The 144,179-nt window shown below is 46.4% G+C and overlaps 1 protein-coding gene across 5 annotated transcripts; it reads right to left on the reverse strand.

Moving 5' to 3' along the window:
* Positions 1 to 19,111: 19,111 nt before the first annotated feature.
* Positions 19,112 to 111,300, reverse strand: CPSF6 (cleavage and polyadenylation specific factor 6). Of its 5 annotated transcripts, none has more exons than XM_075344872.1 (10): positions 111,138 to 111,300; positions 102,995 to 103,201; positions 83,932 to 84,035; positions 71,561 to 71,706; positions 69,875 to 70,048; positions 45,234 to 45,720; positions 45,049 to 45,164; positions 39,533 to 39,686; positions 38,921 to 39,111; positions 19,112 to 23,109 (listed from the first exon to the last, which is right to left on the reverse strand). In XM_075344872.1, exons 1-9 carry the CDS (start codon positions 111,195 to 111,197, stop codon positions 38,925 to 38,927), a joined length of 1,635 nt encoding a protein of 544 aa, XP_075200987.1. In that variant the 5' UTR covers positions 111,198 to 111,300; the 3' UTR covers positions 19,112 to 23,109; positions 38,921 to 38,924. The 5 variants fall into 5 exon arrangements, with proteins under 5 accessions (XP_075200987.1, XP_075200986.1, XP_075200985.1 ...); XM_075344871.1 differs by having other exon boundaries at positions 38,921 to 39,114; XM_075344870.1 differs by having other exon boundaries at positions 69,875 to 70,051.
* Positions 111,301 to 144,179: the final 32,879 nt, after the last annotated feature.

A 144,179-nucleotide genomic window follows, 5' to 3' on the forward strand; every position in this document is an offset into this window, starting at 1 on the left:
GCGGAATTGGAAAGCGCCGCCGACCTGGCAAATAGTCTTAAAGAATCAACCGAGGCATCAGCCATAAAGGCAGCAGCACCCTGTATTAAGGGCAAGGACGAGATAATATCTTTCCTAGGAGTGTCATTGCGCAACTGGTCTTCCAACTGCTGAAGCCACACCATTAAAGACCGGGCAACACAGGCGCTGGTCACGGCCGGGCGCAAGCCACCTGCCGTAGACTCCCATGTACCTCTCAGAAAACCATCAGCCTTCCTATCCAGCTGATCCTTAAGGGACCCCAAGTCCTCAAACGGCAAGGTAGTGGAACGAGACGCCTTGGCAATAGCGACATCAATTTTTGGGGTTCTATCCCAAGAGGTAGACGCCTCCTCATCCACGGGGTACTTCCTTTTAAGGGAAGAGCTAAGATTCAACCTTTTGTCCACTTTTTTCCACTGGTCAGTAATGAGACTTTGAACCTTCTGGGGAATGGGAAACCCCTTACGCTTCCCGGAATCCAAGCCCCCAAACATGACATCCTGGGTAGATTCGGGCCCCCTGGGGTCCACTATACCCATGGTCGAACGTACTGCCTTCACCAAGGGTCCGACGTCTGCTGTAGGGAAACAAGGGCGACCACCTTCATCGGAAGAGGAGCCAGAATCGGAGGGGGAGGATCCCGACGACCGAGAGCCCTGAGCCGAACCCGCTGAGGTATCGGGAGTAGACAGCTTATGATGACGGGACTTCTTGCGCCTCTTGCCCCCCTTAAGGGATTTAAGGGACTCCTGTACTTCCGCTCTGATAATGGAACGTAATTCAGATGAGAACCCCGGCCCCTCTTTGAGTAGGGTCTGTTGGATACAGCCTGCACACAGGGCCTTGGTGTAATCCGAAGACAGGGAGGATTGGCATATGGCACATTCCTTGTGACGCTGCTTGGAGGCACATTTTTTCGGTACCTAACAAGAGAGGGGACACGGAAACGGGGACTTAGAAACATGGAAGACCACGAAGTCCACTCACCCCCACGACTCCAGGCAATACCGGATCAGGAGGCGGATTCTTATCTCCCTTGGACCTCTGGGGACCCACCGACCGAACACTGCCCGGACTGGATACAGCTTTCCGGGAACGATCCGCAGAGCCGCGTTCCGAGCCCCGCTGTGGCGACTCCTTGCGCTGCTCCTTGCTGCGGGGTGAATCTCCTGCCATAATGGTAACAATGGAGGAGAAAAAACTCACCAGTCCCAAGCGCCAGTCACATTTGTCTCGTTACATGGGCGCCGCCATCTTGGATCCTAGTGCGCATGCGCACACCAGTCACTTCCTGGTCGCATTGCGCACGTCACCCTGGAATCGCGTCACTTCCGGTCGGAGCTTCCAGCTTCACTCCAGCGTGCTGCACAGCAGGGACAAGCCTTCCAGCGGCCGCCGTGAGTGCGCACATCCCTGGAGCGACGCCGGGCCGAGCTCCCGCTCCAGGCCCGCGCCTCACCGCCGCAGAGGTCTGAGACCGAGGGGGGGTGCATCCAGGCCCGAGCACCGGCTTCAGGTAAGTACCAGGCTTCCACACCAGGTCGGACCTGGGACAGCAATGGGTTGTCCATACCAGGACAGGAAACCAAACTGATGTGGAGGAGAGGTACCGCCTTTTTATCAGTGGGTTTCCTGTCCTGATGTGGGCGGAACCTATCTCTCATGTGGTGCTGTCATGGGCGGCAGGGAAAATCAGTCTTAAGATATTTCTTGGCCCATTCTTGACATTTTATCTTATGTTTCTTGTTCAAAGGTGGTCGTTTTTCAGCCTTCATTACCTTGGCTATGTCCCTGAGTATTGCACACCTTGTGCTTTTCGATACTCCAGTAACGTTGCAGCTCTGAAATATGGCCAAACTGGTGGCAAATGGCATCTTGGCAGCTTCACACTTGATTTTCCTCAATTCATGGGCGGTTATTTTGCGCCTTTTTTGCCCAACATGCCTCTTGCAACACTGTTGGCTATTCGCCATGAAACGCTTGATTGTTTGGTGATCAGATTTCTAAAATTTGGCAATTTCAGGACTGCTGCATCCCTTTGCAAGTCATCTTACAATTTTGGACTTTTCAGAGCCTGTCAAATCTCAACTCTGACCCATTTTGCCAAAGGAAAGGAAGTTGCCTAATAATTAAGCACACCTTATATAAGGTGTTGATGTCATTACACCACATCCCTCATTATTACAGAGATGCACATCACCTGATATACTAAATTGGTAGTTGGCTCTCAAGCCTATACAGCTTGGAGTAGGACATGTATAAAAATTATCATGTGATCAAAATACTCATTTGCCTAATAATTCTAGTGTATGTGCTTGCTTAGAACTACACTATAGAGTTATATGTTTTGGCACTTACTGTTATTTTAGAGTTGTTTACCTTTTTGTCATGGATTCTGTAATTACTAACCCATACACATGTTTCTATGCACGTACGTCACGCAGTTCTGACCTCCTGTGCACTGTTTGATAAAGTATAGCACAGGAAGGTATGGGTAAGATGTCGTGACCATGTATGTTTCTCCCAGTGTTCCTCCCACACTCTAAAGGCATACTGATAGACTAGTGATGGACAAGCATGCTCACCACAGCTCATTACTCAATCGAGGATGAGTTTGAAAATGCTCATTTCTCTTGAAAAAGCATTGTTGTGAAACACACATCACTGGTGTGAGGGGGACACCATCATGGGTAATCGATTATTTGATCGCCTACCAGGTTTCACCAACAATAAGACAAGGTCTTATATTTTTTTTCCGAAAAATGCACAAGGGCTTATTTTCAAGGGATGTCATATTTTCCCATGAACAACAACCCACATTTATTCTTAAGCAAAAAAAATAAAAAATCAACATTTATTCAAATATACTCATGTCATCACATCCTGGAACATTTTTTGTGTTAATCATATTACTTGTTCACATGCACACTTTCTTATCTGATCTGATATTCTCATGGTGCAGAGCCATCCCTATAGCGGTGGGTACATAACATATTTACAATGGTTTAAATTACCTGCTTAAAATTATTATACTCCATGTTATGCTAAGTTTACTCCGAAAACAAAGCAGACATCCCCTCAAAAAATTGCACTTACTAGACCCCAAATAATTTAGGGTTGGCAAGTGAATGGGCTCTTACATACGAATCTGCATCTCAGTCAAGTCCCCCTGCGTTCTACAGTGGTTGGCATCCCCTGGTGACTGGAATTAGTATAACTCCCGCAGAGTGATACTGATACACAATTTGTTTGTGAGAGCTGCAGGGCAACGCAGCTGGAACACTGAGGGACCTGACATCAATGCAGATCTGTGTGTAAGAGGCCCTCTACCATCAACACTTGCCAAATGTAATTGTTTGATGTCCGGTGAGTGGTTTTTGTTTTTTTTCCTTTGGGGGGATGGGGGTGTGTGCTTTCTTTGATGAAGATTCCTGCTATATTTTTTGAACTTTTTCAGCCGCTTGGATACTTCCTTATGGAACTGTAACTAGGGCTTATTTTTGGAGAAGTGCTTATATTTTAAGCATACTCAAAAAAAGCCCCTAAAAGTTCTACTTGAGCTTATTTTCGAGGAAACTGGATACTATACATTAATGTTTAATTGGACAGCATACCTCTATACAACTGTGTGGACTTTCTTAATGCTACAATTGGTGCTGTATTTTACCTTTGTTGTGCCTGCGACCCTGTTCACACTTGTGAACATTCCTTTTTTTAGATTCTTACTCTCATGCGTTATGATGGCTTCCATGCCTTAAGGGTCCTTTCTCTTATTTAGACCTATATTGTCCATTGATACAATTAAGGGTCTGTGCACACGAGTGCTTTTTTTCCTTGCTTTTTAACCTGCACTGTGTCAATGACAAAATGCGTATGTTTTGCTTCTCCAGCAAAGTCTATGAGAAATCAGAATTTCCATGCGCACGTTGCTTTTTTTGGCATTTTGTTTGACAAATATTGGTCAAAATCGTTGTCTAGAAAAAAGCAGCATGTGACTTCTTTATTGCATTTTCGTTGCATTTTCCACGCATTGACTTGTCAATCTCAAAACGCAGTTTAACCCTACAACGCATATCAGGGGCCTTTTAGGCCCCGATGCTTACTTTTTTTTACTATTATCTGCAAAACTACTTTAGGCCCCCTTCACACGCACGTGTCTCTGGTACGTGCTAGGTCCGTGCCCGCATGTACCGGAGACACGAGCACACGTAAACCCATTAAAATCAATGGGTTTATGTGCAAGCACGTGTGCAGCCATTGGCCTATGCCTCCGTGTGGAGCACACGGATGCATGTCCGTGTTTCTCCGGCAGCACGGGCCCGCACACGTACCACACGGATGTAGTGTGGATGCGGGTCCACGTGACACGCGCCGGAGAAACACACGTGTCATTAAAAAAATACATACCCCCCACAAGTCCTGCAGTCTCTGCCGCGGCTGTCCCCTGCATCCGCACCCCAGTGAATTTGAACAACGCATCTTCTTCACTGGGGGCCGGAAGCTGCGTCAGCGGAGCGTGGCCTGTGCCGGACACTGTCATTCAGCACCACAGACAGCTCTGGAAGAATCAGATAAGGCGGGGCTTTCCGTTCTGTGTGTTATTACGTATAACACATGGAGAACACATGTAGTGCCATAAACACGGCACGCGGAGGGGAAAACGCACCTTTGACACAACCGTGAAACACGTGCATGATTTTCACAGACGTGTGAAGGGGGCCTTAGTTAGAATTTTGAAACTCTAGGTATTCCTCAAGTATGTCGTTGTTGGAAATATCCAGTTGTTCATATAATTTTTTTGATAGGCATTTTGGTGTAACAATCCTTTTTAGGGGAAAACAACATCTGTACAGAACGGGTTTAGGCCCCTGCTATTTTGATCATGTACTCAGCAGTGTTTGTGTCTCGTTACTTTATTTGTAGTCAAGATTGCTGGTGGAGGGCGGATCATGCCATGTGAGGATGTCATATGATTTTGGGAGGGAGTGAGAAGGCCATGACATCATCTCAGGTTCTTCTGAACAGTCATGAACTGTGTAGAGTACTGAGGGCAGTATACACTGTGAGCTTATTGCTGAAGGACCTGTGATATGTTTGGAGAAAGTCTGACTCGTTTTCAGTCTCTTTGTTTCTATAAGCTTGCTAAAAGGTAGAGCTTGTGAGCCACAAAAATCCAGGGAATTGTACACCACCTAAAAGAAAGTATAAAAGGTAAGAGCTGCTGAGGGTAAGAGGAGGAAGGGGGTACTTTACCCTTACAGTGTGTCACACACAAGCGAATATTGCGAATATTGGACAACCCTGATTGTGTTGCTTTTTCTTTTAGTTTGCCAACATCTAGTCAGCAATGGCACAGTCTTCCTCCAAGTGTCTGACTGACCAAGATATTGAAGCAATTGTTTCAAAGTGATGAAGACCACCAGCTAATCAAACATCCTTATCCAGTGATTCTTCAGATGATGAAGTGGATCCTGAAGAAATAAGTAGAATATCCAAAACAAATGATTTTTGGGACAGTAATCCTTCATTAGTCGGACATACTCCAATACACATTGTGAGTCATGTTCAAGGAGCCGTGGCAAGTCCCAGGTACTTTTTCCCCTGAAAACGTATTCAGTACTTTTTTTTTCTGAAAATATTGCAGAAGAGGTCCTTTTATGTTGAAACCTAGAAGACGTATTGCTTCTGCAAAAAGTAAGTCCTGGAAAAATATCTCAAAAGAGGAATTTTATGCATAACTATTTTTAACTTTTACTGCTGGCAGGGAGTCAAAAAATCATATGATGTTCCCATCAGAGAATTATGTCTGAACCCACATTCTAATCCACACTATAAAGTGACAATGGCAGTGGACAGACATGAGGAAATTAGAAGAAACATTTGATTCACAATTATATACCTTTGTGTGTTTTTCATATATTTATTGGAAATTTTGAAGAAGAAAAAATGTTTTTGGTGTTTTCTGCAAAAAAATATAATTAAAATGTTGTGCATTATTCGTATCTTATTTTGCAATTTTGAAAAAAACTTGTAAGTTATTTATGTGGCCTATAAGGCCCCCATTACGTAAGTGTAGATTTGTAACGTCACGCATGCAAGAGTAAACATGCAGCAAAAACACTTTCTCAAACGCAGCGTTTACATTTGTCAAAACGCTGCAGTTTAGTTGTCAAGCCAGAACGCAGACGTGCGGACATAGTGTAATGATTTATTTTTCCTTTTAGGGTATATGCACACGCTGCAGATTTGGCACAGAACCTTTCTGCAGGAAATCTGCACATACTGGAAGAAAAATTCAAAAATGCACGTTTGCTTTTTTTTCCCCTCTCCCTTTTTTTTAAGTCAATGGCTGGAAGGACAAAAAACACCCTGGAGGGTGTTGGGGGGGGGGGGGGACACTGTGCGCACAGCTCTTCAGAAATGTCATACTTTGCTAGCTTCAGTATAGGCATTGACATCTTGGTGCAGATTTTTAAATAAACAAATCACAATCTACAGAAAAAAAAACCCCATGTACACATACTCTATATGCCTTAATGTGATTTCAATTGTGTTGTGATTTTAAACCAGTTCATACTATGTGTTTGCTTACTCTCCTTCGTGATGTTCAAATATTGTGGAGGACCTCACCGCTACTCCCAGATCTAGTACTAGGGGGAATTAACCTGACTGGTAATTTTAGGCCACAACATATGTGTTGTCCATACAATGGCTTCAGCCACCATTAAGAGAAGGTCTGAAGTTAAAGCGTTTATCAATGAAACAACCAATTTACAGTATGTACTAGCTTAGTACAAGTGTTCTCTCCCTCCTCCACTCAATGAACGGTTTTACGGAATACGTCAACGTGTTAGTGCTGCTATGCTCAAGGATTTGTCACTTTTTTTTTTTTTTTTATAAACACAGCTATGTAAAGTCTTGCTCTTTTGTAAGACAAGCTGTAATTATTGATACCATTGAGGTTAATATAACTTTCTTAAATCACCTATTCATTTTTGTTTCAGCATTGTAGTGGTGCTTTAAATCTAAGTCCACAGCGTGTCGGTGTTTTCACCTTTTCTCAGCATCACTCCAGTGCCAGAGCACCATTTGGTGACTGTAAGGCTATGTGCGCACGTTGCGTAAATACATGCAGTTACGCTGCGCTTTGTAGCGCAGCGTAACTGCATGCGTCCTGCGTCCCCTGCACAGTCTATGGAGATTGTGCAGGGGCCATGCGCACGTGGCGTTTTAGAGCGCAGCGCTTCGGCTACTGCCGAAGCGCTGCGTTCTAAGAAGTGACATGTCACTTCTTCCGTGCGCTTTGCCGGCAGCTCCTGCTCTGTCTATGGGAGGAGCTGCAGGCAGAGCGCATGGAATCGGCTTTTTTTTTTTTTTCACTACAGACATTTCTGCAGCGATTTAAAGCGCACGTGTGCTCTTCAGATCACTGCAGAAATTTCTGCAGTGACTGTACGCAACGTGCGCACATAACCCCTGACTTCCAGCTTGTCAGGTTAGGCTATGTCACAAGCTCTCAATGCAATTCTATGAGAGCCAGAACTAGGCTAGTTGTAACCTCCGGCTGCCTTCATGAAACACCGGAGGAGCCTGCAGGTTACAAACTGTAGAAGACCGACGGAAGAGATGCCGATAACAGATGGAGACGCTGAAAGGAGAGTATAAGCCAGATTTAAAGGGTTATTCCCATATCCAAGATCTTATGATGCCTGCTGCTGCTACTACTCCTAGAAAATATTGTGATAGGATCTTGGAAATGACGATATCCCTTTTAAGGCTGGACTCACACGAGCGTATGGCATCCGATGCGAGAGCATCGGATGCGATATGCTAATGCCCCCTGGCTCAGGCTCTGCTGCGAGCCTGAGCCGAGTGTCATGCGACTGTAACCCGATCTTGCGATCGGGTCACAGCTGTGAAGCCGAGTGCGGGCGCTGCGGAGGAGAGGGAGGGGTTAATCCCCCCATCTCCTCCACTGTCAGCCTGTGTGTATATCGCACTGCACTGGGATAACATCCGAGTGCAGTCCGATGTATCTCTTGCATCCATTCACTTGAATGGGTGCGAGAGATACGGCGGTAGCAGCAAAACGCAGCATGCTGCAGCTTTTCTCGCATCCAGAATCTGGATGCGAGAAAAGCTGACCAACAGCCCAACCTCATTGCCTAACATTGGTCAGAGTGCAATGCGAGAATTTCTCGCATTGCACTCGTCCGATTTTCACGCTCGTGTGAGCGTACCCTAAGCACCACTCCCCAGCTGTGAAAAGAAAAAAAAACAAACACTGGAGTGGTGATTTAAACCAAAGGTAATTAACCAAAACAGTAATTTTTTTTTTTGGTCATACCACATGTGCACGATTACTAGTGATGAAAGAGCACTGCTACAATGCTCGGGTGCTCTTTACGCGTAACAGACAATCGCATGCTCAGATGGATGCGACTCGAGCACCCAAGTATAATGGAAGTCAATGGGGAACTCTAGCAATTTCCAGAGAAATGCTAGAGTTCCCCATTGACTTCTACTATACTGGGGTACTCAAGTCACATCCTTCCAAGCAGCCAATTGCTCATTACAAGTATCAAGCACTTGAGTATGGTAATGCTTGAGCATCACTATTTATTACAAATAATACAAGTCACACAAATGGTATGAGCACAGTTCTTATTTTGGGTTATTCCCAGGATAGACCTTTGCTTCACAGTAATGCAAAGGATGAAGGGCAAAATGTATTATGTACACAATAAACTGCTGCACTTAATTTTGCAAAAGTCTTTATTTAAAAAAAAAAAAAAAAGTGTAAAAAGACAAAACATGTGAACATGACTTGGGACAGTTTCTTGCACAAAGTATCTGCGTTCCTCAACTACATACATACCACACACCTAATGCGCATTTTGAACAAATGGCTTACGTTATATACACAGGCACACACCAATGAAAGCAACTGTTAAAGAAACTGAACAGATTCGGTTAAATAAGTGTATATTGCACTTTAGTATATAGTTTTGTGGCCCAAAACATTAGGAATGCAATCCCAGCTTTCTGAAATATACACAAAAATATGTATTGTATTAATGCAGTGTGAAAATGTATAAAACTTCACTGGAAGGGCAAAGCCATTTTTTTTGCTGACCCTCACAAAAATATCAAAATTTCAGTTACCTCAATTTGTAGCAAACATTTAGGCAGACAGTATGATCATGGAAAAGGGTGATGTATGTGCTAGCAAAAATTACAGTCCTTTAGTAATCAAGACAGTAGGTATAGTAACTTACATTCACCATTAGTATGTATTAACATCAAATGAAAGACATGCAACAAGTAGCTTGCAGTGTTGAGCTATAAGCTTGGAGCAGAGGCCAAACGTACACAATTCTTCTATTCAAATGTATTAAAAGAGAACTTGTCACATTGTGCATGCAGTTGAGCTGAGCTGTATGGGAATATATCAGTATAACTTATTTTACCTATTGAAATCCCAGTTTGTATTTATACGATTCAAGTGGGCAATGCTACTCAGTGATTGACCGTTCTTTATTCATGCAGCCATATAGGGAAGACTGAGAATCACTAAATAGGACCACCCACTGGACTTAAGCTGGTGTCACACTAAACGACAGCGACAACGACGTCGCTGTTACGTCACCATTTTCGGTGACGTAACAGCGACCTTGTAAGTCGCTGTTATGATCGCTGCTTAGCTGTCAAACACAGCAGAAGCAGCGATCATAACGTCGCTGTGCTACATGTTCAGAGAGCAGGGAGCCGCGCTTAGCGCTGGCTCCTTGCTCTCCTGCAGCACACATCGGGTTAATTAACCCGATGTGTGCTGCAGCTACATGTCACAGTGCAGAGAGCAGGGAGCCGCGCGCACTGCTTAGCGCTGGCTCCTTGCTCTCCTTGCTACAGTATGCATCGGGTTAATTACCCGATGCATACTGCAGCCACATGTCACAGTGCAGGAGCCGGCGCTGGCAGCAAGAGCGGAGGCTGGCAACCAGCGTAAACATCGGGTAACCAGGGAAAGGTCTTCCCTTGGTTACCCGATGTTTACGCTGGTTACAGCTTACCGCAGCTGCCAGTGCCGGCTCCTGATCGCTTCATTTCGTCGCTCTCTCGCTGTCACACACAGCGATGTGTGTGTCACAGCGGGAGAGTGACGACCAAAAAATGAAGCTGGACATTCAGCAACGACCGGCGACCTCACAGCAGGGGCCAGGTCGTTGCTGGATGTCACACACAGCGACAGCGACGTCGCTGCAACGTCACAGAAAATGGTGACGTAGCAGAGACGTCGTTGTCGTCGTCGTTATGTGTGACACCAGCTTAATACAGACAAATACCATGGATTCCAATGAATAAAAGGAAACTTTGGTAAGAAAAGTTTCAGTAAATCTTATCAGCTCTTCCTGATCTATGCCATCCTATCTGCAGATCAGATATTTTCAACACGACAGGTACCATTAAGATAGCGCTGTCTCCAGATTTCACACAATATTAAAATGTGCAATTTGAGATCAGAAATATACAACCATTCTACCACACATTTTCAAAGTTAGTACACCAGCCTAACCAGAGTTAAGAAATCTATTATGTATGCTGTTTACAGTGTGAAATATGATTACAGATGAAGCATTAGGATTTGTCGGAGTGTAAGCGGTGCATAGGGGAGGTAGAGAAAGCTAACCTTTTTGCAGGGTGGTACATCAAGGAACCAGTTTCCAGACAAACTAAAGTTACAGATATGGGACAATTTTATGGTACGTTTTGTGAATATACCATGTCTGAGATAATACCCCTAAATAATTTCCTCTTTTGATGTAAGGAATGTATCTACAAGACAAAAAGACTACCCTCAGCATTCTGCTTGCTAGGATCCCACAACTCAGAAGCTGCAGAAAGTCTGTACCCGTCGGGGTGAATTAGAGACATGTGTCAAAAGTCTCATCACTGGATTATTTTTAGATATGTCACCAACATTGGACTACCCATCTTTCTGATAGACCCTTCTTAAAGTAAAATCATTAGCATCCTTAGTATAATACAATGCAGTTTTTTTTTAAGTAATGTTTGTTTTCCATATTGCAATCTTTTAAAGAACAAAAATTTAGTAATCTTGCAATTTCCACACTAGGGCTTTTTTAGACCCCTACTTTTTCTTTTCAGGGAAAGTTCCCAGTAACGGTCCATATCAGAATCCGGATTACAATGACGGGTAACACCTTTATAAACAGCTGATACATTTGCTTTCAGATCTTAAGCTATTTTATTATTTTAAGTCAAACTTACATGGAGAAAAAAATACATAAATGTTATTTAAACAATTGGTCATTATCTGATAGCTAATTTCAGTTTTTGAGTTTCATCCCCTCCTTCAAGAGCCATAACTTTTTTAATTTCATATCCACATAAACGCGGGCTTATGTTTTTTTGCAGGATGAGTTGTACGTTTGAAAGACACCATTCATTTTACCAGTGTACTAAAAAACAGGGAACAAAATTTCAAGTGCAGTGAAATTGTGGGGGATAAAACCCCAATTTTAAGATAATCAGTACATTAGACAAAACAAGTGGTGGAGCTATAATTGCTTGAATTCAATGAGAAATAATTGTTTAAATGACTATCTGCACATGTAAATGAACCCTATGTATTTGTGATAAAGGAAACGTTCACCTACCCCAAACAAACCCGAAACACGTTTTGCAACTAATTTATCTGGAGCATGTCAGCAGATTTACTAATATTGTCTAGTGTACTTATTGATTTTTTTTGGGAGCTTTTAACCTGAATTTCAATAATACCCATTATATTTAGGATTAATGCTTGCCCTGCAATGTTTAATAGACCCACACAGCCTGTTGTAGTATATAAACATCTGAATTCACTTTAATCTGGTAGCAGATTGTATGTTTAAAGGGAACCAATCAGCAGGATTTTCGTATATAAGCTAAAGCCAGTGCTATACTGGCACTATCAGGCTAATTCTAAGCATAGAATTAGAATAATGAAGCGTGAGAGTAGAAAGAGACCGCACTCAATCCACTGTGTGTCTCCAGCCCTCCACTCTGCACGTGTTTGAATAAAGAAATCCTTCACAGCGGATTGAGTGCGGTCTCTTTCTACTCTCACGCTTCATCAATGGACTTTGTCTTATGACCAGCACCCCGTTTTTGGATTGTCGGACCCTCCAGGCTCTCCACCCGAGCACAGGCACAGGCGGTACCGCAAGCGATATTGCAGGTAATCTGCGGTGGTGCAGGACTTTGCTTCTCTCCTGCTTTATAGAATTAGAATAAGTATTATACCATCAATTTAACTTTTCACTAGGAAGGACCTGTATGAGGTCATACCCATGTGACCTGTGATCCAGCTTTGTTAGCTGAGGCCCCGCCCCTTCTGGTCACATGGGTATGACCTCACAGGTCCTGCAACAGGAAGTGGTTTGTATAATACTTGCGCTAATTCTAACAGAGGGAGGGTATAACTATGAATATATGATCTGCTCCAGTGCAACTGTCACTCAAGAAGCAGCTAATTTTATAAACTTTACTTTTTTGGATTTCAAAACCTATACATCAGAGCTGCCCACTACAGGTATGTATAGAATCAGCCTGATAGTGCCAGTATAGCACTGGCTTTACCTTATATAGGAAAATCCTGGTGATTGGTTCCCTTTAACATAACCTATCAAGTTTTTATTTTGCAGGAAAATATGGCTATAATTTAATTCACTATGCATGAATAACCAATATAGATTATGTGTGGAAACAGAAGTATGAAAAATAAACAGGTGTCTCCTGTAGAAATAAAGGAAGATTAAAAATTGAAGAAAATTGCAAAGATGATTATATCTTCCATTACTTTAGCACTACTTAACTAAATGGAAAAACATTTACATTTGCTGATCCAGAGACCAAAAGAGATTATGTAATCGAAAGCTGCTTGTGTATAAATGCAAGTTATACTAAATGTCATCCTCTTTATCCGTATCTTACTTCTGCGTGTTCTGTAGCCATACTAAAAAAATTAGGGTTTTTTAATGTTTTGACTATTTTGCAAGAGACACATTGCAAAGGGGCAATAACATTGCAGGTATTGCATTCTTTTAATGTTAAAAGTATGAAAGCGTTACAACTAGTGATGAACATCAAACTACGCTTAACGAATACTGAGCACCCAAGCATGGTAGTGCTCGCTCATCAACAGATACAACCTGACATTGGAGTGAAGCTTCAACTCATTAACACTGTCCTAGCTCTTTCATAGACTGGGCTACAGGCACTAGATCATAATGAGACTGCACAGGATCATCCCTGGGTATGAATGCATATAATAATAATAAAAAATAATAATAATACCTAAACGCCTTCACAACATCCACCATACTTGTATGGTGCAAGTTCGAAGCGGGTGTATGGTGTGGGCTCCTGGAGTGAGCTTGCTCCGTACTCGCCATGTAATGGCCGCGTGTTATACCCAGGAACCGGCTTTCAATAATTGATTATAAACTGATTGATAGCAGCATTTAACAGGTTAACAAACTGAGCAGTTAACACGACGGCTTTGGGGTGTGCTATTCTGTGCGCTGATTGGTGTGATCGTGGGTTGCTTGACATCCAGGGGTCTGTTGACGACCTTCATGCTTGTCATTACAGAGCTCCCTTGAAACTCTGCTGTGACCAGACTTCAAAGGAGACTTAATTTTTTTTTTTACTACATACAGCAATGCTCTAGTTTTGCTTTATATAGCACAAACAAACTATTGCAGGTTATAGTCCCCCTTACGGGACTAACAGTCTAAATTTTAAATTTCTAAAACAAAATTCAAATCACCCCCTTGTAATAAAAAAAAAAAAAAAAAATACATACATAAGTAGTATTGCCACATTTAAAAAAAAAAGTCCTATCAATATATAAAATCAACCAGATCGGTCAAGAACGTAAACAAAAAAAAATTAAAGAATGCCAAAATTAGGTTTTATTTTTATTGTTGCAATACAGCAAGAAATGCTGTAACAAGAGTTCAAAACCTCATACCTATTCCAAAATGGTACGAATAAAAAATGTAGTCTCGCCCCGAAAAAGTAAGCCACACACCACTCCATCGACTGAAAAAGTTACAGGGCTTGGAAAATGGAGACAACCCAAAATGTTTTTGCATAGTACTGTATACATACAGACACACACGAGATTTGGTAGTTACTATTCTGGAAATAGCACATATATAGCATGTTTTCACACAGATTTTAATGCACAAAAAAAAAAAAAATCATGAAAATTTGCCAAAGGAAAATGGTTTTGAAATTTTGATATCTGTAGCATGTCAATTCTTATCTGCAACATGTAGATTCTGCTCGGGAAAATCCACAGCAAATCTGTTACATGGATAAGTAACTAAGCCCGATATGACAGTTGAAGGATGAAGCAAAAGGGCTAAGAAATGTACATTCAGGAACTTGTAACTCAACTAGAAATCAGGTCTGAAAATGCTAAATATAATTGCAATAATTTATCCTGTATAAAAACTTGATAAATTGCTTGCATATATATTTGCTCCAATGACCATATTTACTGTTGATAAATATTTTGCCCCTTAGAAAATGTGGTATATACAGGAGCATCTCAATAACTTAGATCAAAAAGTTCATTTATTTCAGTAATTCAATCCAAAAAGGGAAATGCATATTAGAGTCATTAGAAAAAAAAAAAAGATCTATATCAAGTGTTTATTTCTGTTAATGTTGATGATTATGGCTTACAGCCAATGAAAACCCAGAAGTCATATCAGAAAATCTGAATTATTACCACAAAACACCTGCAAAGGCTTCCTAAACATTTAAAATGGTCCCTTAGTCTGGTTACGTAGGCTACGCCTTCAAGGGGAAGACTGCTGACTTGACAGATGTCCACAAGGCAGTCATTGACACACTCCACAAGGAGGGTAAGCCAAGAAAGGTCATTGTTAAAGAAGTTGGCTATTCACAGAGTGCTGTATCCAATGGTAGGTTCAGAAGAAGGAAAAAGTGTGGTAGAAAAAGGTGCACAAGCAACCATAACTACAGCCTTGATAGGATTATTAAGAAAAGGCCATTCAAAAATTTGGTAGAGATTCATAAGGAGTGGACTGCTGCTGGAGTCAATGCTTCAAGACCCACCCCACACACAGGAAACCAGGACATGGGTCACAATGGTCGCATTCTGTGTGTCAAACCACCCATTACCAATAGCCAATGCCAAATGAGTCTTGCCTGGGCAAAGGAAAGACAACTGGACTGTTGCTCAGTGGGCCAACATGTTGCTTTCAGATTAAATTAAATTTAGCATTTCATTCGGAAATCAAGGTCCCAAGGTCTGAATGAAGAGTGGAGAGGCCCCAATTCAAGCTGGTTGAGGTCTAATGTGAAGCTTCCACAATGATTGTGATGGTTTGGGGAGCCATGTCGTCTGCTGATGTAGGTCCACTGTTTTATCAAGACCAAAGTTGGCGCAGCCATATACAAGGAAATTTTAGAGCACTTCATGCTTTCCTCTGCTGACAAGCATTTTGGAGATGGGAATTTTAATTTTACAGCAGGTCTTTGCACCTGTCCACACTGCCAAAAGTACCAATACCTGGTTTAATAACCACCGTATCACTGTGTTGGTTTGGCCAGCAAACTTACCTGACCTAAACCACAGAGAGAATTTATATGGCATTGTCAAGAGGAGGATGAGAGACACCAGGCCCAACAATGCAGACATGCTGAAGGCTGCTATCAAAGCAACCTGGGCTTCCATAACACCTCAGCAATTGCACAGGCTGATCACCTCCATGCCACGCTGCATTAATGCAGTAATTCATGCAAAAGGATCCCCAACCAAGTTTTGAGTGTATTTACTGTACAGACTTTTCAGTAGGTCAACATTTGAGTTTAAAATCAATTTTTCAGTTGGTCTTATATAATATTCTAATTTTTTTACATAATGACTTGAGTTTTCATTAACTGTAAGCCATAATCAACATTAAACAGAAATAAACAATTGAAATAGATCACTGTCTGTAATGACTATATATTATGAGTTTCCCTTTTTGTATTGAATTACTGGAATAATATATTAGAATATCATTAAAATTAATTTCAGATGCATCTGTATAGCTAACCTATGGCAGAAGAGAGGCCCTACAGCTTTAATATTAAGCCAATGTCCACTAGTATGAATCTGGATAGAAGAACAGGCATTCCTTACAAATTAATTGAAAATGAAGCTAAGGAGGAATTAATATACCTACAGCTTTCAAATTAATCTGCAAGAGGTAAAGTATGTAATATTGCTTTAGTAACTAACTGGAGTGTCTTCAGAAACCATGTATAATTACACTGAAATTTTGTAATTAAATACCATATAACAGCTTTACGTCACAAGCATGAGTATTTTGTGAGTTTAAATAGAAACACGGACACCACTTCTCCTGGCTTTGGCTTACAAATATGAAGGGAAAGAAGTGACTTAAATACTCAATGTGTGAATGTGGCTTTAATACAAGAAAGATGTTTACAGATATGTGGAATCAAATTATTTGGCTATTTGTTGACCACTTGGCTGACAGGAATGAGTTATGTTAAAGCAATTATCTGGTGCTGGTAACTTCATCAGATGTGAGCAGTATCAATGACGTTACAATCCTCATACACCTCCCAAGTCGTGCACGACTTGTTCATCAGAATAAGAAATGAGCCCAATTCATGGCAGTAGTGTATGCAACTTGATAAGTGTATGGGGTCAAAAATGTATTGGCAGTGCTCACCTCCAATGCAGAACTTAACAGTGCTGGATAACCTCTTCAAGTCAATGGAGATCTTGTTAACACAGCCATACTATCACTTCACAGAAGCTAATAGTTGCAAACAAAGGCACAGTTATAGTACATTTATGAGTTATTTTTGTGATGTAATCAACATCAGTCTTTGAAGTATTCTCTTACAGACAAGTACATGAAGTCTTTATTTTTAGTGTACAATTTTCCAATAGCTGACTTAAGAATTCTAAAGGCTGCATTGTAGACTCCTATAAGATTCAGTATGTAAGTAAAAACACAATCCAACATCCAGCTGAATAGTATATTCTACTGCGGCTGGAAAAGTGTGCAGTCTCTAATCAAGTACTAGAAACATAATTTAAATACATCTTTCCCCCTGCTTGTTGGCCCTCGATTTCCATCTTCCCCTTTTAGATTGATGGCTCTTGCTTGATAGAGCCAGAAAAAGGCAGAGCTACATGGAAAACAAGGTGTGATAGTGCAATTAAATGATTAGCCTCACCAGGAAGCACTAAGCGCCTACTTTATTTTACGAGTCATTCTATGCAGTCACTTTAAAGGGAATCAGTCACTAACATTCTGCTATGTAATTGAGAGGAAACATGATGTAGACACATCATTCCAGAGATGTATCACTTTCTGGTCTACTTTATAAAATCCTTTTTTTCTCTCTGTAGCACTCTGAAGGCTGAATTCTGTGTAACCCAGCACACTATTGCCTGGCAGCTTTCTGTATACACTGTGCATTTGCAGAAAACTGCAGATCAGGGGTTAGGGCAGAGTTAGCTTACATCTCCACAATGAGATTTTGATGTTGCAGTATATCTGCACCCATTATTTCAATTAGGTTATTTGCATTTTTTTCATTGCGTTGTGTGCATTTTTATTGTGTTTTTGACGCTCCAGTTTGTCTGTTTGATATGTCACACTTTAAATAAAGCTTCTTTGGTTTTGATACTTCCTGGTATTAGGCTGTGACAAAACTTTACTGATATACTTCGGTGCGAATTACATCCATGTTTGATGAGTTTCTGCAGCAGAGAACCTGACATGATGCAGATTTGAAACACAACAGTTTTCGCTGAGTAACAAAGCAGCACAATGGGCATGAGAGTTCTAGAAATCTCCTCCACTTTGCTGGCATTCTCAAAGAAGATCGTCATGACAGACACAGGTTATCAGCTGACCCCTGGCAGTAGACAACCCATCGGCGTCCCACAATCATGGAAGCGCCATTGGAAGTGGAAAATGACAATCTCTGACTGCAGGATGTAACACATGCTGGCGGGGAGCGACAGCGGGATTTAACAGGTTTAAAGGGAACCTGTCATCAGAAATTTCGCCCAAAAGCTAAAAGCTTCCCCCTCTGCAGCTCCTGGGCTGCATTCTAGGAAGGTCCCTGTTATTATTGTGCCCCATGTGAGACCAAAATAAAGCCTTTATAAAGTTCTACCTTTTTGTATGCAGCTTCTGTAAATCCGTCACGGGGGCGGGCTCTCTGCCGTCCGTTATTCTGCCCCCTGGTCCTGTATGCCGCCCCCATCGCTCCTTTCCATATCTGATGCACCGCCCACTGCTCCAGCCATCCCCGCGCATGCCCAGTGCCAGTCTCACAGGACTGAGCAGTTTGACCGCTGGTGACGTGTGCGCAGGCAAGTGATTATGGACGGGACTGTGACTGTTATCAGCAAGTACCCGCCCATAATCTCGTGAGCGCGCAAATCTCTCCAGCATTCACACTGAGCTCAGTGTAGATGCTAGACTGTATGGGCTGCTTCCAGGAATGACGTCCCTTTGTCACGTGATAGTATTTCGAACACGCCCCTATCACATGACAAAGGGACGTCATCCCTGGAAGCAGCCCATACAGTCTAGCATCTACACTGAGCTCAGTGTGAATGCTGGAGAGGTTTGCGCGCTCACGAGATTATGGCCGGGTACTTGCTGATAACAGTCACAGTCCCGTCCATAATCACTTGCCTGCGCACACGTCACCAGCGGTCACACTGCTCAGTCCTGTGAGACTGGCACTGGGCATGCGCGGGGATGGCTGGAGCAGTGGGCGGTGCATCAGATATGGAAAGGAGCGATGGGGGCGGCATACAGGACCAGGAGGCAGAATAACGGACGGCAGAGAGCCCGCCCCCGTGACGGATTTACAGAAGCTGCATACAAAAAGGTAGAACTTTATAAAGGCTTTATTTTGGTCTCACATGGGGCACAATAATAACAGGGACCTTCCTAGAATGCAGCCCAGGAGCTGCAGAGGGGGAAGCTTTTAGCTTTTGGGCGAAATTTCTGATGACAGGTTCCCTTTAAAGCTGTTAGAGGCACAAGACTGATCAGATCAGTCGTCATGTGCAGGGAAAGATGCAGGCTCCGGTAACAGAAGTCAAAAGGTCTTGAAAGAGTTTTATATCTCAATAGTACACAAAAATAAACTTTGTAATATATTTTAAAATCAGAAAAAAAGGGCTTCTTTCTCCTCCTGGACTGTTTTGATTTGCAACATTCTCAATTCATGCAGAAATCTGTATCCAGTGAGGATAGGTTTTCCCATTACTGACATAGGAGATGACAGTTGCTAAGGATAAAATTATATGTAGATGGGAGGGAGCAGGAGGAGAGGAGTAGAAGATGATCTTATATGCGACCCCATGGCAGGCTGGAGCCACTTCTTGCCGGCCCTTTAAACTCCCAATGTGCGCTGAAAAAAAGCATATACACAGTGTTCACTATTGAACGTTGAGTGCACATACACTGAGTGCAAGCGTTCTGAGGACATACTTTGTGGGCAGGGAAGTGCACAATGAGCTCCTGTCCCAAAGAAGTTAAGAGAATCAGCAGCCTTACCGTCCTGAGTACTGTACATGCCCCGCCCTACCCCCAATGATGTCTGTGCTTCACAGCCATGTATAAGCCCCCAGCATCTCATTTGATGTATATGCCCCAGCCTCTCCTGTGATGTATATACTGCAGCCCCCATATCTCCTGTGATATATATACGCAGCACTGCCAGCATCTCCTATCTGATGTAAACACAGCAGTCCCAGCATCTCCTATATGAAGTATGATTTACCAAACTTATAGTGTTAACTGCGCTCCAGACTGACACAAACCTGGAAAAGCAGTTGTGAGATGCAACATGATCAATATCAGCCACACCAAAGGGAAGCAGCTCCAGCCACCATAGTAGGGGAGAGTTAATTGACCAAATATAACAGGATCATTTTCAAGTTGATAATTTTGTGCGCCCTCCGATTGTTGGTAGAAATTTCCAAATGGCCCTTGCCAGAAAAACAGGCTCCCCACCCCTAAGCTACAGGAACAACTCCTCTTTCATCCTTAATCCCTTTTACATCTTATCAGTACCAACTGTCATTATCTCAGGAATGGGAAAATCTGGCTTCACAGAATACAGATTTTACCCATACAACATACATTATAAAAGTTTCTTATCTTCATGTGAACTATTGATTTATGAAAATAAAAAAGAAAACAATTGACCACTAACACAATCTGCATATTGATAAAGGTATGTCCTAAAGAATAGAGCTGGATTTTTCTCAAAATGGACCTGGCCGCTCTCCTGGTTCCCGTTGTTTTAAAGAGGGAAAAAAAAAAAAAAAGTACTATGGATAAGCTCGGGGGCATCTTCTCGAATAGTATACGTACAATCACTCTGGCTTTCCTCCTACATGTGGGTGTTACCAGCTGGTGGTGTGTTCCTACACAATGACGCCAAGCAGTGGTGCCAGCTTTGGCAAAGGGAATGCTAACACCCAGTTAAGTTATTCATTTCTATGAGATTTAACAGAGGAATGTCAATTTAAGAATGGATACTTCTGACATGTGTTTTCATGTAACCTGATAGAAGTGGAGAAAAACTTTTAAAAATGTAAAAATAGAAATCTCAACACCTTTTTATTTAGGTTGAGAACTTTTAGACCTGTGAGAACAAATGTTAATACAAGAAACCAACATTACTTACAGTTTAGATGTCCTTGGTTCGTAAAACCAATTCAAACAGTGCTTTCATGTCGAAGATAAGTAGTTTATTGTTTTCCAACAGTTAGCATTATAACATTGGATGACAAGAAATCAAGCATCTAAATCTTTAAATACCCAAGATTTAGCTATAACTAGGAAGCAAAGCAGTGTATATATAAAAAACAACCAGTTACACACTTCACAGTTAAAAGAAAAGGCTTCTATCTAAGTGACTGTACCACATGACCAATCCTATGAAAATAAATTTAACATACCCACATAGGTGTGATATTTACAGCAGCAACCTATATATTGGCAAAAATATAGTACAGCTAGGTTTAAAACACTTTCAAGTCTTTAACCACAAGCAAACTTGCTATTTGAACACATTCTATAAAAGGACAATAAGAATTGAGTATGTACAGACAAAAGACGTTGCCCAAATTTTGTTTTATATGCTAAGAAAATGTGCTAGAAATGACAGATGTAATACCAAGCAAGCACTTTATAGCCAGTCCATACAAAATGTGTTTACGTTGTTTTTTTTATATATATGTACAAAAGAAATAAATATACAAATATAAATACCTGAATAGGATCAGAGGTTGTAAGACAAAATTAATCGCTAACAGGGGTTATATTTTTCCGCATGACTTCCAGAAACAGAGGCACTCTAATTCATGGAGCCAAGTCTGGTATTATTGTTCATGGACTATGTCTAGTGTTCACAGTTAGTAGAGCGAGTCAGTTCCAACTACTATGCCAGACATAGGTGTTTCTAGAGGGGGATGGGAAGACCCTTTATTTCTAGGAGATTCTCCTCTATTTTTAGACAAACCTGATATTAATAGTACAGCCCAAGATGGAGAATATCAAAGCTAAAACACTACTGATTCTCAGCTGTCAGTCTACGGCTCATCCACGTGCAGGAAAAAGCTGCACTGTGTCTACCACAGGAGGTGATCAGTGGGCAGCAATATTTTAAGTTTTGAAGGTGAAATCTATATTCCAATCAATCCAAAACTGTAAATTGTGGAATCAATACAAGGGGAAAGATAAAATCATGATAAAAATACTTACCTGGTTCTGTTTTACTACATTGAGTAACCAACTCATTTGGTGACATGTTATAAAAACATTTATACACTATCATGTTGCATGACAATTGAACTGCTGATCAGAAAAACGCATAAGCAATGCAAACTCCTTGGCGTGTGAGAAAGTAAGACCCTTTAGTTTCAAATTGTGTGCATACAGCCTGTAGTCTTTTACTACAGAAGAAAATGTACTGCGGGAAGAACCTGTTACAGTATTCAAGCAGTGTATAGGTAACCATGTCACCAACGGTCTTGAAAACTTGGTATCCTAAAGCAGTCCAATAAAAGAAGTAGATAAGATCTACAGTAAATCTTTCACAGAAAGAAAACGTCGTATTGAGCAGAAAAATTAATCATTCCACCACAGGTTGATGCATTAGTGAGAACAGGCAAAAATCTATTCAATAACTGCTGGAATTACGCTTGAATTTAAAATTGACTTTTTTTGCTAAAACAGAAGCAAATTTGCAAAACCAGAGGTGACACTTTGTGATTCATACTCCAACACAAGTTTTCATACAGAGTCATATATGGAAGATGGAATGGTGGCCTATTAAAATACACATTTATGGCATGCACTGACTAAACTAATTGTGTTACACCATTTACTACCAAATATAGTAATATACAAAATGGCTAAAATTGTCAACAGTGATGTAGCCAACTAACAAATACATCTAAAGTCAGTTATTTTACATGAATAATGGGCACCCGATGATTGCAAATTGTGGTTAAAGAAATAAAAACAACATATCGCTAACACAAGCCTTTCCCTGAGGTGTAAACAGCAAAGAACTCGAACAGCTTTACACATCAGCCCCATTAAACAGTTTATTACAATACCACATCTTGTCATCAAGGTGGTGTAATGTACAAACATTAGAACATGAACAGGAACAAACAACTATAAAAACAAGAAAGAACTGGACATTAGAAGTTGGCATTGTAATGCATACCCAAAGATGCAAGAGCTAGTAATGTTTACGTCACACAGGTTTCAGTCAAATAAAACATTTAAGCAACTTAAAAATAGAAGTAGATCTACAGGTTACCATGTTTGCAGATTTGCTTTATTCACAGCTAGATCTGTTCATTTTAATCCATATGGTCTCAGAAACTGAGTCGTGAAGTAAACTGAAGGCCAAGTGTCTTCTATGACGAGTAGGCGTTGATCTTTCGAGGTGCTCCTCTTCTGTCAGCTGTAACGTGTTAAAATTTTGTGATGTAGATTTGATACAGTACATGGCAGACAATTCTCGTCAGAACACAATACCATTGACAGCTCAAGAAATAGTACAGCTTTAAAAGATGGTTACACATTTCCACGCATATAAGATTGCTTAGTATCAGAAGACAGCTTATTCGCAAAGTACATTTATAGCAGATACTAACAGTCTTATATACAGTCAAATGTGAATTAGTGCTTATACACAAGTATCAGCTATAGACCGTGAACAATGTCTAAACAGTATTTATAAATACACAATAGCAACAAGCCCTCAATTGTACAAAAGAATATTTCATGAGATCATGAACACTGTTTACAGAACTATTCTAACTTTCAGATTAATCTGCCATCTTGTCTATATGCTTACATAATTTTGTTTTTCAGCTAGAACATTTAAAAACCTAACAAACTAAGGCTATGTTCACATAGGTCACATTTCAGAGAAAATTTCTCCCCAAAATGTAACAATCGGGATCTTGTGCATCTAGATGGGGTTTCGGCAACCTCATTCATGTGCAGATTTTTCGTGCCTCGAGAATAAGGAGCATGGATTGCGCATGCTAAGGCTAATTTCATACATCCGGCATTTCACCAGATTTGGCACACTCCAGTACAGTGTTAATACTGTACAATGGCATCACTGCAAGCTCTGGTCACATGCTGTCATGTGACCAGAGCATGTGACCGGAGGTGCCGCGATGCCATTGTACTGTATTACACTGTATTGGAGTGTGCTGAATCTGGCAATACGGCGAAATGCCGGATGTGTGAAACTAGCCTAAAGAAAAACATTTGCCCCAACAGATGACAATGTGGATTGTTGACAGTAAAAATGCAAATTTGTGGAACAATGACAAAAGAAACCAGATTGTTTACTCAGATTTTTGCCGTAGACAATAAGGGTGACATTTATCAAACCTTTGTGAACATACTCTGAAAGTGTGTGTAGGTTACAAAAAATTAGCCATAAATAACAAAATACCTGTTTTTTTTTCTATTAAGTTGAACAGTTGAATCAGATATTACCCAAAACATATGCTTTGGCTATAGCACTTTTAACTCCATATCTTAGTAAAATCTTTTTCATTACAAGTCAAGGGCAGTACCATGATATTGTAGAAGTAAACAATATTCATTTGTAAAACCTGTTAAATGAGTGTTAAAAGTGTAACTGACAGTCTCCAAACAGTTTTAGGCTATGTGCGCACGTTGCGTACTAGCCCTGCAGAAATTTCTGCAGCGATCTGAAGAGCACATGTGCGTTTTAAATCGCTGCAGAAATGTCCGTAGTGAAAAAAAAAAAAGCCGATTCCATGCGCTCTGCCTGCAGCTCCTGCCATAGACAGAGCAGGGGCTGCCGGCAAAGCGCACGGAAGAAGTGACATGTCACTTCTTAGAACGCAGCGCTTCGGCAGTAGCCGAAGCGCTGCACTCTAAAACGCCACGTGCGCACGGCCCCTGCACAATCTCCATAGACTGTGCAGGGGACGCAGGACGCATGCAGTTACGCTGCGCTACAAAGCGCAGCGTAACTGCATGAATTTACGCAACATGCGCACATAGCCTAAAAGTGTATTACACTGGCCGATAATAGGCTGATATAAGTGTTCCTAGGAATGAATGTAGCTGATCTAAACAGGCTTGGTAAATATTCTTCTTGGCATCATATTGTGTGTAAACAGGACATGTGCTGTCTAGAACAATGATATTCTAGGCATACAGAATAATTGTATTAATCATTCAATCCATGACCTTTGATCAGCTTGCATTTAGTTATCAAAATCTGTGGTCGTTTAATGGTATACACTAGAAGGGCTCATTCAGATGTCCAGGCACAGTGGTTCTTGTCGACCGAAAAATGACCGAATCATATATTTCGGAGGCTAGCATGCTCAGGTTAGGAGAGTAGCGGTTACTCTGTGCACTGCGGTCCAAGTTCAGACCAATGTGCATGGACATCTGAATGAGCCCTAACTGACAGCAGACTTGGCTGTCTTAACTAACATTTCCAAAGCCTCCCCAACCTTTTTGTCATGCCTCCAGTTACCAGATGTAAATGCATGTCATGAGAGCAACACTGGAAGGACATTTTATAACACCGTGAAAATAGATCAGACAAATTGTGCCATACATATCATATATGAAGATATTTGTTCCAAAAATATACATGAGTTACAAGTCATTATAGGAATAATACACCCCTTCTGCATATTCTGAAATAAAAAAAAAAGTAATGTGTTTAGTAGGTTAAAGTTTAAAATCAAAGTCCTTCTATTATTGACAACGAAAGTAGTAAAAAAAAAAACAAAAAACTTATCCAGGAGGGGTGCATTATTTTTTTGCAATACACAACTTATCTTTTTTTTAGAACACAAATTGTTACATGAGAACTAAACTATAAATAGTGAAAAAAATTCTGTAAATACAGATTTACAAGTATGAAAAAATATCCAGTCAATATATGTACAGAGTACTAAAAATTCTATTTTAATTTATTTTTTCATCCACTTCCCCACACCAGTTATTAAAAAGACAGTGTTCTGTTTACATCAGTAGGTCTGCAGTTTTGCTTTACATTGACGCAGATCATAAACCAGATATTTTACATGTCACAAATGTGTTGTGAAATCCAAATGTGACTGATCACCAAACACATACAGAAGATTTGCTATTAGTGCTTTAAGATATGGAGGGCTAGTTGAACAATAGCCGTCAAATTGACCCATACATATCAACATCCCTACTGATGCCAATAAGTCACATGAAGCAGGGATGGAGTTGTAAACTAAGCTTATGCTGACAAAAAGATATTGCCCCTGCAAACGGGTCGAATACACTTGCACCTATAAGGTGGTCAGACATACACCTTTTCTGGTGTCATACATGACGAGACAATTAACTGCATTGCTCTTTAAGGAGCATTTGAAGGTACAAAGGGCGGTAATCATGCAGCAAGTATGTGTCACTCATGAGTATAAACAGGCTTTATAACGATTTGTGGGAATAAAATATAAAAAAAAAACCCCACAGACACACACAAAGTACAAGGCAGCTGTACCTTGGCTACTAATGCTGAAAAATGATTTTGTATTCTTACTATTGGATACAGATCATTAGACAAAAATACATATTCACTGTTCATATGACTATCCTTTTAAAAGGGCTTTCAAAGTACATTTTAAACAAAAAATCATGAAATAATAAGTTCCTCAATTGAATGTGTTAAAAAGAAATCCCAATGCTGAAAATCCTATAAATGTGCCCCTGCTATGAACTGTATAATGGATATTTCTGACCACACAGGGACATGGTCTGATCATACGACATCTCCTGGGAAAGGAAGGATGCAAGACTACACAGGGGATCGTAACATTCTTTCTAGGTGGTAAAATTCTGTTTAAAAGCAGGTAGTGAAAAGTTATACCTAACAGAATGATTCAGCTGCGATCGCATGTTGTCCTGTCTGATTACTCTTAATCTCTCCAGTGCCCAGGAGATGTGGTACGATCAGACCATGTTCCTATATGGTCAGACACGGCCATTACACAGCAGGGACACATTTATGAGGTTCTCAGAACAGGAACATTCAATTGTGAAATGTACTTTCATTTCAAATTCTATTAAATTAAATTGTAGTGAAGAGTGAACACCACCATGCTCGTAACAAGCAGTCGGTGGCTCAGATGGGCGCACTTAAGTACCCAAGTGTAATGAAAATCAATGGGGAACGAAAGCATTTTTACGGGTAGTCTGCTGGAAAAATTCCTGAGTCCCCCGTTTACTTCCATTATACATGGGTACTTGAGTAGTGTTCATCCGAGGACCAACTGCTGGTTAGGAGTACAGAGCACCAGAGCTTGATAGTGGTTGCTCATACAACTGTACTATGTTAGTGGGACAAGCCCCTTTAGCTAGAAGGGAGACTTCTCTTGCAGGGATCGGCGTTCACCTAGCTGTCACAGAACGATGACACTACGGTAAGGACAGTTTTCTGCAATTAGAGTTGATGGTTTAAAAGGTATGACGAATGAGAATATTTTTTTTTTTTATTTAGGTTGTACATTAATGTACAAATTTAGGGGCTGGGCTTTTAATCAACTTTGAACAATTATTTTTTGTGAAAATAAAAAGGTACATATTAGTAAATCTATTTTCAACAGATGAAAGGGTTTACAGTGTGATGTGTAATATTCTCCAATGATTAAGATATTGAGAAGAATATGGAAATGCATCCTATATATTACGACTGGGGTTTTTTTAATACACGTGTTAACACCGCTGAAAAGGGAAATTTAAGACTGGGTTGTAAAGGTCTAAGTAAACAGCAAAATACACCATTCTATAATTGACCACATTACATTTACAAAAAAAGAATGAACTAAAGTATATTTCAGGTTGGAGTTATACAGTGTTTTTGGCCATGACCGGTCTCTGTCTGTCAGCCAAACATCGTCATGTGCCACTGCTATATTGCAGTGTAATACAGGTGAATGGGATTGTAAAGCGAATCATAGGGTAACAGCAGTCCAGTTCAATCCAACTGGGCCCGACTTTTTACAACTTGATTGTCTTGGTACCCCAACGGTGGCAATGCAACCCCCGATTGCCTGCATTATGCTGAAATGGCACAAAGGGATCACTGGCTGTGTAGCCTGGGTAGCAGCCAAAATTGCTGTGTAACTCCAGCCTTAAAAGTTTCAAGTTCAAGGGAACAGTGTACAATAAGACTGCAATAGAGTTACAATGGAATACAACAAAGAATTTACTGGTTCGGTTTAGAACAGTATTTTATATTAGTGTATATGATGAACAGGCAGAACACCACTATGGATAAAAAAAACCTATAAATTCAGATTACATAATTCTCAAGTACAAAAATTTGGCATAGCCACACATTACTGCTGCAAAAACACTAAAAGTTTTCATTCCCAAGGAACACAAATACTGATTGACACCAAGGGTGGCTTTATACAACTAAATTGGGTGTACTGTTACTCATTGCGTACTATTATTGTGCGATAACTAGGCATCCTAAAAATGAAAAGGCAGCAGAAGCTGGGGAGTGAAGGTACTAAACCAATGCAAAACGCAAATTTTAGGGGCTGAAAATCAATTTATTCTTCAAGAGTTGTCATTTAAAAACATTACAAATCTCTGAGTATCCAAAATGTATAAATAATTAACTGATTCTGTACAAGATTGTGGTTTACAGACAATTGTTTTGCATATACTTACAAGAAATGAAACAGCATAAAGGGGTTTCAGGGATTTTTTCTTTTTTAATTTTAAAGTTGGACTAGTAGAGAATGTTATAAAATAACCATTAATTCCTTCTAGAATCTTGTGACAATACCAGATAGGAGGAGGTCCGTGTATAATGGACAGGATCTCATCACACTGGGACTGGTAGGAGACTCTGTAGTAAAGTAATTCTTTTATGGAACATTCTTGTACTCCATGCCTAATCATTTACATCTGTGCAAATATCTACTTTACATAGAAAGCACATATACCAGACTTGTTCACATCCTCAAAACATCCCTCTGTCCCCCAGCATCTGATTGACAGCTTCCATTAATAAGCATGAATGGGGTATGAATTGAGAGGCTGGTGGAGAAGACAGTAAAGCCCCAATTTATCAAGTGTAGCAAATACTTCCAAATAGAAATGTAGCAGTTCTCCTGATATAGCCATGTCTCTTATCTCATATGTAGGGCATTGCAGCTTAGGTATCCATAGTTAAAACCACGAGTAACTAACTTACTATGAGTGGATGTAACCATGGATACCCAAGCTAAAATGCCCTGCACATGAGGTAAGAGACATGGCATCAGGAGAACTATACTACATTTCTAAAAGCAGGCATTTACTATTACACCTACTACATATTGGGATAGGATCTTGGAGATGGGAAGAAACCTGTAACACTTTTTGGTATGATTGGTTGCTATGGGCAACAAAAAGTATTGCTAAATTTGCCCCAAAACGTTTATTCATACAGTTCACATTATCAAAGTAATCCCTGTTTTTTCTCACCCATAAATTATATACTTAAAAATGTATCACTTACTTTAAAACCAAACCATGATCTATATTTTTATCTAGGAGACCAGTGACCAAAGTCACGTTTTAAATGGTCAGCATTTTTAAGGACACTGACTCGTACACTTAAGACTTACTCATGAATACAACTAATCCAGTGGGATCAGACAATATTCATTTGCGCGTATTACTAGCTTAAAAGGCCCATTATATTCGGATTTCTGGCAGCCCAACACAATATTGTGCAGTCAGGGCAGGGAATTTAATCATCCTCTCTCCTGGCAACGCTGTTTCTTAACATTGGTGGGCACTGTTGGCAGGAGAAGCTCACACCTGAGCGGAAGCTAGGTAGGGAGAGTGGCAGAAAATGTGGTCTGTGTAATGGTAAGCTTGGTGGTGATGCATAGGAATATTAGGAAGGAAGGCTGTTCAGGCGCAGGGTGAATAATTCAATAGTTGCTGCTACCTCATAAAATCCCACATATTTGGGTCTCCTGTGTTCGCATTAAAGGGACAGGAAACTTCTAAAGAAAATCGGGGATCATTGCCGCGCTTATCACCATTGAATCCAATGAATATTTTTCAGGTCATTTATTGAAGTACAAGTCTACGCGATTCAGGGGTCTCTGCCCCCTTCCTCAGGACAAGTAAATGATGACACAGAAGATCTTACACACAAACACAGAAATATATATACCTTAAGTCATATACGCCAGTGACTCATGCACGTCATAGGACAACCCACCAAAAAAGAAAAAACGGCGGGAGAAACACATGGTTAATTTGAAACGTCATGAGGTGTATAGTTTGTAAAATCAATCTAACTTGCTTCATAAATAGGAGTTATAGCATAAAATAGAAAACATTATCCTTTTCTGTGTGTATTAAAAGAGGGGTGTATTTTCTTTTATTTATTTTTTTTCTATCATTCCTTTAGAAGTTTCCTGTTCCTATCTGACGGGTCCGCAGCTGTCTCCACCAGCCTCAATGCTCCATCAGGTGTTGTGCCTGTCTCACAATATCCGTAGGTGAGTGCACCTTACAATCCCCCTACTGCTGTTTATCGGTTAAAACCCTATGCGCCTGTCTTTCTCCCACTACTTCTTAGAGTTCGCATTAAAGGGATCCTGCCATGCCATTTCTTGATATGACCCTGCCCCCAATGTGTTTTAACTGATACAATGTGCATCACTAACATGGTTTAAAAAAAAAAAAATATCCATGTATTTCTAAAAGAAAAAAAAAAAAAAAAAAAAAGAAAAGATGAATGCTTAGAGGAATGCAGTAAATACCTTCGGCTTCAGTTAAAGGGGCGGCACTTTTGCTAAGATCTATCACTCAAGTTCAGGCATGAAGTTTTTTTTTTTTTTTTAACTTAGCCACGTCCCCCACCTTGTAATTGATTACACCACAGGTCCTTCAATATCACTTCTCCAATGTTGAGCTCAGCACTGGAGAAGTGGTGGTGAAGGACCTATGCAGATGTCACAGTCATGTGACCGTAATGGGCGGAGCTCAGCGGAGAGATGCTGGTGAAGGACCTGTAGTGTAATCAATTACAATGCTGGGGGTGTGAGCTTGAGTGACAGTGACTGATCCCAGCAAACGCTCCACCGCTACAACTGAAACCTAAAGGTATTACTGCATTCACCAAAGCATATAAAGTCTTACGAAAACTACATGGCATTTAATTTATTTTAAACCATGTTAGTGATGCACATTGCATTATTGAACACACATTGGGGGTGGTTTAATATAAAAAAAAACCACAAGACAGGTTCCCTTTAAATGCAGTGTATAAAATACAAACTAGTTTTATTTCATTCAGTACATCTTTTCATTTGTCTGAGTGATATATAGTTTACAACCTAAAAGCATCAATTGTTAAAATTACTATTTACAATACAAAATTTTTATTGACACTTGATGAAACCGTTTATACACAATATAAAAAGGCATAATCTTGAACGCAAACTATAAATGAAACATATGATTCCTTTTATTTATCTCCGATTTATCATCTGTCTAAATGCAGAGCTCTGCGTAACCCTGCCTCCACCATTGATTGGCAGTTTTCTGTCCATGTACTGTGTACTCTTACACCTGCCAATCAGTGGTGGGGTGGGGTTATACACAGGTCATGATTATGGAGGCCTAACAGGCAGAAGGCTTATTGGTCCCCTAATTATACAATTTCTGCTGATAAAGCAGTGATTTTATCATAACTACACTAAGCATACCATTATGTGACATTGCTGGAATCAGGGTCTCTGTCTCTACATCATGCTGCTCTCAGATGGCAAAAACCTGGTGACAGATTCCCCTTAAACATGACAGCACAGTATCCTGAAATAACAGCTTTAACAGACAAAAAGACATATTACCTACAAAAATGGGAATGACCGATTACCAGCATCCAAATTGTAAGATAATAAAAAACACTAAATGTCACCACAACCAGGCAGTAAATTAACGAATCAGACCTGTCCGTCACAAGGTTAAAGCTCCCATTCATATTAGATAGTTGTCACACAAATGATCGTTTAACAGCTATCTCACCCCTGAGAGCGACATACAGTGGAAGTTACAGCCAAGCCCTCGTGTTCTATCAGAGAAAGATGCTGCAGTGAAGGTTATACCATTTACAAAAGGGGGAAATTGATATAGAAGGGTTAATAGTTTCTATATTTCTTCATTTTAAATATCTCATTGTTCCATTAGTATATCTGGTGTAAGTTCATAGTTATTGTGTAGCCTTCAGAATAAGAAATAAGCTCAAGGATTATTATTGTCTGCTAAATGTTCTTATCTCATATGCATGACTCTAAATTTTTGTTTTCCTCAAACTTAAAGGTCATATGATCAACTTGTAAATTTCCAGCTAGAAGCCTTTTTTGCAATATCACATTGATCTGTAAATGGTATAAATAATCTATACCTTGGCTAAATAAACAGAAAACTGATCATGCTCACTTGAATGCAGGTCTTTTCTCCGAGCGCTCGATATTGACGTAGGCAAAGAGGCCAACGTCAACAGGACCTCACTGGTGATCCCATAAGCTGACTTTTGTGACAAAACAGAACAGCTACAACACTGACTCCTCTGGCAGCCACTCCTCTCCAAAGCACACAAAATGATTGGCTGCTGAAATTCAACAGGCTGCATCCTTTTCTGCCCAGATGTGTGCCGGAAGAGAATTCAGAGACCCTCCATACACATTAAACCGTCGGCGGAACCCACTGCTAAAAGCATGTATGAGCAATTTTAGTCCAATGTGTATGGGGGTTCTTTACTCGGAGTTGTAAATATTGATATGGAGAAGCTAAAAGGATTTTAGACACATTCCACATCAAATCTCAAAATAAATAAAATTGTACATATGAATTGTGTTTACAGATATCTAGAGGAATGGTGGACATGTGTGTAATGGGAAATCACTTATTTATAGAATGATTTTTTTTTTTTGCAAAAAGTAAGGTAAATGAAAGCACCTCTCCAGCGGTGCAATTAAAAACCTGCTGGAGTGGTGCTTTACACCCAAGTCCCCTGACCCTGTCATGCTCCCCTGCTATCGGCTTTATCTTCTATAACCAACTCTCTGTCAATTTCATCTCATTTCACAGCGCGGTGGAGGTCACAACTCAATATAAGTATATGTGAGCCTCGTTCTGGCTCTCAGATTGAGAGCTTGTGACGCAACACCTGACTTCTGGCCAGTCACAAGATGGCGCAGTAGGACCGGAGTTGGTAATAGGTTAAGCTGCTGGAAGGTGAGTATATGACAGGGGGATTAAATTTAAAGCACCAGTTTTGCGTTGAGAGGAGAAAAAAAAATAAATAAATAAAAATGCTGGAGTGTTGCATTTAAAAAGGAGTAAAAATTGAACTCGTCTGATCTAAACTGCTGCATTTGTTTTCACCATGTCCGTGAACAATGCAAACATGCTGGTGTAACAACGCCTCACACGATCATTCTACCTTGTTACACTACCTTTTACACATGGATCCACAGAATTTAGTGAGTCATAAGCAAAGACATGTCTCCTATGCCTGCATGTAACAATATAGTTTTTATAAAAAATGTAGTGTGAATTCATTCTGATCATTCTTGAGAAAATCTCGACAAGTGATTTTTTTTTTTCTGCCTTTTGTTTGTGTCTACTTCATATACTTAATTTGCATTGCAATAAGAAGCATCACTATGGAGCACTTTATTTTACTTGCCCAAATCAAGAAAAGCATGATTCTTTACACCATTTATAACTCATTTTTGGCATTTTTACAATACACGAGAGGACAAATACGAAGGGGAGATATAAGCTTTCCTTTTTCTTTCCAAAGCCCCTCCCCCATCCCCTTCTCTAGCTTTGGTTGTAGGAAAAGAGCAATAAACAGTGCATGTATGGATCCAGCTTCTGCTATATGCATGTATTGTATGCTAGAAAGCAAACACCAAGCCACAATGGCCAGAGGAAAATGCAATACATATACGTTTAGCTTAGAATAATACTAGGACAAAAATCAAAAGAAAATGAAATATATAGGCTTCTTATGTATCAAATTGTAATAGTTAAACAAAATATTTCAAAGTGTGCTTGATTTTATATAAATCTAAGTTTACAAAGATATATACTACTGAAAATGCTAAAAAATTGAATCCGCTTTAAAGAGCTTGTTCATTGAAGAAATTATCAACATGACCAGTGGTAAATAAGACATAGGTGGCGTCCAGCTGCGGGGACCTGCTCTGATCCGCAGAGTAAGGGCTCATGCGCACGTAACTGCTGAATATTCTGCAGCGATTTGACAGCACATGTGCGCGTCAAATCGCTGCAGAAACGCTGCATAATGGATGCAGTTTTTCTCAACAAATTAAGCAGATTTCATGCGCTATGGCTGCTGCCCCCACCATAGGCATAGTGGGAGTTGCCTCCATTACACACAAATTAATTGACATGCTGTTTTTATGAACGCAAAGATTTGGGTCCAAATTTTAGCACCCAAATCGCTGCGTTCATAAAAGAATCGTGCGCACGTCTCATGCACAATCTACATAGATTGTGCAGGACGCATGCATTTACACTGCAGTGCAATACGCAGCGTAAATGCATGCAATTCCGCAATGTGTGCACGAGCCCTATGGCACTTTCCACATTTAGAATGGAGCAGCACTACTCAATCCCCACTTCATTAATTCATGAGAATTCTGGAAAAGCCGAGTGCAGCGCTCATCAATCCCAGAGGGAATTACCGTAAAGGTGCGATACTGGGCATGCACAGTGCCACTATTAAAATGTGGGTATAACCACGATAAAAGTGCCCAAAGTCTGACTGGAGAGGATCCCAATGGCTCACCCCAACCTATTAAGAAATTATCTACACTGGACAAGCTCTATAGTAAAGTCAATCATGAAACAAAACAGTCTCAGATTTTTACATTTGGTTAATACTGATGGGGTCACTTCTGCTAAATTAATAGTGGTCGCACACATGTAGATATCTATTACAAGAGAAAGGGGTTTTTGTTGTTGGGAGAGATGAAAATTTAATTAGACAAAGCACCACTCCAGCGTTATTTTTTTTATTGCACCGCAGGAGTGGTGTTTTAAATCTAGTTCTCCTGACCCGTTTCATACTCACCCTCCGGCGTCTTCACCTTCCATCACCGCCACTCCTGTCGATCTCCAGCAATTTATGACCGACTGGAGCGGTCGGCATGTTGGCAGCTCCAGAGATTCTTGGAGAGCGCAGTAGGTCACATATCAATGCATCTCTATGAGAGGCTCGTTCCGGTTGTATTGAGAGCTTTGGACATAACTTATGACTTCAAGCCAGACAGAAGTTACAGTCACAAGACTGCGCCGCAGGGCCAGAGGTGAGCTGAAAAAGCATGAAAATGCCAGAGGGAGAGTACAGGGGTCTTACATATAAACTGGCACTCCAGCGCTGAAAAAACAAGAAACACTGCTGGAGTGGACAAGGGTATCATCTGACCATGTAATAGAGTGGCTGGAAAGAGTACTTTGAGTAAAACTGAATGCTCATATTTCTTAACTTAAAGGGGTTGTCCACTACTGAGACATTCTTAATCAGCATGTTTGTCCCTGGTAAAATAACACACTCGCCTCTGGTGCCAGCACTCACTGCACCCATTCAGTGCTGCCTTCACGGTCCTCGCCTTCGGATGTATAGAGCATCAGAGGAAGTAAGCGGCACCGCTGGAACGGTGCCGGAGGAGAGTATAAAGGGTTTTTATTTTACTGAGGGCAACCATGGCGCTTTAAAGAGGGTTACCAAGTAATGGACAACCTCTAATACTAATTATTTGCAAATTTCCTGTTATCTGGCACATGTTCCTATCAACATGTAACTACTAGATTGCATGAGTAAAACTAAGCCAAGGTGAAGCAATCCATACAGAAGTCACCACTGACATTTTTACTTTCTGAAATTATTAAAAGCCTTGATTAATGCATGGGAAGAAGGGGATTCATCCAAATTACTAACATAGAATTAGCAGCTCTGCGCCCTTTACTCACAGTGCACAGGAATGTCCTCTGGTTGGTTATGGCGTCTTCTATAACAGGACTGCCACTCATGCATAGAAGATGAAAACAGTCAGATGGTCATGTGACCCATCTGTCAGTAATCACAGAGTTCATGCGCAACAATCCTGCACAACTATTATTGCACCATTTATGCCATGGCACTTTACATGTGAAAAGGGGTATACATAAAAACAAGTACAATAATCATGAACAATACAAAACACAGACTAGTACAGGAGAGAAGACCCTGCCCCACGAGGGCTCACAGTCTACAAATGGGTATTATTTTAATACAATTGCTCAGGTCCTACATGCAAGTACATGAGAGTATATTACCAAGCCAATGTGCACTACAGAGCCCTACCCTTCAAAGATTTTACGCTAAAATTCTCACGTAAACTTTGTATTGGTACAACTCAAGGCTGAACTAAAATTTTGCAACTTTTGGCTCGCACGCCATTTTTTTTCCCCAGCTCCAATAAAGTCAGCAGAACTGGGGTGGAACGGAGGTGTGGCAACCTCCACTCGTCAGATTCATGATGAGCTGTGGAATTTGCTACATGACGAATCTTACTCCAGCAGGGACAAGGGTGGATGCTACTTGTCCAGCATGGACTCATTAAGAGACGGGCTCCTATTACTGAGTCGTGTGACTGCATCATGCCTCCTCATCAAGAATGACGTGAAAAATGTTGGTTTCTCCAAAAAGGCTACCCAAGATTACTTGTGGATGAGTTCACCCACATGATCCTCTGGCTGTGGTCATCTTATTGACATGAGTGGCACTGCTGTATTGACTAAATGGGATGTTCCTTTACAATGCAAATTAACAGCTGCACAGCTAATGATAGATAATTCTACTTCATACATTACGCTATCCTAAGACTGCATATCCACCTTCCCAAATATTAAAATATTAAATGGGGTACCCAGGAATACTTTACCTCTACGATCGATAGCTTCATACATTTTAAAGGATGACATTCATAGTTCCGCTTTCAATCGTCACAGTACTGGTAATATTCAGTGTGATGGCGATGCAGCTGCTGAGTGCTCCCCCTCACTTCTGGGACATTGCATCACACAAAGAGGCATGATCTGCTCCTGGCTTCTAACACAAACCACCCCCCCCTCCCCTCAATAACTGCTCCTTTATGTAATGCAAGCAAACTCCGAGTGTGATTCTATGCTTTGCTTGCCCAATCACCGTGATACCTGCCTGCCACTTCTTCATAGAGGTGAAGTCTGAAGTCTGTGCACAGGCAATCCGTGTATGTCCAGCACTGTTCACCCTCTCTAAATCTTCCTGTATCACACATACCTGCACAGCCTGATGACAGTGCACACTAGGGAGAACTGTTGGGTTTGTGTCTGATACGTTTATGTCACTAACACATGCTGCAGAAGACATCCTGATACAGTTCTCACGCTGGGGAGGCACATGTGATGAAGGAGGACTATTGAGGAGGGATAGAAGTAATGGGAATAGGCTATGGTAGAACAGAGGTTACCTCTGCCCAGCCTGAGAGTAGAGAGCCAATGAATTAACAGCAGGCAGAGATCATCGTCAGTTAGGCAAAGCAGGGGGGTGTGACTAGCATAACAAGATAAGTAAGGACTGCATGGAAGCAGCAGTTATCTGGAGGTTGTCTTGTGTTAAAAGCCAAAAGCAGATTATGTCCTTAAACTGACATAACATCCCAGACCGGAAGGGAAGCATTCAGCAGCTGCACCTCCATCACAATGAATAGTTCTGAAAAACAATCTGATGATTGAAAGCAGCACTATGGATATAAGCATTTATAGTTTATGAAGTTATACCAATAGGCTACATTTTCTTTTATCTCCCTGGAGCGCTCCTGAAATCAAGACTGTATATTAAGCTGTATTCTCTACACCAAATTAGCTAGTCACTAGGAGCTTTATGCAGTGATCCCATTTAGAATAAAAAGAAAATCAGATTAGTTGACAATAACAGGAATGACTCCCTTTTTTAGTATGTTATTTGTTGTTACATCATTTTCATGACATCACTTAACACTGTACACAGTTCAGCTATCCCCAGCATTAGGCTATGTGCGCACTAGGACGTTTTTGCACTTCTCAAAAACGATTCCTTTTTAACAGCAAAAAAACGCACAAAAACGCACCCACGGCAAAAACGCAGCCGTAAAAACGCATGCGTTTTTACAGTGTTTCGGTGCGTTATTGATCACTGTGTTTTTTCCAATGCATTGCATTGGTGAAAAACACAGGAAAGAATTGACATGTCCATTTTTTTTGTCGCTCAAAAACACAGCTAAGAAAAAAAAAAAAAAACCTAGAAGTGTGCGGACAGCAAAAATGAAAAATCACACTTTGCTGGGGAAGCAAAGTCATGCAGTTTGGAGCCCAAAAATGCACAAAAACACATCCGAAAAACACGCGAAAATGCTCAGTGCGCACATAGCCTAAGCTTGAAGGACACACAACACCTGCCAAGGGTTTTCTTAGCACAAATTATATTTCCTAGGAATTTTTTTTAGAAGTATGAAAATTACAAATGAATACATAATTTTCCTTAAAAGGGGGTTGTCTCTCTAACAAAGTACATTTTAATCAACAGATTTTTGGAATAAAAATTTTCACAGTATTAGAAATGTTAAAAAAGGGTCTTGTGCTGAGATAATCTTATATATGTGTCCCTGCTTTGTACTGTGTAATGGCTGTGTCTGCCAGACAGGGACATAGTCTGACCATACCGCATCTCCTGGGTTGGGGAGGAAGCACGCATAACAACATGGAATCACAAATGATTCTTTTTCGGAGGTAAAACATCTCCTTGAATGTTAAATATTTTACCTCACAGGACAGCACGGGATTGCAGATGCTTCTGTCTATATACTTCTTTGCTTCTCCCCAAACACTGGAGAGGAGCTGTGGTATGATCAGATTGTACACTCAGACATGGCCATAACACAGTACATAAGCAGGGGCACACATCTCAGCACAGGAACATTTCCCAGCACATCCAATTGTGGAAACTTTTTATTCCAAGACCTGTTGATTAAATGTACTTTGTGGGACAACAGGCACTGCCAACAGAGGTACTTACCAAAACATCAATGTTTTAGAATGATTTGGGTTTTCTTTAGTTAAACAATCTGACTCGCTCTGCAGAGCCCATATTCTCCAGCCTATAATATACCCACCTGCTTAGCGATGACGATACTCTCTCTCTCTGTCTCTTTCTCTATCACGATCACGTTCCCGATCGCGATGCCTTTCTCGTTCGCGGCTTCTTTCTCTGTAATAGTCATCGTGGCGATCTCTGCTGCGCGATTTGTGACGCCTGCTTTTTTCTCGTGACCTACTGTGGTCCCTTTCTCTTGAACGCTCACGTCTTCTAAAGGAAATACTCAATTAATTTCCCTTAAAACATGCTCTCGCATTACTAAGCAGTCGATCCCAAAATACAAATTAAAATTATATTCTAGAAGCAGGTCTCCACTACAAGGAATGCTATTAGTGTCTTTAAAGTCTCAGGTGATCTTCACATTAAAAGGAAGCTTAGGCTTGTTATGCCATTAATTGCTGTCTTCCTCAATACTGACTTCAAAAGTCTTACTAGATGAAGTTATTATGCAGCCTTTTGTATTCAGCCATGTTTTGGCAAATAGACACTAGGAGAAAAGAAAACCATTCCTTAATAGCCAATGCAAGAGATGAATGTTTACAAATATAAAGCTCCTCGTAAAATATGATGTATATTTGCTGCACTCCTACACTAACAAGCATATACGAATGAAGACAGAGCACATTACCTAGACCCTGAACCATAGGATTTTGATTCAATTCCATGAAGACAATCCTGTAGAGAACTTATCAGCACTTTGCAGCGATCATCTGCAGAAACTTTGGATTGCTTAATTAAAGAAATAGCAGTTACCAAAGTCTCTATTGCACTTCCATAATCACCTACACAGAAAAAACAAACATAGCATTACAAAATTGCAACAAAAACCGTACTAATCCTAACAACTTACTTTTTCAGCCTAAATGAAGCATAAACCAGTTTAAATTCTCCAGTAGGCAAAATAATTTGGTGCAGTAGACATGAGATGTAAGATCACATTAGTGAAGCCTCATCTCATAGCATCACGACATCCATTACACGATGGCTTATTAGTGCAGATAGTGTGTTGTATAAGGCCAGAACTATTCTAAAACTTAGCTTTTCATGTCACTGCACCTGATCACAATCACCTTAAGGCTACATTTACACAGTAGTATTTTACATCAGTAGTTGAAAACCAAAACTAGGAGTAGGTGAAGAACACAGAAGTGGTGGAAGTGTTTCTATTACACATTTCCTCAGACTGTGGAAGACCAGCGTTGTGCATAAGCAAAACGCGCCTCATAAATTAAAGAGGTACATTATATATATATATATATATATATATATATATATATATATATATATATATATATATATATATATATATATATATATATATATATATATATATATATATATATATATACATACACACACACACATACACATACACATATACATATACATATATACATACATACACACACATATGTATACAGCTCTGACAAAAAGTTAGGAGACCACTCCAAAATTGTTAGTTTTTCTGATTTTTCTCCTTATAGGTGTTAGGTTGACCAATAGGTCACAACTGTTGCCAGCGATGACCAAATGCGGAGGGAGTCCTAGGCCCCCCCCTCAGCCCTAATGAGATTCAGACAGACGCTGATATCTGCACATAAGGTAAGAAGGAGTGTGCGCTCCGAAGACTGCTGCTAGTTTATCATCACATACAGGGTTTATCAACCTAATACCGGCGTAGCTATGTCGTGTACAGCCCAACAAAGCATAAATGAATTTCGATTCTTGGTGTAAGCGTAACTTTCCATTTGTCAGTAAAAACACAACTCTTTCATTGTCTTAGCGGTGCTTCACACACAGCGAGCTCGCTACCGAGATCGCTGCTGAGTCACGCTTTTTGTGACGCAGCAGTGACCTCATTAGCGATCTCGCTGTGTGTGACACTGAGCAGCGATCTGGCCCCTGCTGCAAGATCGCTGCTCGTTACACACAGCCCTGGTTCGTTTTCTTCAAAGGCGCTCTCCCACTGTGACACACAGATCGCTGTGTGTGACAGCGAGAGAGCGACAAATGAAGCGAGCAGGAGCCGGCATCTGGCAGCTGCAGTAAGCTGTAACCAAGATAAACATCGGGTAACCAAGGTGGTTACCCGATATTTACCTTAGTTACCAGCCTCCGCAGCTCTCACGCTGCCTGTGCTGCCGGCTCCGGCTCTCTGCACATGTAGCTGCTGTACACATCGGGTTAATTAACCCGATGTGTATTGTAGCTAGGAGAGCAAGGAGCCAGCGCTAAGCAGTGTGCGCGGCTCCCTGCTCTCTGCACATGTAGCTGCATTACACATTGGGTTAATTAACCCTATGTGTACTGTAGCTAGGAGAGCAAAGCTAAGCGGTGTGCGCTGGTAACTAATGTAAACATCGGGTAACCATACCCGATGTTTACCTTAGTTACCAGTGTCCGCAGCTTCCAGACGCCGGCTCCGTGCAAGCGCAGCGTCGCTTGCACGTCGCTGCTGGCTGGGGGCTGGTCACTGGTGAGATCTGCCTGTTTGACAGCTCACCAGCGACCATGTAGCGATGCAGCAGCGATCCTGACCAGGTCAGATCGCTGCTGCATCGCTAAAGTGTGAAGGTACCCTAAGGCTAGGCACAGATCTCATCTCTGTCCTTGGGTCTCAGCGTCTGTCTAGAGTCCTTGAATCCGCTCTGTGTCATAGCGCAGCTGGGCTTGTTTGTTCATCTTACAAAACAACATGAATGTCCATCTATTCAATTTTAAGTTAACTCTTTCCTCACATAGGCATGTTTGAGTAAACTGTTCTTTTAGGCTATGTGCGCACGTTGCGTACAGTCACTGCAGAATTTTCTGCAGCGATTTGAAGCGCACGTGTGAAAATGTCCGTAGTGAAAAAAAAAAAAAGCCGATTCCATGCGCTCTGCCTGCAGCTCCTGCCATAGACAGAGCGGGGGCTGCCGGCAAAGCGCACGGAAGAAGTGACATGTCACTTCTTAGAATGCGCGCTTCTGGCAGCAGCCGAAGCGCTGCGCTCTAAAACGCCACGTGCGCACGGCCCCTGCACAATCTCCATAGATTATGCAGGGGACGCAGGACGCATGCAGTTACGCTGCGCTACAAAGCGCAGCGTAACTGCATGTATTTACACAACGTGCGCACATAGCCTTATTCTGTAAACTACTGACAATGTCTCAGAATTTCAAAGCAATACATTTTGTATTTATTTTCTGAAAAGGAGATTGTCAAAATTATAAAAAAAAATGCATTGCTTTCAGACATGAAATAATGCAAAGAAAACAAGTTCATAATAATTCTGAAACAATACTAATGTTTTAACTCAGGAAGAGTTCAGAAATCGATATTTTGTGGAATAACCATGATTTTTAATCACCGTTTTCATGCGTCTTGGCATGCTTTCCACCAGTCTTTCACACTGCTTTTGGGTGACCTTATGCCACTCCTGGTGCAAAAATTTAAGAAGTTTGTTTGATGGCTAGTGACTATCCATCTTCCTCTTTATTACATTCCAGAGGTTTTCAATGGGGTTCAGGTCTGGAGATTGGGCTGGCCATGACAGGGTTTTGATGAGGTGGTCCTTCATCGACACATTGATTGACCTAGCTGTGTGCAGGGCACATTGTCCTGCTGGAAAAAACAGTCCTCAGAGTTGGGGAACATTGCCTGATCAGAAGGGAGCAACTGTTTTTCCAGGATAACCTTGTATGCGGCTTGATTCATATATCCTACAGCATGAGTACCACGGTCAGTAGCATGTTGTGCACTGACAGAATGCAGAGCATTTAATATTTGTGATGACTCCCCTGAAGAGTTACATCAATGAAACGCGTCGGGAGCATGCGTGTTTCTGCGAATAATTAACCAAGGAAGGGCAGTATATTACACGTTTGGAAATCCTGAAGTCACAAGCTTGGATTACTTATGAGCCCGTCTGAATTGGTGAGACCTTTCCTTTTTGGCAAGATCAATTTATGTTAAAAATGGCTTCTTAGGCTGTCATAATTGGTATTGGTTCTTCACCTTCCCATTTGATATTTTCCATAGCCCTCCTCTTGGAGGCAGTTCCTCTGGCGGTAAGGCCTTGGATTCTGCCTAGCCATTCTATATAGTGAAATTGTTTGTTTATGGGATTTTTGTGTGCCTCACATGTTGGCATTGGTCCATTTGAGCTTGGTGACCAAGGGCCATATGTGTTTATTTTTAATATTTCACGTTTTTATTAGTGACCTTTTTCACTTCTTAATAAGCACTTAATAAATGTTAAATTTTATAATCTTTTTTTGTCTCTGAGATATATAAGAGTTAAAAAAAAACCTTTCTGCTAATTTGATAGATATGATGTTTTGATCGCTTGTTAAAGCATTTCTTATAACAATTTTTCTTTTTGTTTACAGATTGTGTTATTTTTATATTTTGATTGGACTTTTCTCAATGAGGCGATACCACATGAGTAAAATCAGAAGTTTGTCCAAAAACAGTAGCGCACGTTTTGTACCATGTTCCAAAACCTGTAGCGTTCTCATTTTTCGGGATCTATGGCTAATTTTTTGCGTCTCGAGCTGATATTTTTAACTGTACCATTTTCGCGCAGATGCTACGTTTTGATCACCTGTTATTGCATTTTCCGCAAAATTTGTGGCAACCAAAAAACGTAATTTTGGTGTTTGGAATTTCTTTGCCGCTACGCCATTTACTAATCAGATTAATTAATTTTATATATTGATAGATCGGGCATTTCTGAACGCGGTGATACTAAATAGGTGTATATTTTCTATTTTTTTAACCCTTTAATTTTCAACGGGGCGAAAGAGGGTGATTTAAAAAAATAAAAAACCTAAAAGTTCAAATCACCCTCTTTCGCCCCAGGGGTTAATAGTCGCAGGTGGAATGCGATTCCACTGGCACTAGCATGCACACGTCAGCTGTTAAAATCAGCTGATGTGTGGGGATCGCTACGGCAGGGGGCGGGGATTAACCTCACACGATCCATGACGTACCCAGTATGTCATGGGTCACTAAGGGGTTAATAGTCCCCTTAAGAGACTACACTTAGTGATCTTCCGATCGCTTGTGCTATACACAGCAATGCCATAGCATTGCTGCATATAGTGAAAATCAGTCTCCTTTGAAGTCCAGTCACAGGCAGGGTTTCAAAGGAGCGCTGTAATGATGAGCACAGAGGTCTTACGCAGACCCCCTGCTGTCACAGTAACCCACAATCATATCATGTGTTCAGCGATGGGAGCTTAAAAGGGCACACCCCTATGCCGACATGTTAAAATGCCACTGTCTGTAACACACAGCTATTACCTGCCGGGTATGGAGCGATAGAAGCCAGAATCCTACTCCACACTGATGAGGGGCAATACCCCGAAACAGCTGTCTGTGGATGGATACCTGGCCTTGGTATTTCCCTTGTCATATCTTTACATATCTTTTCTCTTTTAAGACACTTAATATGGTGGTTATGGTGGTTTCCTAAAAAGAGCCACTCCTTGGCTAGGTCCTTCCTGGAGGGATATCTGGCTATTTTCTGTGTCGAGACTCCTAACAGGCTCCATGGACTTTTTTGATTGACATATTAAAATGCCACTGTCACTTCCTAGAGGAAATCCTGGCCGTAACACTCAACTATTACCTGCTGGGTATGGAGCGATATCACCCCATGAGCTCGCTCCATAACCTGCTTCTGACTTGTGGTCCATAAAGGTACAGAGGATGTCGTGATGGGGTTAATAAAACCGCACTTCCCATTGACACCATTAAAAAACTGGCCACATCGAGGAGACAAAAAAGGCGGAACTAGTAATTTCAATCGCCAAACTTCACCTACGTCACTTGCCAATTTCTACATGTTGTTTAAAGGGGCTATGCAATAGCAGTAAACGGGATTAGAATATACACCGTACAAGTACTCCCATTTTTACATACGGCATTGCGCTAACCTTCTGCAACTTAGAGATCGTACAGAGGAATGTGCAACAGAAAGCCCACTTTATCACCACAACTGGTTTGAACTTCTCACAGAACTTATACATTTGACCACTATGTAAAATACCTACTAGTCTGCAACCCTAAAGAAATACGTGGCAAATCAATCTAAGTCAATATAGTTACATACTAAGGCTGCTTGGATTTATAATTTAAATATATTCTGATTTAATATACCAGCACTGGCATCAGAAACTGCTCTTGAAATGGCACTGCTTGAAATTGCTCTGTTTCGATTCATTATTTCTTCAAATTCTGCTTCACTTAATGGAGTTCTGCCAGAATCCATGTCCCTATAAGAAGAAAATTATTAATATAGGCAAAATAAGAGAATATGTTAGTTAGATATTTAATTAACTTACCTTCCTGGTGGCCCATAATCTACTCTGTCATATGGAGGGGGTCGACAATATGGGTCTGATGATGGTGGTCCTCTATTATCGGATGTAGGCATACCAGCATTTCCCGGTGGTGGAAAAAAGTTTGGATTTACATGTGGAGCTGGAGGTGGTCCACCAGGAGGTGGGCCTGGTAAGTGAGGGGGTGGTCCAAGTGCCATTGGGGGACCTGGAGGGCGTGGAGGAAATGGACCAGGAGGAGGAGGTGGACCTTGTTGAGGTGGTGGTGGACCAGGTGGAGGACCATAGACAGGAGGCGGTGGGCCTGGAGGGAGAGGTACTAGAGGTGGTTGACCATATGGCTGTCCTGGAAATAGCACTGGAGGAGGAGGACGTTCACCCCTATTTGGAAGTCCACCCAAAGGAGGAGGAAGTGGTTGTCCTGGTGGAAGGGGACCGGGTAGCCCTGGAGGACCAGGTGGGCACATAGGTGGCCTTGGAGGAGTCATGCCTAAAAAAAAAAAAAAAAAAAAAAAAAAAAAAAAAGAGAGAATTTAAAGCTAGTGAATGGAGTCTGCCTTGTGATGTTTATAACCATCATAGGCTGTATGCATTTTCTGAAGGAGCTCCACCATTGGAAATAGACATTATCAATAATAATAATAGTATTATAATAATGAAAAAAAAAAAAGGTCTATATGGAAGAAAAGTCCAAATGATACTAACAGAAAACAATTAATGTAACAAACTATGGGTAAGGAAGAAAAAACTCAAGCAACTAAAAGACTAATCTATAGGTTATATCATCACTTTACTTTAGTAAACAAAGTAAAGTAAAATTACTGTTTAACACTTTATAGATTTTTATTTTTGCGTTTTCATTTATCACCCCCCTTCCTTCCAAGAGGCGTAACTTTTTTTTCCCTCTGAAAGATATAAGGGCCTATTTTTTTGAGGGACGAGTTGTATGACTCCATCCATTTTTTGGGGAAAAAATTCCAAGTGAAGTGAAATTGTGGAAAAAAACAAAATGGCAATTGCCTTTTGTTTTTCGAACCTGCAATCATCTGATCAATTCTATTATATACAGCAATACCCCAGCCACACGTCGGGCATCACAGAGATAATCCCATGACAAGCATGGGGGCATTCAAAATATTAAAGATATGTCAATATCTAATAAAAAATATTATATTATTATTATTAATATAATAATAAAATTAAAGGCAAATTTACTCAAAGGTAAGAGTATATAAAAAAAAAAACAAAAAAAAAAACAACTTTCAAAACGTACTTTATAATCAAGGAAAAACTATAAGGCCCTGTGCGCACAAGAAAATGGAATTTTCTTAAGAAAATTCCACAGGCTCTGAAAGATTTCCGCACCCACAGAAAAAAAAACCAAAATAGGGCTGTGGAGTCGGAGCTCTTCTTGGTGGAGTCGGTATAAAATGCACCGACTCCTAAAAAAGAGAATTTTGTTTACTTACCGTAAATTCTTTTTCTTATAGTTCCGTCTTGGGAGACCCAGACCTTGGGTGTTTAAGCTTCTGCCTCCGGAGGACACACAAAGTACTACACCTAAAAGTGTAGCTCCTCCCTCTGAGCCTATACACCCCCTGGTGAGCCAGTCACAGCCAGTTTAGTGCAAAAGCTGAAGGAGAATAGCCACCCACAAGTAGAACAGAGCAAGAGTCGGAACAACCGGAGACTCTGTCCACGACAACAGCCGGTGAAAACACGCGGAACAAGGAAATTGCCAACAGGCAACAGGGAGGGTGCTGGGTCTCCCAAGACGGAACTAGAAGAAAAAGAATTTATGGTAAGTAAACAAAATTCTCTTTTTCTTTATCGTTCCTTTGGGAGACCCAGACCTTGGGACGTTCCAAAGCAGTCCCTGGGTGGGAAATAAACAGAAAAACTAAGAAGTAGGCCGAACCTAACTTCACAAATGGGCGACCGCCGCCTGAAGGATGCATCTGCCCAAGCTCGCATCTGCCGAAGCATGAGCATGCACTTGGTAGTGCTTCGAGAAGGTATGCAGACTAGCCCAAGTAGCAGCCTGACAGACTTGTTGAGCCGTAGCCTGGTGCCTAAAAGCCCAAGAGGCACCGACAGCTCTGGTCGAGTGTGCCTTGATCCCCGGCGGGGGAGGCGCCTGCGTACTCTGGTAGGCGTCCGAAATGGTCGACCTAATCCAACGGGCTAAGGTCGGCTTAGAAGCAGGGAGGCCCTTGCGCCGACCTGTGGTTAGCACAAAAAGAGAGGTGCACCGCCTAAGCGCAGCGGTGCGAGACACATAGATCCGGAGAGCATGCACCAGATCTAGAGTATGTAGAGCTTTTTCAAAGCGATGAACAGGGGCCGGACAGAAGGAAGGTAAGGTAATGTCCTGGTTAAGGTGGAAGGGAGAGACCACCTTAGGAAGAAAGTCCGGAGTCGGACGGAGAACCACCTTGTCTTGATGAAAGACTAAAAAAGGTGACTCCGAGGAGAGCACAGCCAAATCAGAGACTCTCCTGAGAGAAGTTATGGCAACCAGAAAGGCCACTTTCTGTGAAAGACGGTACAAAGAAACCTCCCTAAGAGGCTCAAAGGGGGGTTTCTGCAAGACCGTGAGAACCAAGTTAAGGTCCCAGGGGTCCCAGGGCCGCCGGTATGGCGGAATGATGCGAGACGCGCCCTGCATGAAGGTGCGGACCTGAGCCAGCCGAGCGAGACGCCGCTGGAACAGAACTGACAGAGCCGAAACTTGTCCCTTGAGAGAGTTGAGGGACAGTCCTAGCTGCAGACCGGACTGTAGAAAAGACAGAAGGGTCGGCAAGGAGAATGGCCGGTAGAGCGACACCAGGACAGGAAAATATTCCAAGTCCTGTGATAGATCTTAGCGGAGGAAGACTTACGGGCCCGAGTCATAGTGGAGATGACTTCAGGGGGAATACCAGAAGCCGTCAAAATCCAGGACTCAAGAGCCACGCCGTCAATTTGAGGGCCGCAGAATTCGGGCGGAAAAAACGGACCTTGCGAGAGTAGGTCTGGAGTGTCCGGGAGATGCCACGGCATCTCTACGGACAGTTGGAGTAGGTCCAGATACCAAGCTCGCCTGGGCCAGTCCGGTGCAATGAGGATGACTCGACGACCCTCCATTCTGATCTTGCGCAGGACTCTGGGCAAGAGAGCTAGAGGGGGAAACACGTAGGACAGACGAAACTGGGACCAGTCCTGAACCAGAGCGTTCGCAGCGAAGGCCTGAGGATCGTGGGAGCGACCCACAAACAAGAACTTTGTTGTTGTGACGGGATGCCATTAGGTCCACGTCCGGAGTGCCCCATTTGCGGCAGATCGACTGAAATACTGCCGGGTGCAGGGACCACTCGCCACCGTCCACGCTTTGACGGCTGAGATAATCTGCCTCCCAGATGTCCATGCCTGGGATGTGGACTGCGGATATGGTGGACCTGGAGTCCTCTGCCCATTGAAGAATGCGTTGTACCTCCATAATTGCCAGGCGGCTGCGTGTCCCGCCTTGATGGTTGATGTAGGCAACCGCTGTCGCGTTGTCTGACTGGACTTGAATGTGCCTGCCCGCCAGCAGGTGGTGAAATGCTAGGAGAGCTAGAAGCACGGCTCTGGTTTCCAGCACATTGATTGAAAGGGCTGACTCGGTTGGAGTCCAAGTGCCCTGTGCTCTGTGGTGGAGACATACCGCTCCCCAACCGGATAGACTGGCATCCGTGGTGAGAATCACCCAGGACGGAGCCAGGAAGGAGCACCCTTGGGACAGGGAGAGGGGCCGAAGCCACCACTGAAGAGAGCTCTTGGTCCGTGGCGACAGAGCCACTAACTTGTGTAAGGAGGAAGGCCGCTTGTCCTAACAGCGAAGAATGTCCAGCTGCAGGGGGCGCAGATGGAACTGGGCAAAGGGAACAGCCTCCATGGACGCCACCATTTGACCCAGCACCTGCATCAGACGCCTGAGGGTATAACGGCGGGGCCTCAGGAGAGAGCGCACCGCCAACTGGAGAGACAGCGGTTTGTCTAAGGCAGGGGTCTCAAACTCGGCTGGGTGTATGGGCCGCACAGAAGAAAAAAAATAATTTGGGGGGCCGCATTCTTTGCGGGACAAAGTGACATTTTTATTGGTACCATATATATTTTTTTACACACCTGTGGATCACTTATTTTCAATATTTTTCACCTGTTTATTATAATGTGCACATTGTTTGGTTAAATATATATATATATATATATATATATATATATATATATATATAAAAATATATAAAAAAAAATAATTTGATGGTAAAAAAAAAAGTCATGCCTTATTTTGTTTTTTTTTTACATTTTATCCCTTTCTTGTAACTAATAGTGTTACAATTATCACTATATAGAAATTTTGGCCAACATCTTTTAGTAATGTTCCCTATCCTATAGTAATGTGCCCACCTTGTCCCCATCCTATAGTAATGACCCTAGCCTTGTCCCTATTCTAATGTCCCCATCTTATAGTATTATGCCCATCTTTGTAATGTCCCCATCTTTTAGTAATGTGCCCACCTTGTCCCCATCCTATAGACATGTGCCCACCTTGTCCCCATCCTATAGTCATGTGCCCACCTTGTCCCCATCCTATAGTGATGTGCCCACCTTGTCCCTATTCTATAGTCATGTGCCCACCTTGTCCCTATTCTATAGTCATGTGCCCACCTTGTCCCTATTCTATAGTCATGTGCCCACCTTGTCCCCATCCTATAGTGATGTGCCCACCTTGTCCCTATTCTATAGTCATGTGCCCACCTTGTCCCTATTCTATAGTCATGTGCCCACCTTGTCCCTATTCTATAGTCATGTGCCCACCTTGTCCCTATTCTATAGTCATGTGCCCACCTTGTCCCTATTCTATAGTCATGTGCCCACCTTGTCCCTATTCTATAGTCATGTGCCCACCTTGTCCCTATTCTATAGTCATGTGCCCACCTTGTCCCTATTCTATAATGTCCCCATCCTGTAGTAATGGGGGTGGGGGCAGTGGCGGCGGGTGAAAGGGGGCGCTATAATTTACCGATCGCTCTCGGCTTCCTTCCACCCACGGACGCTGGAGTGAAGCTGAGGGAGCGGTCTCCAGCCCCAGATCCACAGTGATTGGAGAGACCGGCCTTGTGACCAGTCTCTCCAATCAGAGCTGGGGGCGGGTGAAACTGAGGTCACCCAGCTCCAGCCAATGATTGGTGCTACAGCTGCACTGATCAGGGCTGGATTTCAATGTTACATCCATTTTCAATGGCTGTAACATTACAGTGGCTGTGATTGGCTGACGAACGCCGCACAGCCAATCACAGCCTCCGTAGGTCCGGGGAGGAGACACCACCCCTCCTGAGGTCCCCTCCTCCCCGAATCTAAGGTATTTGCTATTTGCAATGCAAACACCGATCGCAGCCACTGGGGCCGCGATTTCGCCATGACGTACTGGGTATGACATGGATCCTTAAGTACCAGGGAGCCATGATGTACCCAGTACGTCATAGGTCGCTAAGGGGTTAATGTGCCGTCCTTCACATACACAAAAAATAAAAAAACACCATTCTTCTCACCTGTCCCGCGTTCCCTCGGCTCCTCACCTCTGCTTCTTGCTGTCTGCAGGCCGTGCCCCGGTGACTATCGCGGCCGGTGCAGCCACTGGCAGCGATTTATGTCAGATGAATGTTTTGCCGGCGCTGCACGCGCACAGTCCTTGCCTCTGAGAACGCAGCGCCGGCAAAACACTCATCTGACAAAGTACAGACAGTGGCTGCGGCCCCTGCACTGGCCGCGATAGTGACCAGGGGCACGGGCCTGGGGGCCGCACGAAGCAGCCTGACGGGCCGCATGCGGCCCGCGGGCCGCGTGTTTGAGACCCCTGGTCTAAGGGCAACTTCACAAGTGCCGGCAGAGTCTCGAACTGCATCCCTAGGTACGTGAGACTCGGTCGGAGTCAGAGTGGATTTGGGAAGATTGACAAGCCACCCGAATTGGGCTAGAGTGGCGAGAGTGAGCGAGACACTCCGCTGACAGTCTGCGCTGGATGAAGCCTTGACTAGAAGGTCGTCCAGGTAAGAGAGCACTGCCAACCCCTGGAGGTGCAGAACCGCAATCACTGCTGCCATGACCTTGGTGAATACCCGAGGGGCCGTGGCTAACCCAAAGGGGAGAGCCACGAATTGGAAATGATCTTCTCCTATTGCAAAGCGTAGCCAACGCTGGTGTGAGACTGCAATTGGCACATGTAGATAGGCATCTCTGATGTCGATGGACGCCAGGAAATCCCCTTGGGTCATTGAGGCAATGACTGATCGGAGAGACTCCATGCGAAAGTGCCGTACCCGAACATGCTTGTTGAGAAGCTTGAGATCCAGGATGGACCGAAAGGTACAGTCCTTTTTGGGAACGAGGAAGAGGTTTGAGTAAAAACCTCTGAACCGTTCCCGGGCGGGAACTGGTACAATTACTCCGTTGGCCTGCAAGGCTGCCACGGCCTGTGAGAAGGTGGCGGCCTTGGAGCAGGGGGGAGTTGAGAGAAAAAAAATCTGTTTGGCGGGCTGGAAGAGAATTCTATCATGTAGCCGTGAGATATGACGTCTCTCACCCACTGATCGGAGACTTGTTGAAACCAAGCGTCGCCAAAGTGGGAGAGCCTGCCACCGACTAAGGACGTTGCTGGAGCGGGCAGAGAGTCACGAGGAGGCTGCCTTAGTGGCAGGACCTCCTGCGGTCTTCTGTGGACGCGCTCTTGAGCGCCAGTTGGATTTCTGGTCCTTAGCTGAGTTAGCGGACGAGGCGGAGGGCTTAGAGGACGACCAGTTGGAGGAACGAAAGAAGCGAAACCTCGACTGAATCCTACCCTGGGCAGGTTTCCTGGTCTTGGTTTGTGGCATGGAAGTACTCTTCCCGTCAGTAGCCTCTTTAATAATTTCATCCAGCTGTTCACCGAACAGCCGGGAACCAGCAAAAGGGAGCCCAGCAAGGTACTACTTTGAAGAAGCATCTGCCTTCCACTCTCGAAGCCACAAGATCCTGCGGATAACGAGGGAATTAGCTGAAGCCACCGCAGTGCGGTGAGAAGCCTCTAGCATGGCAGACATGGCATAAGAAGAAAAAGCTGAAGCTTGAGAAGTTAAGGCAACAATCTCGGGCAGAGATTCCCTGGTGAGGGAATGCATCTCCTGTAGAGAAGCAGCGATGGCTTTGAGGGCCCACACTGCTGCAAAAGTTGGGCAAAACGCGGCCCCCGCCGCTTCATACACGGATTTGGCCAGAAGGTCAATCTGACGGTCAGTGGCATCCCTAAGGGAAGTGCCATCAGCCACCGACACAACGGTCCGGGCTGAGAGCCTAGACACCGGAGGGTCTACCTTTGGGGAGTGAGCCCACTCCTTGACCACCTCAGGTGGAAAGGGAAATCTGTCATCAGAACCACGCTTTGGGAAGCGTTTGTCAGGACAGGCCCTGGGTTTGGTCACAGCGGTCTGAAAACTGGAGTGGTTAAAGAACACACTCTTTACTCTCTTAGGCGAGGTAAACTGATGCTTTTCTGCCAGAGAGGGTTGCTCCTCTGATACTGGCGGATTGAGATCCAGTACAGAATTAATGGAAGTAATCAAGTCACTAAGTTCTGAGTCACCCTCGGAAAGATCAATGGGGCACATGGAGTTAGCCTCCGAGCCCCCTGTAAAGGCATCCTCCTCATCCTGCGAGTCAGCTCTTGAATCAGAGCCGCGGGATGAGGAGGGAGAGGAAACCCTGCGGCGCTTCTTAGGAGGACGGGGTCTGTGCCCTGATGATGAATCCTCTGTGAGCTCCAGTGGACGGAGATCAGAGGATAGGGATCCTAAAGGACCCTTAGCAAGAGCATTAGAGGCATCCTGTGAAGGGGGCTGATGCATATTCATCAAAGACCTGGACAGAAGTCCCATGGACTCAGCAAATGACTGGGAGATAGACCTAGAGAAGGACTCTACCCAGGCCGGGGGTTCAGCCACAGGTGCAGAAGCAGCCTGAGAGACCACTGGGGGTGAGACTCCAGGCTGTGGCACCTCCAGGTTAGAGCAGACATCACAATGTGGATAGGTGCTCGGTTCAGGCGGCAGGAGCTTACATGCAGCGCATACAGTATAAAGCTTTGGAGCCTTGCTCCTCGTGTGAGACATGCTGCTGAAGTGGAGGAAAACAGCTTCTACAAAGAGAATGAACCCCAGGGAGTATATTCAGAGGTCCACAACCAGAGACCGGCTGTGGCTTACCAGACCGCTGGAAGCGGTGTTGTGTGCCCTCCAGATCCCGAAGCCCGGACCCCCAATGCACAGCACCTCAGCAGGGATGCAGAGTGCAGGATGGCCCAGCGCAGAGTGAACCCTATCCAAGAAAATGGCCGCCGGAGCGAAGAGAGGGGACGGGACGGGGGCGTCCCTGTAGGAAAGCGGGATCTAGAGGGCCATAGAGACCTGCAGGGGGGGAGTCACGCACAAGCAGTGGGGAGTGTCACTCCCCTGTGCAGGACAGCCGCCGGGAGGAGCCATGCCTGTCCCTCTGCATGAGTGACATGTGAGGGCAGGTAACAGAAACCAGGCCTCCGGCGAAGCCGGGGCGTAAATTTGAGCAGCGAGGCCGACGCGCAGGCACCATCGGCGCGGTTCTCGGGCGAAAAGCCAGAGGACCCGCCGGAAATGCCAAAACAAATACAGCAAACACACTCTCCCCACACAATAAAGGACAGGGACCCCCAACATATGAACGTCTCAGGTACTTAGCTGCTGAGACGCAGGGCCAGGTCCCTGGGGATGAGTGCTCCGATCCAGCAGGGTCCTCAAGAGGCTGTGGACTGAGACCGGTCTCCTGCCAGGCATGGAGACCGCGCTGGCTCCCACTTCAATCCAGAGCCCAGTAGGGATGGTGAAGGAGTACGGCATGTAAGGCTCCAGCCTTGGAAATCAACCTTACAACACCACCGACACAGTGGGGTGAGAAGGGATATGCCGGGAGTCCAGACGTGGACCCGCACTTCTTCAATCTTTTTCCAAAAAAAAAAAATCATATGAGAATGCATGTGTGGATGTATGCCTCCTGAACACAAAGCGATAAACTGGCTGTGAGTGGCTCACCAGGGGGTGTATAGGCTCAGAGGGAGGAGCTACACTTTTAGGTGTAGTACTTTGTGTGTCCTCCGGAGGCAGAAGCTAAACACCCAAGGTCTGGGTCTCCCAAAGGAACGATAAAGAAATATATAATAAATTGGGGACAGTAGTGCAATGCAGAGTGTGATGAACATTTTTTCATAGGCATTTGGGAAACTTATGAAATGTCCTATAAATTAAACACAAGGCGCAAGAGTCTTTAAATTTACCAAAGTATAGAAATACCCCAAAGACACCGTGATACAAATGTATAAAACATTTTATTTTATAGTGCACAGGGTATTACAGTACATATAATTTAACAATCATGAAAAACCAGATTGAGTAGGTGAAGGAAGAGGGGAGACCCCCACGTGACCCAGGAATTATATCAAAGTTGTGTCGGACCTGCTGAACCAGATGATTACAACACTTAATGTGGCAACCTGATAACCATAAGGATAATCCTATGTAGGGACAAAACCATCCACTGGGCAGCTAGTACCAGAACCCATGGCCTGGGCCTATGGCCTTAAATCAGGTCATAACTCAAAGGGCCTATATATAAAGCTGCACAATGGACGGAAAAACCCACTAAGGCACTGTTGTCACTCAATACCAATTTCCCAGAAAAAAAGGGGTAAAAAGTGCCCAAGCAGTATCATGTAAGTCAATCATTAATAAGGTTTGACCTCACGTGAGCTCCGTATTCGCACGAGGGAGCATGTGCGTGACGTTCTGGCGGCCAAAGAGGCCACCAACCCTGAATCCCTAAAAACGATCCCGAGACATTTTAGGGAGGCTCACAATTGCGATCCTGCATCCCTCCAGGTCCGGGGCATTGATAGGGTACATCTGGGAATTCGGGGCGGGGACCTCAAAAAACGGCTTGCACAGATGGAGTGCCGTTGGATCTTTGTTTTAGGTACTCAGGCACCAGAGGGGCTGAATGAACGTCTTTCATTCGCCCCTTTTTTGTAACCATCACTCTTATTCCCATCTTTTTGATATCTTGGGTGAATCCGACTGGGGGGAAATATGAGGGAGGTTGGATCCCTCCCAGTTGTAGTTAATGAAACTTGAATTTTCGCCCTCAGGGTGTTTTGGGTCCACCCTGGCTGAGCTACAGAGGCGTGATTAGCTGCGTAGCCCCCTATGTGTCTTCTAGGATTCTTGGGATTTTAAGTGTTATTCTTTTCATGCTGTATATATTGGTGTTCTTATGACTCTTTTAACAGTGTGTCTTTTTCTTTGTTTTGCTTTAAGGGACCTTCTTGTCATGAATTTTCCTCCTTAGCCGCCCCCCCCCAACCCCCTCCTCCCCCCTTCTCCACCCCCCCCCCCCCACCTTCCTGTCTAAGTGTCCCCTTTATGCGGGTTTTGTCACCAACCTTGGCCTGGAAGAAATGGAGATTTGCATACGTCTGCAGTACCTATAATTGGGAGGCCATGGAACTGCGATATACATGGACATGTAATATTTGGAATCGTGGGTGACATATTTATGCCTACAATTTCTACTTTCTTCTTTATTCTCTATTTCTTTGCAGACGTCTGCTTTTTCACTTTATCTATTCTTCTTCTTCTCTCTGTACATAAACAAAAGCATTTTTTGATATGTATGTACTTTATAATATGTATTCCACTGATGATGTCATTATGTGATTCTGTATAGATTTATTAATGTTTACATGTACTATATATCATACTGTTATTGATGGGGGTAGGACTGTTACCTCTATAGGGGCAGCTCCATCTTACCCAGCACTGCAGTGGGTTCCGCTTGTTGATTCGCGTCCGTGGCAACGTCTGTTGCGGCGGAGAACCGGAAGTATCGCATAGTGACGTCACCGGAAGTTCTCGCTCCGTTGACTTCCGGCCGCCGATACCGAGCCACGGCGCGGTCTGCAGCGGCTATTCACTTCAGGTGCGCGCGGTGTAATGGAGGCGTGTTACCAATTAGGCTCCCTTCTTAAGCTCCATTCCTGGCACTCTTTTTATCATCGTCCCCCGACGAAGCATTGTGACGAAACACGTGTTGGGACGTCGGTCCCCACGTGCCCTCCAGGATTCTCGGACGCTTTAATTGTTTGTGGTAAGCCTGTATGCCTTATTAATGATTGACTTACATGATACTGCTTGGGCACTTTTTACCCCTTTTTTTCTGGGAAATTGGTATTGAGTGACAACAGTGCCTTAGTGGGTTTTTCCGTCCATTGTGCAGCTTTATATATAGGCCCTTTGAGTTATGACCTGATTTAAGGCCATAGGCCCAGGCCATGGGTTCTGGTACTAGCTGCCCAGTGGATGGTTTTGTCCCTACATAGGATTATCCTTATGGTTATCAGGTTGCCACATTAAGTGTTGTAATCATCTGGTTCAGCAGGTCCGACACAACTTTGATATAATTCCTGGGTCACGTGGGGGTCTCCCCTCTTCCTTCACCTACTCAATCTGGTTTTTCATGATTGTTAAATTATATGTACTGTAATACCCTGTGCACTATAAAATAAAATGTTTTATACATTTGTATCACGGTGTCTTTGGGGTATTTCTATACTTTGGTAAATTTAAAGACTCTTGCGCCTTGTGTTTAATATGTATCTCCGAGTTGTTGCCTATAATATCTGGATTTTTATGTTATAAATGTCCTATAAATGTCTGTTCTATTCCTCAGTCACAATCCGCTGCTCTGGTAAACAACGGAATCAGTTTGGCGGATTCCTTTGGTCCCATAGACTTGTATGAGCGTCGGATTGTGACTGATGACGCTGCATTGCACCCTCTGCCCGTGGCCTTCCGTAGGATTTCGCTGCGCATGCTCTCTCTGGCTCCCTGCACACGTAACCAGGATACACATCGGGTTACTAAGCAATGCATTTTGGTTAGTTACCCGATATTTACACTGGTTACGTGTCCAGGGAGCCAGCGCTATGCGGTGTACGCTGGTAACCAGTGTAAATATTGGGTAACCAAGCAAAAAGTGCTTTGCTTTTACCCGATATTTACCCTGGCTGTACAGGGAGCCCGACACTTCCCCGCTCGGATCCGCCCCCTCCCGCACTCTGCATGTACACACACACACACACACACACACGTACACACACACAGGTACACACACACACACACACACACACACACACACACACACCTACCTACCTACCTGTCCCCAGCCCTGCAGTCCCTGCTGCACTGACGCTCTCAGCGCCACGCCGCCGCTCGGCTCCACCCACCCCAAACTCCGCCCCCCACACTCAACGGAGTCCGACAAGGAATTCTGTTCTTTGTCATCTGTTGTACAACGCATCAGTCACATGTGTCAAGCAACGCATGTGACTGATGCAAAACAACGGAAATGTGAACCTAGCCTAAGGCTACATTCACACACAGAGTTTTTGCTGTTTTTTTGAGGATACGTTTTTCAGTTACAAAAGCAGATCAGCTTTTTAAAAAACCACATCACCTGAAAAGTTTTTGAGCTCATAAATAATGTTTTCAATAGCAAAAGCAGATTAGAAAAACTGACATGCTCATTCTTTGTGAGGATCCTCACAAAACGCTGTCTGAATGTCCTATCTTGAAACCCATTGCTTTTGCTGGGATGCCAGAGTCACTGCATTTCACTGAATTATTTTGCCATCAATGTTCGATATGTTTGTGACAAGAAAGAAATTGTTACCAATACACTGGCAGTAAAAGATACTAAAGTTCATCACAGCGGCCAATGTCTCCAGGCCTTAGTGGAAAAAGTTCTGCAAGATTACGAACTCAAAAAAGAACAGGTTCTTGCTATTGTAATGAACAATGCTTCAAACATAAGTACAATTAAACTGATGAATGAGAGTAATTAACATCTAGAAGAAAATTTAGGATTCAGTATGTGTGAGATGGAAGGCCACAGTGCTGTTCATGTAACTGAGGAACAGATATTACAACAGAAGGACAGCAAAATGATACTTTAGGATTAGATCTTGTTGAAGCTGCTTCAAACGCTTTCATATTCATCACATGCACTGTGTTGTGCACACGCTGCAGCTGGCAATAAGAGATAGTCTGCAAGAGGGACCCCGGCTTCACACATCTGTCTTTTCGCCGGTTTGGCGGATGCGGCGCACTCCAGTACAATGTATATAGTACAGTGGCAGCGCGACAAACGACGGTCACATGCTTTCATGTGACCAGAGCATGTGACCCGGAAGTTGTGGCGCTGCCACTGTACTGTATCGGCGTGCGCCACATCCTCCAAAGCGGCGAAAAGCCGATGTGTGAAACTGGGCGGACAAGCTGGAAATCTGATTGGAAAAGTGAGGAAGTTGGTTATTGCCGCCAAAACCGCTAAAATTGATTCCATCTTGAAGAGACGTGCTGGGAAAAGGGCAAATGTTGATCAAGCCACTTGGTGAGGCAGCACTTATTTAATGACTGAGCGAATGCTTGAACTAAAATCGTTTCCTATAGATATGGTGAACCCTCAAGTAACCTTAAATGAAAGTCAATGGACACACGTGACTAAAAAATTACAAGCTGCGGATTTAACTCCTGGCATTTTCATAAGGGAGTGGAAGAACTTGCTATTTTGCCTGTCCCAAAGAGTAGGTTTAATCGCAGATGGCATTTCTGCTTCAATGAAACGGAGAGACACAGCTATTTGAAAATAAAATTCTTCTGGCAGCTGTTTATGTGGACCCATGTCATCATAAACTGCCTGATGATCAACAGCTTACTAAAGGAAAAGAAGCGTTGAGTGAGGTAGCAGTTAGGAGTGGCCTATAGGACTGCCAGGCGTAAGAGGACTTGGGGCCTGATAGTGCTACTGCTGCCATATCTTCATCCTCATCAGATGAGGAGTTTAACTTTGACAAGTACTTGGATGACATGGAGCAGCAAAGTGTTGCCGCAAGGAAAAAGATTTCACTCCGTCTCCTATAGCAGCAGATTGACCAGATTTCAGTAAAAATTTTTCACTTGCTCTCAAAGAAATAGAAAAATTCAACCGTTCATCAAAACAGACTGTGCATGAGGCAATTCCTTTATATGACCTCACGTCACCTCTTTCCTATCTTGGTAAGAGATGACGTGGATTAATCTGGCCAGCGCTTGCGCAGAACGGTGGAGGCAGAAGGGAAAGCGCGGGCACGAGATTATGGGTTAATCATGAAAGCTGTCTCAGACGCTGCAATGATTAAGCTAGGACTTAGTGGCAGAGATGCGCTGCCATTAACTCGTTATTACCTGGATTGCCACCACATCACGGCAATCTGGAAGAGCCGGGGACACACCGGGACTGTCACATAATGGATGCCCTCCCCAACCTGAGAAAACCGGGCCGCCGCTGTGTGCTTCCCTCGGCTGCCTGGAAATACGGCGGAGCCCGTGTTTATATATATATATATATATATATATATATATATATATATATATATATATATATACACACACATACCCATATACATACATACGTATATATACATACATATATATACATACATATATATATATATATATACATACATACATACATACATACACAGTCAGGGCCAGAAATATTTGGACAGTGACACAAGTTTTGTTATTTTAGCTGTTTACAAAAACATGTTCAGAAATACAATTATATATATAATATGGGCTGAAAGTGCACACTCCCAGCTGCAATATGAGAGTTTTCACATCCAAATCGGAGAAAGGGTTTAGGAATCATAGCTCTGTAATGCATAGCCTCCTCTTTTTCAAGGGACCAAAAGTAATTGGACAAGGGACTCTAAGGGCTGCAATTAACTCTGAAGGCGTATCCCTCGTTAACCTGTAATCAATTAAGTAGTTAAAAGGTCTGGGGTTGATTACAGGTGTGTGGTTTTGCATTTAGAAGCTGTTGCTGTGACCAGACAACATGCGGTCTAAGGAACTCTCAATTGAGGTGAAGCAGAACATCCTGAGGCTGAAAAAAAAGAAAAAAGCCATCAGAGAGATAGCAGACATGCTTGGAGTAGCAAAATCAACAGTCGGGTACATTCTGAGAAAGAAGGGAATTTTGTTTACTTACCGTAAATTCCTTTTCTTCTAGCTCCTATTGGGAGACCCAGACAATTGGGTGTATAGCTTCTGCCTCCGGAGGCCACACAAAGTATTACACCACTTAAAAGTGTAAACCCCTCCCCTCTGCCTATACACCCCCCCGTGCATCACGGGCTCCTCAGTTTTGGTGCAAAAGCAGGAAGGAGGAAACTTATAAATTGGTCTAAGGTAAATTCAATCCGAAGGATGTTCGGAGAACTGAAACCATGAACCAAAAGAACAATTCAACATGTTGTTCATGTGTACACAAAAGAACAACAGCCCGAAGGGAACAGGGGCGGGTGCTGGGTCTCCCAATAGGAGCTAGAAGAAAAGGAATTTACGGTAAGTAAACAAAATTCCCTTCTTTGTCGCTCCATTGGGAGACCCAGACAATTGGGACGTCCAAAAGCAGTCCCTGGGTGGGTAAAAGAATACCTCGGTAAAAGAGCCGTAAAACGGCCCCTTCCTACAGGTGGGAAACCGCCGCCTGAAGGACTCGCCTACCTAGGCTGGCATCTGCCGAAGCGTAGGTATGCACCTGATAGTGTTTCGTGACAGTGTGCAGACTCGACCAGGTAGCTGCCTGACACACCTGCTGAGCCGTAGCCTGGTGTGAAAATGCCCAGGACGCACCCACGGCTCTGGTAGAATGGGCTTTCAGCCCTGAAGGAACCGGAAGCCCAGAAGAACGGTAGGCTTCAAGAATTGGTTCCTTGATCCACCGAGCCAAGGTTGACTTGGAAGCCTGCGACCCTTTACGCTGGCCAGCGACAAGAACAAAGAGCGTGTCCGAGCGGCGCAGGGGCGCCGTACGAGAAATGTAGAGTCTGAGTGCTCTCACAAGATCTAACAAGTGCAAATCCTTTTCACATTGGTGAACTGGATGAGGGCAAAAAGAAGGTAAGGAGATATCCTGATTGAGATGAAAAGGGGATACCACCTTAGGGAGAAATTCCGGAACCGGACGTAGAACCACCTTGTCCTGGTGAAACACCAGGAAGGGGGCTTTGCATGACAGTGCAGCAAGCTCAGACACTCTTCGAAGTGATGTGACTGCCACTAGGAAGACCACCTTCTGCGAAAGGCGTGAAAGAGAAATATCCCTCATTGGCTCGAAAGGTGGTTTCCGAAGGGCCGTTAGCACTCTGTTCAGATCCCAGGGTTCTAGCGGACGCTTGTAAGGAGGGACTATGTGGAAAACCCCCTGCAGGAACTTGCGTACCTGCGGAAGCCTGGCTAGACGCTTTTGAAAAAACACAGAGAGCGCAGAGACTTGTCCCTTAAGAGAGCCGAGAGACAAACCCTTTTCCATTCTGGATTGAAGGAAGGATAGAAAAGTGGGCAAGGCAAATGGCCAGGGAGTAAAACCCGGATCAGAGCACCAGGATAAGAAGATCCTCCACGTCCTGTGGTAGATCTTGGCGGACGTTGGTTTCCTGGCCTGTCTCATAGTGGCAATGACCTCTTGAGATAACCCTGAAGATGCTAGGATCCAGGAATCAATGGCCACACAGTCAGGTTGAGGGCCGCAGAATTCAGATGGAAAAATGGCCCTTGAGACAGCAAGTCTGGTCGGACTGGTAATGCCCACGGTTGACACACCGTGAGATGCCACAGATCCGGGTACCACGACCTCCTCGGCCAGTCTGGGGTGATGAGGATGGCGCGGCGGCAGTCGGACCTGATCTTGCGTAACACTCTGGGCAGCAGTGCCAGAGGAGGAAAAACATAAGGCAGTCGAAACTGCGACCAATCCTGAACTAATGCGTCTGCCGCCAGAGCTCTGTGATCTTGAGACCGTGCCATGAATGCCGGGACCTTGTTGTTGTGCCGGGACGCCATCAGGTCGACGTCCGGCTTCCCCCAGCGGCAACAGATCTCTTGAAACACGTCCGGGTGAAGAGACCATTCCCCTGCGTCCATGCCCTGGCGACAGAGTCTGCTTCCCAGTTTTCTACGCCCGGGATGTGAACTGCGGAGATGGTGGAGGCTGTGGTTTCCACCCACAGCAGAATCCGCCGAACTTCCTGGAAGGCTTGCCGACTGCGTGTGCCGCCTTGGTGGTTGATGTATGCCACCGCCGTGGCGTTGTCCGACTGAATTCGGATCTGCCTGCCTTCCAGCCACGGCTGGAACGCTTTTAGGGCTAGATACACTGCCCTTATCTCCAGAACATTGATCTGAAGGGAGGACTCTGGCTGAGTCCAGGTACCCTGAGCCCTGTGGTGGAGGAAGACCGCTCCCCACCCTGACAGACTCGCGTCCGTCGTGACCACAGCCCAGGATGGGGGCAGGAATGATTTCCCCTTCGACAACGAAGTGGGGAGAAGCCACCACTGAAGGGAGGCCTTGGCTGCCCGAGAAAGGGAGACGTTCCTGTCGAGGGACGTCGACCTCCTGTCCCATTTGCGGAGAATGTCCCATTGAAGTGGACGCAGATGAAACTGCGCAAATGGAACTGCCTCCATTGCTGCCACCATCTTCCCTAGGAAGTGCATGAGGCGCCTCAAGGGGTGCGACTGGACTCGAAGGAGATTGCACCCCTGTCTGTAGTGAACGCTGTTTGTCCAGCGGAAGTTTCACTATCGCTGAGAGAGTATGAAACTCCATCCCGAGATATGTCAGCGATTGGGTCGGTGTCAATTTTGACTTTGGGAAATTGATGATCCACCCGAATCTCTGGAGAGTCTCCAGAGCAATGTTCAGGCTGTGTTGGCATGCCACCCGAGAGGGGGCCTTGACAAGAGGATCGTCTAAGTAAGGGATCACCGAGTGTCCCTGAGAGTGTAGGACTGCTACCACTGTTGCCATGACCTTGGTGAAGACCCGTGGGGCTGTCGCCAGGCCGAAAGGCAGTGCCACGAACTGAAGGTGTTCGTCCCCGATGGCGAAACGCAGGAAGCGCTGATGCTCTGGTGCAATCGGCACGTGGAGATAAGCATCCCTGATGTCGATTGATGCTAGGAAGTCTCCTTGGGACATCGAGGCGATGACGGAGCGGAGAGATTCCATCCGGAACCGCCTGGTTTTCACGTGTCTGTTGAGCAGTTTGAGGTCCAGAACGGGACGGAAAGATCCGTCCTTTTTTGGCACCACAAACAAGTTGGAGTAAAAACCGTGGCCCCATTGCTGAAGGGGGACAGGGATCACCACTCCTTCTGCCTTCAGAGTGCTCACCGCCTGAAGAAGAGCATCGGCTCGCTCGGGGGGCGGAGATGTTCTGAAGAAACGAGTCGGAGGACGAGAGCTGAACTCTATCCTGTAACCGTGAGACAGAATGTCTCTCACCCATCGGTCTTGGACATGTGGCAACCAGGCGTCGCAAAAGCGGGAGAGCCTGCCACCGACCGAGGATGCGGTTTGGGGAGACCGAAAGTCATGAGGAGGCCGCCTTGGTAGCGGTTCCTCCGGCGGTCTTTTTAGGCCGTGACTTAGACCGCCATGAATCAGAGTTCCTCTGACCCTTCTGTGGCCTGTTGGACGAGGAGAATTGAGACCTGGAGAAGCTGACTCCTCAATCGGAGGAGCTGGAGGAGAAAGTTCTAACACCTGGTTGATGGACGCTATAAGGTCGTTTACTATGGCGTCCCCTTCAGGTGTATCAAGGTTGAGAGCGGCGTCAGGATCAGAGCCCTGATCTGCCACCTCCGCTTCATCCTCCAGAGAGTCCTCATGCTGAGACCCTGAGCAGTGTGATGAAGTCGAGGGAAGTTCCCAGCGAGCCCGCTTAGCCGGTCTGGGACTGCGGTCCGTGTCGGAGTCTTCACCGTGGGACCTATGAGTCGCCCCAGGAGCACTTTGCTGCGCCGACCGAGGGGGGTCTGAGAGCAATGATTCAACAGTGCCCGGAGCCTGTGTTACCGGTCTGGACTGCAAAGATTCTAGTATCTTAGCAGACCATCTATCCATAGACTCAAAGTTTGTCAGCGAATACTGCAAACTCTGTCCCTGTCACCTGGACAGTGGCAGCAGGTGGTTCCACCTGGGCCGAGGGTCCCACCGGTGGCTGAGGCTCCGGCTGAGTGAGTGTCACAGGGGCCGAGCATTGCACACAATGAGGGTAGGTGGAACCTGCAGGTAGCATAGCCGCACATGAGGTACAGGTTGCAAAATAGGCCTGTGCCTTGGCACCCTTGCTTTTTGCGGACGACATGCTGTTGTCTCCTCTTAGAGCAATCAGTGAGGGTATATAGCCAAAAGCAAATAGTGCGGCCGTACAGTAAATGTATACAATATAAGCATATAAATATACACTTCGGCACCCAGGGGGGCCAGCACCTAGTAACAGGTGCGGCTTACCGACCGCCCTCAGCGGTTGTGTGACCACCAGATTCCCTGCCTGGGCCTCCCAGAGCTGTGGAGCTCGGTGTTGTCTCCCCTCTGAAGTTCTCCAGCGTCAGAAGTGCTGATAGGAATGGCTGCCAGCGTTCTGAGAGGAGGAGGGAGCCGTGGGCGTGCCTCAGAAAGTGCGGGAATCTGGTGCCCCACGGTGCTCAGTGAGGGGGGAGGAGGATACTAAGTATGCTCCAGCCCTCAGCGCTGACGTCCAGTGCAGCGTCCCGCCCTTACCCCTGACTGGCAGGCCCGGGGGCGGGAGAATGCGGTACTAGGCCGCAAAAGCCGGGGACTAAAGTTATAAGCGCGGCCGGCAAACAAGCGCGGTCAGCGCGGTAGTCCCGGAGCACAAACACACCCAGCAGCTGCTGCAGCATCCGTTACACAGGCGCTCTATGCGCCGTCCCCAAGGGGACACAGAGTACCTCAGAGTAGCAGGGCCCTGTCCCTGATGATACTCGGCTCCTGTCCGTCAGATTCCCCCAGGGGCTGCGGAGGGAGCCCGGTCCCAGTGTATGGTGACCGGTTAGGATCCCACTTCACCCAGAGCCCCTAAGGGATGGGGAAGGATAACGGCATGTGGCTCCAGCCTTTGTACCCGCAATGGGTACCTCGACCTTAACAGCACCGCCGACCAGAGTGGGGTGAGAAGGGAGCATGTTAGGGCCCTCTTTTCTTCCATCCGACAAAGTCAGCAGCTGCTGCTGACTAAAATGTGGAGCATTGTGTGAATGTCAGCCTCCTTCAACACAAAGCAAAAAACTGGAGGAGCCAGTGATGCACGGGGGGGTGTATAGGCAGAGGGGAGGGGTTTACACTTTTAAGTGTAATACTTTGTGTGGCCTCCGGAGGCAGAAGCTATACACCCAATTGTCTGGGTCTCCCAATGGAGCGACAAAGAAAAAGGAATTGACTGGTGAGCTTGGGAACTCAAAAAGGCCTGGGCATCCACGGATGACAACAGTGGTGGATCATCGCCGCATACTTTCTTTGGTGAAGAAGAACCCGTTCACAACATCAACTGAAGTCCAGAACACTCTCAGTAAAGTAGGTGTATCTGTCTCTAAGTCAACAGTAAAGAGAAGACTCCATGAAAGTAAATACAAAGGGTTCACATCTAGATGCAAACCATTCATCAATTCCAAAAATAGACAGGCCAGAGTTAAATTTGCTGAAAAACACCTCATGAAGCCAGCTCAGTTCTGGAAAAGTATTCTATGGACAGATGAGACAAAGATCAACCTGTACCAGAATGATGGGAAGAAAAAAGTTTGGAGAAGAAAGGGAACGGCACATGATCCAAGGAACACCACATCCTCTGTAAAACATGGTGGAGGCAACGTGATGGCATGGGCATGCATGGCTTTCAATGGCACTGGGTCACTTGTGTTTATTGATGACATAACAGCAGACAAGAGTAGCCGGATGAATTCTGAAGTGTACCGGGATATACTTTCAGCCCAGCTTCAGCCAAATGCCACAAAGTTGATCGGACGGCGCTTCATAGTACAGATGGACAATGACCCCAAGCATACAGCCAAAGCTACCCAGGAGTTCATGAGTGCAAAAAAGTGGAACATTCTGCAATGGCCAAGCTAATCACCAGATCTTAACCCAATTAAGCATGCATTTCACTTGCTCAAATCCAGACTTAAGACGGGAAGACCCACAAACAAGCAAGACCTGAAGGCTGCGGCTGTAAAGGCCTGGCAAAGCATTAAGAAGAAGGAAACTCAGCGTTTGGTGATGTCCATGGGTTCCAGACTTAAGGCAGTGATTGCCTCCAAAGGATTCGCAACAAAATATTGAAAATAAAAATATTTTGTTTGGGTTTGGTTTATTTGTCCAATTACTTTTGACCTCCTAAAATGTGGAGTGTTTGTAAAGAAATATGTACAATTCCTACAATTTCTATCAGATATTTTTGTTCAAACCTTCAAATTAAACGTTACAATCTGCACTTGAATTCTGTTGTAGAGGTTTCATTTCAAATCCAATGTGGTGGCATGCAGAGCCCAACTCGCCAAAATTGTGTCACTGTCCAAATATTTCTGGACCTAACTGTATAATATAAATATATATATATATATATATATATATATATATATAATATATTTATTTATATTACATACACAGTGCCTACAAGTAGTATTCAACCCCCTGCAGATTTAGCAGGTTTACACATTCGGAATTAACTTGGCATCGTGACATTTGGACTGTAGATCAGCCTGGAAGTGTGAAATGCACTGCAGCAAGGAAGAATGTTATTTCTTTTATTTATTTTTTTTAAATTGTGAAAAGTTTATTCAGAGGGTCATTTATTATTCAACCCCTCAAACCACAAGAATTCTGATTGGTTCCCCTAAAGTATTAAGAAGTATTTCAGGCACAAAGAACAATGAGCTTCACATGTTTGGATTAATTATCTCTTTTTCCAGCCTTTTCTGACTAATTAAGACCCTCCCCAAACTAGTGAACAGCACTCATACTTGGTCAACATGGGAAAGACAAAAGGAGCATTCCAAGGCCATCAGAGACAAGATCGTGGAGGGTCACAAGGCTGGCAAGGGGTACAAAACCCTTTCCAATGAGTTGGGCCTACCTGTCTCCACTGTTGGGAGAATCATCCGGAAGTGGAAGGCTTATGGAACTACTGTTAGCCTTCCACAGCCTGGACAGCCTTTGAAAGTTTCCACCCGTGCCGAGGCCAGGCTTGTCCGAAGAGTCAAGGCTAACCCAAGGACAACAAGGAAGGAGCTCCGGGAAGATCTCATGGCAGTGGGGACATTGGTTTCAGTCAATACCATAAGTAACGTACTCCACCGCAATGACGACAAGGAGAAAAAAGTTCCGCACAATATGACAGTGGCACACCAGTGATGTATTATATAGAAAAACCTTTATTGTTGCACAAAACATCTAAAAATTGTTAAAAACATATATAAGAACAAGAACACCCATTGAGCGGGACCAGTACCCCAATGATATAATAATCAGTTCCAATACAAGGTACAATACAACATCAAAAGAGGAGGAAGGGGCTGGTGTAGAACCAGGTCCATAAATGGTGCAATGTCAGATATAAAGCATCAAGTGGTGTGACACTAAGTATGACCGAGCCACACAAGTACCTGAAAAACAATCAAGACGCTGATATCAACATGTATTGGCATATATAATCCAGAAAGATATATCCCTGCGAGAATATATACACAGGGAAGGAGCTGTAGCTTCTAAACCATTATCCCACAGCTAACAATGAGAGGTATAGTGCGAACATTGGAATAGTAAACCCCACGCCAGTAATGCAATAGTCCAAAGGGATATACACTGTATAGGTGCCAGGGGCGCATTAACCAGAATATGCTAGTAAGTATACCCAAAAGAAATAATTTGCACCAATACCATGTTATGTGGCGGGGGAACAGTGATGACATCCAATATTCACACGTGGAGATCAACCGTAATAAATAAATATTACATGAATGTATAATAGCCTCCACATATCAATCAACATGCCCTAGAGTAATGCCCCAACATGGTGTTCATGGTGAAAAAAAACTCCACCGCAATGGTCTCCGTTCCAGACGAGCCCGTAAGGTACCTTTACTTTCAAAGCGTCATGTCAAGGCTCGTCTACAGTTTGCTCATGATCACTTGGAGGACTCTGAGACAGACTGGTTCAAGGTTCTCTGGTCTGATGAGACCAAGATCGAGATCTTTGGTGCCAACCACACACGTGACGTTTGGAGACTGGATGGCACTGCATACGACCCCAAGAATACCATCCCTACAGTCAAGCATGGTGGTGGCAGCATCATGGTGTGGGGCTGTTTTTCAGCCAAGGGGCCTGGCCATCTGGTCCGCATCCATGGGAAGATGGATAGCACGGCCTACCTGGAGATTTTGGCCAAGAACCTGCGCTCCTCCATCAAGGATCTTAAGATGGGTCGTCATTTCATCTTCCAACAAGACAACGACCCAAAGCACACAGCCAAGAAAACCAAGGCCTGGTTCAAGAGGGAAAAAATCAAGGTGTTGCAGTGGCCTAGTCAGTCTCCTGACCTTAACCCAATTGAAAACTTGTGGAAGGAGCTCAAGATTAAAGTCCACATGAGACACCCAAAGAACCTAGATAACTTGGAGAAGATCTGCACGGAGGAGTGGGCCAAGATAACTCCAGAGACCTGTGCCGGCCTGATCAGGTCTTATAAAAGACAATTATTAGCTGTAATTGCAAAGGGTTATTCCACAAAATATTAAACCTAGGGGATGAATAATAATTGACCCACACTTTTATGTTGAAAATTTATTAAAATTTAACTGAGCAACATAACTTGTTGGTTTGTAAGATTTATGCATCTGTTAATAAATCCTGCTCTTGTTTGAAGTTTGCAGGCTCTAACTTATTTGCATCTTATCAAACCTGCAGGGGGTTGAATACTACTTGTAGGCACTGTGTATATAATATATATATATATATAATATTTATATATTATAATATATATATACACACACACACACACGTTTGATTTTTATGTGTAGTCTATGTCTGTGTGAGTCTGATGTGTGTTTTAACGCTGCTCAACTTCCTCTTCCTGTCATAATGACATCACTTCCCTGCAAAACGTGATGAACATTATGTCCTGAACAACTCGACATAATGCGGGAATAATGACGGAAAACGTAATAAAATGCACAGAATTTTCTACCTGCGTTATTCCCTGCGGGATTTCACGATTACATTACAGTCAATAGAGTGAAATGCCGCAGCTACCTGCGGAAAAGAAGTGACCTGCAATTCTTTTTGCTGCGGGAATCCCACAGCAAAACCGGTAGCTGTCAAAATCCGCCTAGTGCGCACAGCATTTTTTTTTCCCATAGGTTTGGCTGGTGAATCACTTCAGAAAGGTTATAAACATTTTCTGCAGCGAAACATGCAGAAAATCTGCGGTAAAATCCGGCAAGTGCACACAAGGCCTTAGACAATTAAGTTGTTGTGGTTTCTATGTACAGTAAAACTTACGAATAGTCCGACATACCTCCATACGATTCTGAAATCATATTCCTCTATTACACTACCACCTGCAGGAAATCTAGTTACTAAAATACAAGGTGTATTTCTCTTACCCGCAAAGGGTGGAGGAGGCCCTCCGGGTCCAGTAGGTCCAGGAAATCTGTCACCACCAGGGCCTGAAGGTGGGAACCGACCCCTGCCTCTGCCACCAGGTGGAAAAGGTAATCGGGCATTGATGCCAGGTGGGCCCGCCTTTCCTTCACCAGACATTTGACCAGCCTGTGTAGCTGCAACAATTAAAATACAACAAAAAGTATCCATACCTCAAAACATGTACCCTGTTTCCCCGAAAATAAGACCTTGTCTTATAATAATTTTTGCTCCCAGTGATGCACTAGGTCCTATTTTTAGGGGATGCCATTTTTTCATGAAGAAAAATGAACATTTATTGTTCAACAGAAAAAAATGAACATTTATTATATACTGTACAGTAGTGGTCATCACAAACCAGCATAAACAGACAAAATGTGAATCCTATCAAGAATTTCTTGCAACTACCATTCTTTCCATGTACAACATGCCCTGGTGTACTGTTCGGCGGGCATGCTTGCTAGGCATGCTAGGTCTTACTTTCGGGGGAGGCCTTATATTTAGCAATTCAGCAACAACTCTACTAGGTCCTATTTTCAGGGGATGTCTTATTTTCAGGGAAACAGGGGTAATGTATTAACAATAATGAAACGCAGGGCCTAGTTTCATTTGAAATGTGATAGGTTGTATTACTCTTGGGTTAGGCACTATAAACACCTGCATTATGCAATTCCGTTTATCGGTCTCCTTCTAGAAACATGGAAATAAACTTCATGGCAGGAATCAGTGCATTGCAGTATGGGAGCAAAAGGCACCAGAAAAGCACCGATCTGTTTTCGCCAGGTTATTTTTATACCTTCACCGCTGGGCGATTTTCAGTTTTAGATTTTTCCTCCCCTTCTTACAAGAGCCACAACTTTTTTAATTTTTCCGCACACATAGCCATACAAGGGCTTGGTTTTTTTTTTTGAACTTCAGAACTACACCATTCATTCTGCCCCATAATGTACTGGAAAATGAGGGGGGGGGGAATTTAAGTGGGGTGAAAATGCAAAATAAAAAAAAAAAAAGAAGTGCAATTGCACTATTGTTTTGTTTTTTTGTATTTACCGTGCTCAGCATTTTGAACAACTGACATGACATTATGATTTCCCAGGTCCGGTACAGGTTATTAGTTCGTAGATACCAAGCGTTGTGTAATTTAAAAAAAAAAAAAAAAAAAAGAAGAATTGCGCTTTTGTTGCCATTTTCTGAGGCCAGTAGCACTCAATGTTCGGGATCTGGGGCGGTGTGAGGGCTATTTGTGTTTTGAGCTGACGTTTTTAATTATACAATTTTTGGGTACATACGATGTTTTGATTGTCTGTTACTGCAATGTTGCGGAGACCAACTTGATAGATTGGGCATTTCTGAACACATTGCTACTGGGGGGAGGGGAGGGGTGTGTGTTATATTTTTTAAAACTTTTTCCTTTTTTATTCATTTTACTAGCCCCCACTAGGGGACTTTATGTCTGCACTAGCCAACTGCTTCTCCTGAGCAATGCTGAAGCTTTCAGATTCCCTTTAACTGCTTTGGTCACACAACAGTGTTAAATTCTCATCAAACCTGCAAAAAAAATGCATGGCAAATGAAACCATGCCAGGAAGGATGTTCGCAGAGAATATAATTAGCAGAAGTAAACATACTGTATAAGTAAGGATACTTACTTTTTCTTGACTGCAGTTCAAATTGACTGAGGAATTGCTTATTGCAGGGAGTGACAGCAGGGTTTTGCCCATGTAGTTCTCTCTTAGGCAACAAATCCATGAGTTTCTTTGATGAAGACTCCGAACCAACACATATCAGTGCAAACCTTTGTGAACAGATATATGTAAAGAATGAAAAAGAAGCATTGCTATGCATAATAACATCCACAAGGAAACACTTAATAAAAGTTAAAACAGAATTAAAGACAAGTCGCCATACGTGCAAATACCCTGAATAGTATCAGTCCATATAAATAGCAGAGGGTACCGAGTACTCATAGCGTACTTTTTTGCACTTTTACTAAGGGTTCTCTCACACTGGCGTATAAAACGGAGGAGAGCAATGTGAGAAAAAAATTCCATTGCACTCAGACCAATGTTTGTCAATGAAGTAGAGCAGATCTGAGTTTTTTCTCAAATTGGACTGAAAAAAAAGTTGCCGCATAGTGAGATTGCACTCAGACACAATTTGTCAATGCAAGCCAATGGTCTCGAGAAAAAAAAAAAAACGGACGCCATTCATGTGCCGCCCATTTTTTAAGGATACATTACCATTCTGCAGAATATAACACTGTAAATGATCCTGTAAATGATTGTACAAAAATAGTTGCTGAGAAAAAAAAACGCATGTCATACGGATGCAAGGTGAGGGGAAAAAAAAATGCATACTCATATGACATATGGAAAACCAAACGGATTTCCCTTGTCCTACGTTTCTGGATGAGAGTGGGACCGATTTTTTATATGCCAGTGTGAGAAAACCCTAACATGTACAGTCATGGCCAAACGTTTTGAGAATGCTACAAATATTAATTTTTACAAAGTCTACTGCTTAAGTTTTTCTAATGGCAATTTGCATATACTCCAGAATGTCATAAAGAGTGATCAGCTTAACAGCAATTACTTCCAAAGTCAATATTGGCTAAGAAAATGAACTTCAACCCCCAAAACACATTTAAACATCATTGCATTCCTGCCTTAAAAGGAGCAGCTAACATTGTTTTAGTGATTGTTCCATTAACACAGGTGTGGGTGTTGATGAGGACAGGGCTGGCGATCAATCAGTCATGATTAAGTAAGAATGACACCACTGGACACTTTAAAAGGAGGATGGTGCTTGGTATCATTGTTTCTCTTCAGTTAACCATGGTTATCTCTAGAGAAACACGTGCAGCCATCATTGCGCTGCACAAAAATGGCCTAACAGGGAAGAGTATCGCAGCTACAAAGATTGCACCTCAGTCAACAATCTATCGCATCATCAAGAACTTCAAGGAGAGAGTTTCCATTGTTGCCAAAAAGGCTCCAGGGCGCTCAAGAAGGACCAGCAAACGCCAGGACCGTGTCTTAAAACTGTTTCAGCTGCGGGATTGGACTACCAGCAGTGCCGAGCTAGCTCAGCAATGGCAGCAGGCTGGTGTGAGTGCTTCTGCACACACTGTGAGGCGGAGACTGCTTGAGCAAGGCCTGGTTTCAAGGAGGGCAGCAAAGAAGCCACTTCTCTCCAGAAAAAACATCAGGGACCAACTGATATTCTGCAAAAGGTACAGGGAGTGGAATATTGAGGACTGGGGTAAAGTCATTTTCTCAGATGAATCCCCTTTTTGATTGTTTGGGACATCTGGAAAACAGCTTATTAGGAGAAGAAGAGGTGAGTGCTACCACCAGTCTTGTCTCATGCCAACTGTTAGGCTATGTTCACACACTGCGTTTTTCACCTGCGTTTTTGGTCCGTTTTTGGTGCAGAAATTTCTTGAGAAATTCTTGTAACCTTTCTGCAGACATTCCCCAGCAAAACCTATGGCAAAAAAAATTAGCTGTGCGCACACTGCGTTTTTTTCTTAAGAAAATTCTTTCAGTAGATTTTCTTAAGAAAAAGAATGAGCATGTCACTTCTTTTCTGCAGCTAACTGCGTTTTTTGCCATATATAATTGGCACAATAACGCAGGGAGCAACCAGCGGTAAAAACGCACCAAAAACGCACCGAAAACGCACCAAAAACGCACCGAAAACGCACCGAAAACGCACCGAAAACGCACCGAAAACGCAGGTGCGTTTTTGGTGCGTTTTTTAACACAGGTGCACTCTTAAGAAATTTCTTAAGAAAAATCCTTTTTCTAGTGTGCACATAGCCTAAAGCATCCTGAAACGATTCATGTGTGGGGTTGCTTCTCAGCCAAGGTAATCGGCTCACTCACAGTCTTGAATAAAAACACAGCCATGAATAAAGAATAGTTCCAGAATGTCCTTCAAGAGCAACTTCTCCCAACTGTCCAAGAGCAGTTTGGCTCCCAACAATGCCTTTTCCAGCATGATGGAGCACCTTGCCATGAAGCAAAGGTGATCACTAAATGGCTCATGGAACAAAACAGAGATTTTGGGTCCATGGCCTGGAAACTCCCCAGATCTTAATCCCATTGAGAACTTGTGGGCAATCATCAAGAGACAGGTGGACAAACAAAAACCAACACATTCGGCAAAATGCAAGCATTGCTTATGCAAGAATGGACAGCTATCAGCCAGGATTTGGTCCAGAAGGTGATTGAGAGCATGCCAGGGAGAATTGCAGAGGTTCTGAAGAAGAAGGGTCAACACTGCAAATATTGACTTGCTGCCTTAACCCCTTAGTGACGGAGCTAATTTTCACCTTAATGACCAGACCAAATTTTGCAATTCTGACCAGTGTCACTTCATGAGGTTATAACTCTGGAACGCTTCAACGGATCCCGGTGATTCTGAGATTGTTTTTTCGTCACATATTGGACTTCATGTTAGTACCAAATTTAGGACAATATTTTTTGCGTTTATTGAAGAAAAAAATTGAATATTGGCAAAAATTTTGAAAATTTAGCAATTTTCAACTTTTGAATTTTTATACCGTTAAACCAGAGATTTCTGTGACACAAAATAGTTAATAAATAACATTTCCCACATGTCTACTTTACATCAGACCAATTTTGGAAACAAAATTTTTTTTTGTTAGGAAGTTAGAGGGGTTCAAAGTTTATCAGCGATTTCTCATTTTTACATCAAAATTTACAAAACCATTTTTTTAGGGACCACATCACATTTGAAGTGACTTCAATAGGCCTAGATGACAGAAAATACCCAAAAGTGACACCATTATAAAAACTGCACCCCCCAAAGTACTCAAAACCACATTCAAGAAGTTTATTAACCCTTCAGGTGCTTCACATGAACAAAAGCAATGTGGAATGAAAAAAAGCAAAAATTAAATTTTACCTAAAAATGTTGCTCTAACCCAAATTTATTCACTTTTAGAAGACCTAACACAACAAAATAGACCCCAAAACTTGTTCCCCACTTTCTTATGAGTGCGCCGATACCCCACATGTGGTCAGAAACCTCTGTTTGGACAAATGGGAGGGCTCGGAACAGAAGGAGCAATATTTGAATTTTGGAAAGCAAATTTGGCTGAAATAGATTGCGGGCACCATGTTGCATTTACAGGTCCGCTAAGGTACCTAAACAGAAGAAACCCCTCACAAGTGACACCATTTTGGAAACTAGACCCCTCAAGGCTTCTATCTAGGGGTATAGTGAGCATTTTAGATCCACAGGTACTTCACAGATTTTGTTAACGTTACGTTGTCATATTGAAAATTTTAATAATTTTCTCAAAAATGTTGCTTTAGCATCAATTTTCTCACTTTTTCAAGAGGTAATTCCAAAAATTTGACCTCAAGGTTTGTTAACCACTTTTTTATGAGCGCGGTGATACCTCACATGTGGTCTGAAACCTTTGTTTGGACAAATGGGAGGGCTTGGAACGAAAGGAGCAATATTTGAATTTTGGAAAGGAAATTTGGCTGAAAAAGATTGCGGGCACCATGTCACATTTGGAGGACCCCTAAGGTACCTAAACAGCAGAAACCCCACACAAGTGACCCCATTTTGGAAACTAGACCCCTCAAGGAATTTATCTAGATGTTTGGTGAGTACCCTGAACCCCCAGGTGCTTCACAGAATTTTATAACGTTGAGCCATGAAAAAAAAAAAAAAAATTTTACCACAAAATTGTTATTTCAACCAGGTAGCTTTTTTTTTTTACAAGAGTAAAAGGAAAAAATTCAGCATAACATTTATTGTGCAATTTCTCCTGAGTTTGGCGATACCTTATATGTGGTGGAAATCAACTGTTTGGGCGCATGGCAGGGCTCGGAAGGGAAGGAGTGCCATTTGACTGCAAAATTGGCTGGAATCAATAGCGGACGCCAGGTTGCATTTGGAGAGCCCCTGAGGTGCCTAAACAGTGGCGGTCCCCCACAAGTGACTCCATTCTGGAAACAAGACACCTCAAGGCTTTTATCTAGGTGTATAGTGAGCAGTATGAATCCACGAATACTTCACAGAATTTCATAAGCTTAGGTTGCCATATTGAAAATTTTCATTTTTTTCACAAAAATGTTGCTTCAGCATCAAATTTCTCACTTTTTCAAGAGACAACAACAAACCGTGGACCCAACAGGTTGTTATCCAATGTCTTATGAGCACAGGGATACCCCACATGTGGCCAAAAACCTCTGTTTGGATAAATGGGAGGGCTTGGAATGGAAGCAGCACCATTTGAATTCTGGAAAAGTTGAAATAAATTGCGGGCACCATGTCACATTTGCAGGGCCCCTTGGGTACCTATACATTAGAAACCCCCACAAGTGACCCCATTTTGGAAACTGGATTTTATTCAGGAGTATAATAAGCATTTTGAATCCACAGGTACTTCACAAAAATGTTGCTGTAGCAACCAATGTCTCACTTTTAGGCTATGTGGCCATGAGCCAGTGACACGGCGTCTAGTACACAGTGTCAGCCTCCTGCAGAGATGTGAGTGTTGTCCACGGGAGAACGCAGCTGCCCATGCCCACGATTTGGGTTCAGGCCGCTGTGGAGCTCTATGCTACCTGCAGAGAACACTCATCTCCGCAGCATAAATTGACATGCTGAGGCTCGGGAAGCTGCGCCACAGGTCGGTTTATGCTGCGGAGAAAAGAAGCACATTGGGCATGGGATTTCTAAAAATCCTTCCACTGTGCTTCTACTGCACAATGCAGCGTTATGGACACAGGGAAAACACTCTGCGCCCAAAACGCTGCAAATCCCGATTGTGGGCGCACAGCCTAAAATGCTACAATGGATGAATGGATACATGTCAAACATATATAACGTCCCACCCCCTGCATATTCTAAGCTGGCGCCCTTTAGTGCCTTTCATGTGGCACTAAAGGGTGCCTAGCCTTGTATTTAGACCCCCAAAAAAATAATAATTAAAATAAACGACGTGGGGTCCCCCCCATTTTTGATAGCCAGCTAGGGTAAAGCAGACAGCTGTAGTCTGCAAACCACAGCTGAGAGCTTCACCTTGGCTGGTGATCAATTTGGAGGGCTCCCCAGGCGTTTTTTTTAAAAAAAAAAAAAAAACGTGGGGTCCCCCCCAAATTAGATCACCAGCCAAGGTGAAGCGGACAGCTGTGGTCTGGTATTCTCAGGGTGGGAAGAGCCATGGTTATTGGACTCTTCCCAGCCTAAAAATAGCAGGCCGCAGCCGCCCCAGAAGTGGCGCATCCATTAGATGCGCCAATCCTGGCGCTTCGCCCCAGCTCATCCCGCGCCCTGGTGCGGTGGCAGACGGGGTAATATATGGGGTTGATACCAGCTGTAATGTCACCTGGCATCAAGCCCTGGGGTTAGTGATGTCACGGCATCTAAACAGATACCCGACATCACTAACCCAGTCAAGTAATAGACAAAAAAAAAAAGACAAAAAAAAAATTTATTTGAAAAAAAAACTCCCCGAAACATTCCTCTTTCCCCAATTTATTGAAAATAAAGAAATTACGGTCGCTGTAATCCGCTGTAATCCGTGAGGTCCCACGCCGACTCTGGATCTTCTAGAATATGGGGGGCACGTTCAGGGAACGTATCCCCCATTTTCTGGAAGAGCAAGCTCTCCATGAGCAGTGTGGGTGCAGTAATCTGAGAATACTGCACTCACACTGCCCCGGTCCAACTTAGGGCAGAGTGACCTGCAGTAACCTCATTCCAGAATATGAGGGGCACGCTCACAGAACGTACCCCCCATTTTCTGGAACAGCAGTCTCTCCATGTGAGGACCACACTCCTCACATGGAGAGACTGCTGATTACTGCACTCACTCTCACCCGGTCCACAGTGGAGCAGCCTGTGCATCAGCGACGTCAGCGTCCCTGCAAGACTGACGTCGCTGATGCACAGGCTGCTCCACTGTGGACCGGGGGAGGAATCCAGCTGACAGCCGCTGTCTGCGCATGCGCCGTCAGCATTCAAGAAGGAGGCGGCGTGATCGTGGGACGGATCACCAGACAGGTAACGTATGACCGGGGGCTGGGGGGGGGGGGGTGATGGGGGGTGACCTAGTGGGACCTGGGGGGACCTGGGGACACCTTTCTGCCGCATGTGACGTGTCACATGCGGCAGAAAGAGCAGAATGAATGCGGGGGAGGGGGGGTGGCTCTGGAGACCCGGAGGGGGCTCCGGTGACCAGAGGACTCCGGTGGACCGGAGGAGGGGTCAGGGGGAGGACATTTCCCTCCGATCTGAAATGTTTGATCATTTCAGATCGGAGGGAAATGAATGCAGAGCCGGCGGCGGCGGGAGTTTTCAGCGCGCGTCGGCGCCATCTTGGATTTTCCGGGGGGGGGGGGGGTTGGATGGATTTCTCCGGTACCGGGGGCTTTGGGGGCACTAAGGGCTCACATTTATTTCTCATCTGACATGTTTGATCACGTCAGATGAGAAATAAATAGATTTTACCAGCCATTTTTTTTTTTTATGTTGTCGCCGGTATACGGTGTATACCGGCGATCGCATTAACGGGGTGCATAAAAAACACCCCGATTCATAATCTGGGGGGTCTCAGCTACCCCCGGTAGCTGAAACCCCCGAGATTTTTCGTCACTGGGGGGCGCTACAGGGTTTTTCCGGCCTGACGTCTCAAGACGTCGGAACAGAATAAGTACCCTGTTTTTCCGACGTCTTGAGACGTTAGGCCGTCGCTATGGGGTTAACTCATTCTAACTGTCAATATAACCTTTTGGTACTCATAATATGATTGAAATTATATTTCTGTATGTGATGTAAACATCAGACAAAATTAAAAACCAGAGGGCAACAGATCATGTGAAAATATAATTTTGGTGTCATTCTCAAAACTTTTGGCCATGACTGTATGCTGGCTCATGTCTTTGGTTCTGCTTTAGTTTCTTGTACAACTGAAGGTAGGGCGACTCCACTTTGGGCTTTGTCTTTTGTCTACATAGCCTTTCACAGGCAGGCGTGAAAGTCAGGGATCTAGGTCCTGCTCTAGCCCTATCTATTGAGGTTTGCTGGCACTAGTTACTAGAGATAGAACCATGCTGACTGGATACAGCTTGAGATGGTGGAATGGCCTTTAAGACATTTTGATCAAAATAGTGTCCTTTAAGTACCCCATGTCATTTCCATGATCTATTTATTAACATACTGCAAAGTATTTGCTCATTGGTTGTATTCTGGGTTTTGTAAGAAAAAATATACTTTTAATTTAGCTTTCAGTGTAGTTTGGGTGTCAGGGGGAGAATACAACAGGGCTGAATTTTCTCTAGTGTAGTAGTGAAGTGTAACCTGGAAAGTGTAATAATGGCACAATTCACCATCAAGCAGAAAATTACAGTATTGTTTTACATTTAAAGCACCACACCAGCATTTTTTTTTTTACTTCAGTGCTGGAATTGTGCTTTAAATCTAAGGGGTACTTTGCACACTGCGACATCTCTAGCGATCTCGTTACCGATGTGAAATGCTAGATCACAAGTGTGATCTTTCGAGATCGCACATAGGTCATTTTACGCATGTGCGATCTCCAAAGATCGCACTTGCGATCTAGCATTTCACATCGGTAACGAGATCGCTAGCGATGTTGCAGTGTGCAAAGTACCCCTAAGTCCCCTGTCTTATACTCACCTGCCACTATCTTCAGTTATCACCGCCGCTCCGGTCGGTCTTGGCAATCTGTATCCTGTGTGTTTCCAGTATCTTTATGGGAGCCTTGTTCTGGCTCTTAGGCTATGTTCACACCAGAAAAATGACTTTTCTTAAGAAATTTCTTGAGTGAAGGATTAGCGCACCTGCGTTAAACGCACCGATAACGCAGGTGCGGTTTTTTTCAGGTTGGTCCCTGCGTTTTTTAATGCCTTTACAGCAATAAAGCACGTTGAAAATGAAAAAAGAACTACAGATAAGATACGGGTCACAGATCAGATACGGGTCACAGATTAGATCGGATAAGATACGGGTCACAGATCAGATCAGATACGGGTCACAGATCAGATCAGATACGGGTCACAGATCAGATCGGATCAGATACGGGTCACAGATCAGATCAGATACGGGTCACAGATTAGATCGGATCAGATACGGGTCACAGATTAGATCGGATCAGATACGGGTCACAGATTAGATCGGATCAGATACGGGTCACAGATTAGATCGGATCAGATACGGGTCACAGATCAGATCAGATCAGATACGGGTCACAGATCAGATCAGATACGGGTCACAGATCAGATCAGATACGGGTCACAGATCAGATCAGATACGGGTCACAGATCAGATCAGATACGGGTCACAGATCAGATCAGATACGGGTCACAGATCAGATCAGATACGGGTCACAGATCAGATCAGATACGGGTCACAGATCAGATCAGATACGGGTCACAGATCAGATCAGATACGGGTCACAGATCAGATCAGATACGGGTCACAGATCAGATCAGATACGGGTCACAGATCAGATCAGATACGGGTCACAGATCAGATATGGGTCACAGATCAGATACGGGTCACAGATCAGATACGGGTCACAGATCAGATACGGGTCACAGATCAGATCAGATAAGATGCGGGTCACAGATCGGTATTTAGGGGAATAGATATATAATAGAGGGATAGATATTCCAGCTTTATTTATGATGTTTGTGTTCCCTACACACTGCAGTTCTCGCGGCCGGTAAGGTGTTCACATCAGTGGCCATGAGAAATGTCCTGGAGTCACTTCTGCAGCATCATTCAGGGAGCAGCATTCAGCACTCGCTCACTGAACGAGGCTGCGTGGAGAACTGTCAGACACGGCTGGAAGCGCCGTGGGACATTGCTGTGGATTACGTCGGAGCTGTGTTCGGGGGATTTAATAAAGTGGAGAAAGAGGGGCTTTTTGTCTTTTATTCAAAATAAAGGATTTTTCGATGTGTGTGAGTGTTTCTTTACTTTCACTTACAGATTAGTGACGGCGTGTCAAACGCTGCCATTACTAATCTTGGACTTAGCGGCAGCTATTGGTTGTCGTTAACTCCATATTACCCTGATTGCCACCGCATCACGGCAACAGGAAGAGCCGGTAACACGCCGGGACTGTCGCATAATGGATGCGACAGTCCCGGGGCAGCTGCGGGCTGATATTCTCGGCTGCGGGGAAGGGGGGGACGGGCATTAACTATGGCCTTCGCGCTCCCCAGCCTGAATACCGGGCCGCCACTGTGTGCTTACCTGGCTGGACGGTAAAAATACAGCGGAGCCCACATTTTATTTTTTTTTTTAATATGTACGTTTGATTTCTATGTGTGTGTGCATTATATGTGTGTGTGTGTGTATTGTGTGTGTGTGTATTGTGTGCATTGTGTGCGTGCGTGTGACATCACTTCCCTGCAAAACGCAGAGCAGGGATGTACACTGTCCCGAAATTGCGAAATAACGCAGGCATAACGCACCTAACTTGCTACCTGCGTTATTCCCTGCACTATTTCATGATTACATTACAGTCAATGGAGTAAAATAACGCAGTTAGCTGCAGAAAAGAAGTGACATGCTCATTTTTATTGAGAAAATCTACTGAAGGAATTTTCTTTAGAAAAAAACGCAGTGTGCGCACAGCTAATTTTTTTGCCATAGGTTTTGGTGGGGAATGTCTGCAGAAAGGTTACAAGAATTTCTCAAGACATTTCTGCTGCAAAAATGCGGGTAAAAAACGTAGTGCGTGAACATAGCCTTAGGGTATGTGCGCACTAGGCGTTTTTTTCACGCTGCGTTTTTATGTGCGTTTTTGTCTCAAAAAACGCACCCGCGGCTAAAAAAATGCGACAAAAACGCATGCGTTTTTGCTGCGATTTGGTGCGTTTTTTGCTGCGTTTTTGCTCACTGCGTTTTTAATCAGTGCACAATGCCATTAAAGATTGTTGATGAAAAAAAAAAAAAAAAAAAAAAGGTCTGATGTCATTTCCTTCTTCAAAATGTTCATTGTATGCAGGAGAGCAGACAGCAGCTGCAGAAAAACAAGGCTCAGCATCCTCCATCCAGGACTGTATGCAGTTTTTTGCCCGAAAAGAAAAAAAATGACATGGGCTTTGCCATATTTTTGTATGCTAGCCGGGTACAGCAGGCAGGTACGGGCTGCCCCCAACCCCCAGCTGCCTATTTGTACCCGGCTGGGAACCAAAAATATAGAGAAGCCCTTTTTTTTTTATTTCATGAATTTCATGAAATTAAAAAAAAAAAAAATGACGTGAGCTTCGCCTAATTTTTTGAGTCCAGCCGGGTACAACTAGGCAGCTGGGGATTGTAATCCTCAGTGCAGGGTGCCCAAGCTTTCTGGGCACCCCCACTGCGAATTGCAGTTCGCAGCCACCCCAGAAAATGGCGCTTTCATTGAAGCGCCATCTTCTGGCGCTGTATCCAACTCTTCCAGCTGCCCTGATGCCGGGTGGCTAGCTGGGTAATAATGGAGTTAGGGCTAGCTGTATATTATCAGCTAGCCCTAAGCCCGAAATTCATGGTGTCACGCCAATATTAGACATGGCCACCATGAATTTCTAGTAATGATAAAAAAAAAAAAAACAACACACAGAAAAATATTTTTATTAGAAATAAAACAACACAATTAGTGACTCCATCTTTATTGAAATAAAGAACCCCCCTCCGCAGTAATCCTGGGTCAAGGGTCGCGCGCCGTCCAATATCTGATCGGTTTGCTGGAAGGCATACCGATCAGATGATCTGTCAGGTTCAAGGATGTGAATCACATCACACATCAGCTGATTGTATAAAAGCCGATTATACAATCAGCTGATGCATCAGTAGAAAAAAAAAATAATACTCACTTATGTGCTGTGCTGATTACCGGCAGCTCCTGGAGCGATCGATTGGACAGGAGTCTGATCCTGTCTGATCGCTGCAGGAGCTGCCGGTAATCAGCTGATGAAGTCCCCTGACGGCAGGATCAGCTGATAGCCGGCCGGGCGCGAAAAAGCCGGCGAGACTACGATCAGCTGATGCGACAGGTGACTGCGTCAGGTGACTGCGTCAGGTGACTGCGTCAGGTGACTGCGTCAGGTGACTGCGTCAGGTGATCCACCGCCAGGTCCTGCAAGCAAGGTCCTGCCCCGGGGAGACTGCACACAGCCAGAGCGGCGGGTACCGAGACAGGGGCTGGGAGCGGGCATGGCACCGGGACCCTGCAGACAGGTGAGTATATATGACTTTTTTTTTTTCTACTGTTCACTTTTGTTTTTGCCGCTGCCTCCACCTCCCGCCCAGACATGGCGCCGCACGGAGCTGACATGGCACCGGACGGGAGGTGGAGGCAGCGGTGACGGTACCGGGAGGATTCATGCTTCTGTGTTTACCAACAGAAGGAATCCTCTTCCTGTACACGTCACTGTAGTGCCCACCCCTTGCGTTTATAGCTGCGTTTTTAGTCATAGAAACGCGGCTATATGCGTTTTTGAACATCTCATTGAACTCAATGGGTGAAAAACGCAGTGAAAAACGCAGAAAAAATTGACATGCTGCATTTTTGTGGTCACCACAAAAACGCAGCTACAAAAAAACGCTATGTGCGGACAGCACTTATGAAAACCCATAGACATTGCTGGGGAAGCAATGTCACTGCGTTTTCAGCACAAAAACGCGGTAAAAAACGCCGCTAAAAACGTGGCAAAAACGCCTAGTGCGCACAAGGCCTTAGACTTGTATTGAGCGATTGTGAAGGAATGTTTCATTTCCAGTCAGTCACAAGTTACAGTCGCAAGATAGTGCCCGCTGGCCTGGAGCAACGCAGGAAAAACGTGAAGACACTGGAGAGAGTATAAGACTGGGGTACGAGGACTTAGATTTAAAGCACCACTCCAGCAGGGGAGAAGGGGGAAGAAGAAAACCCACTTGGGTGGTTCTTCAAGATACAGGAAATAAAACAATTAAATTCTTACTGAGGTGTCTATTTTAGTAGAATGTGTCAACTCACCCTTTTGACTGGCCATTTGCACGATTTTCATAAAATTTTATTTCCAAAATATCATTAACACCCAGAGAGTGAACAGCATCAGTCAAGTCTTCATCTGTTGTCCACTAAAAAGAGGAAAATGCACAAAGTTAATACAGAAGTAGAACTACACATGATAACTGAAGCGTGAACACAACTTTAGCTAACCCCCTAATATACAATAATAAATGTTTGGGACAGATGAGTGGGAGAGCAGCATAGGCAGAAGAAAAAAGAGAATTTTGTTACTTACCGTAAATTCTTTTTCTTATAGTTCCGTCATGGGAGACCCAGACCATGGGTGTATAGCTACTGCCTCCGGAGGACACACAAAGTTACTACACTCAAAACGTGTAGCTCCTCCCTCCTAGCATATACACCCCCTGCTAGCCAGACCTAGCCAGTTTAGTGCAAAAGCTGAAGGAGGACTGTCACGAACCACCGGGGGGGTCACTCAGAAATCCCCCGCGCTGGCTACCAGTACGTCACAATCGGGGGGTAACAAGTGGGGGTCACCCCTCCTTTATACCTCCCGACCGACAGACAGAGCACGTGACGCGCTCTCTAGCGCCCCTCTTATAGTCAGGCCAATTATGGAATTGCCCGACAATAAGCAAGGAGGCCGCTATACTACTTATGCCGATTATTGAAGGGTCCCCGGTGAGAGTAGGGTATATATTCCCCGACCTCCGCGGGCGGAATATATAAAACCTCCCCGAATCTCACTGGCCTCCCCACAATAATCCTTGGCACAACTCGCTGCCACCAACCGCTTCACGGTAACTATTAGCCGAACACACAGACGTGGGATTCAAGATCGAGATAACAGAACAGCCCAAGATTAATTATATAATTTAATCGGCCTAAAGCCACACTAGAAACTACAATATATACAATAGGGAATCTACAGAATATACATATGTCAGAGTACAGTTACAATCAAAGCATGGGTTACAAACAGGCATACACAGTTCCAGCAGTTACCTTGTGCGTCTGGCCACAGGGGGGCGCTGTAGACCAGGTTTCCAGGAACTCCCTCACAGGTCTTTCCCAACCAGGCCCCCGAGCAAAAGAACACTGGAAAATGGCCGAAGTAGGGTTATCAACCTGGGCAAATCCAGGTCCCCTCCTACCTTAGTGACCTCAGAGGGAGCACTGCTCCACCCCTGGCTGGAGTTATGGACAAAATCCACAACATGGAATATGGGCCATAACTTTGCCTGGGAGCGTCGTAGGCGGACGCCGACGCTCTCATTGTGACAGCTATGAATTTAGCTACAGAACGAGAGGACTCATGACTTGTCTACTAGTTCCCCATTGGCTGATATCACGCCTGGGGTATTTCCCCAGGTCCTGCTCCCATAAAAAGGGTGTGCCAGCATCGTCCGCATGCGGAGACACTATTTTTATGGTTGCCATATTTATCGGAAATATGGCTTGCGAGATATGAACCATTTTTTACTGGAGTCGTCCTGTCTGGATACTTCCAAGCTTGCTAACTAGATAGCAGCCCCTACTACAGGGTCACGGCAGGGAGTCATCCTGTGTCCATTGTTCCCACATCACCTAATCTCCATATCACAGGAGATGGCCATGGGATGTGACACCTTCACAGATGCTGGACATCTGAGAACAAGAAGGGAGGGGGCACTGCCATGGAGTGATGAGAGCGATTATGACTGGAAGTCATAATTCATCTTCATATCCCAGGGTTTGCCTCACAAGGACATCCACCCGCAAGAAGAGACGGAGTAAAATTCGGCAGAACCGGAACCTCTGTCTACAACAATAACAGCCGGTGAAGACACACGGAACAAGAAACCTGCCAACAGGCAATAGGGAGGGTGCTGGGTCTCCCATGACGGAACTATAAGAAAAAGAATTTACGGTAAGTAACAAAATTCTCTTTTTCTTTATCGTTCCTATGGGAGACCCAGACCATGGGACGTCCTAAAGCAGTCCATGGGTGGGAATAAACAGACAACTGAGCAGCAGGAAAACCCAACTTCACAAATGGGCGACAGACGCCTGAAAGATGCGTCTGCCGAAGCCCGCGTCTGCCAAAGCAAGAGCATGCCTTGGATAGAGCTTCGAAAAAGTATGCAGACTAATTCGAGCTGCAGTCTGACAGACCTACTGAGCCGTAGCCTGGTGCCTGAAAGCCCAAAAGGCACCGACAGGTCTGATCAAATGTGCTCTGATCCCCGGCGGGGAAGGCACTTGAGTACACTTGTAGGCCTCGGAAATGGCCGACCTAAGCCAACGAACCAGGGTCGGCTTAGATGCCGAGAGACCGCTACGCTGACTAGCAGTCAGTACCAGAGAGAGAGGTGCACCGCCTAATAACGGCGGTGCGAGACACATAGATCCAGGGGGCCCGCACCAGATCCAGGATATGCAACGCTTCCTCAAAGCGATGAACAGGAGCCGGACAAAATGAAGGCAGGAAAATTGCCCCGGATAAGGTCGAAGCTATAACCACCTTAGGGAAAAAAGTCCGGAATCGGACGGAGACCACCTTGTCTTGATGCAAAAGACCAAGAAGGGGGTTACTCAGAGAGTGCAGCCAGAACTCCCTGGCGGGAAATTATAGCCACTAGAAAGACTACTTTCTGTGAGAGATGAAACAAAGAAACCTCCCTAGGAGGCGCAAAGGGGGGTTTCCGGGAACCGGGAGGACCGGATTAAGGTCCCAAGGCTCCATAGGCCGCCGGAAAGGCGGAACGATGTGAGACGCGCCCTTAAAGGGGCGCACCGGAGCCAGCCGGACAATACGCCGCTGGCAGATACTGACAGAGCCGAGACCTGTCCGTTAATGAGGGATAGTCCTAGCTGTAGACCGGACTGTGGAAGGGACAGGAGGGTCTGCAAGGCTAAAAAGGTCCAAGAACACCTTGGAGCTCGAGTCATAGCGGAAGACAACTTCAGGAAGGATACCAGAAGTCGCCAAGATCCAGGACTCAATAGCTACGCCGTCAATCTGAGAATCCAGAATTCTGACGGAAAAACCGGACCTTTGAGAAAAAGTCTGAACGGTCCGGAAGATGCCATGGCAACCCAACGGACAAAAGGAGCAGGTCAGGATACCAAGCCTGCCTGGGTCAGTCTGGAGTAAGAGAATGACCCGACGGCCCCCTTTTTTACTGATCTTGCGCAGGACTCTGGGCAAGAGGTAGAGACGAAGCTGGGATCAAATATGAACCAGTGTGTCTACTGCAAAACCTGAGGATTGTGGACCACGGTTGGACAGCTGAAATAGTTTGCCTCGCAGTCTTGACATAGGATGTGGGCTGCGGCTACGGTGGACTAGGAGTCCCTTGTCCACTGAAGGATGTTGAGGCGCTAAGATTGCCAGGCGGCTGAGTGTCCCGCTCTGGAAGTTGATGTAGGAAAACGCTGTCACGTTGTCCGACTGAATTCGAATGTGCCTAGCCGCCCAAAGATGGTGAAGGCTTAGAGAGCTAGAATACAGCTCTGATTTCCAGCCCATTGATCTAGAGGGCTGATTCGGACAGAGTCCAAGCGCCCTGCGCTCCGCGGTGGGGATATACTGCTCCCAAGGCGGAAAGACCAGCACCCTGGTGAGGATCACCCGGGACGGGGGCAGGAAGGAGCGTCCCCGAGACAGAGTGGCCGAAACCACCACTGCAAACGAGCCCCCGGTCAGTGGCAAAACCACCACCCCGTGGAAGAAGGGAGTTCGCGTGTACAGCGGGAAACATCCAGTCTCAGAGGACGCAGGAGAAACTGGGCAAGGAATCGCTTCCATTGACGCCACCATCTGACCAGCACCTGTATTTGGTGTCTGATAGAATGACGTCGACCACCAGCGGAGAGACTACTGAACGACTAAGAGCGGGTTCACAAGAGCCGACAGAGTCTCGAATTGCGTCCCTGAGAACCTCTGGTTCGAATTCAGAGTGGACTTGAACAGAATGACAAGCCACCCGAATAGGTTAGAGTGGCGAGAGTAAGCGAAGTACTCTGCTAAGAGTCTGCACTGGATGAAGCCCCGAAGAAGGCCGTCCAGGACAAACGATCACTGCCAATCCCTAGGGGTGCAGGACCCTAATCACAGCAGCCCCATGAGAATACTCGAGGGGCCGTGGCTAACCCTAAGGGAAGAGCCACAAATTGGACCACTCCGATGGCAAAACGTAGTCAACGCTGGTGTGAAACTGCGATTGACCCCTGCAGAAAGGCATCTCCAATGCCGATGGCTGCTAGGGAATCTCCTTGGGTTCTTGATTGATCCGGTGAAAAAACACACGGAACAAGACTGAGACTCCATGTGAAAACGCCACACCTGACCATGCTTGAAAAGCTAAGATCCAGGTCGAAAGGTACCGCCCTGTTCGGGGACTAGACATAGATTTAAACAAAAATCTCAGAACCGTTTCTAGTCGGGAACCGGTACAATTACTCCATTGGCCTGCAAGAAATGCCACGGCCTGAGAAGACTTGGAGCCGGAAGGAGGTGACAGAAAAAATCTGTTTGGCGGGTGGACAGAATTCCATCCCGTAGCCATGGGAGATATAATCCCGCCCCCACTGAACGGAGACGTGTTAGAACCATACGTCGCCAAGTGGAGAGAACCTGCCACCGACCAGGAGGAGGTTGGCGGCTAGATAGCCCGGAGGAAGCTGACTGAGTGGCAGCATCTCCTGCGGTCTTCTGAAGACGCAGCTTCAAGCCAATTGGTTCTATGAACCTAGGCCGAGCTAGAGGACGATCAGATGGAGGAACGGAACCACCGAAACCTCAACTGATTCCTGCCCTAGACAGGTACCCTGTTGGTGGCAAGGAAGAACTCTCCCCTCCGAGAGTTTCCTAAATGTCATCCAGTTGGTTCCGAAGAGACTGGTCCCCCCAAAGGGGAGCCCAGGAAGGAACCTCTATAGAGGCATCTGCCTTCCATTTCCGAACAGGAGCCTGCGGATAGCGAGGAAAGTAGTCAAAACCACCGCCGTGCGGAGTCCCGCATGGCAGACTTGGCAGAGGATGAAAAGACTGAAGTCTGGAAGTTCAGGCAACCGTCTTGGGCATAGAGTCCCTATGAGGGAATGCCTCTCCTCTGAGGAGTCATCAGCCACTGCCATAACGGTCCGGGCTGAGCCACCTGAGGTGAATGAGCCCACCTCTTGACTACCATTGGACATGGGAAAAACAGTCCTCAGAATCATAGGAAGCGACTGTCAGAGCGGACTCTGGGCTGGTCACAGGGGCCTGAAAACTGGAGTGGTTAAGGAACACACGTTGTGTTCACCTAGATAAGGTAACTCCGGCGGATTGAGGTCCAGTACAAAATTAATGTACCGTGGGATCCTTATAGAGGTGCCGTCAGCCACTGATACAACTATCCGGGCTAAAAGTCTAGACACCGGAGTGGCCACCCTTGGCGAATGAGTACACTCCTTGATCACCTCCGATGGGAGGGAAGACAGGCAGCAGAACCCCGCTGTGGGATCTGCAGGCTGTGGGCTTGGACGCAGCGGGCTGAAAACTGGAGTGGTTAAGGAACACACTCTTCGTCTTGTTAAAGGTATACTGATGCATTTCTGCCAGCGGGGAATACTGCCCTGATACCGGCTGATGGAGGCCCAATAGAATAATGGACACAATCCAATTATCCGCATCCGCGTCACCTACGGACGGATCAAAGTACCTAAAGTAGCGTCCGAGCCCCTGGTAGAGACATCCTCCTCGTCCAGTGAGTCAGCTCGAATCGGAGCTGCGGGACGGGGAGGACAGGGGACCCTGCGTCTCCCTGTCAGGAGGACGGGGTCTGTGAGCTTTGCTGAGCAAGCAGAAAACGCCCTGAGAAGGGGGCTGCATGCTCAGCAGATGCCGGGACAGCCGACCCCTGGAAAACAGATTCCCCCAGGGGTCAGCCACCGAACCCGGAGCAGCTGGGGGGACCATGAATGAGCCCCCAAGCTGAGGGGCCACAGTGGTTAGGAGCTCGGTACAGCCGTACGAGACTACCAGCAGTGGATAATAAAAACAGCCTGCAGCCTCGCTCTGTGAGACCTGCTGCAGAGGTGGGGGGCTATGTCTAGAATACCCAAGACAGGGGTTCAGCCTGGGGAAGACTCCAGGCTGAGGCACCACCACATAAGAACCATTACAGTATGATCTATGCCGGTTCAGGCAATATTACAGCCTTGGAGCTTTGCTCCTAGTGAGACATGCTGCTGAGGAAGAGGTTCTATAATAAAGAATTAACCCCTTCAAAATGCCCTGATAGTGTATAAAAGTGCACAACCAGAGGTTGTGACTTATCAGGCCGCTATTGAGAGTGCCCCCCCGGTTCCAAGCCTGGACCCCCAGCCAGATATCCACCCCCTCTGCACTGCAGAGCAGCCAGCGCCGATCAGCGTACTAAGAACGCTGAGAAAATGGCGCCAGAGTGAGGTGGGGGGGCGAGGGTTAACCCAGGAGCGGGAACGGAGGGCTAAGGAGATGTACAGGGGAGGGAATCATCTCCTCAACAAGGAGTGTCCCCCCCTGTGCAGGGCGGCCGGCGGGCGGCGCTGCAGTGTCCCCCTGCATGACTGACATGCAGGGGAACAATAACGAAACTAGGCCGCGGCTGAAGCCGGGGCCTAGAGTTATGCACGCGGCCGACAATCAGGCATCATCGGCGCGGTTCTCAGTAAAAACTGTGGAACCGGCCGGAAACACATTAAAAAGCAGCGTTATCACAGAAAATAACTGTCCCACCAATAGAAGTGCCCCACATTGCAGAAGGACCCTTAAATAACGTCTCTATACTTAGCTTTGAGACGCAGGGTCCAGTCCCTGGTGGGGTGGGGGTCCAGTGCTCCGTCCAGCAGGGTCCTGCCAAAGGGCTGCGGATGGAGGCCGGTCTCCTGCAAGGCAGTGAGAACCGTGTTGGCTCTAACTTCAAGCCAGAGCCCCTAAGGGATGTTGAAGGAGCGCGGCATGAAGGGATTTCTGCCCTGAAGTCAACCTTAACAGCACCCCGCCAGGGGGGTGTGAAGGGACATGCCGGGGGTCCAGTGGACCCGCTTTTCTTCCAAATCTTTAGAAAAAATGAAAAAATCAAAAAAGGATGCATGTGTGTGTGTGATCCTCCTGACACAAAGCATGAAACTGGCTAGGTCTGGCTAGCAGGGGGTGTATATGCTAGGAGGGAGGAGCTACACGTTTTGAGTGTAGTAACTTTGTGTGTCCTCCGGAGGCAGTAGCTATACACCCATGGTCTGGGTCTCCCATAGGAACGATAAAGAAAAAAAAAAAGAAGGGGAGTTGAAAGGGATATTGGTCATTCCCATCTCCAAGTTCCTATCCCAATATGTAGTAGGTATAATAATATTAGCCCATACCTCCAATTAGAAATGTAGTAGTTCTCCTGATATGACCATGTGTCTTACCTCATGTGAAGGGCATTGCAGCTTAGGTATCCATGGTTACGATCAGGAGCAACTATCACTATGAGTGGACGTAACCAATACCCAAGCCAAAATGCCCTATACATGAGATAAGAGACATGGCTATACCAGGACTCTACTACATTTCTAATTAGAGGGATTTGCTAATCTTGGGATAGAATCTTGGACATGGGAATAACCCTTTAAATTCAAACTAACAGACACTCGTCTTTCCTTAGTTTGTTGGCAAACACTTGGGAGGTCCTCATATAGCTCAGGTCTAGAGAACTTGGTAAAGTTAGCTGACTTCAAGAATATGTGCACGTTTATGAATTGGTGCAGAAATTTCTGCACCATTTCTTTGATTTTTTTGCAGGAAAGACGCAGCAGTAAAAACACATCTTTTTGCCACGTTTTCGGGGCGGTTTTGGTGCAGTTTTCCCCATTCATGAGAATGGGTGAAATCTGCAGCAAAAACACTGCAAGAATTGACATGCTGCATTTATATCTGCACAAAATCTGCAAGGAGACACGTCAGGAGTCTCGTTGACTTTGCTGGCATCAGGATTCTTTTAGACAAATCTGCATTTAAAAATGTGCTAAAAATGCAATGTTTGCACACTGTGCATTAGGCTATGTGCGCACGGTGCGTTTTTTGTTCAGAAAACTGCATGACTTTGCTTCACCAGCAAAGTCTATGAGTTTTCATTTTTGCTGTCTGCATACAGCGCTTTTTTTTTTAACTGCGTTTTTGTGGCCACCACAAAAACGCAGCATGTCATTTATGACTGTGTTTTTCACCCATTGAGTTCAATGAGATGTCCAAAAACAGAATGAAAAACGCAAATTGCAAATATAGCTGCGTTTCAATGACTAAAAACGCAGCTATAAGCACAAGGGGTGGGTAGTAAAGTGACATGTACAGGAAGAGGATTCCTTGTGTTGGTAAACACAGAAGCGTGAATCCTCCTGGTACCGCCACCCGTTTCCATCTCCCGCCTGGTGCCATGTCCGCTCCCAGCTCCTCTCCCGGTACCGCCACCTCTGTTCCAGTGCCATGTCAGGGTGGAAGGTGGAAACAGCTGCAAAATCAAAAGTGAACAGTAGAAAGAAAGAAAAAAAACAAAAAAAAACAAAACACACTCACCTGTCTGCAGACTCCCGGGACATGTCTGATAGCTGCAGGACCTGCCGGTGATCAGCTGATGCGGTCACCAGACGTCATCAGCTGATCGTATAAGTCCAGTGGTGAGGCCGGCTTTTTACCGCTCGTCCGGCTTAAACTATCAGCTGATGCTGTCAAGAGACTTCATCAGCTGATTACCGCCAGGTCCTGCAGCGATCGGACGGGAGTCTGAACAGAAGTGTGGAGGGGTTTTTTTTTTCCCACTGATGCAACAGCTGATTGTATAAACTGCTTTTATACAATCAGCTGATGTGTCATGTGATTCACATCCTTGAACCTGACATCATCTGATCGCTTTGCCTTCCAGCAAACCGATCAGATGATATTGGATCCGGATTGGACATCGCGGGACCCTTGTGCCAGAATTACTGCGGAGGAGGGGGGGGGGGGGTGTTTTTTTATTTCAATAAAGATGGGAGTCACTAATTGTGTTGTGTTTTTATTTCTAATAAAAATATTTTTCTGTGTGTTGTGTTTTTTATTATCTTTACTAGAAATTCATGGTGGCCATGTCTAATATTGGCGTGACACCATGAATTTCGGGCCAGCTGAAAATATACAGCTAGCCATAACCCCATTATTACCCAGCGAGCCACCCGGTACCAGGGCAGCTGGAAGGGTTGGATACAGCACCACAAGATGGCGTTTCTATGAAGGCGACATTTTCTAGGGCGGCTGCGGACTGCAATTCACGCGGGGGTGCCCAGAAACCTTGGGCACCCTGCGCTGCGGATTCCAATCCCTAGCTGCCTAGTTGTACCTGGCTGGACTCAAAAATTGGGCAAAGCCTACATCATTTCTTTTAATTATTTCATGAAATAATTAAAAAAAAAAAAAAAAAAAAGGGGGGGCTTCCCTATATTTTTGGTTCCCAGCCAGGTACAAATAGGCAGCTGGGGGTTGGGGGCAGCCCGTACCTGCTTGCTGTAACCTGGCTACCATACAAAAATATGGCGAAGCCAATGTCATTTTTTTGGGCCAAAAAACTCCTGCATACAGTCCAGGATGGAGGATACTGAGCCTTGCAGTTCTGTAGCTGCTGTCTGCTCTCCTGCATACAATTGTGGAGTAAGTATGATTGATGAGCCTTGTAGTTCTGCTCCCCCTGCCTCTCCCTCCAGCATACAGTCCTGGATGGAGCATGCTGAGCCTTGCAGTTCTGCAGCTGTCTGCTCTCCTGCAGATACTTGTGGAGAATGAAAAACATATTGAAGAAAAAAATGACATCAGACCTTTTTGGGTTTTTTTTCCCCAACAATCTTTAATAGCATTGTTCACTGAAAAAAAAAACGCATAAAAACGCAGTGAACAAAAACGCAGCAAAACCCGGTAAAACACATGCGTTTTTTGCTGCAGGTGCGTTTTTTTGTGCCAAAAAACGCACAGACGCAGCGTAAAAAAAACGCAGCGTGCACACATAGCCTTAGGCTATGTTCAGATGAGCTTTTGATGCTGTCTATTTTCACCAAGACCAAAATGCAGCGTCTCAGTTCCAGCAGAGTGGATGGATTTACAGAAATCTCATGCCTCTTCCCTTTTAACTCAGCGTACACAGACCTGCAGTGCGCGTTTCAGTTCCACAGGTTATCAAATTCTCCTGCGGGTACACTGAGTTTTATATGTGAATGTTTCCCATACACTTACATAGTATGGGGAAAATCCGTAGGTAAAAAAAAAGAAGGGAATTTTGTTACTTACCGTAAATTCCTTTTCTTCTAGCTCCTATTGGGAGACCCAGACGATTGACGATTGGGTGTATAGTACTGCCTCCGGAGGCCACACAAAGCATTACACTAAAAAGTGTAAGGCCCCTCCCCTTCTGGCTATACACCCCCAGTGGGATCACTGGCTCACCAGTTTTAGTGCAAAAGCAAGAAGGAGGAAAGCCAATAACTGGTTTAAACAAATTCACTCCGAAGTAAAATCGGAGAACTGAAAACCATTCAACATGAACAACATGTGTACCCGAAAAACAACCAAAAATCCCGAAGGACAACAGGGCGGGTGCTGGGTCTCCCAATAGGAGCTAGAAGAAAAAAAATTTACGGTAAGTAACAAAATTCCCTTCTTCTTCGGCGCTCCATTGGGAGACCCAGACGATTGGGACGTCCAAAAGCTGTCCCTGGGTGGGTAAAGAAATACCTCATGTTAGAGCTGCAAAGACAGCCCTCCCCTACGGGGAGGCAACTGCCGCCTGCAGGACTCTTCTACCTAGGCTGGCGTCCGCCGAAGCATAGGTATGCACCTGATAATGTTTGGTGAAAGTGTGCAGACTCGACCAGGTAGCTGCCTGGCACACCTGTTGAGCCGTAGCCTGGTGTCGTAATGCCCAGGACGCACCCACGGCTCTGGTAGAATGGGCCTTCAGCCCTGATGGAACCGGAAGCCCCGCAGAACGGTAGGCTTCAAGAATTGGTTCCTTGATCCATCGAGCCAGGGTGGGTTTTGCAGCCTGCGATCCCTTGCGCTGACCAGTGACAAGGACAAAGAGTGCATCCGAGCGGCGCAGGGGCGCCGTGCGGGAATGTAGATTCTGGGTGCTCTACACCAGATCCAACAATGCAAAGCCATTACATATCGATGAAATGGATAAAAGGAAGGTAAGGAGATATCCTGATTGTGATAAAAAGGGGATACCACCTTAGGGAGAAACTCTGGGATCGGACGCAGCACTACCTTATCTTGGTGAACACCAGGAAGGGAGCTTTGGATGACCGTGCTGCTAGTTCGGACACTCTCCGAAGAGACGTGACCGCTACCAGAAAGGCCACTTTCTGTGAAAGTCGAGAAAGTGAAAACATCCCTCAGAGGCTCGAAGGGCGGCTCCTGGAGAGCAATTAATACCCTGTGCAGATCCCATGGGTCTAACGGCCTCTTGTACGGAGGGACAATGTGATAACCCCCCTGCAGGAACGTGCGTACCTGAGGAAGTCGTACTAGGCGCTTCTGAAAGAATACCGACAGCGCTGCGACTTGTCCTTTAAGGGAGCCGAGCGACAAACCTTTTCCCAATCCAGATGCAGGAAGGGAGGAAAAAGGAGACAATGCAAATGGCCAGGGAGACACTCCCGAAGCAGAGCACCAAGATAAGAATAACTTCCACGTCTTGTGGTAGATCTTGGCAGACGTCGGTTTCCTAGCCCGTCTCATGGTGGCAATGACGTCTTGAGATAATCCTGAAGACGCTAGGATCTCGGACTCGATGGCCATACAGTCAGGATCAGGGCCGTAGAATTCAGTGGAAAAAACGGCCCTTGGGACAGTAAGTCTGGCCGGTCTGAGAGTGCCCACGGTTGGCCGACCGTGAGATGCCACAGATCCGGGAACCACGACCTCCTCGGCCAGTCTGGGACGACGAGGATGGCGCGGCGGCAAGCGGAGCTGAGCTTGCGTAGCACTCTGGGCAACAGTGCCAGAGGTGGAAACACATAGGGTAGCTGGAACTGCGACCAATCCTGAACTAGGGCGCCTGCCGCCAGAGCTCTTTGCTCGTGAGACCGCGCCATGAAAATCGGGACCTTGTTGTTGTGCCGAGACGCCATTAGGTCGACGTCCGGCATCCCCCAGCTGCTACAGATTTCCTGACACCATTCTGGGTGCAGAGGCCATTCCCCTGCGTCCATGCCCAGGCGACTGAGGAAGTCTGCTTCCCAATTTTCTACGCCCGGGATGTGAACTGCGGATATGGTGGATGCTCTGTCCCCCACCCACGTCAGAATCCGCCGGATTGCCTGGTAGGCTTGGCGATGCGTGTTCCGCCTTGGTGGGCGATGTCTGCCACCGCTGTGGAATTGTCCGACTGAATTCGGATCGGTTTTCCTTCCAGCCACTGCTGGAAGGCTTGCAGGGCAAGATACACTGCCCAGATTTCCAGAACATTGATCTGAAGGATGGACTCCTCTGAAGAGAGTCCTTGACCGTCTGAGAAGGGAAACGTTCCTGTCTAGGGACGTCGACTCCCCAACCCATTGGCAAAGCATGTCCCATTGAAGTGGACGCAGATGAAACTGCGCGAAAGTGACTGCCTCTGCATGAGGCGTCTTAAGGGGTGTGACTGGCCTTGAAGGAGAGACTGCACCCCCGTCTGTAGTGAACGCTGCTTGTCCAGCGGAAGCTTCACTATCGCTGAGGGAGTGTGAAACTCCATGCCCAGATATGTCAGCGATTGGGTCAGTGCCCGATGTAACCTTGAAAAGTTGATGATCCACCCGAAACTCTGGAGAGTCTCCAGCGCCCCGTTCAGGCTGTGTTGGCATGCCTCTTGAGAGGGTGCCTTGACAAGTGGATCGTCCCAGTAAGGATCACAGAGTGACCCTGAGAGTGCAGGACTGCTCCCACTGCTGCCCTGAACTTGGTGAAAACCCGTAGGGCTGTCGCCAGACCGAAGGGCAGGGCTACGCACTGAAGATGCTCGTCTTCAATAACGAAACGTAGCAAACGCTGGTGCTCTGGAGCAATCGGCACGTGGAGATAAGCATCCTGATATCTATTGATGCTAGGAAATCTCCTTGAGACATTGAGGCAATGACGGAGCGGAGGGTTACATCCGGAACCGCCTGGCCTTCACGTGCTTGGTGAGCAGTTTTAGGTCCAGAACGGAACGGAAAGAGCCACCCTTTTTTGGCACCCCAATCAGATTGGAGGAAAAAACCGTGTCTTGTTCCTGAAGAGGAACAGGGATTACCACTCCTTCTGCCTGCAGAAGAGCATCGGCTCGGTGGGGGGGGGAATGTCCTGTACACGTGAGACACAATGTCTCTCACCCACCGGTCTGTGACCTGCGGCAGCTAAATGTCGCCAAGCGGGAGAGTCTGCCACCAACCGCGGATGCGGAGAGAGAGAGCTGAAGTCATGAGGAGACCGCCTTGGTAGCGGTTCCTCCTGCAGCCTTCCTTGGGCGTGATTGAGCCCGGCCGGAATTTGAGCCCCTCTGAGCCTTTTGAGCCCTTTTGGACGAGGACAATTGGGACCTGCCCGAGCCTGGGAAGGACCGAAACCTCGACTGTCCCCCCAGGACAGCATTACTAGGGTAAGTCGCAATGCAGACATTGCGAGGTTAAGGACACCACCTGCGGCACAGATGTACATGTGCTCAAGACCAGCTGCGCAAGACCAGCTGAAATAGCTTAGAGTGCCCATACGGCTGCGAATGCCGGAGCAACCGACACGCTGATAGCTTCACAGACAGATTTCAACCAGAGTTCCATCTGTCTGTCAATGGCATCTTTAAGTGACGTCCCATCTCCACTGCAACTATGGATCTAGCCGCAAGCCTGGAGATTGGGGGATCCACCTTTGGACCCTGGGTCCAGCACTTTACCACGTCAGGGGGAAGGGATAACGTGTATCCTTAATACGTTTGGAGAAAACGCTTATCTGGTAAGCGTGGTGTTTCTGAACTGCTTCTCTGAAGTCAGCGTGGCCAGAAAAGTACTCAATATACGCATGAGATACTGAAAAAGGATTTCTCCTGCTGTAAAGCTGACTCCTCCACTGGGGGAGCTGAGGGAGCAATATCCAACATTCCATTGATGGACGCTATAAGATCATTCACTATGGCGTCACCATCCGGTGTATCCGGATTGAGAGCGGTGTCAGGACCAAAGCCCTGATCAGCTACGTCTGCCTCATCATACAGAGAGTCCTCCCGCTGGGACCTTGACCAGTGATGAAGCCGAGTGCCGCACCCAGCGAGCTAGCTTAGGCTGTCTGGGACTGCCGTCCGTGTCAGAGCCTTCACCCTGGAATGCCTGGGACCCCCCCGGAGCACTGATTATGCAGCTCGGACTGCGTGCAGGAATGGCTGCCGGCGTCCTTCTCCAGCTCGTGTGACGAGGGGCGGGCCGTGGGCGTGCCCCAGACAAGAGCGGGAAACTGGTGTCCCACTGTGTCCAGTGAAGGGGGCTGGAGAATGCAAAGCAGACTCCAGCCCTCGGCGCTGACTGTCTGTACAGCGTCCCGCCTCACCCCTGACTGGCAGGGCTGGAGGCGGGAACGAAACGAAAACTAGGCCGCAAAGCCGGGGACTCGAGTAATAAGCGCGGCCGTCCATGTGCACGGCCAGCGCGGAAGTCCCCGGCGCACCACAAGTCCCAGCCGCGCCACAATGTAAAAAACACCCAGCAGCGGCCGGCGCGGCAGTTCCCAATACATAAAGTCACTCAGCAAAGCTGTAGTGAATAATAGCACGAGCGCTCCGCGCTGTTGCCCCCGGCGCACTAACACTCCCAGCAATGCTGGTGTGTGTGTGCGCGCTTGCCCGGGGACACAGAGTACCTTAATGTAGCAGGGCCTGTCCCTGACGATACTCAGCTCCATATCCAGCAGGTTCTCTGGGTCTGTGGATGGAGCCCGGTCTCAGTGCCTGGAGACCTGTAAGATCCCACTTCGCCCAGAGCCCTGAGGGGGGATGGGGAAGGAAAACAGCATGTGGGCTCCAGCCTCCGTACCCGCAATGGGTACCTCAACCTTAACAAACACCCGACAAAAGTGGGGTGAGAAGGGAGCATGCTGGGGGCCCTAGTATGGGCCCTCTTTTCTTCCATCCGACATAGTCAGCAGCTGCTGCTGACTAAACAGTGGAGCTATGCGTGGATGTCTGACCTCCTTCGCACAAAGCAGAAAACTGGTGAGCCAGTGATCCCACTGGGGGTGTATAGCCAGAAGGGGAGGGGCCTTACACTTTTTAGTGTAATGCTTTGTGTGGCCTCCGGAGGCAGTACTATACACCCAATCGTCAATCGTCTGGGTCTCCCAATGGAGCGCCGAAGAAAAGCACATGCGGTTTTAGTGTATTTACAAGACAGAAACCAGGGCTCTGAAGTCGTGTAGTCATAGCCCATTTTGGTGAAGTTAAGGTCCAGTCACACTAAGCAACTTACCAGCGATCCCAACGATAGGGATCGCTGGTAAGTTGCTAGGAGGTTGCTGGTGAGATGTCACACTGCAACGCTCCAGCGATCCCACCAGCAACCTGACCTGGCAGGGATCGCTGGAGCGTCGCTACACAAGTTGCTGGTGAGCTCACCAGCAACCAGTGACAAGCCCCCAGCGCCGCGTGGAAGATGCTGCGCTTGGTAACTAAGGTAAATATCGGGTAACCAACCCGATATTTACCTTGGTTACCAGCGCACGGAGCTACACGTGCAGAAAGCAGGGAGCAGCGCACACTGAGCGCTGGCTCCTTGCTCTCCTAGTTACAGCACACATCAGGTTAATTACACGATGTGTGCTGCAGCTAAATGTGCACAGAGCAGGGAGCAGCGCACACTGCTTAGCGCTGGCTCCCTGCTCTCCTAGTTACAGCACACATGGGGTTAATTCCCCGATGTGTGCTGCAGCTAAATGTGCACAGAGCAGGGAGCAGCGCACACTGCTTAGCGCTGGCTCCCTGCTCTCCTAGTTACAGCACACATGGGGTTAATTCCCCGATGTGTGCTGCAGCTAAATGTGCACAGAGCAGGGAGCAGCGCGCACTGCTTAGCGCTGGCTCCCTGCTCTCCTAGTTACAGCACACATGGGGTTAATTCCCCGATGTGTGCTGCAGCTAAATGTGCACAGAGCAGGGAGCAGCGCACACTGCTTAGCGCTGGCTCCCTGCTCTCCTAGTTACAGCACACATGGGGTTAATTTCCCGATGTGTGCTGCAGCTAAATGTGCACAGAGCAGGGAGCAGCGCACACTGCTTAGCGCTGGCTCCTTGCTCTCCTAGTTACAGCACACATCGGGTTAATTAACCCGATGTGTCCTGCAGCTACATGTGCACACAGCAGGAGCCGGCAGCACAGGCAGTGAGAGCAGCGGAGGCTGGTATCAAAGGTAAATATCGGGTAACCAAGGACAGGGCTTCTTGGTTACCCGATGTTTACATTGGTTACCAGCCTCCGCAGAAGCCGGCTCCTGCTGCCTGCCGTTTAGTTGTTGCTGTCTCGCTGTCACACACAGCGATCTGTGCTTCACAGCGGGACAGCAACAACTAAAAAATGGCCCAGGACATTCAGCAACAACCAACGACCTCACAGCAGGGGCCAGGTTGTTGCTGGATGTCACACACAGCAACATCGCTAGCAACGTCACAAAAGTTGTTCGTTAGCAGCGATGTTGCTAGCGATGTTGCTTAGTGTGACGGGGCCTTTAGAATAAAATGGACCAATGACTACTTAAAAAAAAAGACAACATACTTGTTTGGTATCTATGCACTTGTGCTGACCTGGGGAATTACATAGCCAGTCAGTTTTACCATACAGTAAACATAGATAATAAAAAAAAAAAAAAATTGTGGAATGGCACTTTATTTTTGCAACGCCAACACACTTCGAACTTTCTTCCCACTTTCCAGTTAGTGTTGAGCGAGTAGTTAACTATTCGTACTCGCTATGCTGTTAGTGAGTACTGTCCGCTACACACATTTGTTACAAGTAGCGGGCGCAATGTAAGGCAATGGGAAATACTCACTAAGTAGCGAGTATTTCCCATTAACTTACATTGCGTTCGCTACCCGTAACGAATAGGTGAGTAGCGGCCAGTACTCGCTAACAGCATAGCGAGTACGAATAGTTAACTACTCGCTCAACACTACTTCCAGTGCACCACACGATAATGAATGGTGTTAATCAAAAGTACATCTCGTCATGCAAAAAAATAAACCCTCATGTGGCTATGTGGATGGAAATATTAAAAAGTTATAACTCTTGGAAGAAGTTGAGGAAAAATCAATATCAAAAATGGGGGGAAAAAAAACCCACAAGGTCGGGAAAGGGTTAAATTAGCACTCCCATGAAAGTTTTTCATTGAATGTGTGTATACGTGCATGTATATAAGTATTAATATACTAAACTACTACCCCTTTCTCAGAGAACCTGCACCATTCTGCTTATCTTCCTAGTGATGTCACTACAGTTCAGACTATCCGGCTAACTATGTGTGAGCCTGAAAATGTAACTCTATGGAGCCTTATTCTGACGGTCCATACTTACACTGTAAAAGGCACTTCTGGTTCACACAGTGTGCAGTATTGATCCTGAGTGTCTGCAGAGGGGTGAAGTCACTGACAAGCCAAGCAAAACGGTGCTGGGTCCCAGAGCGCAGCGGTAGGGGAGTATATAAATACACTACACACCATCACACAATTAAAGAAAACAAATATTCAGGGGGACGGGCCGGCTCTGAGGAGGGGCGGACCAGCGCTGTGAAGGGGCAGACCCAGCAGAGGAGGGGAGGGATTTCTCTCCCTCTCTCCTTCGTAGCCGGCTATTGCCATTCTCGCCCTGCACTCACAGTATACCGGTGTACCACGAGTGAAATGCGATTTTTCTCTCGCTACATACACTTGAATGGGTGCGAGAGAAACAATGATCGCATTACAGTTGTACCATGCTGCGATTGTTTTCTTGCTCCGATTAGGGCTGAGAAAATTATCGCTCATGTGTGCTGACACATAGGCTAATATTGGTCGAAGTGGAATGCGATTTTTTATCGCACCGTTTTCCTCGCCGTGTGTCTTAGGACTAAAAATAATATTAATTTATATAGCGTTATTAATTCCACAGCGCTTTACATACATACGCAACATTGTCCCCATTGGGGCTCACAATCTAGAGTCCCTATCTGTATGTCTTTGATGTGCAGGAAGAACCCGGAGTACCCAGAGGAAACCCACACAAACACGGGGAGAACATACAAACTCCTTGCAGATTTTGTCCTTGGTGGGGATTTGAACCCAGGACCCCAGCGCTACAAGACTGCAGTGCTAACCACTGAGCCACCGTGCCATTGCAATTGCTTAGAGTCTGCAGTCAGACTACTAAATAGGAATAACGTTTGGAACACCATTCTAAGTCCGAACTGGGTGCAAAAAACAAAAAAAAACATCACTATGGGGAGATAAGGTATGCACACCAGTGACTATGTAAGGGGAATACATGGAATAGCAGAAACTGCTGTGTGAATACTGACATGAAAAATCCAATAGCTATATGTAAGAGTGAAAATGTGAAAAATGGAATCTGCATTACTGCCATGAACATATGAATCAAGAGAAAATTTAGCTACTGAATTGATCAATGCAATAGAGCCCCAACACTACGCCAAAGTATTTCTCTACGTTGGGGTCCCTAGCTTGTGTGTGTCCTCTCATGCAGTTAACTGTTAACAGTTGGGGCTCTATTGCATTGATCAATTCAGTAGCTAAATTTCTCTTGATTCATATGTTCATGGCAGTAATGCAGATTCCATTTTTCACATTTTCACTCTTACATATAGCTATTGGATTTTTCAAGTCAGTATTCACACAGCAGTTTCTGCTATTCCATGTATTCCCCTTACATAGTCACTGGTGTGCATACCTTATCTCCCCATAGTGCAGTCAGACTACTGTCCAGAAGAAAGCTTCACAACACACTCAGTATATTTCCATTGAGGCTGAAAGAGAATTAACCATTCATTGCTCATGAGAAACATACTTACCCATGTTAGATTTCCAATATACAGAGCAATTCTTTTTCCTGGATACGTAAATACATTGGGTGCCGATCCTTTGACTACATCATCTGAGACAGACGCTGCAAGGTTATCCATATAGTCCCGATCTTCAGGAGCGTCTCCATTATTTGCAGAGGGGGAGATGACATCCTCATACAGCTCAATCTGCTCATGTGCCCCATATTCCGCTTCCTACAAAGAAAGAGTACTTACACTTAGAGAGAAATATAGACTCAACAGTTTTAGAGAAATATTCAAAAAATATTGGAAAGTTAAACCGCTAAAAAAAATAAATAAAAATGAATGGGCAAAAAACTACGTTCTCCATTACTACGCAAGGCTTAGTAGCTAGGATTGTTCTCATTTTAGTAAATGGGTGATTTTGAGAAGACCTTGTAATGTCAAGTTACTATGCAACTTACTTGATATGAAAACTATCTGTTCTCAGGAAGGGAGGCCAGTCTAAAAGGCACCGTCACACTAAGCAACATCGCTAGCAACATCGCTGCTGAGGCACAACTTGCTAGCGATGTTGCTGTGTGTGACATCCAGCAACAACCTGGCCCCTGCTGTGAGGTCGTTGGTTGTTGCTGAATGTCCTGGACCATTTTTTAGTTGTTGCTCTCCCGCTGTGAAGCACAGATCGCTGTGTGTGACAGCGAGACAGCAACAACTAAATGTGCAGGCAGCAGGAGCCGGCTTCTGCGGAGGCTGGTAACCACGGTAAACAGCGGGTAACCAAGAAGCCCTTACCTTGGTTACCTGATATTTACCTTCGTTACCAGCGTCCGCCGCTCTCAGCTGCCAGTGCCGGCTCCTGCTCCTTGCACACATAGCCAGACTACACATCGGGTAATTAACCCGATGTGTACTGTGGCTAGGTGTGCAGGGAGCCAGCGCTAAGCGATGTGCGCTGGTAACCAAGGTAAATATCGGGTTGGTTACCCGATATTTACCTTAGTTACCAAGCGCAGCATGCTTCCACGTGTAACGACGCTCCAGCGATCCCTGCCAGGTCAGGTTGCTGGTGGGATCGCTGGAGCGTCGCTTAGTGTGACATCTCACCAGCGACTTCCTAGCAACTTACCAGCGATTCCTATCAGGTTGTATCGTTGTTGGGATCACTGGTAAGTTGTTTAGTGTGACTGGGCCTTTACGCAAGGAGTGCAGTGATAAGGCTTGGTACACGTGTTTCTAGCCATTGTTGGGCGCATCTGCTCAGCGGTCATTCACAGGATGGATGCAAAGGCATCTGTACATCATAGGGGCCTCTTGTAAAAAAATGTATACTGCATGGTTTATGTTACTTTGCAGTGGCGCTATACAGGAAAGCGCAGTACTGCACCTATAATAAATGGTATGCAGGCATGCACCAGCCAGATCTTTTCACCCCGGTGTGGTGAAGGGGGGCCTATGGCATTGTTTTAGAGTGCATCAGGAAAAGCTCTCAACGTATACTGGAGGCTGGAATTACAGACAGAGAGTATTTACTATAGAAATTGAAGCACTGCCCTAAAGCTAGTCCGATCACTAAAGCGCACTGCAAAGCTATGTGCACAAAAGAAACAGACAAGATTCCAATTGTAAGAGGGATGAGTTCTCCATTCTGCCAATCGGTGCCGTTCCCATCGGTTGGACCCCTACCAACATAGGTGACAACTTGTAACCAGATATGTAATCCCATTAAAAAAAGACAAGTCTATCCATCTCAATCTATTACTTTGCAGCATCAATCCAGGAGGGAAAATCCATCCTCCTGACACACAAGCTAATTTTCCTCCAGTTAAGAAGCAAACTTTCTTCCGGAATAACGGTACATCTCCAAGCGCTGCGTTTACAGAAGGTTGTATCTACAACAGAATTTCCATATAGAGAATGTGAACGAAAATAGTTAAAACAGGGACAAACAAATTTTTACAATTCGGCACATTTCACAATTTCCAATGCCAAGACGAAAATCTGCGGTAACTGATAGCTAAAAGGGCATGCAGGCGCCTTAAGAATTATTCTAGCCAATTCATCTTGATGTTGTTCCATGGCAGATAGTTCCATAATCTGCTCTTAGGTCCTGTGCGCACTCGAAAATGGAATTTTCTTAAGAAAATTCCGCAGGGTCTGAAAGATTACCGTAAAAAAACGCGGCAAATCGCACCCGAAAACCGCATGCGGTTTGCCGCGGGTTGGTCCATGTGTTTTAATGCATTCAATGCAATACAGCACATTGGGAAAAAAATAGAAAAAAAAAAAAGTAATTTCCTTCTGAGATAGATAGTAGATAAATAGACAGAAGAATAGATAGATGGATAGAGGACAGATCAATCAACAATCGACACGCTGCAGTACCGGCGGTAGTGTGTTCACATCACCGGCCATGAGAAATGACCTGTGGTTACCTCTGCAGGCTCGTTGCGAGGCTGCATTCAGTACAGTGTGAGTCGCGGCTGCAGCAGTCTGCAAGCGTCGTGGAACCTCGGTGGATTACGCGCCGGAGCTGTGTGTTGGGGGGGGGGGGTTAATAAAGGGGTGAAAGAGGGGCTTTTTTTGTGTTTTACTTAAAATAAAAGGATTTTTCGGTGTGTGTGTTTATTCACTTTATCTACAGGTTAATCATGTCAGCTCTCTCATAGACGCTGCCATGATTAAGCCCGGACTTAGTGGCGGCAATCCGCTGCCATTAACTCGTTATTACCCCGAATTGCCACCACATCACGGCAATCGGGAAGAGCCGGGGACACTCCGGGACTGCCGCATAATGGATGCGACAGTCCCGGGGCAGCTGCGGGCTGATATTCTCGACTGCGGGAGGGGAGGGTGGGGGGGGGGGGGGCATTAACCCTGGCCCTCTCCCTCCCCAGCCTGAGAATACCGGGCCGCCGCTGTGTGTTTACCTCGGCTGGACGGTAAAAATACGGCGGAGCACACGATTTTTTTTTGTAATATGTATAGTTTGATTTCTATGTGTATTCTATATGTCTGTGTCTGTGTGTGAGTGCGATCTGTGTGTGTGTTCTATGTCTGTGACGTGTGTGTGTGTGTTTACTCTCTGCTCTGCTTCCTCTTCCTGTCATAATGACATCACTTCCCTGCAAACCGCAGGGCAGTGATGAACATTACCGCAGGTAAACCGCGAAATGCCGCAGGGAATATCGCAGTAAAACGCAATGTACCGCACAGAATTTGCTGCCTGCGTTATTCACTGCGGGATTTCACGATTACATTGCAGTCAATGGAGTGAAATCCCGCAGCTACCTGCGGAAAAGTAGTGACATGCAATTGTTTTTGCTGCGAGAATCCCGCAGCAAAACATGCAGCTGTCAAATTCCGCATAGTGTGCGCAGCATTTTTTTTTCCCCATAGGTTTTGCTGGTGAATCACTGCAGAGATGTTATGAACATTTCCTGCAGCGAAACATGCAGCAAAACCGCAGGAAATCCGCAGCAAAAAACAGAAAGTGCGCACAGGGCCTTACAGTTAAAGAATCCTCTTTCATGTTGGAGTAAAGACTAGGGCTGAGAGGATCCGGACTGTAAATGTCCGGATCCACGCGGTTTCACAGATATCCGGGTGCATGATCCGGATTCGGGAAGTAAAAACAAAACAAAAAATAAGCAACAGTTTCATACTTACAGAGACTATGTCATGGCGGCACACTGCTTCTGGGTCGCGCATTCACTTACTGTACATCGTATACACACAGCTTTCCGTGTTTTCCCTGCCCACGGCCGTCCTCTCGTCTGTGACTGGTTGCAGGCAGACGCGCCCCCAGCTTGTGACAGTGTCTGCCTGCAGTCATCGCGGCTCAGTCATTGTGTGCACAGTTAGCGGTCGTGCTCTATGACCGCTGGCTGTGTTATGTAGCAGAGCTAAAGCGGCGTGAGACCTCATGTGGATTACGCCGGACCTGCAGGGTGTTGGGAGTTAATAAAGAGGTGAAGGAGGGTGTGTGTTTTGTATACTCCAAATAAAGGATTTTTTCGGTGTCTTGGTTTATTTACATTCACTTACAGGTTAATGTGATGCAGGTATCTCAGACGCCTGTGCCATTACAAAGCTAAGGTTTAGCAGCAGCTGTGCGCTGTTATTAACCCCTTATTACCCCGATTGCCACCGCTCCAGGGAATTCAGGAAGAGCCAGTATAGTACCGGGATTATCACATCTAACAGGTGCGGCAATACCGGGCGGCTGCGGGCTGAGAATACCAGTCCCCAGTCGACTATCAAAATTCGGGCGAACCGCACGTCGGTGGGTTTTATTTTAATTATTTAACAAAAGAAAAGCCGCATGCGGTTCCTCTTCTTTTGATACAGAGCCAAGATAAGCACAGGGCTGGGGCTTTTTTTCTGCCAGGAGGTGAAAATTTGGTGCTGAAATCTGGTGTAGATGATTTCAGCACCAAATGTGCACCTCCTGGCAAAAATTGCGGCAAAAAAAGTTGACAAAAAAATGCGCCAAAAAAAGTGTGTTTTTGCCAGGAGGTGTAGATTGGATGCAGGAATATGGTGTAAACATTTCAGCACCAAATTTGCATCTCTTGGCAAAAAAAAACAACTGATTTTCTGCTAGGAGATGCAGGTCTGTGAACTCAGTGACCTCCACCTGAGGTCAGGTTACCTGTGATCACAGGTGAAGGACCTTGGGAAACTCCAGCTGCGAATGCAAACGACCTGAGTGACGTCACCGCTCATTGCGCAGCTTATTCATTCTCTGGAACTCACAGTGAGTGGTCGTTCTCTATGGCCTTTCTCTGATATTCAGATGTAGCATAGCTGGATGCGGTGTGGGACCTCGTGTGGATTATGCCAGACTTGCAGGTTGTTTAAGGTTAATAAAGTGGTGAAGGAGGGTGCGTTTTTGTAATTTATTCCAAATAAAGGATTTTTCTCTGCGTTTCTGCTTACTTTCATGTACAGGTTAATTATGAAAGGTATCTCAGATGCCTTTTTTTATAATATATATTATAAAAAAAAAAGCCACATGCGGTTTCTCTTAGGTCGGAATCACACTTGCGGGGCACTCGTGCAAGTCTGCCATTGCATCGCCCAGCAAAGCCTTACACGTGTGACTCTGGGCACTGGTTACACAGCATAGATACAGGCCAACAGCTATATTCTGTGCTGTCATCAGAATACGGGGACCCTGCGCAGATTGCTTTATTTATCTATTTTTTACCACCATACTGACCCGCAGCCACTTTTACTGCATTCCCCGCCCACCCTGGCGCCTGTGATCGGTTGCAGTCAGCTGACACTAAGGGCGGGTGCATCTAACTGCAACCAATTACACATGTTGGTGGGAGGGCAAAGTAGTGAATATTGAATGGTCGGCTCCGGAAGGGAAAAGAGTGACCCGGAAGGAGTTTGCCACTATGCCATCGCCTGGGTGAGTAGACCGCGTGTGCTCCTACTCCCTAGCCCCCCCCCCCCCAAACGTTTTTAATCTACGGATTCTGGTGCCCATTGACTTGCATGGGCACCGGATTCCGGAGCGGATCGGACTTATTGTTCACTCTGGCACTGATCTGCCGGTCCCGGTTTTTGGGGAGTTCGATCAACTCTAGAGGACTATTTCCTTATTTATAGGTACAGATGCTCAGTCATTGACAATTGTCAGACGGTCTAGATGTAAGTCATCACTATAAAAAGGTGTTAATATTCTACAGTTTATGCTAAACAATGACTATTTTAACATAAGTTTCTAGTCTTGTAACAACACTTAGGACACTAAATAAAATGTTTCATAAATCTATAACACCAGCAAAAGGGAAAGAATTACAGCTAATTCATAACCCAGAGTTGCATGCAAAATACTGCCACAGTCAAACCTGTGGACAGACAAACCAATTCAAGGTGATGGGATTTTTACCTTAAATATGTACGTAATGCTTTGAACAAAAAGATATTACTTTAAGAGTCTCTGAACATAAGAATTCATAATAAAGCAGCAGTGTGTCTTTAAGAGGTTTACGTTTTGTTTTTACTTAAAGGGAACCTGTCACCAGATTTTTCCCTATCAAACTAAAAGAATCACCTGGTGAGGTCATGCACAGCGCCGACCTCTCCAGCGCCATGCTCGTACCTGACCATAATCTCACGCCTACGCATTTAGCTCACCGGCGCAACCTAGGGCAGCTATGTTTTCTGCTCTGCCCGTAATATGGCAGAGCGATCTGCGCCTGCGCGAGCCGATCTAACTGTACAGGTGCAAGATTTGAAAATGTGAAGAGGAAGACGGAGGGAGTCATCCCATCAATCAAGACAGGAGGACGGCGATCAGCGGCAGGAGGGGGAACAGGAGCAGAAAATGAGCCCATCCATCTGGCCAACACAGGTAATTAGCATACCTAAGGACCAAGTTTTATAAAGTTATTTTTGGGGTCTGGAAGGGAGTCAGGGCTAAGGTGCACCTTCATAGAATGCAGCCCAGGAGCTGCAGAAGGGGATTCTTTTAGTTTAATAGGGAAAAATCTGGTGACAGGTTCCCTTTAAAAGGAGTACTCCAGTGATTATATTTTCCCCATCTATTAGCAATCAGTAATATATATGTAGAGTGTCTTGTAATACACTGTCTTTTGCCATTCTCAGTGGTGCTCTGGGGTCACATGACCGTATCGGTAACCTGCTATGGAAAACAGGTGATACTTTCTCAATGCAAGTCAATGAGACTGAAAACAAAGGCTCTCTGGCCTGAGTCTCACAGACTTGCATTAATATAACTGAAAAAGTAACTCTCCTGCACATAGCGTACACTGTGAATCAGCAGGTCACTTGACGCTGCAGGGGATCACCACACAGCAGCAGAAGACAGTGATCAGAGAATATTGAACAACACTCTACAGACACATTACCATTTGTTAATAGATGGTAAAATTTAGTTAAAAAGCATTTATTTTTTTGGTTAAAATTATTTCTGCTATTGGATAAACATTTTGCAGCAATTCCCTTTTAGACTGTTATTGCATTGTCTATTACTGATTGCAGAATGAATTAACCTCTTCACAACAAATGTCGTCTCAGCGATTGAATGTGTAGGGAAACAAAAAATCCTGGAAAAATCAAACTAACATTTTTGAAGGAAACCTGGCACATGTAAAAAAAGCTATTGACATGCAGATATTGAGTTAATCTCCATGTTAATAGCGATTGGTGCCAGCACAATGGACCCCGCTGCCAATGGGGGCAGGTTCCAAACACTTAACCTGCAGATTAATAGCATTTTTACACATCAGGCTGCTTTCACACATCAGGTTTTTGCAATGCGGCTCAAAAACCTATGGAACGGATGCGGCGGCAAAAAAAAGATCCGTTGCATAAGTTTTTCCATGCGGCCCATCCGTTTTTTGACGGAAGTGGCTTGATACTGAGCATGCGCAGTGCAAAAAAACGCATCCGGCCTCCATAGGCTTGCATTGTAAATCGCGCCGGATCCGGCGCAATGCGTTTTTTTTGCCGCACAAAAAAAAACAAAACATGCCAGGCAACGTTCCATCCGGCCGCTGCATGGGCTAAACATGCTGCATCCGGCAAAAACCGGACGCAACGCAAGGCCATGCGGCACAATACAGTGCTAATGCAAGTCTATGCGGAAAAACGCAACCAGCGACAAAAAAAAGGTTGCGTTTTTTTCTGCAAAGCGCCGTATTGTGCCGCTCAGCAAAAACTGGATGTGTGAAAGCAACCTTATAGGTTCCATTTAATGAAACAACGACAAATGATTGTTAATACCAAAATACATGCGTTTAACAGAAAAAAAAATAAGTAGTCCCCAGAGTTGAAGAACGCCTTTAGAAATGACCAAGTCCTTGTAGACTTATGCACTCTATGGCAGTGCAGCTTATGTTCCAGGCATGTTCCAGGGTGCGGGTAGGACTCGCACAAGCTCCAGCCCCGCACTGTTATTACTGAGCCCAGGGAGGGGGCGGGGCCGGAGCGCAGGACGCGCGGCCTGCACACACGAGGCCTGTACACACGAGCCCTGCACAAAGGAAACCCCGTGTGGGAACACTGCAGCGAGAGAGCGCCCAGTCACCGGCCCGCAGCACGGCTCTCCCACCGGTCACAGGAGAGCCGCACCGCATGCACTGACCCTTCACAGGCACAATAGACGGAGCGCAATACAAAGAGGCCATACCTGGTTAAACTCCTCTCCTACGTCCGCATAAATATCTATGTGATCCACTCCGTCCGCCATCTTCCTCCGCAACTCGCCCTGCAAGCCAGTCACGGAGCACCGCGAGCTGGGCGACTGTAGGGAGAGAGGGGAACCGAGCGGGAAAGCGACTGTCACTTCCGGTTTACGGGCAGGAAGTGCGTAGTTCGAACGAAAAGAGGCGGGGGCTGTTTGAATGCAGAAATCTTTATTGAAAGTCTGAAACCAACAAAACAAAACTATTAGTATACCTGGGCTGTCATGTGTGACCACAGTCTTAGGGTATGTGCGCACGTTGCTTTTTACCTGCTTTTTACCTGCTTTTTTGCTGCTTTTTCTTCTGCGCTGTTTAATGCCAAAATGGATGTGTTCTTCTATTCAAGCAAAGTCTATGGGAATTTGGGTTTCTTGTTCACACTATGTTGTTCAAAATGCTGCCTTTTTGTGGCAGAACTTTGGTCAAAAACTCAGCTTTGCAGTGCAAAACCCAAATGGCAAAAACAATTGACATGTTGCTTCTTTGAAAAGCTGAGTTTTTGACCAAAGTTCTGCCACAAAAAGGCAGCATTTTGAACAACATAGTGTGAACAAGAAACCCAAATTCCCATAGACTTTGCTTGAATAGAAGAACACATCCATTTTGGCATTAAACAGCGCAGAAGAAAAAGCAGGTAAAAAGCAACGTGCGCACATACCCTTAGGCTATGTGCGCACTTACCGGATTTTTCGCGGATTTGCTGCATGTTTCGCTGCAGAAAATGTTCATAACATCTCTGCAGTGAATCACCAGCAAATCCTATGGAGAAAAAAAATCCTGTGCGCACTGGGCGGAATTTGACAGCTGCATGTTTTGCTGCGGGAATCCCGCAGCAAAAACAAGTGCATGTCACTTCTTTTCCGCACAGCGCTGCGGGATTTCACTCCATTGACTCAATGTTAATCATGAAATCCCGCAGGGAATAACGCAGGCAGCAAATTCTGTGCGGTTCACTGCGTTTTCCTGCGTTATTCCCTGCAGTATTTTGCGGTTTACCTCCGGTAATGTGCATCACTTGCTTGCGGTTTTGCAGGGAAGTGATGTCATTACAGGAAGAGGAAGTCGTGCAGAGTAAACACACACACATCAGACACAGAACACATCACAGACACAGAACACATAGACACAGACACAGAGTAAACACACACACATCAGACACAGAACACATCACAGACACAGAACACATAGACACAGACACATAGAACACACATAGAAAGAAAACGGAAATATAGGAAAAAAAGAACGTGGGCTCCGCTGCATATTTACCGTCCAGCCGAGGTAAGCACACAGCGGCGGTCCGGTATTCTCAGGCTGGGGAGGGAGAGGGGCAGGGGTAATGTCCCCCGCCTCACTCCCCCTCCGGCAGCCGAGAATATCAGCCGCAGCTGCCCCGGCACTGTCGCATGCATTATGCGGCACTGCCGGCGTGTCCTCGGCTCTTCTTGCCACCGTGTAGCAGTGGTGGCAAGGTAATACAAGGGGTTAATGGTGATGGGGGACCACCGCCATTAACCCCAGGCTTGATCATGGCAGCGTCTATGTGACAGCTGACATGATCAACCCGTAAGTAAAGTGAAAAAAACACAGACACCAAAAATCCTTTATTTTAAATAAAACCAACAAGCCTCGTTCACCATTTTATTAACCCCTCCCAAACAAAGCTCCGGCATAATCCACACAGCTCCGGCTCCGGCGTCCTGCACTGCTGACATCCAGCCGCGACTGTCACAGACACAGGCTGAATGCAGCAGACAGCAGAGGTAATTACCGGTCATTTCCCACGGCCGGTAATGTGAACTCACTGCCGACCGTGGGAAATGTAGCGATCTGTCTATCCCTCTATCTATCTATCCCTCTGTCTGTCTATCTATCCCTCTATCTACTATCAGAATTAAATGTATTTTTTTTTTTTTTTTTTCTTCAATGTGCTTTATTGCATTGAATGCAATAAAGCACATCCCAACCCGCACGCGGCAAAACCGCGGCAATACCGCGAACAATACCGCGGTAAAGCCGCAGCAAACCGCATGCGGTTTTCGGGTGTGGTTTCCCGCTGTTTTTTACCGCGGGTGCGGTAATCTTTGAGAGGATGCGGAATTTTCTCAAGAAAATTCCATTTCCCAGTGCGCACAGAGCCTAACGCCTGGTTCACACCTCAGTATTTCATCAGTATTTGCTAAAACCAGGAGTGTCTTCAGAATTCAATCTTTCTATTATAGTTTTTCTTAGTAAATTTCACATATAAACATTGATGTTTGTGTGGCTGGCACGGTGGCTCAGTGGTTAGCACTGCAGTCTTGCAGCGCTTGGGTACTGGGTTCTAGTCCCACTAACATCTGCAAGGAGTTTGTATGTTTTCCCCATGTTTGTGTGGGTTTTCTCCAGTTTTCTCCCACACTCCAAAAACATACTGATATAGATTGTGAGCCCCAATGGGGACAGTGTTGCCAATGTATGTAAAGCACTGTGGAATTAATAGCACTATATATATATGTATGTAATACGACGATGAGGCGTAAGGCCATGTTCACACATGATAAATGTAGCAAGAGCCTCACCAAATACTAGGGCAAAGTGAGATGGAAGTAATTGAGGACACAGCCATTTTTGCTGTTTGGATTATCATTTTTTTTCCCTCACGTTTCTCAATTAGACACAACTTTGTAGTTTTTCTGCCTCTATAAGTATACAATGGCTTATTTTTGCAAGACAAGATGGAGTTTTGAATGGCACCATTCATTTTACCATTTATGAAAAAAATACAGTGAAATGGTTAAAAAAAAAATTCAATTATGCTATGATTTTTGGGGGGGTTGATTTTTACGGAGTTAATCGTGCTGTAACATGATTCTCCAGCACTGTTCAATTACGGTGATAGATATAGCTATAGCTATAGGTTTTTTATTATTCTTATTATTATGTCATACACACTCGCCGGTATTCAAGTCCTGCGCAGGCGCACTTTGATCTGCCCTGAGTATTGTAGTGCGACTGCGCAGGACCTCAATACCGGCCTGTGTGTATGACGTAGGACGCATCATGCCCACAGGCTTCAGAAGAAGAAGGACAAAGATGGCCGAAAGAGGAGGCGCCGATCCCGGAGAACGGAGACACTCATCTGACCAGTCTGCACCGCCCCGCCCCCTTAGGGGAGTATTATAAAGTCATTTTTATATTGTACACAGCGGCCTGGGGTCTTATATACAGCATGTTACAATGCTGTATATAAGAGGCCAGTGGTGGTGGCCGCAGCTTATAGGCGCCAAATCTGGAGACAGGTTCCCTTTAAGGTGTACAGAGCACCTGAGCACGGTAGTGCTCGCTCATCACTATCTTGCTTTAAAAATTCCTTAACCTTCCCTCACACTATCTAAAGGGTGCTTTACACGCTGCGACATCGCTAACGATATATCGTCGGGGTCACGTCGTTAGTGATGCACATCCGGCGTCGTTAGCGACATCGCAGCGTGTGGCATCTAAGAGCGACGATCAACGATCGCAAAAACGTCAAAAATCGTTGATCGTTGACACGTCGCTCCTTTTCATAATATCGTTGGTGGTGCATGCCGCTGGTTGTTCGTTGTTGCTGCGACATCACACATCGCTGTGAGTGACACCGCAGGAACGATGAACATCTCCTTACCTGCGTCCACCGGCAATGAGGAAGGAAGGAGGTGGGCGGGATATTCCGCCCGCTCATCTCCGCCCCTCCGCTTCTATTGGGCAGCTGCCGTGTGACGTCGCTGTGACGCCGCACAAACCGCCCCCTTAGAAAGGAGGCGGTTCGCCGGCAACAGCGACGTCGCAGGGAAGGTAAATCCGTGTGACGGGTGTAAGCGATGTTGTGCGCCATGGGCAGCGATTTGCCCGTGACGCACAACCAACGGGGGCGGGTACGCTCGCTGGCGATATTGATAGCGATATCACAGTATGTAAAGTGCTCTTAACGTTTTTTCTATTTTTTGTTCCACTTTATGTCAGATGACGCTTTGTTTGAGAATTCCCAGTGCGTGCTGGGATACTCAAACAAAGCATCATTATGGGCAGAGGCTGCAGTCACTGTTTGCATCCTCTTCCTCGTCCCTGAAACAAAGCATAATCAGTGACGCTTGTGTCAGGGTCTTGACCCTGTGCACTATGCAATGTGCAGAGGGCGCTCTGTTGTCGACTTAGATGAATAGTAATAAGCCAACAACAGAGCTGTTTTTAGAACATCCAGCATGTTGGAGACTAGCGCTGCCCCCGCAGGTGACATCACTGGTCTATGCCAAGAATTCTGAAACTGCTTGTTGTTGGCTTATTACTAATCATTAGAGCTGAAAATGAGTGCACGCTGTACACATCGCATAGCGCACAGGAATGAGCCCCTGAAATGGGTGTCACTGATGACGCTTCGTTTCAAGGAGGGTGCAGAGGATGCAGCAGTGACTGGAGCCTTGCCCTGATGGTACTTTGTTTGAATATCCCACCATGCACTCAGATATCTCAAACGAAGCATCATCAGACAAAAAGTGAAAAAAAAAAATAGAAAAGCAGTTAGGCCTCTCTCACAGTTCATGTCTCCGGCACGTGTTTGGTCTGTTTCCTCACATACCGAAGACACAGGCACTTGTAGACCCTTTTAAATCAATGGGTCTGCACTCACGTGCGTATTCTGCCATGGACCGTGAGTACGTGTGGAGCATATGTGTGCCCGTGTGCTCCACACATAGACTTGTCTGTTTTTCTCCGGCTTCACGGGTGTCACACGGAACGCAAACGGACCACACTGAGGCGTTCCGTTTGACACGCGCCGGAGAAAACACACGTGTCTGAGAAAATAATAAAAAAAACTTTACTCACCTTCTCCAGCACTGCTGTCTCTGCCGCTGCTGTCACTTGCTTCCAACCCCTGCTTATTATGCTCCTTGCATATTCACTCCACTGCGGCCGGAAGCAGCAGCAGCGGGGAGTCGGCAGGACCAGAGACCGAAGATCAGCACCACGGACAGCGAAGCCAGGGACAGGTGAGTAGAAAGTTCTCGTTCTCCGTGTGTTATCACGGATAACACACGGAGAACACACGTGTGCCATAAACACGGCTCACGGAGGGCAAAACGCACCTTTGACACGTCCGTGAAAAACGTGCGTGGTTTTTCACGGACGTGTGAAAGAGGCCTTAGATAGAGTAGTGAGGGAAGGATAGGGAATTTTCGAAGCAAGTATAAGAAAATAGTTTAGATAATGGCATCAAATAGATACAGCGTTAGGAGGAAAATGGCTTTGCCTTTCGACTATCCTTTTAAGGATACTGCTCTCTTGGTTCTCTTCCTACCTCTCTGGCCTCTCTTTTAGTCTTATTTACTGGCACTTCTTTTGTTTCACTTCCCTTTACTGTCAGGGTTCCTCAGAGGTAAGTCATAGAGCTGCTCTTTTCTTTCACTATGCAGTCCCTACTGATCTTCAGTACAATCTCTATTCTGATGACACCCAATTATACACTTCCCATGACATCAACCCTGCACTATAAGAAAACACCAGGCCGCTGTCTCTAACATTATGTTCTCCCTCTATCTGGAACTGAATCTTCACAAAATGTAACTTCTTGTGTTTCCTTCCTTTCCTAATCTAGTTACACTTGCCATTTCCGTGGGTACCATAACGTCCAATCAGCAAGCCTATTGTCTTGGGGTTTTAGTTATCTTTCCTTTACTCCCTATATCGAATCACTCACTGGCATATGTCACCAACACCACAAAAACATCTCCATAATTCAACCTTGTCCTACCTTCAGCACTGCAAAACCTCTTACTGTTGCCCTGATTCATTGTTATCCTCTCTACTGCAACTCACTACTTACTGTTATTCTTAACAGTACATTTTCCACTCTCCAAACTACCCTGAATGCTGCAATCATTTTTCAGTTCAGCCACTACACAGATGCCATTACCAGTCATTGCACTGATTGCCCATCTATAGAATACAACATAAACTTATCACACTCACCCACAAAGCTGTCCATAGTTTTGCACTGCTCTACATTTACTTCTTCATTTCTATAGGTGCTCTCTGTTCTACTAATGACGTCTAGCATCCTACATAACCTCCCTCTCCTGTATCCAATACTTTTCTCTTGCTCCACCACTTTTCTTGGAATGTATTACCTCAGACAATCTGATAATTGAACATGTTCACAGATTTACAGTGCCTTGCAAAAGTATTCAGCCCCCTTGAATTTTTCAACCTTTTCCCACATTTCAGGCTTCAAACATAAAGATATAAAATTTACATTTTATGGTGAAGAATCAACAAGTGGGACACAATTGTGAAGTTGAACAAAATTTGTTGCTTATTTTAAACTTTTCTAAAAAATAATAAACTGAAAATTGGGGCATTTAATATTAATAGGCTCCTTTAAGTTAATACTTTGTAGCACCACCTTTTGCTGCGATTACAGCACAAGTCGCTTGGGTTATGTCTCTATCAGTTTTCCACATCGAGAGACTGAAATTCTTGTCCATTCTTCCTTTGCAAATTGCTGGAGCTGAGTGAGGTTGGATGGAGAGCGTTTGTGAACAGCAGTTTTCAGCTCTTTACAAAGATTCTCAATTGGATTCAAGTCTGGACTTTGACTTGGCCATTCTAACACCTGGATACATTTATTTGTGAACCATTTCATTGTAGATTTTGCTTTATGTTTTGGATCATTGTCTTGAAAGACAAATCTCTGTCCCAGTTTCAGGTCTTTTGCAGACTCCAACAGATTTTCTTCAAGAATGGTCCTGTATTTGGCTCCATCCATCTTCCCATCATCTTCCCTGCTAAAGAAAAGCAGGCCCAAACCATGATGCTGCCACCACCATGTTTGACAGTGGGGATGGTGTGTTCAGGGGGATGAGCTGTTTTGCTTTTATGCCAAGCATATCGTTTGGCATTGTGCCCAAAAAGTTCGATTTTAGTTTCATCTGACCAGAGCACCTTCTTCCACATGTTTGGTGTCTCTCCCAGGTGACTTGTGGCAAACTTTAAACAACACTTTTTATGGATATCTTTTAGAAATGGCTTTGTACTTGCCACTCTTCCATAAAGGCCAGATTTGTGCAGTATATGACTGATTGTTGTCCTATGGACAGACTCTCCCACCTCAGCTGTAGATCTCTGCAGTTCATCTAAAGTGATCATGGGCTTCTGGGCTGCATCTCTGATCAGTCTTCTCCTTGTTTGAGATGAAATTTTTGAGGGACGGCCGAGTCTTGGTAGATTTGCAGTGGTATGATACTCCTTCCATTTCAATATGATCACTTGCACAGTGCTTCTTGGGATGTTTAAAGTTTTGGAAATCTTTTTGTAAGCAAATCTGGCTTTACACTTTTCCTTAACAGTATCACGGACCTGCCTGTTGTGTTCCTTGGTCTTCATGATGCTCTCTGAGCTTTAAACAGAACACTGAGACTATCGCTATGCAGGTGCATTTATACGGAGACTTGATTACACACAGGTGGCTTATATTTATCTTCATCAGTCATTTTTGACAACATTGGATCATTCAGAGATCCTCAATGAATTTCTGGAGTGAGTTTGCTACACTGAAAGTAAAGGGGCCGAATAATATTGCACGCCCCAAATTTCAGTTTATTCTTTTTTACAAAAGTTTAAAATAAGCAATATATTTCATTCAACTTCACAATTGTGTCCCACTTGTAGTTGATTCTTCACCATAACATTAAAATATTTATCTTTATGTTTGAAGCCTGAAATGCAGGAAAAGGTTGAAAAATTCAAGGGGGCCAAATACTTTCGCGAGGCATTTTAAGTGTGCACTAAAAACGCATCTGGTTCTGGAGGCCTATCATATCACTTCACTAATCTAACTGTTCTCAGTCCTCCTTTCCTACACTTCCTTCAGAATGTAGTCATTTATATCATCTGTCTTTACATGCTACATGAACTTAATAGCACTTTGTATCTAGACATACACAGATACTGGCTAGTGACCAGGTCATGCAGCTTTACTTGAGTACATGTAGAAAAAACATCCAGCACCATAACATGAATCCAACCAGGAAATAGATAAAAAACGTTTTTAGGATGAGTAACCTATGAGTAAGGACCATGTTTTAGGGTCCGAAACATGTCAGGTTTTGGTCATGTTTTTTAATTTTTGTATGTATTTTTAACATTATGATCTAATAAAACAGAAAAACGTTTTTATCTATTTCATGGATGGATTCCTGTTATGGTGCTGGATGTTTTTTCTACATGTTTTGAAGTTCGTTCCTCTGGGCCTCCAATCCTGGTGATCCTCCGTGCATCAGAAATTTTTGACATTCAACGCATACAACAGTAGGCTGAAAACCTTTTTTGTTTTTTTGTTGTTAGCTTTACTTGAGTACCTTTAATTATTATTGTATTGCTGGCTGGACAATAATATACCATAACCATGGCTGCCATCAGGGAATTACTGTCCTTACTGATGTATGGGGCCAAGTGAAGAGTGGGGTCCAGGCCCCGGGCTAATTACTTAGCTTTATTAAGCTCTGGGTCCGGACCCAAGTCATAGCCGTAGCCTGCAGATACATAAATGTATGGTCAAGCAGAGGGGGCCATCCTTGTCTGACATCATCAATGACGTCAGGTTCTGCCGGTTCACCTTCTGTTGCTTCAGCCACCGTATGCTGAGTGAGTGTTCGCCACCACATGGCTAATTTGTATGCAATGCGCTTCAGGCATATCACATGCAAAACAGCCATGTGGTGGCACCAGGGGAGAGGGGTCACATGTCCCCTGGAATGGTCCCCGTGCAGCTGTTCAGGGCCGCTGGAGGAAAGCACTGTACATTGAATGCGGCTATCTAGCTTCCCTTGCAGCTGGGAGACTCTGGTTCTCTTCATCTTGTACCCAAATATATTTGCGTCTCTGAGACATTTAAATAGATAACAACCTTCAGTGAGGCCGCACATTGCTCAACATCCCGCGGCCCAGCGTGCAGCAGCATGATGAAATCATCACGCTAGGACCTCATCACACTGCTGTTATTGACGCAGTACCTCGTGGAAAATGCAGCAGGCAATGGTAAACGCTCCATGGAGGAGCTGAACACTATATGTCCAAACATTTACTGGGGAGGGGAGGAAAGAGGGCATGGGACAAAGTGTTACTACTAGGGCACATTATAGGGTAATAGAGGAAATTGTGAAAGGGGGCACAGTATTGTAAGTGGCGTTGTGTGGGGTGAGATATTATACAGAGGGGCAGTATGTACGGGATATTATACAGAGGGGCAGAGTGTGGGAGGGATATTATACCGATGGGCAGTGTGTAGGGGGATATTTTACAGAGGGGCTGAGTGTGTGTGTGGGTATATTATACTCAAGGGCAGTGTGTTATTATTAAATGGAAGCTATTTTCAGAAAATTACATATTTATAAAGAGAAGAAAAAATACAGTCATGGCCAAAAATGTTGGCACCCTAGAAGTTGTTCCAGAAAAGGAAGCTATTCTCCCAAGAAATTATTGCTATACAAATGTTTTGTTATACACATGTTTATTTCTTTTGTGTGTATACAGCACAAATAAATCAGAGAATGAAAGGCAAATTGTACATAATTTCACACAAAATTCCAAAAATGGGCAAGACAATTTATGGCACCTTTCCAAAATTGTGGATAAACAACTTTGTAACTAGCATGTGTTACTCTTTCAAACTCACCTGTGGAAAGTAACAGGTGTGGGCAATATGAAAATCCCACCTGAAACCACATAAAAAGGGGAGAAGGTGACTTAATCTTTGCATTTCTGTGCGTGCCACACTATGAGAAACCCCCATTACTAATCTGTAAGGAAAAGTACGGTAAATAAACACAACACCGAAAAAATTCTCTATTTAAAATAAAATATAAAAAACACCCTCTTTCACCACTTTATTAACCCCCAAAAGACCCAGGTCCGACATAATCCACACAAGGTCCCACAACAATTCCAGCTCTGCTACATCTGAACTGACAGCGAGCAGCCATAGAACATAACCGCCTGCTGTGAATTTCAGGGTGACGTCACTCAGGTTAGTTGCGGCCACAGCTGGAGGCTCCCATGATACTCCACCTGTGTCCGCACATAATATGACCTGAGGGGATCTCAATGAACTAAGTTCACAGTCCTGCATGTCCTGGCAGAAAACAGTTGGGTTTTTTTGCCAAGAGATACAAATTTGGTGCTGAAATTCCTAAATCATATTCCTGCATCTAATCTACACCTCCTGGTAAAAAAAAAAAAATGCATGAAAACACCCTGCGGTTTTAATGCAATTTTGATACGATGTTTTTGCCAGGGGGTGTAGATTTGGTGCAGGAATATGGTATAAGAATGTCAGCACCAAATCTGTATCTCTTGGCAATAAAATGCACAAAAACAGTTTTCACGTTTCGGTGTAGTTTTCTGCCAGATGGTGCAATTTCGGTGCTGAAATCTGGTGCAGACATATTTGCAGCTCCTGGAAGAAAACCCCCTATGAAACCGCGTCAAACCCATTGTTGTGCATTTTTTTGCCATAATGGGGGGTCTTATAGACACCTCCCATTACTAATGTAGTGCTTAATAGCAGCTATGAGCTGCAATTAACTCCTTATCACCCACATTGTCACCGCACAAGGGCAATCGGGATGAGCTGGGTAAAGTGTCAAGATGTGGCAATCCTGGGCGGCTGCAGGCTGCTATTTTTAGGCTGGGGGGGGGGGGGCAATAAGCAGGTGTCTGAGAATACCAGCCCCCTGTTGTCGGACTTTATCTTGGCTGGATATCAAATTTTTTTAAAATTGTTTATTTAATTTTTAAAAAAAAAAAAAAAAAAAAAGCTGCATGCAGTTTCTCCTATGTTGATACACAGCCAAGATAAGCACTCAGCTGGGGCTGCAGCCTATAGTTGAGGGATTTATCTGTACTTGTATCAATAGATGGGGGTACCCCATGCCAATTTTGATTTATTTTATACCATAATATAGACACGCAGACAGGGCCCATGATTCCAACCAATGACAGACGCTCAGAGATCAGAGATGCCAGTGGATACGGAAAACAGTAAATATGAGAGATAATTAGTAGCCCCGAAAGTACAGCCATAGGAGCAGTTAGAGCCATGGGGAGACTCGGTAGGTATGTTGTGCTTTAAATTTTTTATAGTGATTTCACTAGCCAAACACAGTCATGCCAATACTTAACATGGCAGTGATCGGGTTGGGAGTGGGTTTTCTGCATACGAACACTTACTGAACATTGCCAACTTTTGAGCAAAATGTTCAGTAAGCCAAGCCCGAATGAATCGGCCAAGGCGAATCAAAAATTGGCAAACACGAATCAAACAGGTTCACTCATCTCTACTCACTTCGTCTCACTTTCTATTGTCACTGCTTGTTACCTTAAAGAGTTGTATCTACTTAGGGCCTCACTGCTAGATGTCCTATCTACAGACCTGTCTCGCTTAGTCACTCTTTCCTTCGGTCAGTCTGCTGACCCGACTCCAATAGTTACCTCTGTGTCTCAGCCACCTCTCTCTGTTTCTGTACTTCATTCCTGCTATTTAGAAGACTAAGAGAACAAAGAGGGAGTAGATAACCAATATCAGGGGTTTGAAAAGAAGTCAATTCAAACAGGATCAGTTCAAGTATACAAATCCAATCTTTATTACATATAAAAAGACAAGTTTAAAAACTTAAGCAATGATCCAGAGTAATAAATTACAGTTATAAACAGGAGAGTAGAGAAGAAGTTCAGAGAAAAAGGCTGTTCAAGTCTGCGCCATTACCATGGGAAATCAAAAGTTCAGCCACAGCATGTGAAACTGACTGTTACAGTCCTAGTGGACAAACACATGCTGATTGCTGGCAAAAGCATAATTACTTACCCATGATGTAGGCTACCCAGAACAACAGCCACCGCACCCCAACGCGTTTCGAAGTCTTTTTCAAGGGACTGCGACATGACATATTGTGATGCCCTGGCAAAACCATGTAGTCACAGATAACTGTACCCCCACCAAGGGTACAGGAATCGCCTCCTCCTTGGGAATTAACACCACTTTCACACACAGGAACACCAGCCACAAAGCCTAGTAGCCCCCCCCATGACAGCCAGGACACACCAGTGGGCGGTACCAGGCGGATGGGAACACCCACCTAGGGTTCTTGAGATGACATGGGGTGGGAACCAGTCAGTTTAGTGTGTAGTTAGAGTTGAGCGGAGTTGGAGTCGGTCAGTGGAGCTGAAGTGCAGCGTGGTCAGGGTTGGAGCCCTTAGACCACGGGAGAGCCGACTAGGTGGCAGACGGCAGAGTGGGGCCACAGGCGATGGAGAGCCAGTCGCAGGAGACCTGAAGTGGACCGGGGCAGGGTTGTAGCCCGCCGGTACCGACAACGGGAATCCGGTCTGGAGGCCGTGCACAGGCCGGGTACCTGGACCCTAGGACAAGGTAAGCTTCAAGCCCCTTGTTAATTGACTAGCGGAACAAGGTTTCAGGCCTTGTTTCCAGAGAGAGAAGCCCACAGAGAGCAAAATGGCAGCCCAATGCGGGGCATGGGGTGTCATTGTCCGCCAAGAACCCATTAAAATCCCACGGGTCAGATTTTGCGGGCACGGCTCCCCCTGTATACAGAACTGCAGGGGAGCAGATTTCTCCCATTCCAAGCGGGTTAAATCAACACACAGCAAGACACAGGAGGAAGGGTCCCTGCAGGAGGAAGGGTCCCTACTTTGCTAACCCGTGCGCGGGACCAGCACACCTCTCCAACGGCAACCAGCATCCGGCCTTGGTTTACAGTACAGACTCTCTGTGGAATATTCCTAATCATGAGTACAGTGGTGTCATCCGGTCCAACCTGCCGGCGGCGCCCCAGCACTGCTCTCCACCTACACCCGGGCCCCGGGACTACACCTCCCCTACCCGTAGAGGGGATACCAACTTGCTGCCCAGCAGCATCAGTCCCGGGCGCTTGCCCAAGAGGCAGCGGCGGTGCCACCATCCCATCACCGCAACCCACGTATGGCGTCGCGGACAAAAACTATCTCCCTTGTAAATACCCCCTTTTCACTGTTGCGAGGACGGGCGGTTGCACGAGCCCCGGGTCCGGTCACCACTCGAGCCCCAGACACGATCCTGGACCCGAGCGCCCCCGAGCAGCCCCTCTGCCGTGGCACGGCACCCGTCCGCGACACTATCTCCTGCTGCCATCTCCACTGTCATGTGGCCTTGTCAACTACCGAGACCTTAGGTCTGAATCTGTCACATGTTGGGCCCTATCTGAAATTCTGACAGGAAATTCTAAACTGTCCTTGCACTCAAGTGCCTCACACTGTGGGCTCGTGTTAAAAGTTAACTCTAACATTCCCTACTCACTACCTGTTGCTAGGCTGAACACAGCTTCATCACATGGCTACGCAACACATTAAACAGGAAACATCACATCATAATAACGCATGACATAATATACATTGTACATTACCAGCACTTCTTACATTATAACACAATATTGGATGTTTTCAAGGTGGAACGTGACGATATGTCTATCTCCTTATACGGTCACCAATGTAATCCTAAACTTTATTCTCCCTTATTTTTTATACATGCAGAACAGGAAGAGCAGAGTGACATCAGACACTAAGGGGCACTTTGCACACTGCGACATCGCAGGTGCGATGTCGGTGGGGTCAAATTGAAAGTGACCCACATCCGGCATCGCATGCGACATCGCAGTGTGTAAAGCCTAGATGATACGATTAACGAGCGCCAAAGCGCCGTAATCGTATCATCAGTGCAGCGTCGGCGTAATTCATAATTACGCTGACGCGACGGTCCGATGTTGTTCCTCGCTCCTGCGGCAGCACACATCGCTGTGTGTGAAGCCGCAGGAGCGAGGAACATCTCCTACCGGCGTCACCGCGGCTTCCGTAGGATATGCGGAAGGAAGGAGGTGGGCAGGATGTTTACATCCTGCTCATCTCCGCCCCTCCGCTCCGATTGGCCGCCTGCCGTGTGACGTCGCAGTGACGCCGCACGACCCGCCCCCTTAACAAGGAGGCGGGTCGCCGGCCACAGGGACGTCGCACGGCAGGTGAGTGTGTGTGTGAAGTTGGCGTAGCGATAATTTTCGCTACGCCAGCTATCACCGCATATCGCTGCTGCGACGGGGGCGGGGACTATCGCACTCGGCATCGCAGCATCGGCCTGCAATGTCGCAGTGTGCAAAGTGCCCCTAAGGCTACTTTCACACATCCGGTTTTTGCTCTGCGGCACAATACGGCACTCTGCAGAAAAACCGCAACCGTTTTTTTTGCCGCCGGTTGCGGTTTTTTTTGCATAGACTTACATTAGTGCCGTATTATGCCGCATGGGCTTGCGTTCGGTCCAGTTTTTGCCGCATGCGGCAGATTTAGCCGATGCCGCGGCCGGATGGAACGTTGCCTGCAACGTTTTTTGCTCCGGCAAAAAAAAACCGCATTGCGCCGCATCCGGCCGCTGCGGCGCATTTTCAATGCATGCCTATGGACGCCGCATGCGGCGCGATGCGGAAAAAACCGCATCCGGCCGCCGCATGCGGTTTCTTCCACTGCGCATGCTCAGTAGCGTGCCGCAACCGGAAAAAAACGGACCGGCCGCATGTAAAAACTTATGCAAAGGATGCGGTGTTTTCGCTGCATCCGTTGCATAGGTTTCACAGCCGGATTGAGCCGCAGTGCTCAAACCGGATGTGTAAAAGTAGCCTAAGGGGTACTTTGCACGCTGCGACATCTCTAGCCGATGCTAGCGATGCCGAGCGTGATAGTACCCGCCCCCGTTGCACATGCGATATCTGGTGATAGCTGCCGTAGCGAACATTATCGCTACGGCAGCTTTACACGGACTTACCTGCCCTGCGACGTTGCTCTGGCCGGCGACCCGCCTCCTTCCTAAGGGGGCGGGTCATGCGGCGTCATAGCAACGTCACACGGCAGGCGGCCAATAGAAGCGGAGGGGCGGAGATGAGCGGGACGTAAACATCCCGCCCACCTCCTTCCTTTCGCATAGACGGCGGCCGCAGGTAAGGAGATGTTCCTCGCTTCTGCGGCTTCACACACAGCGATATGTGCTGCCGCAGGAACGAGGAACAACATCGTACCGACATTATGGAAATGACCGACGCTACACAGATCGCCGATTTACGACGCTTTTGCGATCGTTTATCGGCGCATCTAGGCTTTACACGTTGCAACGTCGTTATCGGCGCCGGATGTGCGTCACTTTCTATTTGACCCCGACGACATTGCAGTAGCGATGTCGCAACATGCAAAGTACCCCTTAGAGCAGATCATGCCCACTGTTACCGCAGTCATAATGCAAGCTAGCAGTACACTTGGTTTTCATGACAAATGTGATCAGTTACCCTCATAACTTTGTGTTTAAAAGTTTAAAGTATTAAAAATTGTTAATTTTTAATATTTTAAACCATTTAGAAAGTTTAAATATAAATTATTTTAAATTAACACATTAAGGCTGCTGCCACATGGGCACTAATGCGAGTCAATCACATGACACTTGGCTCCTGCTCTGCTGCGATCACAGCACAGCCGCGTAGGACAGGGCGGGTGCTGCGGAGGAGAGGGAGGGAGTAATCTCCCCATCTCCTCCATTGTCAGCTGATGCAATTCTCGCACTGCACTCACATTACACCAGTGTAATGCGAGTGCAATGCAATGTTTCTCTTGCACCCATAGACTTGTCTCATGCTGTGACTGTTTTCTCAGTTCCAATAAGGGTATGTGCGCACTAGGCGTTTTTTTCACGCTGCGTTTTTATGTGCGTTTTTGTCTCAAAAAACGCACCCGCGGCTAAAAAAACGCGACAAAAACGCATGCGTTTTTGCTCACTGCGTTTTTAATCAGTGCACAATGCCATTAAAGATTGTTGATGAAAAAAAAAAAAAAAAAAGGTCTGATGTCATTTCCTTCTTCAAAATGTTCATTGTATGCAGGAGAGCAGACAGCTGCAGAACTAGTGTATGCAGGAGAGCAGACAGCAGCTGCAGAACTACAAGGCTCAGCATCCTCCATTCACTAGTGTATGCAGTTTTTTGCCCAAAAAGAAAAAAAAAATGACATGGGCTTCGCCATATTTTTGTATGCTAGCCGGGTACAGCAGGCAGGAACGGGCTGCCCCCAACCCCCAGCTGCCTATTTGTACCCGGCTGGGAACCAAAAATATAGAGAAGCCCTTTTTTTTTAATTATTTCATGAATTTCATGAAATAATTAAAAAAAAAAAAAATGACGTGGGCTTCGCCTAATTTTTGAGTCCAGCCGGGTACAACTAGGCAGCTGGGGATTGGAATCCACAGTGCAGGGTGCCCAAGATCTCTGGGCACCCCCACTGCGAATTGCAGTCCGCAGCCACCCCAGAAAATGGCGCTTTCATAGAAGCGCCATCTTCTGGCGCTGTATCCAACTCTTCCAGCTGCCCTGATGCCGGGTGGCTAGCTAGGTAATAATGGAGTTAGGGCTAGCTGTATATTATCAGCTAGCCCTAAGCCCGAAATTCATGGTGTCACGCCAATATTAGACATGGCCACCATGAATTTCTAGTAATGATAAAAAAAAAAAAAAAGGTCTGATGTCATTTCCTTCTTCAAAATGTTCATTGTATGCAGGAGAGCAGACAGCTGCAGAACTAGTGTATGCAGGAGAGCAGACAGCAGCTGCAGAACTACAAGGCTCAGCATCCTCCATTCACTAGTGTATGCAGTTTTTTGCCCAAAAAGAAAAAAAAAATGACATGGGCTTCGCCATATTTTTGTATGCTAGCCGGGTACAGCAGGCAGGAACGGGCTGCCCCCAACCCCCAGCTGCCTATTTGTACCCGGCTGGGAACCAAAAATATAGAGAAGCCCTTTTTTTTTAATTATTTCATGAATTTCATGAAATAATTAAAAAAAAAAAAAATGACGTGGGCTTCGCCTAATTTTTGAGTCCAGCCGGGTACAACTAGGCAGCTGGGGATTGGAATCCACAGTGCAGGGTGCCCAAGATCTCTGGGCACCCCCACTGCGAATTGCAGTCCGCAGCCACCCCAGAAAATGGCGCTTTCATAGAAGCGCCATCTTCTGGCGCTGTATCCAACTCTTCCAGCTGCCCTGATGCCGGGTGGCTAGCTAGGTAATAATGGAGTTAGGGCTAGCTGTATATTATCAGCTAGCCCTAAGCCCGAAATTCATGGTGTCACGCCAATATTAGACATGGCCACCATGAATTTCTAGTAATGATAAAAAAAAAAAAAAAACAACACACAGAAATTTTTTTTTATTAGAAATAAAACACAACACAATTAGTGACTCCATCTTTATTGAAATAAAGAACCCCCCTCCGCAGTAATCCTGGGTCAGGGTCCCGCGCCGTCCAATCCGGATCCAATATCATCTGATCGGTTTGCTGGAAGGCAAAGCGATCAGATGATGTGTCAGGATCAAGTGCCTGAATCACATCACACATCAGCTGATTGTATAAAAGCCAGTTATACAATCAGCAGATGCATCAGTAGAAAAAAAAAAATAATACTCACTTATGTGCTGATTACCGGCAGCTCTTGCAGCGATCGGATGAGAGTCTGATCCTGTCCCATCGCTGCCGGAGCTGCCGGTAATCAGCTGATGAAGTCCCCTGACGGCAGGATCAGCTGATAGCCGGCCGGGCGACACCGCGAGAATTACGATCAGCTGATGCGTCAGGTGACTGCATCAGGTGATCCACCGCCAGGTCCTGCAAGCAAGGTCCTGCCCCGGGGAGACTGCACACAGCCAGAGCGGCGGGACCGGGACAGGAGCGGACATGGCACCGGGACCCTGCAGACAGGTGAGTATATATGACATTTTTTTTTTCTACTGTTCACTTTGGTTTTCGCCGCTGCCTCCACCTCCCGCCCAGACATGGCGCCGCACGGAGCTGACATGCACAGGACGGGAGGTGGAAGCAGCGGTGACGGTACCGGGAGGATTCATGCTTCTGTGTTTACCAACAGAAGGAATCCTCTTCCTGTACACGTCACTGTAGTACCCACCCCTTGCGTTTATAGCTGCGTTTTTAGTCATAGAAACGCAGCTATATTTGCAATGTGCCTTTTTCATTGCGTTTTTGAACATCTCATTGAACTCAATGGGTGAAAAACGCAGTGAAAAACGCAGAAATAATTGACATGCTGCGTTTTTGTGGTCACCACAAAAACGCAGCTAAAAAAAAAACGCTGTGTGCAGACAGCACTTCTGAAAACCCATTGACATTGCTGGGGAAGCAATGTCACTGCGTTTTCAGCACAAAAACGCGGTAAAAAACGCCGCTAAAAACGCGGCAAAAACGCCTAGTGCGCACAAGGCCTAAGGCTGAGAAAAAAATTGCTCATGGGAGCGGCCCCATAGAGTAACATGGGTCCTGGTGGAATGCAATTTTTTATCGTATTCCACTTTCTCCATTTTTCTCACCGTGTGTGCTTACCCTATTACTGTAAATTTGTTTACTTTTTTTATGGTATATTGCCATTAAGTGTTCTACATGTGTTACTAACATTTACATCATTGGCTCCACCTAGTGTCAGGAAGCTACATCACCACATGAATGAAAACTTGTTCACATTGTTCTTGTTAGTTGTTTTTTTTTGCCATTTTAGGTCAAAAAGCTTCATGTGGAAGAAAAAAAGAGAGATGCAGTTATTCAAGTAGTACAAATTCCAAAATGGTACAGTTTGTTTCACACGTAAAGACGTAATAAGAAAAAAAAATAATGTCTTATGTGTATGATATGATTTCTATTACCAATACAGCACCACCAAATTTTGCACTGCTGTACAGAAATTGCTATTACTAAAGATGTGCTAATAGTGAAATATTCGGGCTCAGAATTTTCTATTCGAATACCAAGTATTAGTCTAGTATTCGTCATGAAAAACTAATCTAATCCAAGTCAATAAGGAACCCGAGCATTTTCTTGAAGATTTCCCAGAAAAATCGTCAGGTTTTCCATTGACTTCCCTTAAGTTTGTTATTTGTGACGAATAGTGAAATAATACTCAGTATGCGGATAGGATAATCCAAACCCAAATATTTCACTATTCGCCTATGTGACGCCCTGGGCAAGCCAGGGGTCACAGGTAATGACATCACCACACCCTACACCCCGGATAGGTACACCAAAGCTAAACCTTAAATCCTTGTTGCCTTCCTCCAGGGGCTGATGTCCACACCAGGGGGTGGGCCAGGCGGTTGGCTCCGCCCACCGAGGAGTTCACAGTCCTGGAGGCGGGAAACCAGGCAGATTAGTTTGGAGTTCAAAGTGAGAGGAGAGGAAAGGAGTACAGGGAGAGTAGTGACAGTTTGAAAGCCTGAAGTTAGTCTGGGTGTGTGCCCCGGACTGAGACAGCAAGGTTAGCAGACGGCGGTGACCGTCTGCAGTGGAGGCTGATCGGAGTTGCCGAAGGGACCGCGGACGGGTAGTGGCCCGGCGGTACCGGACCGGTACACAAGGAGAAGCCAGCACCATTGGCAGGGGCCTTTCGGATCCCGGCAAGGCTTGGAGTCGCCGTGAATTTGCCAAATCCGTCAGTGAAGGGGACCTCCTGGGTCTCCAAACAACTAAGTCCCGATTGAAGGCAACAGTCCAACCCTATGCGAGAGACACCGCCACCGCCAGGACACCAGTTTCTCAGGGCCGGCGCCTGCAGGCAAAGAGGGGCTCCTCCGGCCCATATCTAAGTTGGGGAGCGGGTTACCGGTGGGAATCCATCGCTACCAACAGTGAACTTAGGTGCAGGAAAAGTGACAGTCACCGTTAACTACCGGGGAAAAGCAACAGCAGCCGTCCGTGGGAACCGTCTTTCCAGCCGTGTGTTTTATCGAGAACTGTGTCATCGTCTCAGGCTGAGTGATTACCACCGTGCCGTGAGGCACAGCGCTGCCCCCGCGTCCCTGCACCTGACCAGGCCCTGCACCGGCCCTGCCATCCCTCATCCTACACCTCATCGCTGGGCCCCGGGACAACCACCCCCTACTCACGGAGGGGAGAACTAACAACTTTGCTGCTCCCTGTCACCGCTCCCGGGATCCCCATACAGAGCAGCGGTGGTGTCCACACAATCACCACAACCGTGGGTGGCGTCACGGACAATAAACAATCCCAAAAACCAATCCCCTTTCACTCACGGGCGAGGAGCGCCGCTCGAGTCCCCGGGATCCGGCCCATCGCTCGAGCCACCGAGCAGCAGCAGGCCGCAGCGGCAGCGACGGCCGGAGCCGAGCAGTAGGGAGAGCGCTGCGTCCCCTCCTCCGCCCGCGACAACTTGGCATCACGAACAGGATCTTACCGCTCTGCCGTTGGGTGGAGGTGCGCCTAGTTATAGCCGGAGGTATCCGGCCAGAAAATTTCAGAAGCCGCCACCTTTGGCGCGAAGAGTTCCCGCTCGAGCGTCTCCTCGAGTAGTGGAGGCGCGAAGGCCAAAACCCCGCCCCGATAGGGGAGGAGCCGGAAAGAGGCTAAGGGGGACGGAAACAAGATGTCTGCGCCCGATGGAGCCGCTGGAGGAGCGGTGGTCGCAGCTGCAGTGGCACCCGTGGATGGGAATGGGCCTGCCCAGGTCCCGGCCGCGCTGGCGGGGGGTGCCGCGGCCCCGGCTCTCGCTCAGGTGATGCCGTTCTCCTTGCCCTATGTGCCCGGAGCTACCTGGCTGCCGCAGTACGATGGGAAACCTGATGCGTTACAGGTCTTCCGGAAAAAACTTAGCCCGCTCCTGGAATTATACCCCCTGACTGATAAGCAAGGTGCAGCGGTAGTGCTAGGGCAGCTAACCGGCGCGGCTGAGCAGGAGGCGGAGACCTGGGCCGAGGGGGACCGGTCCTCTGTAGCCACCATCTTTGAGAGACTACAGACTGCCTTTGAGACCCGTACTGAAGCTGAGCTGAGAATGCAGTTTTACCAATGTCGGCAACGACCTGTGGACAGTATCCGGGACTATGCTTTACGTCTGCAAACCGCACTCCGCACACTGAGGCGGGTAAATCCCATCAATGAGGCGGAGAGCAACAAAATGTTAGTAGAGCAATTTGTGCAGGGGATGAGGTCCTCCGAGGATCGCAAACAACTCCGGCTGTGGGCCCTGGAACACCCTGATGTGGACTTTGCTGTGTTAAAAGAGCGGGCCATTAAAGCTCTGCAACCCCCAGCTTCGGAAGTCTTGGAGCCAGCCCCATGGCCAATTGAGATGGCCCCCGTCGTGGTGGCCCCTGCTATACTAGCTTCTCCAGTACCTACAGCCCCAAGCAGTACAATGGAAGAACTGGCTGCCCAGGTCCGCCGCATGGATGGAGACCTCGCCAAAATTCTCGCCGCACTCCAGCCTCTGACCAGACCCCAGCCTCCGGCAAAGATACAGCTCGCCGACAGCCCTGAGGATGTTCCCTGGATGCAGCGGAGAAGGGCTAATGATCCGCGGAACAGACCTCCAATCTGTTACAAGTGTAGCAAGCCTGGCCATTACTTCCGACAGTGCCCGTTAAACGAGCAACCCCTGGGTCCACGGGCCAATCCTCAGGAGTAGAACCCCGTGGCCCCCCAGACTGGCGGGACCGGTATATCGGGGCCCGGCCCATCATCCCCGTGGCTGTGGACGGCATACCGGTGATGGCTCTCTTGGACACTGGATCACAGGTAACTACCATACCATACACATTGTACCAACGGTATTGGGGAACAAACGAGCTGGCTCCCCCAGATGCTAGTATAACACTGATTGCTGCTGACGGACTCCCGCTGACCCAAGTGGGATATAAACAAGTGGCCATGACTGTGGGGCGAGCTGAACTGCAACACCAGGGTATGATTGTGATCATGAATGAACCCAGTGATCATAACCCGAAGATAGTGCTAGGAACCAATGTGATGGAGCACTGTATGAGTGATGTGTTGACCCTACTGCAGCAGCTGGCCGCCACGGCGGCGGGGAGCCGACAGAGAGCTGTGCAGCGTGAGATCCGAGCCTTGATGTACCGCCAGCATGTAACCTCGACGGGAGGAGAGATTGGTGGGGTGAGAGTGATGGATGCTGCCCCGTTGATGGTGCCCCCTAGGAGTGAGATGATGATTTGGTGTAGGGCAGCAGTAGGGCCTCAGGGGCGTGACTACCCTGCCATGATAGAGCCCATGCCCTCCGAACACTGGCCCACAGTAATGGCCGCCCGAGGGGTGGTAGATGTAAAGAAGGGGAGAGTGCCCGTGAGGGTGCTGAACTGTGGGGAGGAAGAAGTCAGGCTTCCCCGGTATGCTACACTTGCCAAGTTGCTCACCCTAGATCCCCACACCATCCACGAAGCAGCTCCTCCAGTTTCACCACCTGCTGCCAGCACTCACCGGTTCAAAGGAGAGTTGGATGAGTGGCACCAACAGCTACACGTGTAGCCTACACGTAGGCACTGACAACACCCCTACACATCACAAAGAAGGGGTATACAGGGTGGTACGGGAGTATGAGCAAGTTTTTAGCAAACATACCCTAGACTTTGGGCAGATTAAAGGGGTCCAACACCATATCCCTACCGGTGGACATCCCCCTATCAAAGAGAGGTACAGGCCCATTCCCCCTGCACACTACCAGTGCGCCAAGGACATGTTGAGGAACATGAGGGAGGCAGGGGTTATCAGGGACAGCTGTAGTCCCTGGGCCGCCGCGTTGGTGCTGGTTAAGAAGAAGGACGGCACCATGCGGATGTGTGTGGATTACCGGAAGATTAACCAGATAACACATAAAGATGCTGTCACGCTCCCCGGGTCCTCGGCTCCCTTCCCCGGGTCCTCTGCTCCGCTCCCCGGGTCCTCAGCTCCGCTCCCCGGCTCACCTGCCACGCTCCCCGCTCTCCAGCCTCCGGTGCCCGTCCTTCCCAGGCCAACTGGTCTCCGATCCCGGCGTCCGACGGCTTCCCAGGTCCTGGCCGGCTCCCCTGCGTCCTCCTCTCAGCTTCCTTCCCTGGCTTCTGGCACCCGGGCCGCGCGCATGCGCATTAGGGCACGCGCGCGGTCACTGACCCTTTTTTAAAGGGCCAGCGTCCATTAACAGGAAATGATGCAGAACAGGTACAGGGTATAAAGGGGTTATTGTCCAAGGGGGCGGGGCCTGATCTTCGTGTTTTCCCAAGCTAGGAGTCAGGTCTCCTTGTGTTTTGTGAGATACTTACCTCTCTATCTTCTAGAGCCGATCCTGCATCGCCATCCGGTCCTGCGGTACCTCGAACCCCGAACGCTGCCCATCTGCCATCCTGACAGTCCGTACCATCTCGGATCCCTGCGGTGACCCATCTCGCTCCAACGGTTCCGGACCCCGCCTGACACCATCACGGCTTCCGAACCTGAGATCCGTCACCCGGACCACCATCAGTGACCTCGTGGTCCCAGGGACTTCTCCGTATTCTCCCAGTGCACGGACTGTCCTGCTACCTACAGTGCTCCGGCTGCCGGACTCCTTTCCCTCATCCGGGAGTTCAGCCCAGTGGATCCACCTCCAGGGTCTACCCGTCCATCTGGCCCTAACAGTAAGATCAGGCCATGGATCCCGCCGAAGCACTAGCGGCCTTGCATGAGGAACTCCAACGCCAGCGTGAAGTCCAGACCCTCATGCTGAACTTTATGACTTCTGTGGACACCCGCCTGACCACGCTACAAGCGGCAGTCACGTCTTCAACATCCCGAGCCTCCACTAGTCAAGCCACGACCCCCGCTCCCGTGGCTGCCTCTTCGGATGCTTCCAGACTGCGTTTGGCCTCACCACCCCGGTACGCCGGAGATCCCAAGACCTGCAGGGGGTTTATAAACCAATGCTCCCTCCATTTCACGCAGCTGCCACATCTGTTTGCCTCCGACCAAGCCAAGGTCGCCTTCATCATGTCTCACCTAGAGGGCGAGGCACTGGCGTGGATGAACCCCTTGTGGGAGAAGGAGGAACCTATGACCAAGAACCTCCAGGAGTTCCTGCAGGCCTTTCGCAGCACCTTTGACGAACCCGGACGCGCCTCCGCGTCTGCGTCATCACTTCTCCGGTTACGTCAGGGAACACTGACGGTGGGTCAATACGCCATCCGTTTCCGCACCTTGGCGTCAGAACTCGGGTGGAATAACGAGGCCCTAACCGCCGCCTTCTGGGAAGGACTATCGGGTCGAATCAAAGATGAGCTGGCTGGACGTGATGTACCGTCCACCCTGGACGCCCTGATTACCCTAGCGACTCGAGTGGACATACGCTTTCAGGAGCGGTCCAAAGAGATATCCCGTGAGAGACGTCCGGTACGGCATTCCTCTCCTCCACGGAAGCCCGCCGTACTCCAGTCAACGGCCTCTGGTGTCTCCGTCCATGAACATGCAGATCGACCGTGTGCGACAGTCTGAACAACGTCGAGCAGAGCGGCTCGCCAAGGGTCTCTGCTTTTACTGCGGAGAGGGCACACACCTGCTACGCGCCTGTCCAGAGAGGCCGGGAAACTCCAAAGCCTAGGGTTGGTAGGAGAGGCCACCCTAGGTGCTGGGACTCTCTCAGACCCAGTTACATGGACTGTGCAAGTAACAACGGGAGAGACGCGGTTTACGGCTGAGGCGTACCTCGATTCTGGGGCAGCAGGCAACTTCATCCAGCAGGCCACGGTGGACAAGTACCGGGTGCCTGTTACTCCACTCGACAAGCCCCTCGTGATTGCCTCTGTGGATGGGAGACCTCTCTCTGACACCATCTCCTGGATCACCAAGCCGCTTGAACTGCGTATCGGTGCTCTGCACACCGAGAACATCGCTCTCTACGTCCTCCCACATATGTCACATCAAATCCTGCTGGGCCTTCCCTGGTTGCGGACACACGAGCCTTCAGTCAGCTGGGGCACTGGCGATATTACTCGATGGGGGTCTTCTTGCCATGAGAGGTGTCTGAAGACCATACAACCCATCCGGCGACCTCCGGTTCCCGAGTCCCTACCGGGACTGCCCTCAGCCTATTGGTCCTTCGTGGACGTCTTTGACAAGAAGGAGTCCGAAGTACTTCCACCACATCGTCCTTACGATTGTGCCATTGACCTGCTCCCGGGAACTACACCACCTCGAGGACGGATATATCCACTCTCTCCAGCCGAAACAAGGGCCATGTCTACGTACTTCACAGAGAGCCTGGCTAAGGGATTCATCCGGAGATCCTCCTCTCCTGCTGGAGCAGGCTTCTTCTTCGTAAAGAAGAAAGAGGGTGACCTACGCCCATGTATAGACTACCGGGGATTGAACCTGATCACCGTGAAAAACAAGTACCCCCTGCCGCTCATCCCCGAATTGTTTGATCGGCTCAGAGGAGCTCGTGTGTTCACCAAGTTGGATCTTCGGGGTGCCTACAACCTGGTCCGTATCCGCTCAGGGGATGAATGGAAGACCGCGTTCAACACTCGCGATGGGCACTACGAATACTGCGTGATGCCCTTCGGCCTGTGTAATGCACCAGCTGTCTTCCAAGAATTAGTGAACGATGTGTTTCGGGACCTTCTCTACGTCTGTGTGGTGGTATATCTGGACGACATCCTTGTCTTCTCTCCGGACCTCCAGACCCACCGAGAGAACGTGCAACTGGTTCTACAACGACTGAGAGAGAATCGTCTGTACGCCAAATACGAGAAGTGCGTCTTCGAACAGTCTTCTCTCCCCTTCCTGGGGTACCTCATCACCGATACCGGACTGCAGATGGATCCAAAGAAGGTCTCTTCCATTCTCAACTGGCCTCCTCCTTCTGGACTGAAGGCAATCCAACGCTTTCTGGGATTCGCTAACTATTACCGCCAGTTCATTCCTCACTTCTCGGCTCTGACTGCTCCTCTCTCCGCCTTGACCAAGAAGGGGGCTAATCCAAAGGACTGGTCACCTGCGGCCGACGCCGCGTTTGGCGCTCTAAAGCGAGCCTTTGCCTCCTCTCCTGTACTCCACCGTCCAGAGTTAAACCGCCAGTTCACCTTGGAGGTGGATGCCTCCTCCTCGGGAGCCGGAGCAGTGCTCATGCAGAAGTCCTCCTCCGGGAAGATGGTGACGTGCGGTTTCTTCTCCAAGAGCTTCTCCACGCCTGAACGCAATTACACCATCGGTGACCGAGAGCTATTGGCGGTCAAACTGGCTCTGGAGGAATGGCGCTATCTTCTGGAAGGAGCAGTGTACCCTGTCATTGTTTACACGGACCACAAAAACCTGGAATACCTGCGGACTGCTCAGCGACTGAACCCACGGCAAGCCAGGTGGTCCTTGTTCTTTGCCCGGTTCGACTTCCAGCTTCATTTCCGACCCGCAAACAAGAATGTACGCGCTGATGCCTTGTCTAGGTCTTTCGTGCCCATGGAACAGGAGGAAGAGACATCTCAACCCATCATCTGTCCAAGCAAGATTATTCCGGTGACTCCTGTCACCCTGGCCCAGATACCGCCCGGGAAGACCTATGTCTCTGAGACAGACAGGCAAAAAGTGTTACACTGGGGTCATGCCTCGAAAACAGCCGGTCATGCAGGTCAGAAGAAAACATGGAGCGCTATTGTACGTCATTACTGGTGGCCATCCCTGCGCACGGACGTCGCCTCTTTTGTCTCTGCCTGCTCCTCCTGTGCCAGGAACAAGACACCCAAACACCTGCCATACGGCCGTCTTCTGCCTCTGCCCATACCCTCCGTTCCCTGGCAACACATAGCGATGGACTTTATTACGGACTTGCCATTGTCCTCCGGACACACAGTCATATGGGTCGTGGTGGATCGATTCTCTAAAATGGCCCATTTCGTTCCTATGGCTGGATTGCCCTCTGCTCAGGAACTCGCGGACGCCTATATACATCACATCTTCCGCTTGCATGGCTTCCCATCACACATCGTGTCCGACAGAGGAACTCAGTTTACCTCCCGCTTCTGGAGGGCTCTCTGCAAACATCTGGGAGTGACTCTAGACTTTTCATCTGCCTACCATCCTCAGTCTAATGGCCAAGTGGAGAGGATCAATCAAATATTGACATCTTTCTTACGTCACTACGTGAACGCCCATCATGACGATTGGTCCACGCTTCTTCCTTGGGCAGAATTCTCCCATAATCACCACATCAGTGAGTCGTCCTCCAGCTCTCCCTTCCAGGTCGTTTACGGACTCCAGCCCTCCGTCCCATTGCCGGTATCCCCTTCTTCGGATGTCCCTGCTGCTGATACTGTAGCCCGTGACTTTGCAACCATTTGGGACTCTGTCAAGGCGTCCCTTGGGCGTGCTTCCCTACGGATGAAACGACACGCAGACAAGAGACGTCTGGACCCTCCGTGTTTCTCTCCTGGAGATCTCGTCTGGCTTGCTTCCAAGTACGTCCGCTTGAAGATACCATCATACAAGCTGGGTCCTCGCTACATCGGGCCGTTTAAAGTCCTCAACAAGATCAATGAGGTCTCCTACAAGCTACAGCTCCCGGCCACGATGAGGATACCCAACTCATTCCACGTCTCCCTGCTCAAGCCGGTTGTCCTTGGTCCCTTCTCCGCTGCTGCCAGTCCGGCTCCTCCACCTATTGCCGATGACGACATCTATGCGGTAAGGGATATCGTGGCCATGAAGACCGTACGGAGTCGACAGTTCTTCCTGGTGGACTGGGAGGGGTATGGTCCTGAGGATAGGTCCTGGGAGCCCAGGGAGAACGTGGGCACTCCTCTGATCCGTGCCTTCATGTCCCGGTTGCGGGGAGGGGGGCGTGGGGGGGGGGTACTGTCACGCTCCCCGGGTCCTCGGCTCCCCTCCCCGGGTCCTCTGCTCCGCTCCCCGGGTCCTCAGCTCCGCTCCCCGGCTCACCTGCCACGCTCCCCGCTCTCCAGCCTCCGGTGCCCGTCCTTCCCAGGCCCCCTGGTCTCCGATCCCGGCGTCCGACGGCTTCCCAGGTCCTGGCCGGCTCCCCTGCGTCCTCCTCTCAGCTTCCTTCCCTGGCTTCTGGCACCCGGGCCGCGCGCATGCGCATTAGGGCACGCGCGCGGTCACTGACCCTTTCTTAAAGGGCCAGCGTCCATTAACAGGAAATGATGCAGAACAGGTACAGGGTATAAAGGGGTTATTGTCCAAGGGGGCGGGGCCTGATCTTCGTGTTTTCCCAAGCTAGGAGTCAGGTCTCCTTGTGTTTTGTGAGATACTTACCTCTCTATCTTCTAGAGCCGATCCTGCATCGCCATCCGGTCCTGCGGTACCTCGAACCCCGAACGCTGCCCATCTGCCATCCTGACAGTCCGTACCATCTCGGATCCCTGCGGTGACCCGTCATCTCGCTCCAACGGTTCCGACCCCGCCTGACACCATCACGGCTTCCGAACCTGAGATCCGTCACCCGGACCACCATCAGTGACCTCGTGGTCCCAGGGACTTCTCCGTATTCTCCCAGTGCACGGACTGTCCTGCTACCTACAGTGCTCCGGCTGCCGGACTCCTTTCCCTCATCCGGGAGTTCAGCCCAGTGGATCCACCTCCAGGGTCTACCCGTCCATCTGGCCCTAACAGATGCCTACCCTCTGCCCCGTATCGAGGAGTCCTTGTCCGCACTGAGAACCGCAAACTACTTCTCCACCCTTGACCTCACCAGTGGGTACTGGCAGGTGGCCGTGGCGCCCGAAGACCGAGAGAAAACTGCCTTTACCACCCCTATGGGACTCTGTGAATTCAACAGTATGCCGTTCGGGTTGTGCAATGCCCCTGGTACCTTCCAACGGCTGATGGAGTGCTGTTTGGGGCACCTGAATTTTGAGACCGTCCTGTTGTACCTGGATGATGTAATTGTGTATTCACAGACATATGAAGCCCATCTGGAACACCTGGCCGAGGTGTTCGCGTCCCTTGCCAAGTACGGGATGAAGTTGAAGCCCTCCAAGTGTCATCTGTTGAAACCCAGAGTGCAGTACCTGGGGCATGTAGTGGGAGCAGAAGGTGTCGCCACCGACCCCGAGAAGATCACTGCCATCCAAGACTGGCCGAGGCCAACCACAGTGAGGGAAGTAAGGCAGTTTCTGGGTCTAGTAGGGTACTACCGTCGCTTCATCAAAGGATACACGAAGATGGCTGCCCCCATGCAAGACCTCCTCGTGGGGCAGACCAAGGGCGGTAGACCCCTTGGAGCCCCACTGCTGTGGGAAGAGAGGCATGAGGAATCCTTCCGCCAGCTGAAAGCGGCCTTGACCGGAGAGGAGATCCTAGCGTACCCTGATTACAGCCACCCATTCATCCTCTACACTGATGCCAGCAATGTGGGTTTGGGGGCAGTCCTATCCCAGGTCCAGGACGGGAAGGAAAAAGTGATTGCTTATGCGAGCCGAAAGCTCCGACCGACGGAAAGGAACCCTGAGAACTACAGCTCCTTCAAGCTCGAGCTTCTGGCGCTGGTGTGGGCTATCACCGAGCGGTTCCGCCATTACTTGGCTGCAGCAAAATTCACCGCTTTCACGGATAACAATCCACTGACCCACCTGGACACGGCGAAGTTGGGTGCGTTGGAACAGCGGTGGGTGGCCAGGCTAGCCAACTATGACTTCACAATCAAATACAGGGCCGGTCGTGTCAATGTTAATGCTGATGCACTCTCTCGGATGCCCCACTTGTCAGAAGAAGGGTGCGAGGATGACGACCTCGAAGAGATCGAGTTACCTGCATTTCACCAGCCGCCAACTGAGAAGGTACATGTCCACCAACAACGGGTGAACCTGGACCCACTGCCCAGTCAGGAGTGGCAGGAAGCTCAAAATCAGGCGCCCACTGTCCGCCTAGTCAAGACCCTGGTGGAGCAAGGCGCTGCTGGGATGGACCCTGCCACCCCAGCTGAAGCCCAACGCTTGTGGAAGGAGCGGACCCGGCTGTATCTATATCAAGGGAAGCTGTACCGTGAGCTGATTAACCCGAAGACTCATGAGAAAATCCGCCAGTTGGTGATTCCCCAAGCTAATGTGCCCACCGTTCTGTAGGCATACCATGATGGTGCCGGACACTTCGGATGGAAGAAGCTGGAGATGCTGTTGAGAGAGCGGTTCTATTGGAGTGGGATGCGGGAGTCTGTAGAGGCCTGGTGCCGAGAGTGCGGTCCTTGCACGCTGAGGAGGAAGGACGAGGCTAGCCAGAAGGCGCCCCTACACCCGATCGTTACACATCAGCCACTGGAGCTGGTCGCCCTGGACCATGTCAAGCTCACCCCCAGCCGAAGTGGGTACACCTACGCTCTGACCATAGTAGACCACTATTCGAGGTTCATGGTGGTTGTCCCAGTCAAGGACCTAACTGGTCGTACTGCCGCTAGAGCGTTCCAGGCTTATTTCTGCCGACCACATGGATACCCTGAGAAGGTGCTTACTGACCAAGGCCCGGCCTTTGAAGCGGAGGTGTTCCATGAGTTCTGCCAGTTGTACGGCTGCAAGAAGATCCGGACCACCCCTTACCATGCCCAGACCAACGGCATGTGTGAGAAGATGAACCACTTGGTCCTGGGACTCCTCAAGACGTTGCCATGGAAGAGCGGAACCTGTGGCCGGAGAAGCTACCCGACTTGGTCGATATGTATAACAATATCTTTTCCAGCTCAACGAAGTGCACCCCAGCATACCTGATGAGGGCTCGGCCCGGTCAGCTACCGGTGGATCTGGATATGGGGTTGGAGGCCCCAGAAGCACTCCCTTCGACAGCTGGATGGGAAGCTCGGCGGAGGGTGCAATACCGGCAGATGCAAGAATATGTAGAGAAGAACTTGAGTCGGAGTCGGGAACAGCAGGAGCAGCGCTTCAATCAAAGGGTGTCTGCTGGCCCTTTCCAGCCTGGAGATGTAGTGCTGAAGCGGAAAAGGAGGACCCACAAGCTGGATGATCAATGGGAACAAACTCCATACGTCATACAGCCCACAGGATGGGAAGATGGAAAGGCCTACCAGATCAGTCGTGACCAAGGGGGCACTTTGGCCACAGTTTCCCGGGACCATCTGAAGAGGTGCCCACCAGCACTGAGGGCAGCGGCTGAAGTTCCGGTTCCTCCACCAGCGGAGAAGACAGAAGAGGTAATCCACACCGTGATGGGTGACTTCCCAGCGGACTGGCCTACACAGAATGGCACGGTGATTCTTCCAGTGATACTGTTCCCACAACCCGTGGATGAAGAAGTGATGGAGGCGGTCAACCGTGAGCCAGTACCAGTGCCCAGGGATGAACCTGTACCCGGCTCCCCTATGCCTCCACCTGCCCCACACGATAGCAGGGAGGAGGAACTGATCGTTCCCTCTGCCCCACTGCCTAGCCCCACTTACACCGGACCCCGGAGGTCCACCCGTCCCAACCTAGGTAGACCCCCACTTAGGTACAGGGAAACCGTCCTTTAAAGGGGGAAGGAAGTGTGTGTGTTTACAAGTTGAAAGTTATAAGAAAATAATGAGAGAAATGATTAACCGAAAAGTCATCTGATTGTCTGCACCTGATTTAAACCGGTCGTTGCCGGCACCGTTGTCCCCGTGGGGACCATCCACAGTTTATGCATAGGGAACTCTCTATGAACAGGCCCGAGAACTTGCAGGGCAACCACAAACGTTAAGTGGCATGTAAATAAAAATGTTTTGTTGCAGCTAACCGTTACCACCTCCGGAGAGGCAGGTTGGAGGGAGGGCCCGCAGTGGAGCAGGCTGGGGCCCAGCCACCACCGGAACCGGTGGCTACCCTCTGGAGGGGAAGGACGATCCCGCTCGGGTGACTTGGTTCAGGACTGGGGTCAAGGGGTGCTGCCTGTTTCTTAGGGGCAGCATCAGGGCCAGGTTACTTGGGTGGGAGAGAGCGGCAGCAGCAACCGTTTGAAATGTTACCGTAACGTTTAAGCAAAGTGCCTCACGCTGTGGGATGAAGTTATTATACTTGTATTATGTTTTATCTTTTTCAGAAAAATAAAACCGGTGTTGGACGGGCAGCCCGCCGACGGTCTGCATTTTGCTAAGGGGGAATGTGACGCCCTGGGCAAGCCAGGGGTCACAGGTAATGACATCACCACACCCTACACCCCGGATAGGTACACCAAAGCTAAACCTTAAATCCTTGTTGCCTTCCTCCAGGGGCTGATGTCCACACCAGGGGGTGGGCCAGGCGATTGGCTCCGCCCACCGAGGAGTTCACAGTCCTGGAGGCGGGAAACCAGGCAGATTAGTTTGAAGTTCAAAGTGAGAGGAGAGGAAAGGAGTACAGGGAGAGTAGTGACAGTTTGAAAGCCTGAAGTTAGTCCGGGTGTGTGCCCCGGACTGAGACAGCAAGGTTAGCAGACGGCGGTGACCGTCTGCAGTGGAGGCTGATCGGAGTTGCCGAAGGGACCGCGGACGGGTAGTGGCCCGGCGGTACCGGACCGGTACACAAGGAGAAGCCAGCACCATTGGCAGGGGCCTTTCGGATCCCGGCAAGGCTTGGAGTCGCCGTGAATTTGCCAAATCCATCAGTGAAGGGGACCTCCTGGGTCTCCAAACAACTAAGTCCCGATTGAAGGCAACAGTCCAACCCTATGCGAGAGACACCGCCACCGCCAGGACACCAGTTTCTCAGGGCCGGCGCCTGCGGGCAAAGAGGGGCTCCTCCGGCCCATATCTAAGTCGGGGAGCGGGTTACCGGTGGGAATCCATCGCTACCAACAGTGAACTTAGGTGCAGGAAAAGTGACAGTCACCGTTAACTACCGGGGAAAAGCAACAGCAGCCGTCCGTGGGAACTGTCTTTCCAGCCATTTGTTTGACCGAGAACTGTGTCATCGTCTCAGGCTGAGTGAGTACCACCGTGCCGTGAGGCACAGCGCTGCCCCCGCGTCCCTGCACCTGACCAGGCCCTGCACCGGCCCTGCCATCCCTCATCCTACACCTCATCGCTGGGCCCCGAGACAACCACCCCCTACCCACAGAGGGGAGAACTAACAACTTTCCTGCTCCCTGTCACCGCTCCCGGGATCCCCATACAGAGCAGCG

This window comes from Anomaloglossus baeobatrachus, chromosome 4, assembly GCF_048569485.1.
Source record: "Anomaloglossus baeobatrachus isolate aAnoBae1 chromosome 4, aAnoBae1.hap1, whole genome shotgun sequence".
NCBI classification, from domain to species: domain Eukaryota; kingdom Metazoa; phylum Chordata; class Amphibia; order Anura; family Aromobatidae; genus Anomaloglossus; species Anomaloglossus baeobatrachus.

What these genes read in the sequence shown, in the direction of transcription:
- CPSF6 (XM_075344869.1), bottom strand. Translation starts at nt 111,197, where the DNA reads ATGGCGGACGGAGTGGATCACATAGATATTTATGCGGACGTAGGAGAG. An exon ending in TGAACTGCAGTCAAGAAAAA is followed by an intron (nt 70,052 to 71,560) that starts GTAAGTATCCTT and finishes TTTTAATTGTTG; the next exon opens with CAGCTACACAGGCTGGTCAA. An exon ending in AGTTTCTGATGCCAGTGCTG is followed by an intron (nt 39,687 to 45,048) that starts GTATATTAAATC and finishes TTTTCTGTGTAG; the next exon opens with GTGATTATGGAAGTGCAATA.